This window comes from Macaca mulatta, chromosome 1 (assembly GCF_049350105.2).
Source record: "Macaca mulatta isolate MMU2019108-1 chromosome 1, T2T-MMU8v2.0, whole genome shotgun sequence".
Lineage (NCBI taxonomy): Eukaryota > Metazoa > Chordata > Mammalia > Primates > Cercopithecidae > Macaca > Macaca mulatta.
In genome coordinates, this window is record NC_133406.1 from 203,004,909 (window position 1) to 203,145,487 (window position 140,579).

The window sequence follows — 140,579 nt, forward strand, 5'->3', positions numbered from 1 at the left end:
AACCCTGTCTCTACAAAAAATGCAAAAATTAGCTGGGTGTGGTGGCACACACCTGTAATCCCAGCTACTCAGGAGGCTGACGCAGGAGAATCACTTGAGCCCCGGAAGTTGTAGTGAGCTGAGAGTGTGTTGAGGTGAAAGTTGCAGTGAGCTGAGAGTGTGTCACTGCATATCCTTTGTCATTGCCCCATGTGGTTGTATTTTTTTTTTTTTTTTTGAAATGGAGTCTCGCTGTGTCACCCAGGCTGGCATGCAATGGTGTGATCTTCGCTCACTGAAACCTCTACCTCCCGAGTTCAAGCGATTTTCCTGCCTCAGCCTCCTGAGTAGCCAGGATTACAGGTGCCGCCCACCCCACACCCAGCTAATTTTTGTATTTTTAGTAGAGATGGGGTTTCACCATGTTGATCAGGCTGATCTCGAACTCCTGACCTCAGGTGATCCACCTGTTTTGGCCTCCCAAAGTGTTGGGATTACAGGCATCAACCACCACACCCAGCCTGTGTCTTTTTTTTTTTTTTTCTGAGACGAAGTCTTGCTCTGTCACCCAGGCTGGAGTGCAGTGGCAGGATCTCAGCTCACTGCAACCTCTGCCTCCTGGGTTCAAGCGATTCTTTTTTCTCGGCCTCCCAAGTAGCTGGGATTACAGATGTGCACCATCATGCCCGGCTAATTTTTGTATTTTTAATTAAAGATGGGGTTTTGCCATGTCAGCCAGGCTGGTCTCAAACTCCTGACTTCAGGTGATCCACCTGCCTCATCCTTCCAAAGTGCTGAGATTACAGGCATGAGCCACCGTGCCCGGCCATATCATTTTTTAGGTTAAATCACTAGTGAATATATTATATGTTATAACATTTTTCACTGTTGAACCAAGTATTGACCTGTGATTACACATCCTTTCTTGTACAATTTTTGTTTCTCCTGGAGTTAATAATTCCCTATTTTTCCCATTTGTTTTCTACATTAATTAATTAATTAATAATAATTAATTAATAATAATTAATTAACTAATTTGAGACAGTGACTCACTGTCGCCCAGACTGGAGTGCAGTGTCGTGATCATGGCTCACTGTAGCCTTGACCTCCTGGGCTCAAGCAATCCTCTCCCATCAGCTTCCTGAATAGCTGGGACTACAGACGTACACCACCAAGCCCGCCTAATTTTTGTATTTTTAGTAAAAATGGGGGTCTCACTCTGCTTCCCAGCCTGGTCTCGAACTCCTGGGCTCAAGCAATCCGCCTGCCTTGGCTCCGAAAGTGCTGGGATTACAGGCGTGAGCCACTGTGCCCAGCTCTATATCTTTATTAGTTGTTTTTTTCTAAACTCTCCAACACAACGTTTAAATTCCTCTGAATCTAATTTCTATACAGTCTTCATATTAGGATGCTGATCAATTAATAAACAAAACAGAATGGTCAGATGACAAGTGCTGTAGAGAAAAGCAAAGCAGGAGGTGGGGAGAGGGAAGGCCAGGCTGGGGAAGTTTCACAATGTTTAATAGGTTGGGCAGAGAAGACCTCCCTGAGAGGGTGGCCTGAAGGAGAGAGGAAGAAAACTGTGCCGACATTTGGAAGAAGTGAGTTCCAGGATGAAGAAACAGCAAGTTCATTTTCCTGGAGAAGGGAGCATGCCTCATGTGTTCTTCATGCATCTGCTAGAATTTTCACTTGCATATTTTACTGTCAATTCCACTACCTACCTCCCCAACCAAGGGCACCCCAATCTCTGAGGCACATTTTTTTTTTTTTTTTTTTTTGGGTACCAAATGTCTTTATTTGAAGGAATGGTACAAATCAAAGAACTTAAGTGGATGTTTTGGTACAACTTATAGAAAAGGTAAAGGAAACCCCAACATGCATGCACTGCCTTGGTGACCAGGGAAGTCACCCCATGGCTATAGGGAAATTAGCCTGAGGCTTAGCTTTCATTATCACTGTCTCCCAGGGTGTGCTTGTCAAAGAGATACTCTGCCAAGCCAGATTCGGGTGCTCCCATCTTGCGCAAGTTGGTCACGTGGTCACCCAATTCTTTGATGGCTTTCACCTGCTCATTCAGGTAATGTGTCTCAATGAAGTCACACAAATGGGGGTCATTTTTGTCAGTGGCCAGTTTGTGCAGTTCCAGTAGTGACTGATTCACATTTTTTTCCAAATGTAAAGCACACTCCATTGCATTCAGCCCGCTCTCCCAGTCGTCATAGTCTGGTTTCTTAATATCCTGAAGGAAGATTCGGCCACCTCGTTGGTTCTGCAGCTTCATCAGTTTCTCGGCATGTTCCCTTTCCTCATGAGATTGGTGAAGAAAGTATTTGGCAAAGTTCTTCAAAGCCACATCATCGCGGTCAAAGTAGTAAGACATGGACAGGTAAACGTAGGAAGCGTAGAGCTCCAGATTGATCTGGCGGTTGATGGCGGCCTCTGAGTCCTGGTGGTAGTTCTGGCGCACCTGCGAGGTGGACGCGGTCGTCATGGCGGAGGCTAAGGACAGGCGGCGGCTGCGGTGGCTGCGCGGCGCTGGAGCGGCGGCGGGGCCCTTGGGGCAGTCCGAGGACGCGGTGAAGAGGAGACGGAAGGCTGGCTATGGGCGGCCGGCCGGGATGGGGGACGAGCGCCGGGTTCCGTCCAAGCACTGTTGAAGCAGGAAACCCCGACGACTCTCGGCGAAGAACGTTTGGCACATTTTTTTAATGTTTATTTTTTAGATATTTTTACGTTTTATTTTTATGTTTTAGATATTTTAGATATTTTAAAGTTTTATTTTAGTTATTTTTAAGACCAGCTTGGGCAACATAGTGAGACCCCATCTCTAAAAAATAAAATAAAACAGAATTGAAGCACAGACCTAAAGGCAGAAATAACCACGGCATGTTTGAGAGACTTGCTGTGTTGCCTAGGCTGGAGTGCAGCAGCAGGATCATAGCTCACTGCAGTCTTGAACCCCTGGGCTCAAGCATTCCTTCTGCCTCAGCCTCCCCAGTAGGTGGGACTACAGGTGGCACTACTATGCCTGGCTAATTTAAAATGTTTTAAGGCCAGGCGTGGTGGCTCACACCTGTAATCCCAGCACTGAGGCCGAGGAGGGCGGATCCTGAGGTCAAGAGATGGAGACCATCCTGGCTAACACAGTGAAACCCCGTCTCTATTAAAAATACAAAAAATTAGCTGGTCGTGGTGGCGGGCGCCTGTAGTCCCAGCTACTCGGGAGGCTGAGGCAGAATGGCATGAACCCAGGAGGCGGAGCTTGCAGTGAGCCAAGATTATGCCACTGCACTCCAGCCTGGGCGACAGAGCAAGACTCCATCTCAAAAAAAAAAAAAAAAAAAAAAAAAGAGAACAGAGATATTGTCTTGTATACTTATACTGGCCAAAGTTGTATTCTTTTCCTCCACCACACACAACTATGTGATTTAACCAGTAAATTACACTGTAATGAGTTACTAAGAAGACAAATCAGAAGATTGGAGGAACAAAAGATATCTTTACAGATTTTTCATTTGAGAATGGAGTGAGAGTAGAAAGACCTGTTTCAGGCTTAAGCACCTACATATGTATATGTTCCAGAAAATCTGGCTTAAAAATACTGGTATTAACTTGTTTACATGAAACACTGAAAGGTTTTTGAATAACTACAAATTTAGTTCTATATGTATATACCAAATGAATTTTTATTCTGTGTCTCTGTTTTATGTTATCATGAAGCCATTTGCTCACATACAATAATCTGTCAAAGACTTCATTCATACCTGTTCCAAAGAGTAGTAACCAGATGGAATTCTGGTTTTTACAGCATCATGGCTAGATGGTACCTTTTGTGTATCAAAATAAACATTGTTTTTGAGACCCTGAAAAAAAAAAAAAAAAGAACCTGACATTCAAGTTACATTGGTCTCCTTTCACTGTCTCTCAAATATGCCATGTTTATTTCTGCCTTCATATCTGTGCTTCAGTTCTGTTTTATTTTATTGTTTCAAAGATGGGGTCTCATCATGTTCTCCAGGCTGGTCTTGAACTCTTGGGCTCAAGAGATCCTCCCACCCTCGCCTTCCAAAATATTGTGATTACAGATGTGAGCCACTGCACTCAGCCTGATTCTCCTTTGTAATGACTTTTCTTTTTCCTTCCTATTCAGATTTCGCCCATCCCCCAAGACGTCTCCCAACCATGGTTTCTCTGTGGTTGGCTCCCTATGGGGTGGAGCAGAAACCACCTTAGCCATGTTAGCTGTGTCTTAGGATGCTTGATTGCTCACACACACACCATCCTCACAGCAATCTTTTGTCATGGGTAAGGTCATTCCCCATTTTACAGGTGAAGAAAGGCTGGGGAAGGATCTCAGCCCACATCTGCCTGTGCTCTTAATCGTCACACAATAAATACTCTCTCCTGAACCTGGCGCACAGTAAGTCTTTGTAGATGTCAGCTGAGTTGTTCATGAGCTGTTTCATATATACTGGGGTCTCCTCACCCCCAACTGACCATGTCATGAGGCTTATGGAACAGAATGAGAGCAGGAAAAACCTCCACTTACAAAGGGCCCACCCTGTGCGAGATTCAGCACCACGTTCAGTAAGTGTGGGGAAATGACAGGAGATAAAACCAAAGGTGCAAAAGTGGTTGAAACTCGGGGATGGGAGGAGGAAGCAGAAGATTTCTGTTTCAATTATAAGCCTTGTAATACTGTTTGACTTTTAATACTATGTACAGTGTTACTTGGATTAAAAGTGAAAGTGAAGTTAAACAAATTAAATAGGGAAGTGTGGACTAGTGGACTACGCTTTAGAACTTTGGATACAGAGAGAAGGAAATACAGGGCAATAACCGTCTTATATATTTGTAGTAAGGATTGAACAAACAAGGCATTAACACAATGTTTGGCCTAGAACCAGCAGCAAGAATTATTATAACATGAAGCAGAACACAGGATCAAGGTTCATCGTGGGCTCATTAGACCTGAGAGATGTCGTGATAAGAATAGGCTATGATAATAAGAGATCATTACGGTCTCCACCAAAGCAGAAAAATGCTACGCCCTCCCCTGTCCCTTCTGCGTCCCCCAGATCTTTTTCCCTCTTCCTTCCTTTTGTTTCTTTCTTTTAATAGAGACAGGGTCTGGCTATGTTGCCCAGGCAGGTCTCAAGCTCCCAGGCTCAAGCAATCCTCCCACCTCAGCCTCCTAAAGTGCTGGAATTACAGGTGTGAGCCACCACATCTGGCCGTTTCCTCCACATTTTTCTCTCGACTGAATCCACCCAATAGAATAATTATCCCTACCAAGAACCCAACGCCCCCACATACATACCCCTTCCCTCTATCCCAACCCTTAACCCTGAGAAAAGTTAAACATCCCTGGGGCATTTTAGTTTCTAGGAAAGGGAAATATTGAATCATATTATCAAACTTTCATTCATTCATTTATTCATTCATTCATGCATATTTATTGAGTGCGTGGTATGTACCAGCCATAGTTCTGGGTGTTGAAGACCCAGTGATGAAAAAGACAACAAGCTTTACACCTTCATATTGTTTATATATAATATCACAATGACCAGAGCAGCTACTTGGGCAGCTAAAGCCTCTGGCAAGGATAATTACCTCCATTTGCAATGCCTGGTCTGATGCAGTGGAATGAAATAGAAGATATGACTTATGACACCTGGTCATTCACATCCCCCTTCTTAAGTTACCATCCTTGTACCATATGGCCCTGTCTCCTTGACCACAGCTCTTTGGACCAGTAACAGACATCTGACCCAAGCTGAGCAATTAGATTCTATCCCCAAGAATTTGCCAAAAATTAGATGTGGGGGGTGAGTTGAAAGGTCAGTCAGAGTGAGGCCCACAGCAGAAGCCAGAGTTGACACCATGACAAGCCAACGTCAAGGGCAGACCAGACTTATGAGGGGCAGATGCTCAGAGTAGGTTGAAGCAAGCAGTCCGTCTGCAAAGAGGAAAACGTGGCATCTATGCTGTAAGAAGAAACCAGACATCACTGGATCCCAGGAGGAAAGAGAAAAAGAGAATGAGCAAAAGACTCTTTTTAAAAGGAGAGAGCAGCTGCCTCAGTATCTGAGCGCTTCCAGACCCAGCCCTAGTTCCTACCAGATGGTCCAGTTCATTCTTGGGAGATGTTTTCATCCACAAAATCACTCGTCTCTCCTTCTCCTGAGTTGGTTTGAATAGTTCTTTTTTGTTGTTGTCGCTAGGAGAATGTGTGTGTGTGTGTGTGTATGTGTGTGTGTGTATAGTAATTTTCTGAAAGTTTAAAAATTCATTTTCCAAAGTTTTTTTTTTTTTTTTTTTTTAACGGAGTTTCACCATTGTTGCCCGGGCTGGAGTGCAATGGCGTGATCTCTGCTCACTGCAACCTCCACCTCATGGGTTCACCCGATTCTCCTGCCTCAGCCTCCTGAGTAGCTGGGGTTACAGGCGTGCGCCACCACGCTTGGCTAATTTTTGTACTATTAGTAGAGACCGGGTTTCACCATGTTGGCCAGACTGGTCTTGAACTCTTGACCTCAGGTGATCCATCCACCTCGGCCCCTCAAAGTGCTGGGATTACAGGCTTGAGCCACCGCACCTGGCCTCCAAAGGTTTTTTAAATGAATTTTTTGTTTTTGCTGTTTTGTTGTTGTTTCTTTCTTTTCTCTCTCTCTCTCTTTTTTTTCCCCTTAGAAAATCTGAGACTCGTGAGTTCAGAGAAAGCAAGCCCAAGACTTGCTGGGATAGGGGTTAGGGGCTTAGTCCTTTGCTGCAGAAAGTGGGGTGCTTAGCCAGGGCCTCTCATCTCCTGGCAATCTTGAGTAAGGGAAGAGAAGGAAGGAGAAGGGATTGCTTGAGGCCAAGAGTTTGAGAACAGACTGGCCAACATGGTGAAACCCCATCTCTACTGAAAATACAAAAACTAGCCAGGCGTGGTGGTGCACGCCTGTAGTCCTGGCTACTTGGGAGGCTGAGACAGGAGAATCACTTGAACCTGGGAGGCAGCGGTTGCAGTGAGCTGAGATGGCACAACTGCACTCCAGCCTGGGTGAGAGAGCCAGACTCCATCACAAACAAACAAACAGACAGCTATCCATTTGTAAACTGCTGATTTCTCTGGGGGTATTGTATTAATCTATTCTCACACTGCTATAAAGAAATACCTGAGACTGGGCAATTTATGAAGAAAAGAGGCTTAATTGGCTCATGGTCCTGCAGGCTGTACAGGAAGCATGATGTGGGCATCTGCTTGGCTTCCGGGGAGGCTTCAGGAAACTTACAATCATGGTTGAAGGTGAAGGGGGAGCAGGCCTGTCACATAGTCAAAGCAGAGGCAAGTTGGGGCGAAGGTGCCACACACTTTTTTTTTTTTTTTTTTTTTTTTTTTTTGAGACGGAGTCTCGCTGTGTCTCCCAGGCTGGAGTGCAGTGGCGTGATCTCGGCTCACTGCAAGCTCCGCCTCCCGGGTTCAGGCCATTCTCCCGCCTCAGCCTCCCAAGTAGCTGAGACTACAGGCGCCCGCCACCACGCCCGGCTAGTTTTTTTTTGTATTTTTAGTAGAGACAGGGTTTCACCATGTTAGCCAGGATAGTCTCGATCTCCTGACCTCGTGATCCACCCGCCTCAGCCTCCCAAAGTGCTGGGATTACAGGCTTGAGCCACCGCGCCCGGCCGGTGCCACACACTTTTAAATGACCAGGTCTCACCAGAACTCACTCACTATCACGAGATAGCGCTGAGGGGATGGTACTAAACCATTAATGAGAAATCCACTCCCATGATCCAATTACTTCCCACCAGGCCCCACCTCCAACACTGGGGATTATAACTCAACATGAAATTTGGGTGGAGACACAGATCCAAACCATATCAGGCATTGCCCCTACAAGCTTTTTGTAAAGCATCAGCGATTTCACCATTCTTCCGCCCAAGCTTCACCATAAATGTGGTTTGTTCTTCCTTCAATTTTAACAGAATTCATGTGGCTCTCTGGTAAGGGCTGTTCTGTTTTCAAACTGATGTCTTATCCTTTTAGTGCCTCAAGGTAGATCCTGTTCAGACATCTTGTAACTGGTTAGCACCAGTTTATTTTGGTGCAATCCATGGATAGTTTTTCATAGTATGTGATAATGTTTTTCTTTTTTTTTTTTTTTTTTTTTTTGAGATGGAGTCTCGCTCTGTCGCCCAGGTTGGAGTGCAGGGGCCGGATCTCAGCTCACTGCAAGCTCCGCCTCCTGGGTTCATGCCATTCTCCTGCCTCAGCCTCCCGAGTAGCTGGGACTACAGGCGCCCGCCACCTCGCCGGGCTAGTTTTTTGTATTTTTTAGTAGAGACGGGGTTTCACCGTGTTAGCCAGGATGGTCTCGATCTCCTGACCTCGTGATCCGCCCGTCTCAGCCTCCCAAAGTGCTGGGATTACAGGCTTGAGCCACCGCGCCCGGCCGATAATGTTTTTCTTTCTCTTTCTTTCTTTCTCTTTCTTTCTTTCTCTTTCTTTCTTTCTCTTTCTTTCTTTCTTTCTTTCTCTCTTTCTCTCTTTCTCTCTTTCTCTCTCTCTCCCTTCCTTCTTTTCTTTCTTTCTTTCTTTCTTTCTTTCTTTCTTTCTTTCTTTCTCTTTCTTTCTTTCTTTCTTTCTTTCTTTCTTTCTTTCTTTCTTTCTTTCTTTCTTCTCTCTCTCTCTCCTTCTCTCTTTCTTTTTTCTTTTTTTTTTTCTGAGACAAAGTCTCACTGTGCTGCCTGGGCTGGTCTTGAACTCCAGGGCTCAAATGATCCTCTTGCCCCAGCCTCCCAAAGTGCTGGAATTACAGATGTGAGACACAGCACCTGGCCTGTAATATGCATGTTCCATGAACTTTTTGAAGACCCCTTAGCCAGGCACAGTGGCTCTTGCCTGTAATCCCAGCACACAGAAAAGTAGAAGCAAAAGGATAGTTCACCTGTCTGGGCAACATAGTGAGACCCCATTCTCAATTTAATAAATAAACAAATAATAAGAATGAAGACCCCTTGTATATTTACCAGACCAGAAACACTAATCTTGAGAGTCTTGCTTACCTCTACCTTGTATGTGTGTGTGTGGACGCAGGTAGGAGAGAATCTCCTGGCCAACCAACAAAGAGAGAGAAGAGAGCCTACCTGCCTTTCCCCACTCAACCCCCCATAAAGGACTGACAGAGTGCTTCACGAAGATACAGACTCAGAGGAATGGGGACTGTAGAGGCCTACATCATGGGAAGGGGGCAAAGGGCTCTCCCAGCCCCTACCAGAGGCCATGAGGAAGGATGTTTGATCTAAGTCTCACCAGGGGCCTCATAGTCACTCTTGTTGTATAGAGCTATAGAGAAGGATTTGTAGACAAGGGCACCAGGCACTGGGGACCTGTTGTGGTGCCAGGTGGGCAATTCAGTACTTGACCTGGTCAGAGACACCTCTCCCTGCACCTCCTCAGTCGTGATGAAGTTCTTGTCCCCTGCCAGGACCTTGAAGGAGGTAATGACCTGGCTGTGTCTACGTTAGTGGTCTCCCAAGACCTGAAGTTGATGAAGGCTTGGGAGGCCACAAGGCTGCTATGGTTGCAGTCAACCACACTCATGATACAATTGAACTCCGCATTGCTCTGCTGCTATTCTCCACGTTGTAGCCCAAGTTGATGAAGCAGGCCTTGACCTCCTTCGGCCCCAGCACCCTGCCACGGCTCTTGTCAGTGTGGCTGAAGGACACCTGAAACTCTTGCATCTGCTCTTGGCCAGTGCCCTTGGTGTTGCAGGTGAGGATCTGGTTCTTGACCTCCCTGATGATGCAGCCAATGGTGGTGAGCAGCTGCTCCCAGCCATGCAGATGTGTTCCACGATGCAGCTGATATGCTTGTTGTTGAAGATGAAGACCTCCTGGAGGAGCTGGTGCTCTGCTTCAGCAGGTCCAGGTTCAGCTTGTGGCCCACGATGCTTTGCTCATATTGCTTCAGGTTTAGCTTGTCCTCTGGCGTCTCCTTCATCCTGATGGAGATGTACCCAATTTCCTCCATCTTGGTTTGGATCCAGGTTCCCATGACATTGGCCTGGCTGGAGAACTGGTGGTAGAGGTGCTCGTTGGACTGCTGCTTGCTCTGCTCCTCCAGAAGGACATAATCCTGCTTTGGCACCAGCTGCTGCACCTTTGCCCACCGGGAGCGGATGATCTGGGTGGGGTTGGGGGAGGTGACAGTGGTGTAGGGGTTGCTGCCTGACAGCTTGGTATGTTTGCTCTCTGTGATCCTCTGGGCCTCCTTGTGGGTGGCCAGGATAGCCTCCCTATCAGTATCTGGCAGGTTCAACTTTTGGCTGTGGGCTGAGATCAATCTTCTCGGTAGCGTAGATGATGAACGTGTCCTGGAGCTCCTCCACGGCACTCTCCATCCAGTTGTAGAAGGCGCTGCCCACTTGGCATACTCCAGGTGCAGATAATCAGTGGCCTCCAGCTGCTTCTTCATTTTCTCCAGAGCTTCCCTGTGACTGTGGGTCAGAGAGCACAGGGTTTCCCACTGCTCGTAAATCTTCCAGCACTGGGCATTGACGCTGTGGGAGTCACAGTAATCCAGCTCGTTGAGTTCCTGGGCAATGTTCTTTATGATATTGTGAAATATCTATTTGGTCTTTGATCCTGCTTCCTGGCATACAATGACTAGAAAATCATTAGAATTTCCGAAACCATGTCTTTTTGTATGCTGATGAGTGGATGGATGACTGGCAGCCCCTAGGGAGCTTCAGGATGGAGGCTGGCCACCAGAGAGACCAAGGCATAATTAGAGGGTTGGGAATTTCAGCCCCACTGCCCAACCCCTGAGAAGGGAAGAAGGGCTGAAGATTAAGTTGATCAGCAATAGCCAGCGATTTAACTAATCATGCCTATATAATGAAGCCTCCATAAACACCTCGAAGGACAGCGTTCACAGAGCTTCTGGAGAGCTGACCACATGGAGGTTCCTGAAGATTGGCATCCCCAGAGAGGGCATGGAAGCCCCAAGTCCCCTTTCCCACACCTTGCCCTATGCATCTCTTTATCTGTATCCTTTGTGATATCCTGTGTAATAAACAAGCCAATGTAAGTAAAGTGTTTTTCTGAGTTCTGTGAGCTGCTCTAGCAATTTAATGGAACCCAAGTAGGGGGTAGCAGGATCCCCAGTTTATAGCCAGTTGGTCTGAAGCATAGGCAAAAATAATTGGGCTTGTGATTAGCATCTGAAGTGGAGGCAGTCTTGTAGGACTGAGCCCTTACCCTGTGGGATCTGACACTATCTCCAGGTAGATAACCGTCAGAATTGAATTGAACTGGAGGACAACCAGCTGGTGTCTGCTGCAGATTTGATTGCTTGTTCGGTGGGTGGGGAGGACCCCACACACATTTGGTCACAGAAGCATTCTGGGTTGTGTAAGAGCAGAGGAAAAATCGTTTGAGTTTTTTCCACTCTTAGAGCCTCAATCAGCTCCACAAAGTCCTGGTGTATGGCCAGGTCACTTTCAAAGGCTTTGTGGTTGTGGATTAGGGCTTTGATGTCTGATAGGGTGGCCATCTCCTAGTCCCGCTGCTTAAGCCTGGCTTCCTTCTCATGGGTCCAGGCCTCATGGATGGAGATCTTCTGCTAGAACTTCTCTGCCAGGTGGTCGAGCTGCTCCAGCTTGTGGATATCATTCAGCAGCAACTCCTCAGTGAGCCGAGATCGCGCCACTGCACTCCAGCTTGGGCGACAGAGCGAGACTCTGTCTCAAAAAAAAAAAAAAAAAACTGGCTGGGCGCAGTGGCTCACACCTGTAATCCCGACACTTTGGGAGGCTGAGGTGGGCAGATCACCTGAGGTCGGGAGTTCGAGACCAGCCTGACCAACACAATGAAACCCCATCTCTACTAAAAATACAAAATTAGCCAGGCATAGTGGTGCTTGCCTGTAATCCCAGCTACTCAGGAGGCTGAGGCTGGAGAATCACTTGAATCCAAGAGGCGGAGGTTGCAGTGAACCGAGGTTGCACCATTGCACTCCAGCCTGTGAGACAGAGCAAGACTTTATCTAAAAAAAAAAAAAAAAAAAAAAAAAAAAAAAAAAAAAAAATTACAGTGTTAGTTTAGTGATACTGATTTTCTTTTAGCTACTGTTTGTACTATATACTGTTTGTATGTTTGTTTGTTTGTTTACAACCTTTGCTTTAACATATCTGTATCCTTATGTGGAAATTTCTTTTCTTTCTTTTCTTGAGATGGAGTTTCACTCTTGTTGCCCAGGCTGGAGTGCGATGGCATGGTCTTGGCTCACCACAACCTCCTCCCACTGGGCTCAAGCGATTCTGCTGCCTCAGCCTGCCGAGTAGCTGGGATTACAGGCGCATACAACCATGCTTGGCTAATTTTGTATTTTTAGTAGATATGGGGTTTCTGCATGTTGGTCAGGCTGACCTGACTCCTGATCTCAGGTGATCTGCCCACCTTGGCTTCCCAAAGTGCTGGGATTACAGGCATGAGTCACTGTGCCCGGCTATGTGTAAGTTTTTTAAAGCAGTATAAAGTTGCTGTTTAAAACCCAATCTGGGCCAGGTGTGGTGGCTCATGCCTATAATCCCAGCACTTTGGGAGGCTGAAGCAAGTGGATCACTTGAGCTCAGGAGCTCAAGACCAGTCTGGGCAACATGGTGAAACCTCATCTCTACCAAAAAAAGAAAAATACAAAAATTAGCTGGGCATGATGGCATATGCCTGTAGCCCCAGCTGCTTAGGAGACTGGGGTGTGAGGATCACTCAAGTCCAGGAGGCAGAGGTTGCAGGGAGCTGTGATTGTGCCACTGAACTCCAGCCTGGGTAACAGAATGAGACCTTATCTAAAAGAAAAAAAACACAAAAAACCCAAAACAAAAATCCAGTCTGGGCTGACCATGGTGGCTCTCCCCTATAATCCCAGTGCTTTGGGAGGCTGAGGCAGAAGGATTGCTTGAGGCCAGCAGTTTGAGAGCAGCCTGGACAACATAGCAAGACCCTGACTCTACAAATTTTTTTTTTTTAAGAATTAGCCAGGTGCAGTGGCACATGCCTGTAGTCCTAGCTATTTTGGAGGCTAAGGTGGGAGGATTGCTTGAGCCTAGGAGGTTGAGGCTGCAGTGAACTATGATTGCACAACTGCACTCCAGCCTGGGCAACAGAACAAGATCCTGTCTCTAAGAAATATTTTGAATATTAAAAAATAAAAATAATAAATAAATTAGAAACTCAATCTGACTATCTTTGTTTTTATTTTATTTTATTTGGTTTGGTTTTAGTTTCTGAGACAGGGTCTCACTCTCACCCAGGCTGCAGTGCAATGTCACAATCAAGGCTCACTGCAGCCTCACCTTCCCAGGCTCAAATGATCTTCCTACCTCAGCCTCTCAAGTAGCTGGGGCTACAGGTGTGCATCACCATGCCCAGCTAGTTTTTGTATTCTTTTGCAGAGATGGGGTTTCATCGTATTGTCCAGGCTGGTCTCTACCTCCTGAGCTCAAGTGACCCTCCTGCGTCAGCCTCCCAGAGTGCTGGGATTACAGGCATGAGCTACGGCACCCGGCCCAATCTTTGTTTTAAAATAGGAATATTTAGGGGTTGGGTGTGGTGGCTTACTCCTGTAATCCCAGCACTTTGGGAGGCTGAGATGGGCAGATGATGAGGTCAGGAGTTCAAGGCCAGCCTGGACAACATGGTGAAACTCTGTCTCTACTAAAAATTACAAAAATTAGCTGGGCAATGTGGTGCGTGCCTGTAATCCCAGCTACTCAGGAGGCTGAGGAAACAGTATTGCTTGAATTCGGGAGGCGGAGGTTGCAGTGAGTGGAGATCATGCCATTGTACTCTAGCCTGGGCGACAGAGCAAGACTCCATCTAGAAATAAATAAATAAAAGGAATATTCAGTCCATTTATATTTAAAATAGTTATTTATACATCTGAGTTTCAAGATATCCTAGTATTTGTATTCTATCTCTCCCACATGTTCGATGTTCCTTTTTTCCTCTCTTCTAGATATTTTTTGATTATTTTTATTATTCCAAATGTTTCTACATTAGCTTGTTAGTAACACATTTTTGTTACTATTTTTCCATGATTACCATGGTAATTACAGCATGCATCCTTGACTTGCTAAAGTTTAACATAAATAATTCTTTTACCACTTCATAGACAATGCAAGTACCTTAAAATACTTTAACTCCATTTATCTGCTCCCACACTGTGTGCTATTTTTGTGATGTGTTTTAATTCTACGTGCATTTAGAACTTCACATGACATTATCACTTTATACAGTTATTGTTAATTTATTTTTACCCACATATTTACTTTCTTTTGATCTTATTTTTTTCCTGGATGTTCGTAATTCTTTTTGAGTTTCTTTTTTTTTTTGAGACGGAGTCTCGCTCTGTTGCCCAGGCTGGAGTGCAGTGGCCGGATCTCAGCTCACTGCAAGCTTTGCCTCCTAGGTCTCTTGCCTCAGCCTCCTGAGTAGCTGGGACTACAGGCGCCCACCGCCTCGCCTGGCTAGTTTTTTTTTTTTTTGTATTTTTTTAGTAGAGACGGGGTTTCACCGTGTTAGCCAGGCTGGTCTCGATCTCCTGACCTCGTGATCCGCCTGTCTCGGCCTCCCAAAGTGCTGGGATTACAGGCTTGAGCCACCGCGCCCAGCTTGAGTTTCTTTTTAAAAATCTCCTTTAGTATGCCTTTAGTGTGGATCTGTGAAGAATTTTGACTGTCATAAAACATACTTATTTTACCTTCGTTTTTGAAGAATATTTTCACTGAGTATAGCATTTTAGATTGATACTTTCTTTTAGCACTTTAAAGATGCCATTCCATCATCTTCTGGATTTTATCATTTATATGAAAGAGTCAGTTGTCAGTCTTTTCACTTTATTTTATTTTATTTTCGAGACAGATCTTGTTCTGTCTCCCAGTCTGGAATGCAGTGGCATGATCACAGCTCACTACAGCCTTGACCTCCCAGGCTCAAATGATTCTCCTCCCACCTCAACCTTCTGAGTAGCTAGGATGACAGGGGCATGCCACTATGCCTGGCTAATTTTTCCATTTTTAGTGGAGATGGGATTTCACCATGTTGCCCAGGCTGGTCTCAAACTGCTAGGCTCAAGTGATCCTCCTATCTCAGCCTCCCAAAGTGTTGAGATGACAGGCATGAGCCACTGTGCCTGGCCTCAGCCCTTTTTTTAAAAAATTGAGACAGTCTTGCTCTGTTGCCCAGGCTGGAGTACAGTGTGCGATCCTAGCTCACCGTAGCCTCAACCTGCTGGGTCAAGTGATCCCCCACTACAACTTCCTGAGTAGCTGGGACTACAGGTGCACACCATCATGCCTGGCTAATTTTTGTATTTTTTTGTAGAGATGGGGTCTTGCCTAGGCTGCTCTTGAGCTCCTGGCCTCAACTGATCCTTCTGCCTTGGCCTTCCAAAGTGCTGGGATTATGGGCATGAGCAACCATGCCTGGCCGAAGTTTTGTGTGTGTGTGTGTGTGTGTGTGTGTGTGTGTGTGTGTGTGTGTGTGTGGAGGGGGCTGTTGTTGTTGTTGTTTCATTTGTTTGTTTGTTTGTTTGTTTTTAAGACAGAGTCTTACTCTATCGACCAGGCTGGAGTGCAGTGGTGCACTCTTGGCTCACTGCAACCTCCGCTTTCCGGGTTCAAATGATCCTCCTGCCTCATCCTCTCGAATAACTGGGACTACAGGCACGTGCCACCACGCCTGGCTAATTTTTGTATATTTAGTAGAGACGGGGTTTTGCCATGTTGGCCAGGCTGGTCTTGAACTCCTGACCTCAGGTGATCCACCCACCTCGGCCTCCCAAAGTGCTGGTATTACAGGCGTGAGCCACCGCACTCTGCCATTGTCAGTCTTTTTTTTTTTTTTTTGAGACGGAGTCTCGCTCTGTCGCCCAGGCTGGAGTGCAGTGGCAATCTCGGCTCACTGCAAACTCCGCCTCCCGGGTTCACGCCATTGTCCTACCTCAGCCTCCCGAGTAACTGGGACTATAGGCATGTGCCACCATACCTGGCTAATTTTTTGTATTTTTAGTAGAGACAGGGTTTCACTACGGTCTCAATCTCCTGACCTCGTGATCTGCCCGCCTCCCCCTCCCAAAGGGCTGGGATTACAGGCGTGAGCCAGTGCGCCTGGCCCATTGTCAGTCTTAATGTTGTTCCTTTGAAGGTAATGTGTGTCTCTCTCTCTAATTGCTTTTAATATTTTTTCTTTGTCTTTGGTTTTCAGCAGTTCTCTTATGAAGTGCTTAAATATAGTTTTTGGTCGAGCACGGTGGCTCATGCTTATAATCTCAGCACTTTGGGAGGCCGAGGTGGGCAGATCACTTGAGGTCAGGAGTTTGAGACCAACTTGGCCAGCATGGCAAAACCCTGTCTCTAATAAAAATAGAAAAATTAGCTGGGCGTGGTGACACGTGCCTGTAATCCCAGCCACTCGGGAGGCTGAGGCAGGAGGATTGCTCGAACCCAGGAGGCAGAGGTTGCAGTGAGCTGAGATCACACCACTACACTCTAGCCTGGGTGATACAGCGAGACTCTGTCAAAAAAAAAAAAAAAAAAGAAGTAATTTTTTTTGCATTTATCCTGCTTGGGATTGATAATGCTTCTTGAGTATGTGTCTTGATATCTTTCATCAATTTTGGAAAATTTTCAAATAGTACTTCTTTCCTATTTTTCCTCTTTCTTCTCTTTCTAGGACTCTAATTCCATGTAGTTAGGCCTTTTTGGCATGGCCCATATGTCTCTTTCTCTCTTATCTATATTTTCAATTCTTTTCTCTCTTCCCATACTGGATCTTTTATGCTGAACCTATATTCCACATCATTAATCCTAGAATTAGCTGTGTCTAACCTGCTATCAGTTCCATCTACTATGCTAAATTCAACTATTATATTTTTCAGTTCTAGGATTTCAATTGCATTCCTTTTTAGAGTCTCCAGGTTTGGTGATTTTGCACTCTTCCACAATTCCAATGCAAAATCTTACTGTTCTACACAGATCTACTCCCATCCTATTGTATCAACCAATAAAATCTCATTTTTGTTTAAGCCAGTTTTATTTGGTTTCCTGTTAAACACAACTGAAAAATCTTAACTGCCATTGCTGAGATATCCCCCTTCATGATATTGTAATGGCAGGCGGCAGCTCCTGGTGTCAGATGCAGACATGACATCCAGAGAAGAAGTGGAATGCTGCCTGTCATCCATCTCTGTTTATTAGGAGTGAAAACTTTTCCTATAATTTCTGATTCAGAAGGCCAGGGTTGTAATCACACGCTACATGGAATGGGATGGGAGTGATTAGCAAATAGCAATCTTTACTTATCCCTGAACTTGGGGAGAGGATCATCTTTCGCTAGCAAACAGCTACAGTAGAAGAACATCCAAATAAAACTGAGACTCTGGCAGCAATATAAAATATGAAAGGGGAAAGCTATTGGGCAAATAATCAACACCGTTTACCATACTAATAGATGTATTAATTTTCTGTAAAGTTGTGTGTGTGTGTAGAAAATATCAGGAATTGTACATATCAGTCTTTAACAGGATTTAAATTTGGGAGGGGGACTATCTGGAATGGAAAGGATGGATATTTTTACCTATACAATTTTCATTAGTTTATATTACTTTGGTGATTTAAATTTAAAAGAACTGCAATCTAAAAATGGGCTGCTTCCAGAATTAGAGCTAGAATAAAAATATAGAGTCAGAAGGCTGGATATGGTGGTTCACATGTGTAATCCCAATGCTTTAGGAGGTTGGGGCAGGAGGATCACTTTAGGCTGGACTTTGAGACCAGCCTGGGGAACATAGTGATACCCTGTCTCTACAAAAGAAAAAATAAAAAGAGTTATGAGCATGGTGGTGCGTGCCTGTAGTCCTAGCTACCCAGGAGGTTGGAGGATTGCTTGAGCCCAGGAGGTTGAGGCTGCAGTGAGCTATGATCGCACCACTGCACTCCAGCTTGGGCAACAGAGTGCTTGTCTCTAATACATACATAAATATATGTATGTCTGTGTATGTGTGTGTGTTGTGTGTATATGTGTGTGTGTGTGTGTGTGTGTGTATCTGTGTGTGTGTGTGTATGTATATATGCATTAGGGAGAAAGAGAGAGAGAGAGAGTCAGAGAAGCACATGTTTGTATATTCCAGTCCCAGTCCTGGCCCCTACACAGTTACTCAGGTGCCAATAGCAGGTTTATCCCTTCTAGGGATTTGGAGGAACAAGGCTATCAGAGCCTGATGCCATCAAATATTTAAACCATTCACCACCCTCCCCTCCCACTCTCAAAGCTGTCTTCACATCATAAATTGGCTTCCAGGACATGTTTTCCTACAGGGAAAGAATGTGCTGGACATGCCATTGTGAGCATTCTGTCCCCCTTGGCAGTTCCATTTCTCATCATAAATTAATACATTGCTTCTCTGGCTCAGATAGCAGGATAGGAGATGGGTTAGTAGGATCTACTTTCCATTCCTCAATAGATAGATTCTCTCTTAATGCTGTTAAAGTCAAGTTCATAAGCCTGGACCATGATGAATTCAAAGTAAATGTCACCTCTGATGCCACTTGGCAGCTGGCCAGCCAACCTGCCCTGATGACATTCCTGTCTCTTCAAGCACATTTCTTTCAGACTCCTGTGCTTTCTAGCCACATTCACCTCAACCAGCTGTCTCTTTCTTTCTCTCTCATTCTGTCTTTTCCTCTACGACTCTCTCTCTCTAATTATATATATATATATATCTTTCTGTCTTCCTACCTCACCACTTAACCTTCCTTTATCCCTTCTTTTCCTTTTTTTTTTTCTTTTTTTTTGAGATGGAGTGTCTCTCTTTTTTGCCCAGGCTGGAGTGCAATGGAATGATCTCGGCTCACAGCAACCTCCGCCTCCCAGGTTCAAGCAATTCTTCTGCCTCGGCCTCCCGAGTAGCTAGGACTACAGGCACACACCACTGCATCCAGCTATTTTGCATTTTTAGTAGAGACGGAGTTTCACTATGTTGGTCAGACTGGTCTTGAACTCCTGACCTCAGATGATCCACTCACCTCGGCCTCCCAAAGTGCTGGGGTTACAGGTGTGAACCACCATGCCCAGACTTCTTTTCCTTTTTCCTTCTGTTTTTTTTTTTAAACCTTAATTAACCATGGGAGTTGATTAATAATATATACCAGAGCTATGTGCCAAGCACAGAGCTAGGCCATATGTAAAAATTATATTCTGACCTCACAATAACTCTGAAAGGTGTTTTTGCTCCTATTTTACACAGAAAGAGGTGGAGGCTCATAAAGGGTAAGTAGTTGTGTTTCATAATCTTAAAGGTTTTCTCTGCTTAATTTTCAAAATTAGTAAATTAAATGCTCTATGCTTCCTTTATCCAAGAAAATACAATTGAGGCCAGGCGTGGTGGCTCACGCTTATAATCCCAGCACTTTGGGAGGCTGAGGCAGGTGGATCACTTGAGGTCAGGAGTTTGAGACCAGCCTGGACCACATGGCAAAATCCTGTCTCTACTAAAACCACAAAATTAGCCAGGTATGGTGGTGTGCACCTGTAGTCCCAGCTACTTGGGAGGCTGAGGCAGGAGAATTGCTTGAACCTGGGAGGTGGAGGTTGCAGTGAACCGAGATCGGGCCATTGCACTCCAGCCTGGGCAACAGAGTGAGACACTGTCTCAAAAAAAAAAAAAAAAAAAAAAAGATGACCCTTTGAACAATAAAGCTCCCACTGCTCTTTGCCTCTCCCCATCCTTCTTCCTGAGATTGGGACTTGACCCTGATTCCTCTGACACAATCTTAAACTTCTTTATAGAGGAGATAACCTTCTCTGTCCAGTCAGGCTCACCATACTTTCTGTATCTGTGCAAAAGGAAGAGGCCAAATCTTCAGCCTCTAGATTTGTAACTTTCAGTAACTTGGAGATGGAGGTTGTGGTAACATTAAATCTGCTCCCTGGAAGGTCACTTTTTATTATTTTGGGTGCTTAATTAAGTTGCTCAGCCACATCAAGTGTCCTCCCCCACGATCCTAGAAGATAGTGAGGTAGAAGTAGAGAGGAGTATGTCTTCCAGCCTACTTCAGTAGAAGTCTGAGAGGAGCAAAAGAGAAAACAAGATGTTTCTGGGTGGGTTCCAGGCCCCTCCACTCTTCTGCAAGGGAGTGAAGGCTGTTTATCTCCTGAAGACATGAATTGTCGGATTTTGGTTATAGGCTGGAGGAGTAGAAGCCACCACTGTATATTCTTAGCTAAAGGAAATATAAAGCATTTAATTTACTAATTTTGAAAATTAAGCAGAGAAAATCTTTAAGATTATGAAGCAAAACTACTTACCCTTTATGATCCTGCCAAGGATCAGAACATGGCAGCAGAGAAGTCCCAGGTCCAGCTGCGTGTCCAGACCCTGTTGGATTCAGCACCATGGATAGAAAGCCCAAAGCTGGCTGGAGGGCTGAGGGTTCAACGCCAGGGACAGATACCACCCCCTGCCCCCACCCCCAAATTTCACCAGTCTCCACTGCTATTCCTGGGAGGAACCTAACTCTAGCCATTAGTTAACTGGCCCCCAGCACTTAAATGTCCCGATAAACAATGGGTTGGTTTCTTTCTAAGGCCCTCCGGAATTTTACTGAGCTGTCTGTTCTGCAGCTTCCTGATAGAGTGGGGTCCGCCTTAGAGCAACTCTTATTAAGATCCAGCTGATTTGCATATATCTGCATTCACTGGGGCTTCTCCATTCTGGTTTTATTATAAATGAATTGCTCAGAGGAAGAAAGGGAAGGATTATTTCACGACTTTTCGTCCTCTTCTTTCCACCTATTCCTAGGGTCTCCGTCTGGAAATTCACCCCAGATGCCTGAAGGTGTGTATGGTGGAAGAGGGTAGAAACCAGACTCCAACAGTCAGATGTTTGCCAGAGCATCCTATGTAGATTTCCCCGGGTAATTTCCCCCATCTGCTTGGTTTCTGAAAGGTCCTTCTCAGGTTCAGAGGAAGTCTGTATTTTGTTTTAGCACCTAGGGTCAGAACCTCTGGGTTGAAGTCCCTGGAGCTTCAGTAAGAAACCCTGACTAGTGCCTTAGAGCCTGCTAAGGGGATGGCACCTGGTTCTAAAGAGGAGTGAGGGATGGTGGAGTGAGGACTCATTTTGAAATGAAAGGAGTCCCGGGTCTCTAAGCAGCTTCTAAAAATACCATCTCCCAGAGCTGGAGAGAGGGGGAGGGGAGAAATCGAGCGTGAGGAGAATGAAGATGGAAAGGGGGTGGCAGTGTGAGAACCCTTCCTCAGGTAGGTCTGGTTTTAGAGGTTCCACCTGCATCCAAGGACTGGAGGGATGCCACACCTCCTTCTGCTTCCTCAGCGAGCTTGTCTCCCGTAGTGTCCAAGCCACAGCCTCTCCTGATGACTTTTCTTTCTGCAGGTAAAGAAGACCAATTCCTCCCACCTACTTCTCCTATTGCTACTGTCCAGCAAGTATGTCTGAGTGAGCACGTGTGCATTTACTCACACACATACACACGAACACACGCAGAAATGGCACATGAAAGCAGGTTGTAAATGGCCAGCGATCTACGATGCCAGGAATCCTCCTTACACTCGGTATTCAAAGAGGTATGGACTGTGGCAGAGACAGAGTGGTTCACCAGGCATCTGCAGCACAGAGCATGGCGCCCAGTGAGGGCTGGGTGGAGGGGTGAGGGATACATATATGCAAAAGCACAGACACTCAGACCGCAGGGGCCAAGTAGTCACAGGATTCACATTCACTCTCGAGGCTTCTTAGGCTATGTTCGCTTCCAAATAGAGAGGGGGTGGGTGCCCCAGGAAAAGAGCTCGGAAAAGCCACGAGGTGGGTGGAGCTTTCTCCCCTCAAGTTCAGCCCAGATGGTGGCGCTCAGTAGCCGCCTCCCTCGTCCTGGAGGGCCCCAGCCCTTCCCACCACCAAAGTGTTAAACCCTCAGCTTGCACAAAAATGACCTTCACTAGACAGAGGTCGTGTTCCACGTTTTCTTGCGGCTTCTTCAGTGCCGGCTGAACTCTTCCAGGATTGCTCCGCCTCTCTCGCAGGAATCTCCAATTCCTGGCGGCTGTGCTGTTCACTAGTCCCCTGGGGTGGGCGGAGTGGGATGATCAAAGAGGCGAACCCCCGACTCTGAGCAGACTGAGGACAGGGGTGGTTGTGAGGTGTGCTGCTTGTGTCTTGACAGCAGGAGCAAGAACCTGAGGAACAGATCGTTCATGCAAAACCACCACCGCCCCCATCCCAGCGTCCACATGGTTTTCCAGCCTCGGCAGCGCGCTGGTAGGGCGGGACCCCGTCCCTCACTTTGCTCTCCTTTCCCGAGCAGCTCCCGGGTTCGGGTTCGGCCCCTCCTTCCTGCCGCTGTGTGTGTGTGTGTGTGTGTGTGTGTGTATGTGATGAGGGCGGGAAGAGAAAGGGGAGGGATGAGCCAGGAGACACCAGGAGCCTCAGACACAGGAACAGACCTAGGGCAGGGAGATAGAAGAGCTCCCCAGAGCTTGGGGTCAGGACATAAAGCTTCAAAACCCCCAAGTCCTGGGAACAAGGGAGCTTCCAGACTAGCTCAGAGGCTGCAAGTGTCGCTGCCTCCCCGAGGGTCGTCCCTCTTTAAGCCAAGCCCACGTTGCCTGCCTACTTCTCAGGAATGAGGAGCTAAGGTTTAGCGCTCTGGGCCACCGACGCCAGCTCATCCCCCTCGCTCAGAAGCCCCGCCAGCTCCCACGGCTGCCCCACCCCCCACGGTTTGGGGATCTGCGGGACCCCTTCCTTTCCCCACCAGTTGGGTGTTCCGCCCCTGGCCTATGAAACTCCACCTTCCCACCCTCTGCTGGCGGGGATTGGTGGGCATCCCGCGGCGGTGCCTAGTGATTGGTCCCCATGGATGATGGCGAGCGGCGAGACCCCGCCCCCAGCTGGCGCTGGGGTCTGGGGGCACTGCTCAGCGGTGCTAGGCTGGCGCGGCTTGAGCCGCCGCCGCACTGACAGCTCGGTCTGCGGACCATGGAGACCGGCGCCGGTCCACACCCGCTGCGCCTGTTCCTCTGCCGGATGCCGCTCTGTCTCGTGCTGCTTTTGGGACCCTGGCGGCCTGGGACCGCCGAGGAAGGTGAGAAGACTGGTGGGCTTTGCTCGGAGCCTGGCATGCCAAAAGATAGGGGGTTGGGGACGGGGGTTCTGCGGGAAGGAGTCATTGGAGAGACTAGAGTCTGTACTGGGGCTTGAAGCAAGCAGGCAGCAAAGAACTGGAGAGACAGAGAAAAATGTGGCCAAGCAATAGCGAAGAGAGGGGCGCTGAGGAGCTTGGGGGCTGGAGACCCGGGAGGTTGGGGAAGAAAGAGACCAGGAACCGCGGGAGCCAGAGGCAGAGGTCCAGCGGCCGCCGGTGAGACGGACAAGCTGAGTGATTGGAGGTGGGAGGTGCGGGGGCGGGGAGATGAAGAGTGGAGACAGGGAGATGCGGAGGTGAGCTCGGAATATGGAAAGACCGGACGGAGCCCGGACCACAGGGGCTAGGAGACCACAGTGTGGCCAGCATGAGGTGGAATGCTGGTCGAGGGGGGCTGGGTCCGGGCGCTGCCCGAAGTGCAGATCATGGAACTGTCCGCAGTGCTGAATTCTGAGCGTAGTCTACCGGGCGCGCTCGGCGTTGCCGGGTTTGAGGCTGTCGGCGATACTGGAGCCCGCGTCTTGCCGCTGATTGTGCATTTGGGGGAGCTATACGCTCAGTTGAATCCAGAGGCGTCATATCCAGGTGCAGAATCCGGAGGAGCTGGAATCTGAGGCGTTGACCGCGGGGTTGGTCGGGGCCCTGGATGGCTGATGCCTTCCAGTGTGCAATTCCGATGTGCTGTCAGTTGCGCGGATCTCGGAAAGCTGTCGGCGGTCCTGCCCACAGTCGCTGATGCCTCTGGAGAGGCCCTCACCTTGGTGGCCCACCCCCTGGCTTAAGCTCCAGAGGGTAATCTTCCAAGACTGCGGGATGTCCTGGCCTCCTGTCTCTGGTCTGCGGGCTCTGCTGTCCAAACCAGTTTCTGTGATCCATGCTGAGCGGTTGCAGGCTGCTGATCCAATGCCTCCTGGGGGAATAAAGGGACTCCAAGCTTCTCTGGTAGGAAGGGTCATAGATGTATACATAAAAGGACCCCTGACATTCTTTCAAAAGCAGTGGAAGTGACAGCCCCTGGGAAAAGGGCTGGCTGAGGAGAAGAGAGATTTTATTTCTCCAGTTGTTAGCAGTATCTCTCTACATTGTTTTCTCAGAGGCCCAGGGAGTCAGACTAAAAATGTTCAAGTCTTCATGCCTGGGGACCACCGACCTCAGAAAAACCCCTGAGTGGGAGTGGATTGGGGGGTATATACAGGAATCCCCTGATACATTCACTACTCACTTTCTCTATCTTTCTAATTGACACTTAGTTATAACTTTGGGAATCTAAGAAGGCTGGGGAGAGTCACTGACTCCCACCCCAATCTGAGAGCCAACCTTAGAGTATTTGCCATGGACCCTGTAGAAGGCTGAATAATGACCCCCACCCCCAATATGTCAATATCCTAATCCCTAGAACCTGTGAATGTTACCTTCAGTGACAAAAAGGACTTTGCATATGTGATTAATGATCTTTTGAGATGGAGAGATTGTTTTAGACTATTTGGAGGGGCCCAATAATCACAATCGTCCTTGTATGAGGGGTGCAGGAGGAGTCAGAGTCAGAGGAGAAGGCAGTGTGATGACTGAGGCAGAGATTAAAGTGATATGATTTGAAGATGGAGGAGGAGACCACAAGCCAGGGACTACAGGCGGCCACCAGACACTGAAGATGGTAAGGACATGAATTCTCCCCTCAGAGCCTCCAAAAGAAAACAGTCCTGCTGACACCTTGACTCTAGACCAGTGAAAGTGGCTTTGGGCTTCTGACCTCCAGAACTGTAACAGAAAAACAATATGTTGTTTTAAGCCACTGTGTTTGTGGTAATCTGTTACAGTAGCCCCAGGAATTGAATACAGGCTCCTTCCCTACTGACTGTGGCTACCTCTCTCTGGATTTGAGCTATTCACACCCCCTCCTGGGGATTTATGAAGTAGGAAAAACTTGTCCATATCATTTGTCACATTTTGCATTCTCTCAGCAAATTTACAGGGACTTCACCAAAGGATTCCACTCTCTTGCTAAACTGACCTCGATTTCTGACATTTCTGTCTTCCCCTCTCCTTAGTCATCCTTCTGGATTCCAAAGCCTCCCAGGCCGAGCTGGGCTGGACTGCACTGCCGAGTAATGGGGTAAGTGCACAGGTGTCCCTCCCTGTCCCAGGGATCCTCTGGTGGTCCAGGACACAGTCTCCTCAGCTCCTCATGTTTACGTCAGACAAAAGTGCTCCTCAGAGTGTGTGGTCTCCAGCAGCCCTGGCTTCAAGCCAGAGTTGCCTATTAGAAAACATTGAGTCTTCAGGCAGTTAGACAGTCCAAAAAAAAAAAGTGAATAAGTGAGGACAGAACTGGCTGTCTAGGAACAGAAACCTGGCATCCAGATGGAGCTAATACAGGACAGTGGCTTGCACATAGTAGTAGATCCTCCAAGAAATGTTGTTGATTGATTGACAGAGCAAGCAAGACTGGGAGTCCTAAAAGAGGCTTGTAGACTTGGGGTAGGGGTGGGATGATGTGGGCTGTAACAGCAGCCTGGTGGAGTGCAAAGGGCACTGGTCGGAGAGTCAGGAGACTACAGGCACCATTCCTAGCTCCACCACTAACTTGATGTGCATACCTGGTCAAATCGCTGTCACTCTGGGGCCTTAGTTTCCCCATCTATAAAAATAAGGATTGGGATCATTTGTTTCCAAAGTTTCTCCCAGCGCTGCATCTTACAATTTCCGGGGAATTTCCGGGGTGTGCATGGTGGTGAGAGAGAAGTCAGGAGTCACTGCTAGCGCTCCACCTCCTGGAAGCACGTTGGCTCTGGGCTGCCCACCCCTTTATTCTTGTCCCCAGTGGGAGGAGATCAGTGGTGTGGATGAACACGACCGTCCCATCCGCACATACCAAGTGTGCAATGTGCTGGAGCCCAACCAAGACAACTGGCTGCAGACTGGCTGGATCAGCCGCGGCCGCGGGCAGCGCATCTTCGTGGAGCTGCAGTTCACACTCCGTGACTGCAGCAGCATCCCTGGCGCCGCAGGCACCTGCAAGGAGACCTTCAACGTCTACTACCTGGAAACTGAGGCCGACCTGGGCCGCGGGCGTCCCCGCCTAGGCGGCAGCCGGCCCCGCAAAATCGACACGATCGCAGCGGACGAGAGTTTCACGCAGGGCGACCTGGGTGAGCGCAAGATGAAGCTGAACACAGAGGTGCGCGAGATCGGCCCACTCAGCCGGCGGGGTTTCCACCTGGCCTTTCAGGACGTGGGCGCATGCGTGGCGCTTGTCTCCGTACGCGTCTACTACAAGCAGTGCCGTGCCACTGTGCGGGGCCTGGCCGCGTTCCCAGCCACCGCAGCCGAGAGCGCCTTCTCCACACTGGTGGAAGTGCCCGGAACGTGCGTGGCGCACTCGGAAGGGGAGCCTGGCAGCCCCCCACGCATGCACTGCGGCGCTGACGGCGAGTGGCTGGTGCCTGTGGGCCGCTGCAGCTGCAGCGCGGGATTCCAGGAGCGTGGTGACATCTGCGAAGGTATCCAGCCGGTTGGGGGCCGTGGGGTGGGAGTGTAGAGCGTAGGTGGCAATTGAGAGAGAGTGTGCCCTAGATGAGGAGAGGCGGGGGTGGGGTCGGGATGCAGTGAGAAGCCTTGGACTCTGGAGCGCAAGGAAAGCCCTGAAGTTTGTGGAGTTTCCAGTGGGTCCAGTCAGGGCCAATGAGTGAACGTACTAGGAGGTGAAATTGACTAGCTAAGGAGGCATTAGGGACCTATATCTTAGGCACCTCACACAGGCCTTCTCGTTTATTTTCATGGCAATAAAGGAAGTCTTTTTTTTTTTTTTTTTTTTTTTTTGATACTGAGTCTCTCTTGCTCTGTCACCCAGGCTGGAGTGCACTGGCCTGATCTTGGCTAACTGCAACTTCCACCTCCTGGGTTCAAGCGATTCTCCTGCCTCAGCCTCCTGAGTAGCTGGGATTACAGGCATATATCACCATGCCCAGCTAATTTTTGTATTTTTAGTAGAGACCGGGTTTCACCATGTTGGCCAGGCTGGTCTCAAACTCCTGACCTCAAGTGATCCACCTACCTAGGCCTCCCAGAGTGCAGGGATTACAGGCATGAGCCACCTCGCCCAGCCTAAAAGAAGTCATTCTTTTTTTTTTTTTTTTTTTTTTTTTTTGAGACGGAGTCTTGCTCTGTCGCCCAGGCTGGAGTGCAGTGGCGCGATCTCGGCTCACTGCAAGCTCTGCCTCCCGGGTTCATGCCATTCTCCTGCCTCAGCTTCCGGAGTAGCTGGGACTACAGGCGCCCGCCACCATGCCAGGCTAATTTTTTTTGTATTTTTTAGTAGAGACGGGGTTTCATCGTGTTAGCCAGAATGGTCTCGATCTCCTGACCTCGTGATCTGCCCGTCTCAGCCTCCCAAAGTGCTGGAATTACAGGCGTGAGCCACGGCGCCTGGCCAAGGAAGTCATTCTTATCTCTATTTCACAGATGAAGAAACAGAGCCTCAGAGGGATTAGTACCTCACTTGCAAAGTTAGGAAATGGGGAGTTAGGACTTGAATTCAGGCTTGCCCAACTCTCACATTCTTTGTATGACACCATGCGGTCTCCCCTGTGCATAAGGAAGAACTCTACAACAGCCCAAGCTTCAGACTAGTGGGATTGGTAGCATACAGAGAGGAATATCCCAGTCACGGACCACATACTTGGAGTTAGAGACTGGCAGGGGGATTTTTATGCTGGAGAGAGGGATTGGGAGGTTGCACTAGATGGTTACTAAGATCACATCCCACTCTCTGAACTACAATCAGTGTGCTCCCTGGGGGAGATCCTTCATGTTGAGGGTTTTGCTGGGTTCTTAGGCTGGTGGGGGCATTAGGAACAGACCTCTCATTCTCTCTCCTGCCTGTGGCTTTGGACCCAGAGGGTGAGGATGGGGTTATGAATGTGTATACTTAATATAGAAAGATCAAGGTATGCTTTTTCTAAACCATGTCCTTTTCTGGGTGCCAGGGCAACAGAAATGAGTCAGACATAGTCCCAGCTCTCAAGAAGTTCACAGTCTAGATGGAGAGACGCAAAAATTTAAAAATCACAAGAGGGTAAATATATGCTATAACAGAGGGATACACAGAGTGGTGGGAAGACGGGAGGAAGTGACTAAATTTGCTCTCATCCCTTTGTTCAATCATCCATCCAATATGAATTGAGGATGTGCCAGCTGCATTTATTGAGGGCTTATTATATGTATATAGATGAATGCCACCATCTCCTCTCTGCAGAAATTGTAATTTAGTGAAAGACTGGGAGGCATGAACCTTCCTGAGCTCCCCAGATATAGTTAGGATCCACCTCTGTACTCCCCAGTATTCACTGAAAACTATTTCTGTACTTACCCCATGGTATGCAGTGATCTACTTATGTGTGTTTTCATCACTAGATTAAGACCTTCTTTTATTTTTTTAGAGATGGGGGTCTGTCTATGTTGCCTGGGCTTGAGTGTAGCAGCTATTCATAGGCATGATCATAGTGCATTACAGCCTTGAGTTTTTGGGTTCAAGCATTCCTTCTGCCTCAGCCTCCTGAGTAGGTGGGACTACAAGGACCACACACTAGTTTAGGAACTTCTTGAGCTCAGGCACTGGGCCTTCCTAGTGTCAGCAGCCCCAGCATCCATAACAGGATAAGCCATATGGTAGGTGTTCAGTGAAAATGCATTGGGTGAAAAAGTGGCTACTACAGGGTGTGATACATAAACAGAGAGCTAAGGAAGCATGGAAGGGAGAACCTAATTCTAAGCATGGAGAAGGCCTCCCAGAGAAGACTTCCCAGGGAAGGTGAGAAGGTCCTTTTTCCCAGGCAGCCTAGAGCATTCTAAGCTTAGCAATTGCATGCAGAAGCATGGAGGCAGGAAGGAACACAGCATGCCTGGGCCTATGTAACTAAATGTGGTTAGAGCAGAGGGCATGTGGGGGTATGGGAGTGAAGTGTTGGGGATGAGAGGAGCAGGGGGAAATCGTGAAGGGCCTTGAATGTTGGGATAAAGAGCTTAGACTTTATGCTTTAGGCCAATGGGGAGGATTTGAAGCAGGGATCTGACATGCTCAGATTTGTATTTTCAAAATATCACTCAAGCTGCAATTGCAAAGAAAGGATTGAAGAGGGAATGATTGGGAGCCAGAAGATGAAGAAGGAAGATGGTGCAATAGTGCAGGAGAAAGAGCACAAGGGCTGAACTAAGATAGTAGCAGAGATCATTGAGAGATGAGGATAGATGGGATCATGAGTTAGCAGCTACAGCACTTAGTGACCATGTGTTACAGGAGGAGAAAGGAGTCCACTTTGACTTACATGCTACTGGGGATTGAATGGACAGAGGGATAATTCACTGGGGTACAGAACACAGGACACGGATAGACACATCATATTTATGATGTCCATGGTGCATTCCAGTGGAGGTAGCTAGAAAGTGGGTCTGGAGCTCAGCAAGAGAGAGACAGTACTTGAAGCTGTGGGTGTGGTTGGGACAGACCAGGCAGAATGTGTGGGGTAAGAAGCCAAGAGGGCCAACAATGAAGACTCATAGAATAGCAATATTAAGGACAGGTAGAAAATACAGAGCCCATTAAAAAGGCTAAGAGGGAGTGGTCAGAGTATGGAGGAGAACCAGGACAGTGTGATATTATGATAGCCAAGAGAGATAGAGGTGTCCAGGAAGGAATGGCCTACAGAGTTGGGAAGCAGTCAGGTAAGTTGAGGGTTAGAAAGTGCCCAGTTGGTGGCCTTGGTGAGAGCAATTGCAGCTGAGTGATGGACAGAGAGACCAGGTTGCAGTAGACTGAGGGATGAAGGAAGTTGAAGAGCTTGAGTCAGGGAGTCTAGAAGCCTGGATTTGAATTAGGAGAAGAGGAGGTATCTCAAGGAGAACATTGGGTTGAGAGAGGAGTTTTATTATAGATGGGAGAGACTTGTTTGTATGCTGAAGGACAAAGAGCCACTGGGGTACCAAGTGTGTATATGGGCATATCCCCATCCCAGTCCCAGGAGACAGGAGTATTTTATTACTGATGTGGGCTAGAATTGCTGGTGCATGTTGCTAATAAAAAGCAGGCCAGATTTTAGTCAGTTTTATTATTGTTTTTACACACTCTTTATTTTGTGCCCTTATTGCCTGCACCCAAAAGGGAACACTTTTTACTGCTTCACTACCAAGAGGGGAGACGACTGATGGAATGTAGTCTTCGATGAGGTTAAAGGGAGAGATCCAGGGTGGAGACAGAGGGGCTGGCCTTCAACAGGAGGTGGCTCATTCCCTCCTCTAGGACTGAAAAGGAGGAGGAGATGGGAGATGGTTGCGGATGGGGGCATTTGTGTGTTTTGATGGGCAGATGTTGAGGGAATTACCGACTGATGGCATCCGCTCTCCCTATAAGGTGGGAGGGAGGGCATCTGTACAAACGGACAGTAAGGTCCTTGTCTGTTTTATTCATTGCTGTGTATCTATAGAGCCTACCTAATAGACGCTAAAAACTATTTGCTGAATGAATGGGTCAGGAGTGAGAGGAGGAGGTTTCTCTGGGAAATGAGGGAGAAAGAGAGAGAGAGACAAAGAGACTCAGGAATCCAATCCATGTCTGATGAGACCAGAAAAAGGCCACTTGTAATGGCCTCAGCTCTGCCTTGGGGAGTGGGCAGCTGGGGACAATGCCAAGGAAAGCTTCACAAGGGAGATGTTATTTGAACTGGGGTTTGGAGAAGTATAGAAGTTTGCCAGGAGAAAAGGGATATAAGGAGTTATAGAACAAGACCCAGAGATGTGAAAGGATGAGCTCAGTGTACCATGGGTAGAGTGGTTGGCAGTGGGGAGCTGTTGGAGGATATTAGGAAGGGAAGAGAAATGATTGGATTTGTATTTAGAAAGTTAAGGCCTTCCAAGTGCCTTCTGCAGCTAACACGGGCTCCCCTCTAAAAGTAGATGGATAAGGGGTAAACAGAGCTAAGATGTTCTTTTCCACTTTTTGTTTCTCTTTAGTGACCTTGACTTTTGTTCTCCCTCTGTTAGCCACTAGAGAAATTAGTGAAAGAACTGGGGTTTGCTTTGGGGGAAAAAAATCAGGGCATGTAACCAGTATCTTTAATTCTCTGCTAAGGCCAGGTGCAGTGGCTCACACCTGTAATCCCAGCAATTTGGGAGCCCAAGGCAGGAGGATCGCTTGAGCTAGGAGTTCAAGATCAGCCTGGGAAACACAGGGAGACCCCATCTCTACACACAAAAAAATTAGCCAGGCATGGTGGCACAGCATGCCTGTGGTTCCAGCTACTTGGGAAGCTGTGGTGGGAGGATTGCTTGGCCCCAGGAGGTGGGGGCTGTAGTGAGCTATGATTGTGCCACTGTACTCCAGTCTGGGCAACAGAGCAAGACCCTGCCACAAACAAACAAACAAACAAACAGAAAACAACTTAGTGGGATTGCCTTGGAGCCAAGGGACCTAAGCAGATATGTTCTCTAAGGCTCCATAGGGCACAATGAGCCCCTGTGATGGGGTGGCACAAGGGGCATTACAGACAGGGAAGCTAATGTGGGCTCATCCTAAGAGGCACTTTCTGCCAGCATTGTTCAACAAAGGCGGCCTCAGAAGCGGGTGAGTGCCTCATGATAAAGTATGTGACAAAGACTGTGGCTACTGCTGGGAAGCTGCCGGAGGACCAGGCCAGTGGGAGCTGAGCTACATTATCTCTGAAGTTCTGACCTTGAAGAGAGGGAGGGGCTGGCAGTCAGGAATCCCTGAGTCTGCTCTTCAGCACAAACTCCTTCTAAGCAGAGCCTCACACAGCAGAGATACCACTGTGGTCACTGATGGGCCCACCCACCTCTAGCACAGCAGCCACCCTCATACACTTGTGGGGAGGGAGCCTCCAGCATTCTTCCCCTTTTGCTGTGAAACCCTGTGAACAGATCATTTATCTAGGCTCTCACTTGCTCTCCTATTTCACAACAGAGGTGGGCAGGGCATGGTTATTATTCCTATTTGACCAATGCTTCCTTGAGGCCAGAGAGGCACAAGGAGTGGCCCAGCCAACACTAGAACCCAAGCTTTCCAAGTCCCAGCCTGGGTCTCTGCTACCCACCAGACCACAGGGATAGTTGGCCCTTGCTCTGTTCTGCAGGCAGAGGAGGCTTCTGAAGGCTCCTGGGCTGCCAAGCCCCTCCCCAGAGTTGTGTTGCCCAGAACTCTGAGCGAGATGGACCCTCTCAAACCTATGCCTTCCAGACAGTGGAAATCCTAGTCCCCTCCCCTCTTCTGCCACACAGGCGGAAAGTTCTTCCCAAGGGCTAGCCTGCACCCTTTCTGTTGTACTGCGTCTTCTTGGAGCTGGAGAGCAGCCAGCTAGACTAGAGGACAGGGCCAGGGAACAAGGTGAGGACCACCCAAGCTCTGAGAGGTAGGGCCGGGAGCCACCTGGCCCAGCTGGTGAGAAATTTGTTTAAAGTGGGTGTTTAGCAGTTATCACTTAAGGCCTGTGGGGGAGGAACAGTAATTACTACCATTATTGTGAAAATGTGGTTGGTACTGGGCTAGGTAGTTCACATGTTTTATCTCAATCCTCCAACAACCTTTTTGAGGTAGGTACTCAACACAAGGCTCAGAGGGGTCAACTGATGTGCTCAAGGCCACACAGCAAATAAGTGGTGTGACTCAGCTACAAACCCAGGTTGTTCAGGTAGAAACACTTGTGATCTTAACAACCTGTGTTCTGAGAAGTGAGAGAAGCAAACTGAGTAGGTGTCAAGACTGGAACTAGGTCTGACTCATGGTCGAGGGAACTTTTACTGGCCCTTCTCTCTCTACCCACCCCCCTCCACCTGGTTGGCTTTACTTTCAGTTGGGAATTTATGACGCACTAACTGTGGTGGTGGGAGGGTGTGTGTGTGTGTGTGTGTGTGTGTGTGTGTGTGTGTGTGTATGCGTGCTTGTGTGTTTGTCCCTGGGTAACTGTGGAACAGCTCTTGGGGCACCTCTCCTCCCCTCTCTTCCTCACAGCAGGACTGCAGAATTTTACTCATTTTCTTCCAGTGGTCCTGAGGGTGGTGTGATGTGGGCTTGGGTTGGAATCCCACAGGCTGTGGGACAGTAGCTGTAGGCAACTTCACCTCTCCTAGCGTTAGCTCCCTCATTTTTAAAAGGGGATAAAGGGCCAGGCACAGTGGCTCATACCTGCAATTTCAACATTTTGGGAGGCCAAGGTGGGCAGATCGCTTGAGGCCAGAAATTCGAGATCAGCCTGGTCAGCATGGTGAAACTCCATCTCTGCTAAAAATACAAAAAAAGTAGCCAGGCATGGTGGTGCACGCTTGTAATCCCAGCTACTCAGGAGGCTGAGGCAGAAGAATCGCTTAAACCTGGGAGGTGGAAGTTGCAGTGAGTGGAGATTCGGCCACTGAACTCCAGCCTGGGTGATAGGAGACTCAAAAATAAATAAATAAATAAAATAAAAAGAGGATAAAGTATATAACCTCACAGATGGTTGTGAGGATTCAATGCATTAATAGACGTAATTTAAAAAATAATACATAGAGACAGGGTTTGGCCATGTTGTCCAGGCTGGTCTCCGACTCCTGGGCTCAAGTGATCCTCCGGCTTTGGCCTTCCAAAGTGCTGGGAATACAGGAGTGACCACCGCGACCGGCTGAAAGTAAAATGTTGCAAAGCATTCCGAACACACTGAGCATTTTCTAAGGGTAGGAAATGGGTTGTTCAGGAGTCACTCCACGGGGCAGTGCTGACTGGAGTGGCTGAGTTCCCTGTTTTTCTATCGCAATTTGAGGAGATAAACGCTGCCCTAACCAGGCCAGTCAGGAAAGTGGGGAGAAACTGTGGAGGAGCCCCCTCTTCTCACCAGCCATGCCCTGCAGCCTGTCCCCCAGGGTTTTACAAGGTGTCCCCGCGGCGGCCCCTCTGCTCACCGTGCCCAGAGCACAGCCGGGCCCTGGAAAACGCCTCCACCTTCTGCGTGTGCCAGGACAGCTATGCTCGCTCGCCCACCGACCCGCCCTCTGCTTCCTGCACCCGTGAGTCCCCCTCCAGGCTGCACTGCGGAGGGTGGGTTGGGGGGTGGCCAAGGAGGAAGGCCTGATCCAGGTGGTGGTGAAGGCAGGGGTTCCGCACTGGGGCCTAGGAGGGCGGACATGGGGGCCAGCGCCCGGAAGGCGGGGTATGGGGAGCGGAGCCTGGGCGCGCCCTGGGGGCCAGGGCCTTTGATGAGAAGAACCAGAACAACTGCGAGAGTCCAGACGGAGGATGGGGTTAGGATGCCTGGTGGATCACTGAGGAGAGCGCCCCTCCGCCGCCCTCTCCTCACCCTGCCTACCCTCCAGCCGAAAGGGGGGCTCCCGACCTTCCTTCGCACCATTGGTTCTTGGTCCCCATGCTCCCATCCTCCGCTCCTCACTAACCTCCTCCCAAATCCTCACCAACCGCCCCACCACTCTCACATTCCAACCTCCCAAGGGATCCCACGCCCCCATCCCCGACCCTTCCCTGGGGGAGGGGCGAGCCCCTGCTCCCGCTCGCCCCGGGCTCATCTGCCCTCGACCCCTCACTGACTGACCATGTCTGTTCCAATGTCCTTGACTGAACCCACGCCCCCATTCCTCCCACCCCAGACCCCTCACCCCTGTCCTATCCCCTCTACTCACTGGCTCCCACAGCCCATTGCCGCTCATCCATCCCTGTTCCTTCACTGGTCGTCCCTTCTACCCTCCTCCCTGACAGACCCCACGCCACTGTCCCTCCCGTCTCCCGTCCCCCCTCATCCACCCAGTCCCTTGATGAACGGCCCCGTTCCCTCCTCCCCGACTGACCCTCGCGCCCCTGCTTCTCCTGCCTCACGGGGGGTGGACCAGCCCCCGCCCCCCTCGTGCATTCCGCCCCGTCACGGGCACCCACGCCCCGCCCTGACCGCCCCGCCCCTGTGCCGCCTCAGGGCCGCCGTCGGCGCCGCGGGACCTGCAGTACAGCCTGAGCCGCTCGCCGCTGGCGCTGCGACTGCGCTGGCTGCCGCCGGCCGACTCGGGAGGCCGCTCGGACGTCACCTACTCGCTGCTGTGCCTGCGCTGCGGCCGCGAGGGCCCGGCGGGCGCGTGCGAGCCGTGCGGGCCGCGCGTGGCCTTCGTACCGCGCCAGGCCGGGCTGCGGGAGCGAGCCGCCACGCTGCTGCACCTGCGGCCCGGAGCGCGCTACACTGTGCGCGTGGCCGCACTCAACGGCGTCTCGGGCCCGGCGGCCGCCGCGGGAGCCACCTACGCGCAGGTCACCGTCTCCACCGGGCCCGGGGGTAAGGCCGCCCGCGCCCCCCACCCTGAGGTCCCCGCGCCCTTTCGGGGCCACCCGGTCGGTCTAGCAGGAGCCCCACCCACCCGCCCCAGAGAAGCCACCTCTGTACACGCACCCGCCCCTCTCCAGGACACAAAGTCACCCCCCGGACGCCCCAGCGTCAGTCGCCCTCCCCAGTGTGCGAGAGGGACTGAGGATGCAGGCGTCCCCTTACTACCGGACCAGAGGGGAGACGCGCGTTCTGTGCGTCTGCGGGAAGCCGCTGGGCGCTCGCTTGTCTCCTGGACGCCTTGCACAAAGCCTCTGTCCCTCTCACAGCCCTGCAGTTGGCCTTGCCGCTGATTTCTCAGGGAAAAAGAGGTGGAAAGTCCCTTAATCTCTTAACTTCCCTTTAAAAAATGTCAGTAGGAAGCCGAATTTACTTCCTTCCCTCTGTCTCGGGAAGCAGGATCCCGTCCTGTGTCCCTTACCTCCACCACTTGGCCTCTGCATGGTTTTGCTGCATCGGCCACCTCCTTTCCTGGTCCCGGGAAAGGGCAAGGAAGCTTGTAGAGTTAGGCTGTAGGGGCGATGGAACCCACCAGCTAACACATCTCTGAGTCTGGACATGAGGTGAATAAGTGAAGACCTACAACCTTTTTACACCATGCCTTCATTCCTGACAGTTTCTTTTGATTCGCTTCTCAGCTGGGGTGGACCTTCAAGTATGCTTGTATTCTTTACAAGAAAGATAAGCGAGTGGTATGGTTTCCGATTCTCTTCCTAATCGAGGCTATAGGATCAGCCTGTCACCCTGCATCCCTGCTTTCTGTGATCCCGCTCTGTCTTCTGGTAGTGGTGTTGCCAAGGAGAAGTCTGAGGCCAGGGTTACTTTCATTCTTTTCTACGTAACTTGGACATATGACATATACACGTATGCACACGGATGTTAGAGTAATTCTTTAACCTACTTAACTTACTGTTGAATATAAACTTTTTTTTTTTTTGAGACAGAGTCTTGCTCTGTCGACAGGCTGGAGTGCAGTGGCACAATCTCGATTCACTGCAACCTCTGCCTCCCGGGTTCAAGTGATTCTCTTGCCTCAGTCTCCCGAGTAGCTGGAACTACAGGTGCATACCACCACACCCAGCTAATTTTTGTATTTTTTAGTAAAGACGGGGTTTCACCATGTTGACCAGGATGGTCTCGATCTCTCAACCTCATGATCTGCCCGCCTCAGTCTCCCAAAGTGCTGGGATTACAGACGTGAGCCACTGTGCGCCCAGCCAAACTTTTTTTTTTTTTTTTTTGAAATGGAGTTTCGCTCTTGTAACCCAGGCTGGAGTGTGGTGGTGTGATCACAGCTCACAGCAACCTCTGGCTCCCGGGTTCAAGCGATTCTCCTGCCTCAGCCTCCCGAGTAACTGGGATTACAGGTGTGCACCACCACACCCAGCTAAGTTTTGTATTTTTAGTAGAGATGGGGTTTCACCATGTTGGCCATGCCGGTGTCAAACTCTTGACCTCAAGTCATCTGCCCGCCTCTGCCTCCCAAACTGCTGGGATTACAGGCATAAGCCACCACGTGCCTGGCCGAAAATAATCATTTAACCAATATGGATTTCTTTTCTTTTTCTTTTTCTTTTTTTTTTTTTTTTTTTGAGACTGAGTCTTGCTCTCTCACCCAGGCTGGAGTGCAGTGGCGCCATCTCAGCTCACTACAAGCTCCGCCTCCCGGGTTCACACCATTCTCCTGCCTCAGTCTCCCAAGTAGCTGGGACTACAGGTGCACACCGCCATGCCCGGCTAGTTTTTTGTATTTTTAGGACTAGTTTTTTGTGTTTTTAGTAGAGACGGGGTTTCACCATGTTAGCCAGGATGGTCTCGATATCCTGACTTCGTGATCCGCCTGCGTCGGCCTCCCAAAGTGCTGGGATTACGGGCATGAGCCACCGAGCCCGGCCACCAATATGGATTTCTTTTGATTGAGTAAACCTTTTTATTTGCACAACTTTTTTTTTTTTTCGGGTGAAGTTTTCTTCAGGCCAGGAACAGTGGCTCATTCCGGTAGTCTCAGCACTTTGGGAGCCTGAGGCCAGGAGCAACATAGTGAGACCCTGTCTCTACAAAAAAATGTTAAAAATTAGCCAGGCATGGTGATATGTGCCTGTAGTCCCAGCTGCTCAGGAGGGTGAAGCAGGAGGATCAGTTGAGCCCAGGAGTTTGAGGCTGCAGCAAGTGATAATTGTGCCACTGCACTCCAGCCTGGGTGACAGAGCCAGACCATGTCTCTTAAAAAAAAAAAAAAAAAAAGTTATTCAGCCATTGCTTTGACTAGAACTTCTGATAGCTCAAATATATCTCTTAAAAATATCTCTAAGCCTTAGGTTGTACATTCATTTTCTGATTCTCAAATCTTGTCACTTCACTTCCCTTATCATTTTGAGCTCTTAATCCATTTCCACTGCCTTTTGGAGATTTCCCAGCTTGTCTGGGTTTCTGAAACAGTGCTGTTTTTTACTGTCTCTATTGTGATTTAATGTTTGCTATTGCATTTACATTTTTAAAAATTCTTTTTTTCCATCTTTCTTTCATGTCAGATGAGTATTTTGCCGACGTGAAAAGGTTTGAGGGTGACACATCTCACACGAGTGTGAATCCCCAATCATCACATTTACGAACTACAAAAGGATCATATTTTTAAAAATTCAGTATAGAAAAGAAAAAAACTCCATAATCTTATTACGTAGATATAAACAACTATTAATATCTTAGAGTATATACTTCCAGAAAATTTTTCCTATCTTGATCTCTGTATTCATATTTGTAACTATCTACCTATAAAATCCCTTTTGTTTTAATACACTCATGCACCATATGAAGACATTTTGGTCAACAATGGATGGCATATATGATGGTGGTCCTGTAAGATTATAAAAGAGCTGAAAGACTCCTGTCACTTAGTACTTTCTGTCACAATTGCCTGAAGTATTCAGTACAGTCACATGCTGTCACCCAGGCTGTACAGGTTGTAGCCTAGGTGTGTCATAGGCTATGCTGTCTAGGTTTGTGTACGTACACTTTGATGTTTGTACAACAATGAAATCACCTAACAACACATTTCTCAGAACATCTTCCCATCATTTAGCAATGCATGATGGTATATGTAATACTTTTATCTGGCATTTTATATTAACAATCTTAACTGTTTTGACACAGATAGATTTAGAAGCCTTGTTAAGGAAATACTCTTCTATTTCCATGTGCTCAATAAGAATACTAAGCTTCCACTGAATGAGTGTCGCTGTGTTTGTCACTGTGCAATATGATTTTCTACATTAATTCATTGAAATGGGGTTGGGTGCTGTGGTTCACGCCTGTAATCCCAGCACTTTGGGAGGCTGAGGCAGGCGGATCATTTGAGGTCAGAAGTTCGAGCCAGCCTGGCCAACATGGCAAAACCCTGTTTCTAAAAATAAAAAAAAATTACCCAGGAGTGGTGGTGCACACCTGTAATCCTAGCTACTGGGGAGGCTGAGGCAGGAGAATCGCTTGAACCCCAGAGGTGGAGGTTGCAGAGAGCAGAGATCGTGCCACTGTACTCCAGCCTGGGCGACAGAGCGAGACTCCACCTAAAAAAAAAAAAAAAAAAAAAAAAAAAAGAGAAAAAAGCAATGAAACTCATCTTAGATTGGTCTTGGAACCCAGGTCTGTCTGACCTCAAAGCCCTGTGCCTTTAACCCCTAGGCCATATAATGCTTCAGTGAACTTTTCTAAAATCAGAAATGGATGCTAATTTTATAAAATGCTTCTTAAGCATTTTCAATATGACCAATTTTTTTCCTTTTTGACCTGTCAGTATGATGAATTCTATTAATGGATTTTTCAATGTGAACTCTCTGCACTCCTGGATTATACCCTACTAGATATGAGTATATTATTCTTTGGATGTTTTGCTGAGTTCATTTGCTTATATCATAAGATTTTTTTTCCATCTGCATTTCTAAGAGAGATTAGTGTTTTGTAATGTGTTCTTTGTTAAGTTTTGGCACTATGGTGATGCTGGCTTTGGTAAAGACATTGGGAAAAATTTCTTCTTTTTCTCTGCTCTGGTACAGTTTTAATAACACATTTATATATTCCTTGAAGCATGAAAAACTGCCTGGGAAACTTTCTGGGTTCTATGCCATTTTTGGAGAGAATGTTTGATTTATTTATTTATTATTTTTAATTAATTTATTTATTTTTTTAGATGGAGCCTCACTCTGTCGTCCAGGCTGGAGTACCATCACCATCTCAGTTCACTGCAACCTCCACCTCCCAGGTTCCAGTGATTCTGCTGCCTCAGCCTCCCAAGTAGCTGGGATTACAGGCGCCCACCACCACGCCCAGCTAATTTTTGTGTTTTTAGTAAACATGGGGTTTCACCATGTTGATCAGGCTGGTCTTGAACTCCTGACCTCAGGTGATCTGCCCGCCTCGGCCTCCCAAAGTGCTGGGATTACAGGCGTGAGGCACCGTGCCTGGCAGTTTGATATTTTTAATCTTTACTGTAACTTCTTCTTGATCAGTTTTATAAATCTGTGCTTTCCTAGAAAATGTTTTGGCATTCTTTTTCTAATTTATTATTAGAAATGTATATATATTTCTTCAGTACCTGGAGTTAACATCACTTTCTCTTTTTTTTTTTTTTTTTTTTGAGACGGAGTCTCACTCTGTAGCCCAGGCTGGAGTGCAGTGGCCGGATCTCAGCTCACTGCAAGCTCCGCCTCCCGGGTTCACGCCATTCTCCTGCCTCAGCCTCCCGAGTAGCTGGGACTACAGGCGCCCGCCACCTCGCCCGGCTATTTTTTTGTATTTTTTAGTAGAGACGGGGTTTCACTGTGTTATCCAGGACGGTCTCGATCTCCTGACCTCGTGATCCGCCCGTCTCGGCCTCCCTAAGTGCTGGGATTACAGGCTTGAGCCACCGCTCCCGGCCACACTTTCTCTTTCTTCCTGTTGCATGCTTGTGATTTCTCTGTTTTTTCTTAATTATCCTTGCCAGAAGTTAATTTTATTGGTTATGACACAGAGTCAGCTCTTGAACCTATCAATTCCATTGTTCTTTATTTTCATCACTTATTTTATGATTTTTTTTTTTTTTTTTTGAGATAGAGTCTCACTCTGTTGCCCAGGCTGGAGTCCAATGGCATGATCTCAGCTCATTGCACCCTCCGGCTCCCAGGTTCCAGTGATTCTGCTTCCTCAGCCTCCCAAGTAGCTGGGAGTACAGGTGCAGGTCAGCATGCCTGGCTATATTTTATGATTTTATCTTTATTAATACCTCTATCCTGCTTTCCTGAAGTCTTTTTTTTTTTTTTTTTTTTTTGAGACAGAGTTTCACTCTGCCTGTCACCCATGCTGGAGTGCAGTGGCATGATCTTGGCTCACTGCAATCTCTGCCTCCTGAGTTCAAGTGATTCTCCTGCCTCAGCCTCCCGAATAGCTGATATTACAGGTGTGCATCACTATGCCTGGCTAATGTTGCATTTTTTTGTAGAGATGGGGTCTCACTATGTTGCCCAAACCGGTCTTGAACTCCTGGACTCAAGCAATCCACCTGCCTTGGCCTCCCAAAGTTTTGGGATAACAGGTGTGAGCCACCCCGCCCAACCTCTGAAGTCTTTTTCTAGGCAAGTCCAGTGCTTAGTTATTTTTTGTTTAAGTTTTTTAAAACTATGAGTTTTCCTCTGAGTATAGCTTTGTCACTTCCAATACATTTGATACATGATATTATCACATTGTTAGTATTATAGGGTTTTTTTAGGTATAATTCATATAACATAAAATTCACCATTTTTAAATATACAATTCAGTGATTTTTCATATATTCACATAGTTGTGCAACAAGTACTATCTAATTCTAAAACATTTCATCACCCTGAAAGGAAACCCATTAGTCACTCACCATTCTATCCACCTCCTCTAGCTCTTGGTAACAACTAGCCTTTCTGTTTCTATGGATTTGCCTATTCTTGGCATCTCAATACATGGAATTATACAATATGTGAACTTTCATGTCTGGCTTCTTTCGCTTAGCATAATGGTTTCAATGTTCATTCATGTTGTAGCATGTATCAGTACTTCATTCCTTTTTTTTTTTTTTGAGACAGAGTCTTGCTCTGTCACCCAGGCTGGAGTGCGGTGGTGCGATCTTGGCTCACTGCAAGCTCCACCTCCCAGGTTCATGCCATTCTCCTGCCTCAGCCTCCTGAGTAGCTGGGACTACAGGAGCCCGCCACCACGCCCGGCTAGTTTTTTTGTATTTTTTTTTTTTTTAGTAGAGACGGGGTTTCACTGTGTTAACCAGGATGGTCTCCATCTCCTGACCTTGTGATCCGCCCGCCTTGGCCTCCCAAAGTGCTGGGATTACAGGCGTGAGCCACCGCGTCCGGTCACTTCATTCCTTTTTATGGCTCAATGACATTCCATTGCATGGACAGACCACAGTTTTGCTAATTCATTCATCAGTTGATAGACATTGGGCTGTTTCTACATTTTGGCTATTATGAATAATACTATTATGAATATTAATGTATTCATAATACATTAATGAATGTATGTTTTTGCGTAAATGTATATTTTCAGTTCTCATGGCTAGGTACCTAGGAGTGGAATTGCTAAGTCATATGGTTATGGACTGAATTATGTTACCTCTGATTAATGTGTTAAAACCCTAAACCCTAATGTGACTATATTTGGAGAGAGTCCCTTTAAGGAGGTAATTAAGGTCAAATGAGATATAAGGGTGGACCCTAATCCGTTAGGAGGTATCTCTATAAGAAAAGGGAGAGACAGCACAGCTCATTCATTCTTTGTCCGTATGTGCACAGAGGAAAGGCCACATGAGAATACAGTGGGAAGGTGGCTGGTCAGGAAAATAGCTCTCACCAGATTACAGATCTGCTGACCTCTTGACCTGGGACTTCTGGCCTTCAGAAGTGTGAGAAAATAAATTTTTGCTATGAAAGCCAAAGGTGGCTTTTGTTAGGAAAGCCACCTTTGTTATTTATTTATTTATTTTTTGAGACAGTCTTCCTCTGTCACCCAGGCTGGAGTATAATGGTTCAATCTCAGCTCCCTGCAACCTCCGCTTCCCAGGTTCAAGCAATTCTCATGCCTCAGCTTGCCGAGTAGTTGGGATTACAGGTGCATGCCACCACGCCTGGCTAATTTTTGTAGTTTTTAGTAGAGACAGGGTTTCCCCATGTTGGCCAGGCTGGTTTCAAACTCCTGGCCTCAGGTGATCTGCCTATCTTGGCCTCCCAAAATGCTGGCGTTACAGGTGTAAGCCACCATGCCTGGCCTGAAAGCCACCTTTGTTATTAAAGGTCTGTGGTTTCTTGTTATGGTAACCTGAGCTGACTAATACATATAGTAACTTTTTAAACTTTTGAGGAATTATCAACTTTTTCAAAGCAGCTGTACCATTTTGTATTCCTACCTGCAAAGTACAAGCGTCCAAGTTTCTCCGCCTCCTCACCAATACTTGTTATTGTTTGTCTTTTAAACGGTAGCCATCCTACCAGATGTGAGGTGGTATCTCATTGTGGCTTTGATTTGCATTTCCCTAATAACTAATGATATGGAACATCTTTTCCTATGTAGGTTTTCTTTTTGTCATTAAGTTATAAGATATTATAACTATAGATATGTATTAGAGACACTAGACCCTTGTGTTAGTTTCCCAGGGTTGCTGTAACAAGATGCCAAAAAACTGGCTGGCCTAAAACAAATATATTGCAAAATCTAGGTGTCATCAGGGCCATGCTCTCTCTGATGGTTCTAGGGGAGGACTTTTTCCTGCTCTTTCAGCTTCTCATGTTTCCTGGCAATCCTTGGTGTTCCTTGGCTTGCAGACGCATCACTCTAGTCACTTGACTGTCTTTTCCCTGTGTCTTCACATCATCATCTCTCTAGGTGTTTTTCTCTGTGTTCAAATTCTCCTTTTCATGAAGATGCCAGTCATGTTGGATTAGAGCCTACCCTAATGGTCTCATTTTTTTTTTTTTTTTTTTGAGACAGAGTCTCGCTCTGTCGCCCAGGCTGGAGTGCAGTGGCACGATCTTGGCTCACTGCAAGCTCCGCTTCCCGGGTTTACGCCATTCTCCCGCCTCTGCCTCCTGAGTAGCTGGGACTACAGACGCCCGCCACTGTGCCCGGCTAATTTTTTTGTATTTTTAGTAGAGATAGGGCTTCACCGTGTCAGCCAGGATGATCTCAAACTCCTGACCTCGTGATCCACCCGCCTCAGCCTCCCAAAGTGCTGGGATTACAGGCATGAGCCACTGCGCCTGGTCCCTAATGGCCTCATTTTAACTTGATTACCTCTGTAAAAATAAGATCACATTCTGAGAAGAGGGGGTGGTGGTTGGGACTTCAACATATCTTTTTTAGAGACACAATTTAACCCATACAAACTTTGTCAGATACGTGATTTGTGAATATTTTCTCCCACTCTGTGGTTTGGCTTTCACTTTATTGTGAATAGCCTTTCAATCACAAAATCTTTTAGTTTCTTCTTTTTTTCTCCCCCAAGATGGAGTCTTGCTCTGTTGCCCAGGGTGGAGTGCAGTGGTGTGATCTCAACTCACTGCAACCTCCACCTCCTGGGTTCAAGCGATTCTCCTGCCTCAGTCTCTGGAGTAGCTGGGACTACAGGTGCACACCACCACATCCAGCTTTTTTTTTTTTCAGATGGGCTAGAGTGCAGTGGCACGATCTCGGCTCACTGCAACCTCCACCTCCTGGGTTCAAGCAATTCTCCTGCCTCAGCCTCCCGAGTAGCTGGGATTACAGGCACACACTGCCATGCCCGGCTAATTTTTTTTTGTATTTTTAGTTGAGACAGAGTTTTACTATGTTGGCCAGGCTGATCTCGAACTCCTGACCTCGTGATCCGCCCGCCTCAGCCTCCCAAAGGATTACAGGCGTGAACCACTGTGCCTGGCCAAAAACTTTTAATTTTGATGAAGTCGAATTTATTTATTTTTTCCTTGATTGCTTGTGCTTTTGGTGTCATCGCTAAGAAACCATTGCTTAGTCCAGGGTTAACATTTCTGTGTTTTAGTGTTGTAGTTTTGACTCAAATTATTTTAGAGGATGTGCTTTTATTTCCAGATGACTTGCTTTTATTTTGTTTATCTTTATGTTGCTGATTGTAGTGCTTCATGGAGGTTCGTACATGGTAAAAATTTTTAAACTATTTCATGGCTACTTTAAAACAATGTGCACTATTTTATAGTGTAGTTGTTTTCCTCTCTCTCTTTATATATCTATATCTCTATCTATCTATCTATATGCAGATCTTCCTCAACTTAATGACAGGCTTATGTCCCATTAGGCTTATTATAGGTTGAAAATACTATAAGTTGAAAATGCCTTTAATGCACCTAGCCTGGCAAATATCATGCCTTAGCCTAGCCTTCTTTAAACATGCTCAGAACGCTTACATTAGCCTACAGGTGGGCAAAAGCACCTGTTTTACAATGAGTATTTTACATTGAGTATCTCGCGTAATTTATTGAATACTGTATTGAAAGTGCAAAAACAGGCCGGGTGCGGTGGCTCAAGCCTGTAATCCCAGCACTTTGGGAGGCCGAGACGGGCGGATCACGAGGCCAGGAGATCGAGACCATCCTGGCTAACACAGTGAAACCCCGTCTCTACTAAAAAAATAGAAAAAACTAGCCGGGCGAGGTGGCGGGCGCCTGTAGTCCCAGCTACTCGGGAGGCTGAGGCAGGAGAATGGCGTGAACCCGGGAGGCGGAGCTTGCAGTGAGCTGAGATCCGGCCACTGTACTCCAGCCCGGGCGACAGAGTGAGACTCCGTCTCAAAAAAAAAAAAGAAAGTGCAAAAACAGAACGGTTGTATTGTTTTTACACCATTGTAAAACAATCATCAGTTAAACCATCACGAGTTATTAGTGTTGTAGTTCCTCCTTATTTTTTACTTGATGTTCCGAAGACTGAGAGGGGTTCGTTTTGCATTCTACTTGTGATTTTGTTAAAATTCCTTGTATTTGTAATGAATTTTATTTTAAATAGTTCAATTTTGCTGATGCACTTTTAGTTTCTTCACCCAGGCCTTCTCAGTTTCTCCATTTTCATCTCATCTCGTCTTGTTTCTTTTTCTTCTCCACCTGTTTTCTCCTTATGACCTTCTGTACCTAGTTGGTGGAGACTGTGTTTTCTTTCTTCTTAAAGTGCCAGAGCGTTTTACTTACTCTCTATCATATTAAATCACTTTTCAAGATCTGCTTCTCCTGAGTCTTCAGAATAATGTTGCTATTCCCTTATTCTGAAATATTTTTTCATATATCCAATTTCTGGTGTTTTCTATTTACTTGTTCTTGAGTAAGGAGATAGCTGGTGTTTGTTAACAACAACAAAAAAGATGCGTGAATTGCCCTTTGAATTAGTTATGAGGTTTTCAGCTGCAAGTAACAATAAATCTCAGTCTGATTTTATTTTATTATTATTATATTATTATTATTAGATACAAGGTCTTACTCTGTCACTCAGGCTGGAGTGCAGTGGCATGATCATAGGCTCACTGCAACCTCGAACTCCTGGGGTCAGGTGATCCTCCCACCTGAGTCTCCCAAGTAGCTAGGACTGCAGGCATGTGCCAACATGCCCAGCTAACTCTCTTTTTCTTTTTAAATTTTTCTGTAGAGATGGAGTATTGCTATGTTGCCCAGGCTGGTCTCTAACTCCTGGCCTCAAGCAAGACCCCCACCTATGCCTCTCAAAGCTCTGGGATTATAGGCATGAGCCACAATGCTGGGCCCTAACTGACTTTAACTTAAATGATTTCTTAGCTCACATAAGAGGGCTAGAATTAGAGCTTGGTTCATTCAGCAGCTCAAAAGTGTCCTCAAGGACCCAGGTTTTTTCTGTCTGTCCATTCTGCCATTCTTATCACATAGGCTGGTTCCCTCATGGTAGCAAGGCGGCTGCAGCAGCTCCAGACGTCACATCCTTACCATTCAGGGGCAGAAAAAGAACTGTTTCTTCCTTGCAGGTATCTTTTCAAAAGCAAGAAACTTCTCTGAATCCCATGTCTCCAGCTAACTTCTTTTGTTGGCCAGAACTGGACAGTAAGCCCAACCCTAAACCATTCATTGGCAAAGGGAATGAGTGCACACAAATGTCTTAGAACAACCAGAATTTACCCAAGTCACCTAAGGGGAGACAGACTCTGAACCAAAAATTCAGCTCAACTAGCAGGAAAGGGAACAAGGCTGTTGACTAGGTTTCCAATAGTATCTGCTGCAACTTTGGCCCCACTTGGGTGCTGGCTGATTCCTATCCCAAAGCTACAGCTGGAGAGCAGGTGCTGGGTGTTAGTTTTTAACTCCATTAGCAGGATTTATCAGGCTTTCATCTAACTATCTCTTCGGAGCTGAAATGGAACCATCTTCTACCTCTCTATCCTCTCTATCCTGGCCATCTGATACTTTCCACAAATGTAGCTCAAAAATTGACATGTCTAGCCTCCCTTCCCCATCTCTGCCCCTATCTGAATTCACAAGGAACTTTGCCACCTCCTAGAATGCTTCATCACTCCTCTCACCTTTGTGCTCAGGTCTTTTCTGGGAGCTGCCATCTCAAAGTGAATTTTGGCTGAGAAGCGCCCCTGGGGGATAGGGAAGAGCACTCTTCCTCGAAAGCAGCTCTGCAGTAGAGTGCTGGCTGTGCATTGTCCACTTGACAAAGACCTGGTTTTTTTTTTTTTTTTTTTTTTTTTTTTTTAAAGGGTCAGACACTGAATGGAGGAATAAAGGATTTTTCGAGTTATTTTTAGAATGGGAGGCAATGCTACTCTGTGGGCAGTGTAGACTGGGGATTCATTACAATTGCACTTTTTGATCTAGTCCCACTGGCTTAATCAAAGTAGAAATGTGCCACTCTTCTCTCCAGCGCCCATTCTGGCGATCAGCTGTCAAGACTAGTTTATGGTGAGGGTGTAGGTTTTCAACTCTTACTGTGTCTTTATGTTTTAATTGGAATTTGGGAAAGACATGGAGTGGAGGCTGCTAGCTGTATATAACATTGAAGACTAGAAACCACATCCACGCACTTATCAGAGCCTGAGCCACCTACTCCCTGTCTCCACTCCCTTGCCTTATTACTGTCTGATCAGTACTTTCCTCAATCCCCGGAAGGCACCAGGAACGTCCACTTTATGAAAGCCAGTGGGAAGTTTGAATCATCATCTTACTCTGTCTCCTGTCAGCGTAAGACATTGCCCAGCGCCCGCTCCTCTTGCTGGAATGCTCAGTCCCTCATACACATGACTTCATAAAATTCCCACAGCAAGCCTAGGAGGTGTCATCATTGTTCCCATTTGACAGATGGGGAAACCAAGGATCAGGGAGTAAGATCACTTGCTTGTGGACCAATAGTGGGCTGACCACCGGAAAAGTCAGGAGGGAACCTTCCTAAATGTTCTCTTCCCTGGGCTTCCATCACCATGGTCTTCCTCCTGCCTCTCTGGCTGCTTCTTGTCAAGCTTATTCTCCTTTGCCTGGTTCTTAAATGTTGGCGTTTCTCAGGCTTATTCCCTGAAAGCCTTTCCTCTTCTCTTTCTATGCATTTTCCCTGGATGGTTTCATCCCTTCACCTTCTCATGGCTCCTGCATCTCCATCTTTCTCCCAGACACCTTTTCTGAGCCCCAGAACCATTTCTCCCACTGCCTTCCTGGCATCTTCTCTTGGAAACCCCTTTGCTGAACACTAACCTCAGACCTTATTACCTCCCATACATGTGTGTATGTGTGTGTATGCTGCTGTTCATCTGACGTCATCTAGACCGGCTGTTCTCAAACTTGCCTGCACACTGGAATCACCAAGAAACTTAAAAAATAAAGCAACTAATCCCTGAGCTCCAGCCTACAGAGATGATGATTTGTTTGCTCTGGGTTGTGACCTGGGCATCATTTTTTTTTATTGTAAAAAACACATAAAATGTATCATCTTAACCCATTTTATGTGTATAGTATGGTAATGTTAACTAGATATGTTGTCCAATGGATCTCTGTAACTTTTTCTTTTCCTTTTTTTAATTTTTTTTTTTTTTTTTTTTTTTTTTTTTGAGACTGGGTCTCGCTGTATTGCCTAGGCTGGAGTGCAGTGGCAGCCTTGACCTTCTGGTGTTAGGCAATCCTCCTGTCTCAGCCTCCCACGTAGCTGGGACCACAGGTGTGTGGCATCATGCCCAGCTAATTTTTTAATTTTTTTGTAGAGACAGGGTTTCACTTTGTTGTCCAGGCTGGTATTGAACTCCTGGGCTCAAGCGATCCTCCCACCTTGGTTCTCTCAAAGTGCTGAGATTACAGACATGAGCTCTCATACCTGGGGTGTAGAACTTTTTCATCTTGCAAAGCTGAAATTCTATATCCAGTCAACAACTCCCCTTTACCCCCACCACCCTCCCCTGGCAACTACCATTCTACTTCCTTTTTTTTGGGGGGGGGGTTGCTGGGACAGGGTCTCACTCTATCAACCATGCTAGAGGGCACTGGTGCAATCTTGGCTCACTGCAACCTCTGCTTCCTGGGTTCAAGTGATTCTCCTGCCTCAGCCTCCCAAGTAGCTGAGATTATAGGTGCCCCCCACCACACCTGGTTAATTTCTGTATTTTTAGTAGAGACAGGGTTTCACCACATTGGCCAGGCTGGTCTTGAATTCCTGGCCTCAAGTGATCTACCTGCCTTGGCCTACCAAAGTGTGCTGGGTTTACAGGCATGAGTCACTGAGATTACAAACATGAGTCACTGCACCTGGCCTACTATTCTACTTTCTGTTTCAAAGAGTTTGACTACTTTAGATACCTCACATAAGTGGAATCATGCAGTATTTGTCTTTTTGTGACGGATTATTTCACTTAGCATAATGTCTTCAAGGTTCATTCATACTGTAGCATATGACAGAGTTTTCTTCTTTTTAAGGACTGAATAGTATCCTCTTGTATGTATACACTACATATTCTTTTTTCTTTTTTCTTTTTTTTTACTCTTTTATTATTATACTTTAAGTCCTAGGGTACATGTGCACAACGTGCAGGTTTGTTACATAGGTATATATGTGCCATGTTGTTTGCTGCACCCATCAACTCGTCATTTACATTAGGTATTTCTCCTACTACTGTCCCTCCCCCCACCCCCACCCCCAACAGGCTCCAGTGTGTGATGTTCCCTGCCCTGTGTCCATGTGTTCTCATTGTTCAACTCCCACCAATGAGTGAGAACATGCAGTGTTTGGTTTTCTGTCCTTGTGATAGTTTGCTTAGATTGATGGTTTCCAGTTTCATCCATGTCCCTGCAAAGGACATGAACTCATACTTTTTCATGGCTGCATAGTATTCCATGGAGTATACACCATATTTTCTTTATCCATTTATCCACTTATGAACATTTAGGTTGCTTTCACCTCTTGGCCATTGTGGATAATGCCACAATGAACATGGGTGAGCAGTATCTCTTCAAGACCTGATTTCAGTTCATTTGGATATATGCCTAGAAACAGGATTGCTAGATCATATAGTAATTATAATTTTTTGAGGAACCTCCATATTGTTTTCCATAGCAGCTGCACCAATTTACATTCCTACCAATTTACATTGCTACACAACGGTGTACAAGGGTTCCAATTTTTTCATGTCCTTGCCAACACTTGTTATGTTCTATATTTTTGGTTGTGGTCATCCTAAAGGATGTGAGGTGATATCTCATTGTGATTTTGATTTGCATTTCCCTGATGATTAATGATATTAAGCATCTTTTCCTGTGCTTCTTGGCCTTTTGTATATCTTTTTTTTTTTTTTTTTTTTTGAGGCAGAGTCTCACGCTGTTGCCCAGGCTGGAGTGCAGTGGTGCAATCTCAGCTCACTGCAAACTCCGCTTCCCAAGTTCAAACAATTCTTGTGCCTCAGCCTCCCAAGTAACTGGGATTACAGGTGCACACCACCACGCCCAGCTAACTTTTGTATCTTCAGTACAGACAGGGCTTCACTACGTTGGCTAGGCTGGTCTCAAACTCTTGACTTCAGGTGATCTGCCCCCTTGGCCTCCCCAGGTGCTGGGATTACAGGCAAGAGCCACCACGCCTGCCCGACCTGTATATCCTTTTTGAAGAAATGTCTACTCAAGCTGGTCTGAGTGCAGTGTTGTTTACAACTAAATGATCACAATCAGTCATAGATTTCTTTGTTCCTTCTCCACTCCCGCTGTCTCTATTTTTTAATTGAGTTATTTGGTCTTTGTTGTTGAGTTCTAGATGTTCTTTATACATTCTGGATATTAACCCCTTAGATAAATGGTTAGCAAGCATTTTCTCCCATTTCAAAGATTGCCTCTTCACTCTGATTATTGTTGCCTTTGCCCTGCAAAGGTTTGATGTAGTCTCATTTGTCTATTTTTGTTTTTGCTGCCTGTGCTTTTGGTGTCATATCCAAGAAATCATTGCCAAATCCAGTGTCATCAAGCTTTCTCCTGTGTTTTCTTCTAGGAGTTTTATCATTTCAGATCCTACATTTAGGTCTTTAATCCACTTTGAGTTCATTTTTTTTATATGATGTTAGGTGAGCATCCAACTTCATTCTTTTGCAGGTGGATATTCACTTTTCTCAGTGTCATTTGGTGAAGAGACTATCCTTTCTGTATAGCATAACCTTGGTACTCTTGTGGGAGATCATTTGACCATACATGGAGAGGAGTTATTTCTGGGCTCTGTATTCTGTTTCATTGGTCTATATGTCTGTACCATATTGTTTTGATTACTGTAGCTTTGAAATATGTTTTGAGGTCACAAAATGTGAGGACTCTACCTTTGCGTGTGTGTGTGTAGGTTTTGTTGTTGGTTGGTTTTTGTAAATGATAGAGTCTCACCGTGTTGCCCAGGCTGGTCTCAAACTGCTGGCCTCAAGTGATTCTCTTGCCTTGGCCTCTCAAAGTGCTGGGATTACAGGTGTGAGCCACTGCCTCTGGCCCAGCTTTATTTTTCCTTCCCATGATTGTGTTGACTATTTACAGTCCTTTCAGATTCCATATTAATTTTAGGATGTTTTTTGTATTTCTGCAAAAAAATGCCTAGGATTTTGATAGGATTGCATTGAATCCGTAGATCACTTTTGGTAGTAGAGACATTTTAACAATATTAAGTGTTCTATTCCATGAACACAGGATACCTTTCCAATTATTTGTGTTTTATTTAATTTCTTTCAGCAATATTTTACAGTTTTCTGTATAAAAGTCTTTCATCCCTTTGATTAAGTTTATGTCTAAGTATTTTATTATTTTTGATGCTATTGTAAGTGGGATTGTTTTCCTAATTTCCTTTTTGAATTGTTCCTTGTGTATAGAAACACAACAAATTTTTGTGCATTGGTATTGTATTCTGCAACATTGCTGTATTTTGTTTATTAGTTCTAAATTTTATTTTATTCTTTTGAGATGAAGTCTTGCTCTGTTGCCCAGGTTGGAATGCAGTGGCACGATCTTGGCTCACTGCAACCTCTGCCTCCCAGGTTCAAGTGATTCCCCTGCCTCAGCCTCCCGAATAGCTGGGACTACAGGCATGCACCACAACACCCAGCTCATTTTTGTATCTTTAGTAGAGACGGGGTTTCACCATGTTGGCTGGGATGATCTCCATCGCTCTCTCTTTTTTTTTTTTTTCCCCGAGACAGAGTTTTGCTTTTGTTGCCCAGGCTGGAGTGCAATGGCGCAATCTTGGCTCACTGAAACCTCCACCTCCTGGGTTCAAGCGATTCTCTGGCCTCAGCCTCCCAAGTAGCTGGGATTACAGGTGTGCACCACTATGCCTGCCTAATTTTGTATTTTTTAAGCAGAGATAGGGTTTCGTCATTTGATCAGGCTTGTCTCAAACTCCTGGCCTCAAGTGATCTACCCACCTCGGCCTGACCTCAAGTGATCCACCCGCCTGGCCGGTCTGGATCTCTTGACCTCGTGATCCGCCTGCCTCAGCCTCCCAAAGTGCTGGGATTATAGGTACAAGTCACCACGCCTGGCCTAACAATTTCATGTGTAGAATCTTTAGGGTTTTCTATATATAAGATCATGTCATCTGTAAACAGAGATAAATTTCCTGCTGCTTTTCCAGTTTGGATGCCTTTTATTTCTTTTTCTTGCCTAACTACTCTGGCTAGAACTTCTGGTATTATGATGAATAAAAGTAATGACAGCAGACATCTTACCCTTTTCCTGATGTTGGAAGGAAGGCAGCTTCCAGTGTTTCACCATTGGGTATGATACTCACTGTAGGCTTTTCATATATGTCCTTTATTCTTTTGGGATAATTTCCTTCTATTTCTAGTTTGTTGAGTGTATTACCTCTTTTTTTTTTTTTTTTGAGATGGAGTCTCCCTCTGTCACCCAGGCTGGAGTGCAGTGGCACGATCTCGGCTCACTGCAACCTCCGCCTCCCGGGTTCATGCCATTCTCCTGCCTCAGCCTCCCCAGCAGCTGGGACTACAGGCGCCCGCCATGACACCCGCCTAATTTTTTGTATTTTTAGTAGAGACGGGGTTTCACCGTGTTGGCCAGGATGGTCTCGATCTCCTGACCTCGTGATCCACCCGCCTTGGCCTCCCAAAGTGCTGGGATTACAGGCGTGAGCCACCGCGCCCGGCCGAGTGTATTACCTCTTGGTCAGACCATTGGAATTATTAAGTAGCAGGTCTTTCTGCCTCTAAATGCTCTCTTATGTCTCCAAGCTGCAGCAAGTATAGAAAGAGCCTGGAGCATTAGAGCCAACCACCATGAGAGAAGCTGGGGTGTAAGGGGTGGGCAAGCAGCAGAAGGCCTAATACTTTTCCTCTACGGGACAATAAACAAAAGGGCTGTGCGGGCAGAGAGGCCTCTTTCCTCTGGTCCCACAGACTCCTCCCCTTTGGCCACGCCTCTCAGACTGTTCCCTAGCCCCGCCCACAACCCCTTAGACCACGCCCCAGGCCTCTCTAGTTCCGTCCCACAGCCACGCACGCCTCACCCTCTTCCCCCAACCCCCAGCCCTGCCGTGCAGGTGGGCAAGGTGGAGAATCCCACATTACTTACTTTCAGCGCCCTGGGAGGAGGATGAGATCCGCAGGGAACGAGTGGAACCCCAGAGCGTGTCCCTGTCGTGGCGGGAGCCCATCCCTGCCGGAGCCCCTGGGGCCAATGGCACGGAGTACGAGATCCGATACTACGAGAAGGTGAGTGCGTGTCTGGGAGGGACCTGGAGCCTGCCCCGCACCTGTCCCACCGCGCTTCCGGTTCTTCAGGCAGTCCTCCCAGCAAAAGCCCTTGTTACTCCCTTTGTAAACAGAACCGCCCGTCTCCTAGGGGCCCCAGGCTCGAGTCTCTCCGTCCTCCCCCGGACTCCTGCTCTTCCTCTCTCAGCTCAGGTCTATCTCCATCACCAACCATCTCCATTGTCCCCATGTCACCTAGTGTTTCAGTTGACAAAGAGCTTTTTCTGGGGCCCGGCCCAGATTTTGTGTGGCTGAATCTTATACGTACCATATGTAGAGCCCTTTTAAAGAAAAAGGACACAGAAAGATCATATCGTTTCTAATTTTACAAAAATGCCTGACCATGGAGCACATTGCTAGGTGTGGTGGTGTGCTGGTAGATGTTTAACAGCCAGCTTTCCAGAACAATAAATGTATGAGTTATTATAATTCCAATCATATAAAAAATGTGTAGCACAGCATTTACAGTGATAATAAAATATGTACAGAACTCTTGATTGTGAACTCCATATAGCCAATTGATCCCCATAGGATACTTGTGCTGATTTTTGCTGACCTCTTGTATCCATTGTCAATCTGTGGTTGCAGCTTAGCTGTGATGTAACAAATGGAGTCACATCCCAATCTGCTCTTTTCCCCATAAGTTTATTATCTTTATTTTTATTTATTTATTTATTTGGAGACAGAGTTTCATTCTTGTTGCCAGGCTGGAGTGCAGTGGCGTGATCTCAGATCACTGCAACCTCCATCTCCCAGGTTCAAGCGATTCTCCTGTCTCAGCCTCCCAAGTAGCTGGGATTACAGGCATGTACCACTACACCCGGCTAAGTTTTGTATTTTTAGGAGAGACAGGGTTTCTCCATGTTGATCAGGCTGGTCTCGATCTCCTGACCTCAGGTGATCCACCTGCCTTAGCCTCCCAAAGTGCTGGGATTACAGGCGTGAGCCACTGCACCCGGCCAATTTATTATATTTAAATCTGATATGCAAGCTACCGTTAAACTGTTTCTCACTTCGGTGCAAATTATATTCACTAAAGTGAAACCTCTTTCAGCTTCTACATGTGTCAGAACTTCACTCACTCCTCAATGACATGAGGGACTCCTTTGCTGAAAATAGTTTTTGAATACTAGAAGTCTATTGAGACCTGTGAGTGTTGGGGGTGAGTGAGAAGGAGGAGAGAGTCCTGAGTCACTACTGGGTGTCTAACCTGGGTAACCCAGAGTATGAGGTACCACTGACTGAGATGGAGAAGCACTGAGGTGGAAGCACAGGCTTGGAGCAAGATGATGAACCTGGTTTTGCTCATCTAGCATTCAGGTGGCCTGTGAGAGATCCAGGTGGACTTGCTGAACCTTAAGGGAGAGATCTGGCCTGGAGAGAGAGAGAGAGAGAGAGAGAGAGAGTGTGAGTTGGGGGCTCTCAGCATAGAGACAGTAGCTGCTGCCAGGGGACTGGAGGAGAGAAACGAGAAGGGGAATGTGTCTGAGAAGAGTGGCCAGGACAGAGCCTTGAGGAATGCTGATGTTTAGGGACAGCAGCAAAGGACACTGGGAAGCAGATGCTTAGAAAGGACTCACTGAATGGACTTTGAGGATCAGGGCACAGACGAGAGTCCCAAGGCTGAGGTGGGTGGATGCTCCCAGGCTGCTGAGCATGAAAACCCTCAAAAAGAGGAGCAAGGACCAGGCTCAGTGGCTACCACCTGTGATCCCAGCACTTTGGGAAACTGAGACGGGAGGATGGCTTGAGGCCAGGAGTTCAAGACCAGCCTGGGCAACAAAGTGAGACCCCCACCTCTACAAAAAAGAAATTAGCCAGGTATGGTGGTGTGCGCCTGTGGTCCCAGCAACTTGGGAGGCTGAAGCAGGAAGATCGCTTGAGCCTAGGAAGTCAAGACTGCAGTGAGCAGTGATTGCACTGCTGCACTCCAGCCTGGGCAACAGAGTGAGACCCTGTCTCAAGAAAACCCACCAAAACCCCAAATACAACAAAAAAGAAGGAACAAGGCCGGGCGTGGTGGTTCACGCCTGTAATCCCAGCACTTCGAGAGGCCAAGGCAGGTGGATCACCTGAGGTCAGGAGTTTGAGACCAGCCTGGCTAACATGGCGAAACCCAGTCTTGATTAAAAATACAAAAATTAGCCAGGCATGGTGGTGGGTGCCTGCTACTCCCTGCTAATCCCAGCTATTCAGGAGGCTGAGGCAGGGAGAACTGCTTGAACCCGGGAGGCGGAGGTTGCAGTGAGCCGAGATTGCACCACACTGCATTCCAGCCTGGGTGACGCAGCGAGACTCTGTCTCAAAAAACAAAAAAAAAAAAAAGAAAAAAGAAACAAGTATCAGGTATAAAAGTGCTATATTTGAAAGGCTTCAGGGCACCCTCATGGAGCCTGATGAGCAGAAGCCTTGCTGGACCTGGGCGGGTGTCCGGCAGCTCCTCTCTGGAGCCACAGTGCTTCTCATCTCAACCTTTCTCTCTGCACACCAGTCCAGCCCACGTTGCAGAGGGGCTTGCTTGCAGCACATTGCCAATGCCCAGGTGGGCAGCCTTGTTCCTTCCTCCTCCCTGCCCCTAGCCTGCCCTACCTTGGAGGTCCTGAAGCCACTGCTTCTCCATCTTTCAATGGATTGTTGAGATGCCTGGAAGAGAGATTCTGATTGGCCCAGCTTGGGTCAAAGTTCGTCCCAATTCCTGAATGCTATGGTCAAAAAGCTGGAGCCACAGAATATCAGCGGGGAGAGTAACCTTCCAGGGCTGTGAATATGGCAGGGACTCTAATAAGGTGTGGGCAGGGACGAAACGACAGGAGGAGCATCTCTAGTATGCCATTGTCAGGTGTGTTGGGGTGGAGTGGGGGGCAGCATGATGTTAAGGAAAAAACACAGGCTCTGCAGGGATTCCGAGGGCGCACCGGCCCCTTCCTTGATGTGAACTTCACCTAAAAAGGAGGTGGAAATGCTGACTCCACAGGGCCATTGTGAGGCTCACGGAAGGTAAAGAGTCTCATGTAGAAGCTGGCACTGAGTAGGCGCTCATCAGTGATAGCTCCAGCTGGGGCCTTGGGGGAGTCTTTACCCCTCTAAGCTGGGTTTCCTTATCTGTGAAACAAAGAAATAAGATAATACTTTCTGTCCTCTGAGCCTTGCAGGACAGTTGTGAAAATCAGACATCAAGGAAAGGAAAAGCCTTGTGGGCCATTGGGGGCTTTCGTGGGTTAGGGCTCATTCTCTCATTCTGTCCTCTGAGGCTTCAGGCCTGCCTAGGGCACTGGCCCAGCTCAGCCTGGATGGACAGGCCCTGGTGGCCCTCATCCTATCATCCCCCAGAAGGAGGATCTGGCATCTTCTCTAAAATTTCTCTTACGCAGAGGTGGGGCTATTCTCAGCTACAAGTGCCACAGAGTGTGGGTGGGAGCTTGCAGTGAAGACAGGGGCTGAGGATCCAAGGGAAAGATCCCTGGGAACCCCCAAGATGATTGGGGTTGGGTTTTCCCACTCAGCCCACGTTCACCTAAGGATGCTTCTCCTGCCTCCCTGTTCCTGTTCACCCTTTGTTCTCCTAGAACAGCGGACCTGGCGCTGGTGGGCTTCACTTCTTGATCTCTCTCCAGGGTCAGAGTGAGCAGACTTACTCCATGGTGAAGACAGGGGCGCCCACAGTCACTGTCACCAACCTGAAGCCAGCTACCCGCTACGTCTTTCAGATCCGGGCTGCTTCCCCGGGGCCATCCTGGGAGGCCCAGAGCTTTAACCCCAGCATTGAAGTGCAGACCCCGGGGGAGGGTAAGTAGTGTGTATGAGTGGACAGGGACCTAGATAGACAGAACCCTGCACGGGGCTGAGGCAGGGAGACAAATAGAGGGGGAGAGTTATCTGGAGTTATCTGTGCCATTAAGGGAGCCTGCAGAACAGTTTAATTACAGCCTAATTAATTAATGACTTTGGAATCCACTGACTAATGCCTGTTCACCGACTTGAATTAGATTGGGAAACTGTCCTGGAGGAGCTCACAGGAGAGGGGTTTGTGAACAGCTATAACCCATGTCTCAGCTGGATAGAGACTCAGTTTGGATAGAGACCCAAACATGGGACACTGTCCCTTTCCTCACCAGGCCTTAGAGCGTGATGCTGACTTCACTGAAGGTTGATGGATATGAAGGGGGTGCATTGCAGTGATAAAAACAACAAATAAGGATTGCAACCAGGCACGGTTGCTCACGCTTGTAATCCCAGCACTTTGGGAAGCCGAAGCAGGTGGATCACCTGAGGTCAGGAGTTCGACACCAGCCTGGCCAACATGGTGAAACCCTGTCTCTACTAAAAATACAAAAATTAGCTGGGCATGGTGGCGGGCACCTATAATCCCAGCTACTCGGGAGGCTGAGGCATGAGAATCGCTTAAAACCGCGAGGCAGAGGTTGCAGCAAGCCAAGATTGTGCCACTGCACTCCAGCCTAGGGTCACAGAGTGAGACTCTGTCTCAAAAAAAAAAAAAAAAAGAGGAAGAATTGCGCACCTTAAGTGGGTAAATCACATGTTATGTGAATGATATCTCAATAAAGCTGTTACCAAAACCAAACAAAAACTGGACATTGAATATCCTCATCTGAAAACATCTCTGGCTTCTCCACAATATTGTGCTTTCCTCCCTCCTCCTTTACTTCCCTCCCCTGGTTCCTCTTCTCCCCACCCACTCCCCAATTCCCTGATGTGTGCAGAGCAGTTTAGTTGTCTTGTTGCTTTGCCTGCTGCTAACCTGGCCCTCAGGATCTCACCTCTATCTACCCTGAGCAGCTCATGAAAATATTTTCCTGAACAAAGGCGGTTCCCCCTAAGAGGCATTCTGGCACCAGCTGTCAAGATAATAATTCTTTCCAACCTGCTACATGACTCTAATCCAAGATAGGAAGAGCTCTGAGCCCAAAGCAAGGTGAAGATAAAATGTTGAAGGGGCCTGAGTTCTGGGAAGAAAGACCACACTTCTTGCCTGAATGCAAAAAGTGTTAGACCTCGGCCAGGTGCTGGAAAGAGGAGATTAAAGCTGGGGAATATTTGAATGTGTACAGATGGGCAGGGAGGCATTTTGGGGAGAGGAAGCCATCTGAACAAAGGCGGGCAGGTTTTTCTGGAGTGGGTGTGTGGGGGGCAGGAGCTGGGGGCTGTCAGCGGAGAAGGGGTGATGGTCTGCATTCATTGGGTACCTCTCAGTTGGTAGAGACTGCTGAGATCCCCAGCCCCCCTTCCTGTGGCCATGGCTATGGTTCTCCTAATCTGCAGAGTGTGGTTTCCCATGAGCTGTGTCTCCAAACTGAGATTTTCGTTTGTTTGTTTGTTTGAGATAGGGTCTTACTGTGTCACCTAGGCTGGAGTGCAGTGGCACAGTCACAGCTCACTGCAGCCTCAACTTTCCGGGCTTAAGTGATCCTCCAAGTAGCTGAGACCACAGGCGCTCGCCACCATGCCCAGCTAATATTTTTACTTTGTTGGGGGTCTCACTATGTTGCCCAGGCTGGTCTCGAACTCCTGGGCTGAAAGCAGTTCTCCTGTCTTGACCTCCCAAAGTGTTAGGATTACAGGTGTGAGCCACCATGCCCGGCCCCCAGTCAAGGTCTTGGTGAACATTTATGCGTCACCACTGTGCTAGTTACCTGTTGCTATGTAACAAGTTGCTGCAACATCTAGCAGGTGAAAACAACAAATATTGAATATCTTATTTTTCCATGGATGGGTAATATAGGTGCCTCTCAGCTAGGTGCCAGCGACTTAGGGTCTCTTCCAAGGCTGCCGTCAAGTTGTCCTCAGGGGCTGTGATCATCTCGGAGCTTAGCTGGGGGAGAGTTCACCTCCCTCCTCGGGGTCTTGCTGGTTGCTGCTAAGGCACGCTGTTCCTTGCCCCATGGGCCTCTCCTTAGGGCTGCTCACCACGACCGCTAGGTTCTTCCAGAGACTGTGAGCCAGGGAGAGGGCACCCAAGACAGAAGCCATTCGTCTTGTTTACTCATCTTGGGAATGACACCCCAGTACTCTTGCCATATTCTGTTCATTAGAAGTGAGTCCAGCCTGCACTCACGGGGAATGGATACCAGGAGGTAGGGATGCCATCTCAGAGGCTGCCCACTGCTGGCATCTTCTCCATTTCTGTGTCCACATGGATGCCTCATTTCAAGCAGTTCTTGGCAACTCTGTTCCCCTCTGTCCATGCCCAGACCCTTGACCCTCTTTACCTCTGGAACCCTGGGTTCTGAAATACCCTCTTTGACTCTAGCATTTTTGGTCTCTAACTCTCCTCTTCTGTTCCTCCTCACATGCTCTGTGACATCCGAAAGACAGCTCACTGGATCCTACCTCATCTTCAAGGCTTTTAGCTCCTCCGGGCCCCACACCCATCTCTACCCAGCCCCTGCAGATGAGCTCATCAGAAATACCCCCTAACTCTGCCAGCCCTCATTCCCTGGGCGTCTTGCTGCGTTCACCTGCTAGTCCCCAGACTTGGACCTTTCTCCTCCCCATGTCCCACGCGGAAGCTGCCTGCAGAGGTGTACTTTCCAATCTCAGTTCAGTCTTCAGGGCCACTTAGTACTTTTCCCATTCCTAATAGTTACGCCAAACTTTCACCTCTCTCAAGCACCTCCTCTCCATCCTCACTCTCACCTCAGCAGATGCCCTCATTCCTTTTCTTCTTGGGCAGGAACTCTCTCCACTGCTTCCTGTTGCCCACAGGAGAAAGTTTTTACTCCTTAGCTTAGCATTCAAGGCCCTCCAGGTTCTGGCTCCCCCAGTTCCCTCCGTCTTCCCACCCTCCAGCTTCCTATTTGCCACTCTCCGCCTTCGTGCAGTCTGTTTCCCAGACACATGGGACGACTTGCCATTTTCAGACCCAGCGTGTGCATCAAAGCACCATCAAAAATCCTTCCAATCTGCAGGTCCAGTTCAGATGGCACCTTTCTTTGTGAAGCCTTCCTCATTGACTTTAGGAAGAAATTATTGTGCCTCTGCTCAGCTCTGCTCATTTCTGTTTCTTTTTCCATCCTACAGTTAAGATTTTTGTTTCTATCTCACCCATAGGTTCATGCACCCCTCCAGATTCATCACTGTCTCCTCAGTACTAATGCAAACTGGGCACGTAGGTTGGATGGATGGATGGGTCGGTTGGAGAGATTGATGAATAGGGCTGAGAGCGAGGGTCCTCTGGGCTGCTCTCTTGGGGAAATAGTTCAAAGCAGAAACTTTGGAATCAGGCAGAGACTTTTGGAGTCATGCTCAAATCTTAGGTTCACCACTTTTTAGCCATGTGATCTTGGGCAAATTATGTAATTTCTCAACCTTAGTTTCCTCAGCTGTAAGATGGAGACGGTAATGCCTTCCTGGATTATTGTGATGATGAAACAAGACAGTATAGTGAAGGCAAATGGCCCAGTGTCTTGAATGGAGTAAGGTGCAGTTACCATTAGCCCTTTTTATTATTGTTGGTGGATGGTCTGGATGGGGCGTAGGGAGCTCAGAGCAGAGGTCATTCCTCCTGCAGAGTGACTTTGAATCTCTCACTGCTCATCTGAAAGGCATAGAGAGAGGCCTGGCCCTGCCTGTCTGGACTCCTGCCTGTCTCTCTGAGCAGGAGCTGGGCTGCCGTGGAGGTGTCCTGCCCTGAGAGTAGAGGAAGCTCTTGGGACTCCAGGTGCCACTGTGGTCAGTGGGACTGCCTTGGCACCTCTGTGGCTGGGAGACAGTGCCAAGTGCAGAGGTGCTGTGGGAATCCTGCTACAGGGTGAGGACAGGAGTCTGCCCCGGGGCTTGCCTAGGAGCCTGGTCCTCTGCCCGCCTCAACCTCGTGATTTTCCTCCCAGCTGCCTCAGGGTCCAGGGACCAGAGCCCCGCTGTTGTCGTCACCGTAGTGACCATCTCAGCCCTCCTCGTCCTGGGCTCCGTGATGAGTGTGCTGGCCATTTGGAGGAGGTAGGTGGCTGGCCCCAGCCTAGGTGACCCCTGGTGTGCCATGTCCCGTGCACAGTAATGTATGCTCACAGGTATCTCTGCCCGCTTTCCACACAGGCAGATTTGTACCCGCAAGCACACTGCTGTACAGATATAGGTGTGCATCGTTCTGGCCCCTCCCCCGCTCACTGTTCCTGTGGCAGCCAGCACTGCAGCTAGATCAGCCGCTCTGGGATGAAGGGGATTTAGCGCCTTAACTCATTAAATGTCAGAAGGCATCACTGAGGAAGGAATCAAGCTCTGGCTGCTCCAGTGTGATTAGGATTCTCCGGAGGTGCTCAGAGGCCCCCAGGCCTCTTGAGGCCCTTGAACACAGGAAAAGGGGGAAAAGACAGAAATCTTGTGTATGTATGTGTGTGGGAGGGGCAGGACAGGGAGGGCAATTCATAAAGCAGAAACCTCCCACCCCTAGCAGAAAGAAGCTTGCAGGAGGGTGAGCAGAGAAAGGGAATAGGAGGAAGGGGAAAGACATAGAGCTTGAGTCTGGTTCAGAGAAGATTCTAGTCCTTTTGCAGGCAGCAGAGGCCTCCTGGCATGTATCCTCCCCTTCTCCCCAGGGCTACACTCTGCTGCAGGCAGAGTCACCCAGATGGGTCCCAGGCTGCGCTGAGATCAGCAGACCAGAGAGGTTAGAAATTCTGCATGAGATGGGCTGGAGTGGGAAAGCAGAGGAGAGAGGTGGGTGGGCCAGGGAGCCACATCTCAGCATCCCGAAACTGCCTGGCAGCTGGATGGACAATGGGTGTTCATTTGGTACTGGCTATTTGCTTGGCCTTGAATGAGGCACTGAAAGTGACTGAGTGGGAGAGAACACTGTCTCGCTAGTCTAGAAGCCAGCTCTGCCTGGGCCAGGCAAATCAGGAGGGCAGGACAAGAGTAGGGAGCTCCTTGCTCATGGAGAATGAAGGTCCATGTGCTGGACCTGTTGAAAAAGCAGGGATGGGCCGGGCGCGGTGGCTCAAGCCTGTAATCCCAGCACTTTGGGAGGCCGAGATGGGTGGATCACGAGGTCAGCAGATCGAGACCATCCTGGCTAACCCGGTGAAACCCCATCTCTACTGAAAATATAAAAAACTAGCCAGGCGAGATGGTGGGTGCCTGTAGTCCCAGCTACTTGGGAGGCTGAGGCAGGTGAATGGCGTAAACCTGGGAGGCGGAGCTTGCAGTGAGCTGAGATCCGGCCACTGCACTGCAGCCTGGGCGACAGAGCGAGACTCCATCTCAAAAAAAAAAAAAAAGAAAAAAAAAAGAAAGAAAAAGCAGGGATGGACAGATGCCAAGAGCATCTCATCCTGGCTTTGCACTGAGGGGCTCTGAGAGGCAGAAGGCAGAGGGAGATGAGCAAGCCAAGAGCTCCTTTTCCGGGCAGAGGCTCTGCAGGACAGGAGTGCCCTGGGGACAGGTGCACTACAGAGGGGGAGCAAGCCAGTGCAGGATTCCAAATCCAGCTGCACCGAAATGGGGAGAGTGAGCCTGGTTTAGCGTGGAGGGGTAGAGAGGCGTTCTCTGCCAGCATGCGTGTCCCAGCCTGGCGGGCTGTCTGCAGCACCTCTCACACCGTCCCGTGTGTAGGACCTGCTCTGCGCCGTGGTCCCTCACCTCCAGTTTCCCTCCTCTCCATTCCACCCTGGCTTGCCCACTTCTCACCAGCCCGTGTGGTCCAGTGGAAGCCTCTCTCCTCTCCACACCACGCACCCTCTCTCGCTCCTCCATCCACTCAACCTTCCCCACTTCATTTCCACCCATCTTTCCTGGATGTTGCTCCTCATTCGTGGAAATCCTGTCACCACCCTGGGTGACTTCAGTAGCTGCCAGGCAGCCTGTCCCATCCCTTGCCCCTTGGTTCTTTGACTTCTCATTCCCAAGAATCATCTCTTCTGTTCCTCCTGGCCATCCCCCTGGAATGCTTCACCTCGTTACCTTTTTTTTTTTTTTTTTTTTGAGATGGAACCTTGCTCTTGTCACCCAGGCGGGGTGCAATGGCACGATCTCAGCTCACTGCAGCCTCTGCCTCCCCGGTTTAAGTGATTCTTTTGCCTCAGCCTCCTGAGTAACGGGGACTACAGGCCTGTGCCACCATATCCAGCTAATTTTTTTTGTATTTTTAATAGAGACGGAGTTTCGTCATTTTGGCCAGGCTGGTCTCAAACTCCTAACCTCAGGTGATCCACCCACCTCAGCCTCTGAAAGTGCTGGGATTACAGGCATGAGCCACCATGCCTGGCCTCACCCCAATACTTAATCCAGTACCCCTCTTGGCCTGCAGATTCCCTGTCTTTGCAGCTTGCTGTCTTGGCCACACCTGTCACACCTGTTCTTTAGCCTCCTCACTGGTCCCTGAGCTACTTACCACCAAACCTACAAACCTGCCTGCTTCTGCACCCATCCTCACCCCGTTTCCTCTAGAGGAGGTGATCCTCCCAGCCAGGATCAGTCCTTCCATCTATGACCGAACCCCACCCTTTTGCCATCTTGGGAGCCCACTATTACTCCTAATGTCCCCCTCTCCGCCCATAACAGTGAACATGTGTGGAGGCTTGGTAAGCTGTCTGACATGCTGCTGTCTGGCAGGCCTATCTTTATCTTGATTTTATTAAAGAGAAAACGGAGCCACCCAGTCCCACAGTTACCGAGTGGAGGAGCTGGGAAGCAGGTCCGTGCAGTCAGGTTCTGAGCCCAGGCCGTCAACACCCTTCGGTGGCTGCTTCCCCCCGTGTGACAGCCTTGCTCCTCCTTCCCATCTGTATCTACATGTGATCATCTCTGTCGTGAAAACTTCGGAAACTCCTCCCTTGGTCTCTCCTCCTTGTACCTTTATGTGATTTCTCTCTACCACCCCCTCTACTTTCTCTGTCCTTGGTCTCCGTGATACCCTGCCCGAGTTTCCCTCCACTCTCCTTCTGTTCCTCTGGTGGTTCTTTTGTACTGTCCTTGGTGCTTCCTTCCTCTAGCCTGGATGTTGGGGTTTCTCAGACTTATTCCTAGTCCCTCTTCTCAGACTCCATCCTCTCCCTGGGCCATGCTCATTGCTCCTAATTTGTATCTGCAGAGCAGACCTCTCTTCCAAGTTCCAGATACACACATGTTGAACCCCCTTCTTATCTTCCCTGCTTATCCCCTAGGCCTGCAAACTCAGATGTCTAAATATGAACTTTTTGTCTCCTCATCCCAGTAAATGGCACCACCATGAACTCTGTGGGCAACTTCTCCCTCTTCCTTTCTGCCATCCAGCAACCTCTCAGCCCTGTGGCCCCTGTCACCTTCATGTCACTCGAGTCCTCTGCCTCTCTCCATGCCCATGTTGACCCCATAGCTGGAAGCACTGCCAGCTCCTCTCCTGTGGTGACACCCGCGACAGCTTCCACTCTGCAACTGGAGCTCTTTCTAAAGTAGAAATCAAATCATTGCACTCCTCTGCTTCAACTCCACAGGGGCTCTCCTCTGCTCCCAGAATCAAAGCTCAAGTCTTTATCTGGGCCAGCAAGGCCCTGCCCCTGGGGGCTCCAAGTGCCAACCTGTGGCTTTGTTGACTGTGATGCGGTCCTTTGGCCCGTGGCTGCCTCTGTCTCAGGAAGCCATCCACAATGAGCTCAGGTCAGGTCAGGGCTGTCTGTCCCATGTCCCCACAGTACACCGCCCTTCTTTGCCAGCACTGATGAGTGGGCTTGTGGCTAACTCTCCGTGTTTGTTTTCCTGACCATACCAGAAGCTGCCCCTGAGTGCTGGGTCCGCTTGCCTCATTCACACTTTCATAAAACCGCAGGTTGGGGTCAGCTGGGGGCCTGCAGTCAGGGTATGGATTGGGTGCCTCTGGAGTTGCAATAATTTTCACTGTGTGAAAGTAGCTAGGGATGGTGGTGGTGGTGAGGGTTTGGTCTAGGGCTACGGTTGTATCTGTGCCATGGGGAGGTTGTCAAACCACAGAGAAACTTTTAAACCAGCTGGACAGGAAGGTCCCTCCCCCAGGGCACAGGCCTTGTCTTTTGAAGGGACCAAGGGGCACTGCCCTCAGTGCTCTGCAATGGGAAGGGCTGGGGTGGCCTGGCTGAAAGAATGATCCTGAACTCCCTGCCAGGCCCTGCAGCTATGGTAAAGGAGGAGGGGACGCCCATGATGAAGAGGAGCTGTATTTCCACTGTGAGTTGGCTGGGCCTGGCTGGGGAGGGGCGGGCTCCACCTTGCCTCACTCCTCAGCCCTCTGCCTTGCTCCACTGCATGAGCCCGCTTGTCCACCCCAGTGGCGGAGGCCCCGTTCCTTAGGTTCATCTCTTTCTCTCCCAGTCAAAGTCCCAACACGTCGCACATTCCTGGACCCCCAGAGCTGTGGGGACCCACTGCAGGCTATGCATCTGTTTGCCAAGGAACTGGATGCGAAAAGCGTCACGCTGGAGAGGAGGCTTGGAGCAGGCAAGCTGGGTGCCCAGGAAGACTTGTCCCCATCTGGAAGCCCCACCCACTCTACAGGCCCCGCCCCTACTCTGTCCACACCGCTATCCTGAAGCCCTCCTCCACCCAAGTCCCTGCTCGTGTCTGGAAACCCTGCCTCCACACCAAGCCCACCCTCCACCCAGAAAGTCCCTGGCTTGCCTGATTATAGGGAAGAGGATGGCAGAGGAGTCTGTGACCCTCTCCTGGTCCTCAAGGTCAGACCTCTGCACACTACCACTGGCAGTTTAGTCCCAGGCCTTTATGGGGCCGTGGGGAGGGGCCTTTGCAAGCTTGGGGGCCAGACATAACTGAGTTCTAGTCCTAGCCCTCCCACTGACCCGCTGCACGATCAGGGGCATGGCCTTCTTTTGCTCAGAGCCGCGGTTTCTCATCTGTGAAATGGGCATGATATCTGCCTTCTGGGGGCTAATGTGGGGACCTCCCAGCACTCCTCACAGGGCCTGGCTGTCGGCTCTTGCTCTCTAAGCGCCAGTCTCCTGCTAGCCTTTCTTCCTGACTACAAATCCTCAACCTTCTGTGCTCAGAGACGGCAGCTGCTTTCACTGGGAGCCTGACATTATCCCCTGACACTGTCTCCAGACAGAAGCCAGAAAGGAGTAGGGTTGGAAGAATAGATGTCATTGTCATCCGTCCTGGGTCACATGGGGTTTGATGGCCATTGGCACGCTGGCATGTGCCCCGTCCTTTCTTTAAGACTTGGAAACCTCCCCCCACTGAGGAAGGCAGGGAGGAATCCCCATTTCACAGAGGAGACTGGCCAAGAAAGGGAACAAGATGGAATTCTAGGTCACACTGCTGGTACTTAGTTTACCAGGATTTAAACTGGAAACAGTCCATGATCTGGAGTCTTTTTTTTTTTTTTTTTTTGAGACTGAGTCTTGCTCTGTCAACCAGTCTGAAGTGCAGTGGCACAATCTTAGCTCACTGCAACCTCCGCCTCCTGGGTTCAAGTGATTTTCCTGCCTTCTCAAGTAGCTGGGATCACAGGCATGTGCCACCATGCCTGGTTAATTTTTGTATTTTCAGTAGAGACTGGGTTTCGCTATGTTGGCCAGGCTGGTCAGAGTCACTTTCTCCTTGGCTCAGCCTGTTCAGCTCAGCCAGAGCAGTGGCCTCTGGCAGTATCTGATGTGCTGTTTCCCCACAGGGCGGTTTGGGGAGCTGTGCTGTGGCTGCCTGCAGCTCCCCGGTCGCCAGGAGCTGCCCGTAGCCGTGCACACGCTGAGGGACAGCGCCTCCGACTCACAGAGGCTTGGCTTCCTGGCGGAGGCCCTCACTCTGGGCCAGTTTGACCATAGCCACATCGTGCGGCTGGAGGGTGTTGTCACCCGAGGTAGGGCCCGGTGCTCCCTTGCTGCTGCCCAGCCCACGAGTATGGTGGGTGGAAATGATGGGGTGGGAGTTTGGGGTGCCCCTGCCCCTCCAGGTCCTTCCCTCAGCCATGGGAGGGAGCTTCAGCCAGGGACCTCAGCTTTCACTGACTCAGGGTGGCCCTTCTCCTAGAGTGGCCACTCTAGCTCAGAATGACCTTTCTTTTTTTTTTTTTTTTGAGATGGAGTCTTGCTCTGTTGCCCAGGCTGGAGTGCAGTGGCGTGATCTTGGCTCACTGCAAGCTCTGCCTCCCAGGTTCACACCATTCTCTTGCCTCGGCCTCCCGAGTAGCTGGGACTACAGGCACCCACCACCATGCCCGGCTAATATATATATATATATTTTTTGTATTTTTAGTAGAGGTGGGGTTTCACCGTGTTAGCCAGGATGGTCTCGATCTCCTGACCTTGTGATCCACCTGCCTCGGCCTCCCAAAGTGTTGGGATTACAGCCACCATGCCCAGCCAGAATGACCTTTCTGACCTTTCAGTGATCTTCTGACCCCCTAGAATATCACTCCTAGAAAGACTGATCTTTCTTAGCAAGCTTGTTGCAGCTCATGACCTTGGCCTTTGTCCACCTAAGATGTCTCCTCTTTTGTTCCTCGGCATAGTGGACCCTGGGCTGGGCAGGAGGATGGCGAGATTAGGGAGCTTGGTGCTGGTTCTGGCTCTCGAGGCCCGGTCTGGGGCACCGGGGGGGAAACTTGTGTGTGCGCGGGGTGGAGTAGTCAACTTAGCATGTGTGTTCCCATCCCTGGGCACAGGAAGCACCTTGATGATTGTCACCGAGTACATGAGCCATGGGGCCCTGGACGGCTTCCTCAGGGTGAGTGGCCCTGGGGCTGCCAATGACCACTTTATTCTGTAAAGCGGGCAGGGGTCCCTCACTTTTCTCTTTGGTAGGGCTTGGAATTGGCATCATCCCCACTGGCCGGGCTGACCTGTGGTCACAGGGTGAACTAAAGCCTGGCGAGAGCTGGGTGACTGCCCTGGCGTCACACAACACCAGGGGATCCAAGCCCACAGCCCTGGCCTCAGTCTCCTCCCTCCACAGCGGCACGAGGGGCAGCTGGTGGCTGGGCAACTGATGGGGTTGCTGCCTGGGCTGGCATCAGCCATGAAGTATCTGTCAGAGATGGGCTACGTTCACCGGGGCCTGGCAGCTCGCCGTGTGCTGGTCAGCAGCGACCTTGTCTGCAAGATCTCTGGCTTCGGGCGGGGCCCCCGGGACCGAGCAGAGGCTGTCTACACCACTATGGTGAGGGTGCCCCCAGCCAAGCCTGCCTGTGCCTTCTGATTCCCGCCAAGCTGCGCTGGAACCCCTAGCTCCCCACTTCACTCCCTTCCCTGCCCCTCCACCCAGCTGGTCTTGGCATAAATGCGAGTGGACCTCCCCTTGAGGTCAGCTTTTGTGTCTTTCCCAGATGTGAAGCTGGAGTTGGGGGTTGCTTGGGAGGATGACACTCAGGGCTGGATCTAGGGCTCAGTCGGGTGGGGAAACCTGTGTGTCATCCAGTTCCTCCTTGCCCCTGACCTGCCTGCTCCTACAGAGTGGCCGGAGCCCGGCGCTGTGGGCCGCCCCTGAGACGCTTCAGTTTGGCCACTTCAGCTCCGCCAGTGATGTATGGAGCTTTGGCATCGTCATGTGGGAGGTGATGGCCTTTGGGGAGCGGCCTTACTGGGACATGTCTGGCCAAGACGTGAGTAACTGGTGACTCCAGCTCCATGCCTTCTGACCCTCTTACCTCAGGCCCCAGCTCCCTGACCTCTGCCCGTTGGCCCTCAGCCTTCCAGCCCCAGGCCCCTCTTCTCCGTCTGCTTGCTTCTGGTTCTGCCTGGCCACTGCCTGAGTCTTCCTTGTGTGTGTTGTGTGTGTGTGTGTATGTGTATGCGTGTTTGTGTGTCTGCGCATGTGTGTATGTCTGTGCGTGTGTTTGTGCGCGTGTGTGCACGCGTGTGTGCACGTGCACATGCCTGTGTGTGTGCATGCGTGTTTGTGTGTCTGCACGTGTGTGTGTCTGTGCGTGTGTGTGTGCGTGTGTGTGTGCGCGCACCGTGTCCTGGGGAAACCTGGAGCCTCCTCTCTGCTCCCCATCCCCGTCGCCCAGGTGATCAAGGCTGTGGAGGATGGCTTCCGGCTGCCACCTCCCAGGAACTGTCCTACCCCACTGCACCGACTAATGCTCGACTGCTGGCAGAAGGACCCAGGTGAGCGGCCCAGGTTCTCCCAGATCCACAGCATCCTGAGCAAGATGGTGCAGGACCCAGAGCCCCCCAACTGTGCCCCGACTACCTGTCCCAGGTATGTTCCCACAGGAGACAGCCAGCCTCTCACCTGTCCATGGAGGGTCTTCCTGCATGACTCAAGTGCAAACCCACCACCTCTACCCCCCAACCTGTCCAGGAGCGATCGCTCACCCCATTGCCCCAGAGGGCTGTAGCCCTCCCACCTGCCCAGGCCCACCGCACTGCACATCCTCCTGGTCACTTCCACGTCTCCTGGATTTTGCCTGCATCCCTGGGTACAATGACCTCTGACTGGAGAAATAGATGTGGTAATAGCCCTAACACATTTGTAGTCCCAATTAATCAAATATGTGAAATTAATATTCGTTGTTCCAAATATGAGTCACCAACCAGTCCTAGGCATGTCCTACCCCAGACTGTTCCAGATACTCCAATACCTTTAGCTGGCTCTGCCTCCACCTGCCTGAAGAACCTGAAGCCCTCACCTCTTCGGGAAAGCACGGTGCTCATGTGAGCTGGGTCCAGCCCCAGGGCCTGGTTACCCTCCCCTTCTCCTGTTCATCCTCAGCTGGCCTCTCCCCGGGAGACCACCAGGTTTGGGCCCAGATCCCAGCTGTCGGTTGAGCACAGCTCCTCTGACCCGCAGGCCTCCCACCCCACTAGCGGACCGTGCCTTCTCCACCTTCCCCTCCTTTGGCTCTGTGGGCGCGTGGCTGGAGGCCCTGGACCTGTGCCGCTACAAGGACAGCTTCGCAGCTGCTGGCTATGGGAGCCTGGAGGCCGTGGCCGAGATGACCGCCCAGTGAGTCCGAGGCACCAAGGTCAAGGCCGGGGCTAGGGGATACCAGGGGCCCTGCCCCTGCCTATATTGGGAAGTCCCAACCTGTCCAGAGAAGCGGAGAGAGAGTGGAGGGCCTTCATGGGAGGAGCAGAAGTTGGGGTCAAGCCAGCTGAGTGTGACCAGCCTTTGTTTCAGGGACCTGGTGAGCCTAGGCATCTCTTCAGCTGAACATCGAGAGGCCCTCCTCAGCGGGATCAGCGCCCTGCAGGCACGAGTGCTCCAGCTGCAGGGCCAGGGGGTGCAGGTGTGAGTGGACCCCATTCTTCAAGGCAGGACTCCGGTGGGGGTCCAGACCCCCAGCCCTGCCCAAGGACCGTGGCAAGCTGTGCTCCAGCAGCGTGGGAGGGACTCTCCTCCTCCGCTTGGGCCTAGATCTGGTTTGGGGCCCCAGCTTCCCCGCTTTCACTGCCTGCCCCTCCCATTTTCACCAGTCTGAACACCTTCACTAACTCAGTGCCCCGGAAAAGAGGTTCAAGTCCCTAGAGAGGACCCCTGAGATAACAGCAGGAGGAAATTCGGGGTCTCAGAGAAGAGCTGGGGCAGGGATTGGAGGGAAGACAGTGGGTTGAGATTGCCCTGGCTCATGCCCTACTGCCATTCATACCCACTAGGGGCTGGGGCCTACCCCGTGGGGTGTTCCCTTTTCCCACAGACCCATTGACCAGTCAGACAGCGTGGGTCCCAGGGGGCTCTTGTTCTACCTGGCAGTGACTGCAGCTGCCTGGTGGCTCAGGCCTCGGGGGCTGTACCAGAGACGCATCGTCCTCAGCTCCCTGTGCCTTGGCAGGGGCTGACTGGATACTGGCCAAGGCCCAGGCAGGCAAAGATGGTGCTGAGCTCAGGGGCTGACGCCCAAGAGCCCTAGACTCAGGAGCTGGTTTCTGTGTTCCCCTGCCTTGAGCTGACAGTTCAGGGTGAGGCCAAGAATCCTGACCAAGCTGGGTCATGCAAGGCCCTGGTGTTCCCTGGGGCTCTACGAGGCCCTCGTGTGCATTCCTTTATGAACTCAGTGGCCAGGACATCTGGGAAAAGCATAAAGGGCCATGTCATCTCCCCAGGGACCCAAGAGCTTTTCTCTCCAGCCTTGGGGAGGGTGAAGAGGAGACTCAGAGACGGGTCCTCTCTCTCAAACAGGCTGGTCTAACCCCCAGTGTACAGATGGGGGAACTGAGGCCAAGTGAGGTGTCAGGGTCAGAGCTGGGGTCAGAACCCAATCCGGGGATGAGCTGGCTCTGGAGAGAGAGTCCTTGGTCCTGCCCTATGGCACCCCCACTTCCCTGTACAGCCCGTGGGGACTCTAGAGGTGACCCCCTCCAGCCAGCTCCGTGCCTTGGGCACTAGCCAGCCTTCCATGGAGCCCCTCCCTGCTCTGACTTCGTGGAGCCCTGGCAGGAGTGGTTGTGCTGAGCCCACCATGGAGTTCCTTATCCACAAGGGCCCCCGGGAATGGTGGGGCCCAGGATGCCAGGGCTTTTGTAGGGTAGCAGGAAGGCAGCTGGATCTTGGCAGGGCCACAGGGGCTGAGTTTGTTCAGGCCACCCCTGACACTTGTCTGCTGTGCTTGGCTGTGTGTGGGTGGGGTGGGATGGAGCGGGAAGGAGAAGACAAGGGGTAGAGAAAAGAGATGAAAAAGACACACAGCCTGCCCTTGGGGGGCTCAGACTAGACCAGGAGAAGAGCTCAGGTACCAAGAAGTAATTCCAGGGCACCATCCACCGGTGCCCAGGGCCCCCAGGAGCCCTCTGGATCAGTGGGTGGGTGGGCTGGAGGGGGAGATAGCCGCTCTCGTGAAGTGTGAAGCTGAGATGTAAGTTGAACAAGGCCTTGCAGGTGGGAAAGGGAAGGTTCTTTCCTTGGGGTGCGTGGAGTGTCCGGCAGGCAAGATGGCAGGCCTCAGACAAGAGGAGTCCATGCAGAGAGGCTAGCATGAGAAAGAGCCCAGAGGCGGAAGGTGCAGTGCATCTTTGCAGGGCACCCCAAGGTGGGGGACAGTGACTCACAGCGGTGCCTTTGGCCCCACCCTGCCAGCAGCAGCTCCTCTGCTCTTGGAATATCCCCCAGCCCCCTGCCTCCCCGTCTCCTGAGCACCTGCCCCAGCTCAGTGACTCTGGGGGTACTGGGGAGACCAAGATGTTGCTACCACCTTTGTCAGGGTTGGGGGAGCCCCCGGCCAGGTGCCCTCCAGGATCCGCCTTCCCCACCCCTCCTGGGAAGCCTGGACCAGCATCCCTTCTTGTGTGGATGGAGCCTCATCCCCATCTCCAGCTACATCAGTCATTCTCTGCAGGGAAAAGTCTCCTCCCGCTACTTCAGCTGTTCCTGCAGAAGGGCCCCTGGCTGTGTTGGCAGGACTTCGGTGTCCAGGGTAGATCTCCCCTCCACTGAGGAGTGAGGTCCCAGAATCCTGATGGGTCCCCGGCCTCAGCCCTGCACAGGCGTGATACGGGGCGATGGCTCTCTGGGAACCCTCTACAGATCTATTTTTATATGGAACTTGTTCGCTGGACAGAGGTGGCCTGCAAGCCCCCATTACCCTGGTCTGAGCTCACCCTGGGAGGGAGGGGGCCAGTCGGAGGGGGTTCCTTCTGGACATGTTTTTATATTTCCTGGGTTCTCTATGCAGGATAATAAAAACTTGTCTGTGATAGGGTGCCTCTTTGAGTGACCGTTTCTTGATCATTGTATAGCTGGTGTGGAAGGGTTTCTGCCCCCTTCCTCAGGGACAGGGATGTCCAGAGTGTGCATCTGAGATGTCTTTGCATAGAGGTGAGTCCAACGCTGCTCCTGCCATGAAAGATGTCCCAGGATCCGTGGCAGGACGGTGTGACCCCGGGTACTGAGGGGAACTGGGTGCCCTGGGTGTGTAGAGAAGTCTGTCACCCAGTCTCAGGAGCAGTAGAACAAGGGAGGTGTCCCAGACACAGTGGGGTCCTTTGCTGGGATAGACAGTACCAGGGAGGGCAGAGACCAGGAAAGGATGCCCAGCACTCAGTTTTGGATATGTGTTTGAGATGCCCGTGGGATGTGTGGCAGAGATGTCTAGGAGGCAGGTGGATATCTGGTCTGAACCTTGGAGCACAGATGTAAGTTAGAGACAGTTTTGGGGTCATCAGCGTTCAGATGGGGGTGGAAGCCGCGGTGAGAAGGAGGTCACCCGGCCAGCATGTGCAGGAGAGGGGAGACGTCAGCGTTGGAGGCACCCAGATGAAGGGGAGCAGTGGGAGAGGCCAGGAGGAGCTGTGCCAGTGCTGCTGAAGAGCAAGTTTTGGTGTTAAATACAGAGAAAATGGCCGGGTACGATGGCTCACACCTGTAATCCCAGCACTTTGGGAGGCTGAGGTGGGTAGATCATTTGAGGCCAGGAGTTCGAGACCAGCCTGGCCAACCTGGTGAAACCCCATCTCTACTAACAACACATAAATTAGCCAGGCATGGTGGCGGGTGCCTGTAATCCCAGCTACTCAGGAGGATGACACAGGAGAATCACTTGAACCCAGGAGGTGGAGGTTGCAGTGAGCTGAGATTGTGCCACTGCACTCCAGCCTGGGTGATAGAGCAGAAAAACAGACAAATAACAACAAAACAAAAAACAGAGAAAGCAAGTGACAGAGGAGGGAGCAGTGGCTGTCAGTGTGGGCACTGGTATGTTACCGGTGAGTGTATTCATTTGCTTGGGCTACTGTAACACAGCACCCGTGGCTTTGCCGACAGGGATTTGCCGTCCCACAGCTCTGGAGGCTGGAAGTCCAAGATCGAGATGTGGACAGGGTTGTTTCCTCCGGAGAGCTGTGAGGGAAGCTTCTGCTCTGGGCCTCTCTCCCTGGCTTGCCTGTGGCCATCATCCCACTCTGTCTCTTCACATCATCTTCCCTCTGTAAGTCCAATTTCCTGTTTTTATGGATGCCAGTCATATTGGACTGGTCCATTACCAGCCCACCCTAACAGCCTCATTTTAACTTAATCACCCCTTTAAAGGCCTGTCTCCAAATACAGTCACCTTCTGAGCTACTGGGAGTTAGGACTTCAACATAGAGGCCTGGTGGGGGGCACAGTTCAACCCGTAACGGCGACTTTGTTGTCAGGGCAGAAGCCAGATGAGAGGATTGGGGAGTGGAGTTTGGGAATCTTTGAGGAGTCCAGCGAAAGGAGGAAGAGTGGGCTGAGACAATGACCAGGACAGGCTGTGGGTGTGAGCCAAAGGGTGCATGGGCAAGGCCTGAGAGCCCATGCATGTGCACACATGTGCACATGGGCACACATGCACGCACACACTTGGACCACATGAGTCCTTGCATGTCTCAGTTGGCTTTCTAGTGCTTCTCCTCTCCGTGGCCCAGGCCATTCATGTTCTTTAGGCTGGGGAAGGCGTCTTCCTCATCTGCATAGCTCAGGACATGGAAAGTGCTTAGGGCAAGGGGTAGGGTGGTGGGGGTGGTGATAAATCATACTCCTTCCCCCACTTCCTGTGCTCAGAGCCAGTTAAGTACTAATTCCCTGGGACAGGTGGAGAGTAAAATATCAGCTCTTTGATAAGGCTAACTGGAGAATGTTGCTTACCAAGTTTCTTTGAATCTAAGATGCCATTGAGTGTAACATGTCCTACCAAGAAAGAAACATCACAGTCAACTATGTTGTGCCATCCAACCGGAAGATGCATCCCAGTTTCAGAGATGTTAACATGTACGTCTTCAATGAATGAGATGCTGTGCATCAGGGACAAAGTGTGTTTCCCATCATTCCCCTGAACTAGACCCACCCAGTCCCAGGCTGAGCCGGGTGGGGCAGACACCCACTGCAGGGGCAGAGCTGCCCCCTCAGCTCCTGCCTGCATGATGGGAGCAGAGCGGGGTGCACCTTTCTTGTGGGCAAGCAGATCTGCAGGAGAAGCCAGATGGCACTGAGTCAAGCAGGTTGTTCCTGCTGTCCCTCAATTCCACTTGAGAAGCCACCCTCTGGTGGGGAGGAATGAATGAGGAGTGGGTTAGAGATGTTAGCAGCATTGCTCCGCTGAAGTCATCCCCAGGAGAGGCACGCAGCCAGGGAATGCAGGACCCCAGCATTAACACGGTGCCTGGCACACAGAACACAGGAAGTGCCCACTTGTTATTAGTGTTACTATTATTATTACTATTACCTAGCTGGTGTGAGGCACCAGGTAGACATGTGGTCAGGAATGGAACTTCTCTAGGCAGTGGGCCTGCTGATCTGGCTTGATAAGGTATTTGCCCATTCACTGTGCATGGATCAGGCACCTACTAGATGGCTGGCTCTGGCAGCTTAAGGCCTCACTGCCCAATGGGTGAGTCAGTTAAGTAAAAAATACCCATGTTAAGTAAAAAGCCATGGCAATAAGGATGAATTCTAGGTGTTTGGGGGCTCAGGGAAGGGCTCTGCCTGGCTTTGTTCCCGAGGAGGTATGAGCAGGCTCCCAGGGGAAAGTGGGTAGTGTGTTCGCTGCCTTTGGTAGCCAATGCCTGTGTTCTGGACCTTACAGGAGGGTGTCTCAGTTCCTAGCATTACCTCCACCCCGTTGCTCAGGAAGTGAGTAAAACTCACACTGCACCACCTGCAGCTCTCTTTAAATCTTTTTGTACCCTTTGCCATTGAAATGGAACGGTCTGCCAGCATCTTGAAAAAATCCTGCTATTCGCAGGATATTTCCCACCCCAGTTTACTAGTTGAGCTCCTTGCGGTCTTGGGGCAACAGAAGCCAGAAGTTGGTTGGGCTCATGAATGACCTCATGTTGCCTATCAGCGTCTTGGGATCAGATTATGTGTATCTCAAGCCTAGCTCCAAGAAATGTGTTTGATCAAGACTGCTTGTAGAAGTGTAAGAGGAAAATGAAAAAATCTAAACCAGACTTGTTTCCCCATTGTAACACCTTCCCTCCCCTTTCACTTAGGCTTCCCCTGGGCCCCTTCTCCTTCCTCCACCCAGCCCACAGCACTCCTTTTTTTTTTTTTTTTTTTGAGACACAAGTCTCACTCTGTCGACCAGGCCGGAATGCAGTGGCATGATCTCGGCTCACTGTAACCTCTGCCTCGTGGGCTCAAGCGATTCTCTTGCCTCAGTAAGTGACTGGGATTATAGGCATGTGCCACCACACCTGGCTAATTTTTGTATTTTTAGTAGAGATGGGGTTTTGCTGTTTTGGCCAGACTGGTCCCGAACCCCTGACCTCAGGTGATCCTTCCACCTCGGCCCTCCAAAGTGCTAGGATTACAGACGTGAGCCACTGTGTCCGGCCAGCACTCCTTCTTGACCCTCACCTGGAGACTTATGAAGGGTCAAGAGGAGAAGGTTTGCCAGGGTGACCTTGGCGTTCGATTGGAAGGGTGTATCCTTGAAGATGGTCACCTGTCTCCATCCTGATGGTTCTTAGCATATTGTGACATATGTGTGCTTGTGGGTACTGAAAATTTGCAGATGGAGCTGTGGTCTTCCTGGTATCTTGGTGCCAAGGGTATGTTTGTCCTCCACCATATCCACCACCCAAGGATCAGGAAAGATGAACCATGCAGATCCTAATATCAGCTGAGGGAAGGATGATGGCAAAGTGTAGAAGGCAAGAAGTGCAGGTTACAGCTGGCAGGGAGGGGATGGCAGAGGCTTGTTTGACAGGTGGGGTGATGCAGGCTGGGATGATACAGGGCTGAGCAGATGTTTAATCCCGCAAAGGGAGATGACACCTTAGGCAAAGCAAATTGGATTCCAGACTCCCCTTTAGCAGGGAGCCCAGTGTAGCCCCCAATTCTGATTGAATCCTCTCTCAAGAGTGTCTCTCAGTCCTTCAATTTCTGAAGCCACAGGAATTATATCTACTATGAAAGTTTTGAGTACATGTGGCATGCTGAATTTTAGGTAGGGGTCAACAGCTATGATACTGTGTAAAATTAGAAAACAGACCCACCAGGGTGTGTACACAGGTAGGCACTGAGACATGCTTTGTTTTTCAGAGGTCTGGGGATATATCGTGGAGCTAAGCCCTGCAGTGGTATGTGAACTCATTATCTGGGTGGGGCCGGGGATATTCCTCCTGGTAAAAGGCATGTCTGATGCTTTGGAGAAATGCTTAGGTGATGTCCTGTCACACACACCCGAGCTAACTCTTCATATGAGTAATGTAATCTAACTCTTCACAAGATAATACATTTGTAATCCTCTCAATAGGAAGCCCCAAGTAGGGCTTTTGGAAATAACAGGGGCCCTGTAGGACAAAGAATGAACTTACTGTTGACTGGACCTCTGGGGTTCCTTAAAACTGCCTCAGGGGCCCTAGGGAGGGACTTCAGGCCTCCATTCTCCCTTCAACCTGGGGCAGCCCTACTTTTCTATGCTTTCTCTCCACAGCAGACAGTAAAAACTAAATTGCCTACAGAGATGAGGCAGGTAACATCAAGGGAAGAAGTAATCTCATCAGGATTGCTTTGAACTGGAAGAGGATTCTCTGTGGGCCAAGGAAAGCTGCTACTGAGCTCTAGCCAACTGTTAACCCGTGCTGTCAGATCTTATTTTCAGAGGCTAGCAATCTTTGTGTAATCGCCCCATATTTAAATGGTCAGCAACTAATTTGGGAAAAAAAGAACAAAACAAAACCCAAACCCAACCTGAGTGTGAAAGTATGTCTGGGGGCTGGCAGTGAGATTTAGGTTGTCCAGCCCTGTGACATAGTTCAGCCTGTACTTAAAAATCCTGGGATAGTAGGGACATAAGTTCTGCAAAATATATCAAATCAACAAAAGATACCAAATGATAAAAAAACAAAATTTTTAAAAAAATCCTAGAATGTGGCTGGGCGTGGTGGCTCATAACTGTAATCCCAGCACTTTGGGAGGCGGAGGTGGGTGGATCACCTGTCAGGAGACCAGCCTGGCCAACATGGCGAAACCCTGTCTCCACTAAAAGTACAAAACTTAGCCAGGCGTGGTGGTGTGCGCCTGTAATCCCAGTTACTTGCGAGGCTGAGTCAGGAGAATTGCTTGAACCTGAGAGGTGGAGGTTGCAGTGAGCCGAGATCACACCACTGCACTCCAGCCTGGGCAACAAGAGTGAAACTCTGTCTCAAAAGTTGATCAATCAATCAATCCTGGGATGGGGAACTCTTTACTTTCCAAGCCAGCCCCTTATATGAAATGAAGAACTGTCATGTCTCAGTCCCAGGCATTAATCAGGCACCTGCTGCATAACATGCATTTCCTACGAGGTGATTTAGGCAGCGGTGCAGACTGAATGAAATGGGATGAACCTGGTTCTGGGTAAAGCATGTTGGATCCTAAGTGTTTCCTTGGTATCAGGCTCTTTAGGCCTGATGACGTAGAGTCTGGGTTGCTTATTTGCACTGAGTAACCCTTCTTCCAAATGCTGTCACTACCAGAAGGCTCCTAGTCTATAAATTGTTAATGCCCAATGACCTGGCTAAGTATGCCCCCAGGTTGTCTTCTCTTGCATCATTAGCTCTAGGTTGATCATTTTCAGCCTAGAGAGTTCTGGGAAGGCAGATCTGCCAGGGCCTCAGAAACTTGGGGAAGTAAGACTCATGATCACCCAATTACTCTTGCCCCATTTTGTTCCTGGTCAACAAAAGTCCACTACAAATTATAGAGACCCTAGGCGTTGTCCTCCCAGATACAAATTTCTAGCTCATGGAATGAAGGTGCTGGGGGTGCTCTGATGGGGGTTGAAGGTACTGATGCTCTGGATCTTGTAGTAAGCCCCTTTTTCAGATACCAGAATGATTCTGTCCGAAGCAAAGGTTTTCATATCTTCTGAGAAAAGCAGATGTGCAAAGACCCCCACACCAATTGCTGCCTCCCTAGTCCATGGAGCACAGCTTGGAGAGGACAGGCAGGATAAATAGTGATTAAAAAAGAAAACACAAAACCAGAATTTATTGAAAGTAGGTACCAGCTCTGATTAGAACAATCAGCTCAAAGACACCATTACTCAGAACAATATATACAAAAATCTCAGGGAAAGGAGAATAAAAGAACTTAAAAGAATACAACTTGAATAGGACTGTTTTACTAAAATGGTCTTGTTGCAAAACAACAGATACCACAAAGAGCCCTACATGAGAAAGTCATGTGCCCTCAAGCCTGGGGGTGAGGACTCTAGTTCTCAAATTCTTAGAACACAGCTCATCATTCTCCAGGACAGAGAGGCTGGCTGGAGAATGAGGACCTCACTGCTGGCTGTTTAACAAAGTCCATGCCCCAGGCACAGGCACACATGGAATGAGGCCACCAAGCAAGTCACATCTGCCCCCTGTCCCCATAAGCCCCATAGGAGAGAAGTGCTCTCTGAAGTCTACTGACTTGGCAGCGACCACTGGACCATGGATAGCTTAGAGACAGTTATTCTGTGGCCAATGACATAAAACCCCCAGAATCTAAGCCCTACAATTCCCTTATCCAAATTTCCACTAACTAGGGAGGTAGAAGAGCAAGACATGGAAGTTGCCTCCAAACCAGTATTTGGTTTTCAGTAAACAGGGATAAACATAAAACACTGTTCCGCAAGCAGGCTTCAGAACTACTGGGCACAGCAGGTGAAAGATCCCAAAGTCCCATTTAGCACCTCCCGAAGGAGGAGGAGGAGGAGGGCTGGTAGGGGAGATGTGATGAGTGCCAGAGGGGAGATGGGCATGTTCCCTACTGAGGTCCCTGCTGCCAACTATCCTACTCTGCTGATCTGTACAGTTCCCCTACCTTGGGGACCTACCCTCTCATGGCCCAGAGCTCACTTATCTCAGCCTAAACCTCCCAGTCTCAAGCACAGAGAGCAGAAATACCAGATGCAGAGGTTCTCTGGGTAGGGGTGGTGGACGCAGTCTTCCTGAGAACTGCGCCCCCTCAACTGCAGGCAGGGCAGGGCAGGGCGAAGAGGATGTCGAGTTGCAGGAGGCAGAAGGCAGCAGCTCAGAGGGCAGGGAGGGTTCAGCGGGGAGACTGATGGGAAGCTTCTACGGCATGGCCCCAGCAAGCAGTGACTGGGGTCAGCTGGGATGGGAGGGTGAACAGACAGCTCTACCTAACTGGTGTGGGAACAGCATGTCTGAATTCCTGAAGTCCCCTAGAGGAACACGGCTCCTTGCTCTGGAACTTCACACTCAAACAATAAGCCTGAAGGGAAGAAGTCTCTTCAGGGTCCCAGAAGTGCCCATTAAAAGTCCATCCTGTCAACTTTGGCGTCTCATTTGTGGGTCCGTATGCTGCTGCAGATTTGGGCGAGACGATTCTAGAAAGAAAAGGAGAGAGATCATTGTAGAAGATGGCACTTGGCAGGCTTGCCCCTTGGCCTCCCACAGTCAGCCTGAGCACAGGTCTGACTGAGCCTCAGCTCCTCCATTCTCTATCCATATCACACATGAATTCACCTTTTTGAACCTGTTTCTCATCTGAACAAGGGAGTAAAATAACAACTCAAGTGAGATGGTAAAGGTATCATAGGAGATTATTTGAGAAGAACATTGCAATAGGTCTAGCTAGAGGATGACAGTCACAAGATTTGGGTGGCCAGGTGTGTGTGGGATCTCAGCACTGGGCCTATGTTCAGAAAGACAGGTTTGGGAAACCAGCCCCACCTTGTCTCCTTCCTTGGATGTACCCTTCAGACCCCACAGAAGGGTGAGGGTAAGGTTGCCATGTTTACACTAAGTGCTCCATCCACCACCCAAGATGATGGCTGACTGGACCAAGGAGGTTCATCCCTGGCTGAGCCAATTAAATTATTTCTCTTGATAATTTACTTTACTTTTAGAGCTGAGGTCTTTCTCTGTCATCCAGGCTGGAGTGCAGCAGCACGATCATGGGTCACTGCAGCCTTGAACTCATGGACTCAAACAATTTCTCTCACCTGAGCCTCCTGAACTGCAGGAATTACAGGTGTGCGCCACTGTGCCTGGCCCTCTTGAGAATTTAAACCAAGACAAGAAATTGAACAGTTCAGAAATGGAGCAATAAAGTTAGGGTTGGAGGTGTGGTTACTCAAAGCCACATGCAAAACAATGTTAAGTAAGCACGGAACCTGGAGCCTGTGGAGAAGGTTATCTGCTGAGAGGGAGGAATGAAGATGTGTGAGAGAAATGAGCACACAGGCCTCAGCTGATGGCCCCACCACTCCAGAGGCTTGGCCATTCAGCTCGCTCTTCGATTCTGTAAGATTCCTGATAACAAGCTCCGACCCTCATTCTTGAGCTATTCTAGGTTTCAGTTCCTGGTGGCCAATAGTGACCTAACATAACCCTAGCACTAACTGCCTGAATGAGGCAGAATTTTGATTTTGCAGTGGAACTTCTGTGGCAGGCACCCTGGGATTGAACAAAACTCAACATCAGTTGAGGAACAGAATTGCTGCTATCTAAGTAGGATAAGTGTCAAACTCTCTTGGGGGAAGAAAGACAACACAAATTTAAGTAGAAAGTATTAGCCCAGGCCCAAAAGACAATCCTAAACAAAGGTAGCCCAAGAAAGCTACTGGAGGCATCCTATGTGTGGAGACGAATATGAGACTTACGGAGAGCTTCTTAATGTTTCCCAAGGCCTCTGGATCCAGCTGGGCAATATTGTGCCTCTGCAAGTCACTGGCCAGTAATCGAAGGCTCTGTATAGAGACGGGAGTGGGTTAAACTGGCCATGGCCCTTAGGGCAGGAACTCCCATCCAGCAGTGTGCCCCAAAGGATCCCCCTGATATCCTGCACTTAGTGGTGGGGAATGGCTGGGATGGAGAAGTGGCAAGACAGGCAGGAAGTATATGAGCCCTAAGGAGACAATGACTTCAGCAGCGCTATCACTGGGGAGGAGGCTGGATTACCTGGGCACAAAAGGCATGTACATTATCTAAGAAATGCCCTGCAGAGTATGTCTGAAACAAACCATCCTCCCCTCACAAGGGCTGAGGTCAGCAGCTCGCTCCATGAAGCCAGAGACACTAAGCTTAGCCTGTTTCAGAATCCCTTAAAGTTATACAAAGCTGAAGGCACAGCTCATGCTCCCGGTTCTAGACTAAGCACATACCTCGATGGTGCCCTCCTCTGCACCACCCTTTAACATCTCTATTATTGCACATATCACAGATACCATGATTGCAAACCCATCTTGACCACTGAGCTGCTTCTCAAGGGCAGGCCCCATGTCTACTTCTTGGGCCTGTGACAATCGGGTGGGCAAATGTTAGTTGATGAACAGATGGAGGCCGGCGTGGTGGCTCGTACCTGTAATCCCAGTACTTTAGGAGTCCGTGGTGGGTGGATCACCTGAGGTCAGGAGTTCGAGACCAGCTTGACCAATATGGTGAAACACCATCTCTACTAAAAATACAAAAATTAGCCGGGTGTGGTGGCGTGTGCCTGTAGTCCCAGCTACTCAGGAGGCTGAGGCAGGAGAATCACTTGAACCTGGGAGGCGGAGGTTGCAGTGAGCCGAAATCGTGTCACTGCACTCCAGGCTGGGTGACAGAGGGAGACTCTGTCTCAAAAAAAAAAAGAAAAAAAAAAAAAGGGGCCGGTCGCGGTGGCTCAAGCCTGTAATCCCAGCACTTTGGGAGGCGGAGGCAGGCAGATCACGAGGTCAGGAGATTGATCCTGGCTAATACGGTGAAACCCCGTCTCCACTAAAAAATACAAAAAAACTAGCCGGGCGAGGTGGCAGGCACCTGTAGTCCCAGCTACTCGGGAGGCTGAGGCAGGAGAATGGCGTAAACCCGGGAGGCAGAGCTTGCAGTGAGCCGAGATCCGGCCACTGCACTCCAGCCTGGGTGACAGAGCGAGACTCCATCTCAAAAAAAAAAAAAAAGGCCGGGCGCGGTGGCTCATGCCTGTAATCCCAGCACTTTGGGAGGCCAAGGAGGGCGGATCACGAGGTCAAGCGATCGAGACCATCCTGTCCAACGTGGTGAAACTCCATCTCTACCAAAAATACAAAAATTAGCTGGGCATGGTGGCGTGTGCCTGTAGTAAACAGCTACCTGGGAGGCTGAGGCAGGAGAATCGCTTGAACCCAGGAGGTGGAGGTTGCAGTGAGCCGAGATTGCACCACTGCACTCTGGTCTGGCGACAGAGTGAGACTCCATCTCAAAAAAACAAGAACAAAAACAAAATAAAATAAAACAAAAACAAAAAAACCCCTAGAAAAACAGATAGAACCCAGAGCTGAGCAACGATCTTTGCAGTCTGGGCCTCTAACCTGGGAGAGAAAACTGGGTTCTGAGTCCTGCAGAAATGTGGAGATCAGGACCCACGCCCTGAAAGGACTCTGAGGGTGAAGTGTGGGTGAGGGCCCAGGGAAAAGAAATGCTTAACTAAGTGGCACACTATGGCCTGGCTTCCCTTGGAAATACTTCACCTCTCCGCCGCCCACTGGCACAGTGAGGAAGATCTCTTTGCTGTCAGCAAGAGGGCTGCCATTCCCTGAGATGTTGTAAATCCGCTCTCCTGCTGCTGGAGTACGCAGGCCAGGGGTCTTGAAGACCCTAGAATGGGAAAATCTCTGTGAAGATAGCTTGGCAATTGGATGACACCAGACTCTATAGGTCATTTTAACCTCACTCTGGTCTCAAGCTGCAGTTTTCAAGTCACACATTCCTAAGAAAGCATGTTCTAAATTTAGGAAAAAAAAACTGTTTTAAAGCAGTAATGACTAAACACAGCTGGAGAAAGAAGGTTGTAATTATTGAACATACATCTTGCAAACAGTCAACTCTTATCCACATAAAGTTTAGGTCCAAAGCTCCATATGGGTGCCAGTCATCCATCCATCCACAAAGCCAGAAATAAGTTGGTTAATTGTTTCCAGGCATGGCTGCTTCCATCAAGAGGAATTTTTCAGAGGCAAAGGAGGATGATTTAGAGATTACATCATTATACTAATTTCTCAAGACAGTTAAAATACTGCTACCTAGTTTTCCCTAAATGCCTTTTGTTACATACTCATGTGAAAAAACAAACTGTAAAGAAAAGTGAGAATTGGCTGAGTGCAGTGGCTCACACCTGTAATCCCAGCACTTTGGGAGGCCGAGGCAGGTGGATCACCTGAGGTCAGGAGTTCGAGACCAGCCTGGCCAACATGGCAAAATCCTGTCTCTACTAAAAATACAAAAATTAGCCGGGCGTGGTGGCATGTGTCTGTAATCTCAGCTACTCAGGAGGCTGAGACAGGAGAATCACTTGAACCTGAGAGGTGGAGGTTGCAGTAAGCCGAGATCGCACCACTGCACTCCAGCCTGGGTGACAGAGTGAGACTCCATCTCAAAAAAAAAAAAAAAAGTGGCAATTAAAAGTAGAAAATAAATCTTCCACACTTCCCCCATACTAGAGATAACTACTTCTTGCTCTCCTCCCCAGGGGTAACCACTCTGAGTTCCTTATCTGTCCTTCCAGAAACTTTCTATGTATATAAAACCAAATGGGATCACACAGCACAATGTTCAGCAACCTGCTCGGAGATGCTCTGTGATCATGGCGCTCTTTCCCTATCAGCACACACAGATCCAGTCTTTTTTAATAGCTATACAGCATCTCCTGTTTAATCTACTAGATTCTTTGTAAGGTATTAACTTATGCTGCAACAATATCCTTGCTTATGCCAGCCTCCAAAAAAGCAGTATCAAGTTTTACTTCTACCAAGAGTGCAGAAGAGTGCCTGTTTATCTTTAAAAAACTGATTTGAGGCCTGGTGTGATGGCTCGTGCTTGTAATCCCAGCACATTGGGAGGCCGAGGTGGGCGGATTGCTCGAGCCCAGGAGTTCGAGACCAGCCTGGGCAACCTGGCAAAACCCCATCTCTACAAAAAAAAAACTTAGCCGGGCACAGTGGCATGCTTGGGAGGCTAAGGTGGGAGAATCACCTGAGCCTGGGAAGTCAAGGTTGCAGTGAGCCGTGATTTTGCCACAGCTCTCCAGCCTGGGCATTAGAGAGAGACCCTGCCTCAAAATAAATATATATTTTAAAAATAAAATAAAAACCTTCTGATTTGAATCAGAAAAGGCCAAAAACGTCACTTAGAGGCCTCCTAGTCATCCCAGGCAGAATATTCACCTCCCTCCCATTAAAGAATCATTTTGCCACTGAAGATGGGTGAAACTACACTTAAGGGAGAGGCATACACCAGGAAACCCAGCTGGCCACTGTCCTCTGACAAGGCACCCCAGGCCAAGGACTTGGGACTATTTTCTTTTATTTTCTTAAGACAGAGTCTCACTCTGTTGCCCAAGCTGGAGTGCAGTGGTGTGATCTTAGCTCACTGCAACCTCCACATCCTGGATTCAAGCAATTCTCCTGTTTCAGCTTCCCAGGTAGCTGGGATTACAGGTGTACACCACCATGCCCGACTAATTTTCGTATTTTTAGTAGACGTGGGGTTTCGTCATCTTGGCCAGGCTGGTCTTGAACTCCTGACCTCAAGTGATCTGCCTGCCTTGACCTCTCAAAGTGCTGGGATTACAACATGAGCTATCGTGCCTGGCCTAGGAGTATTTTCTTAGACACTCCTTCTCTGGGTAGTGCTCAATGTTGGAATCCCATCAAATCGAAGTGTTCCCCTCAATACTCACCTTGAGTCAAACCTGGGTGTCAGGCCTGGAGTTGGTTTGACCATGGACATCTCCAATCGGCCCACGGCCGGGGTAACAGTGTTAGCACGGCTTGACCTACAGGTAAGAAACGGCCATCAGGTATGCCAGCTCTCAAGTTCCACGAAGGCAGCAGCACAGGAGTGACATGTGGAGAACTGACTGTGAGATACTGCTCCGGGCGCCTCGCGCACATCGACTTACATGACCCTTCTAACAACATGGGAAGCCAGCACTGCTGCCATCCTCACACACAGATGCAGAAACTCAGGTGCATTGAGTTTTAAAAACTTGCCCAAGATCACATATCCAATTAGGATGGAGCCAAAACTTTGAACCGAAGCAGCCTGCCTCCAGAATCTGACTTTTTTTTTTTTTTTTTTTTTGAGATGGAATCTTGCTCTGTTGCCCATGCTGGAGTGCAATGGTGCAATCTTGGCTCACTGCAACCTCTGCCTCCCGGGTTCAAGCGATTCTCCTGCCTCAGCCTCCCGAGTAGCTGGGACTATAGGCATGCACCACCACACCCAGCTAATTTTTTTTTTTTTTTTTTTTGAGACAGAGTCTCGCTCTGTCGCCCAGGCTGGAGTGTAGTGGCTGGATCTCAGCTCACTGCAAGCTTCGCCTCCCGGGTTTACGCCATTCTCCTGCCTCAGCCTCCCAAGTAGCTGGGACTACAGGCGCCCGCCACCTTGCCCAGCTAGTTTTTTGTATTTTTTAGTACAGATGGGGTTTCACCGTGTTAGCCAGGATGGTCTCGATCTCCTGACCTCGTGATCTGCCCGTCTCGGCCTCCCAAAGTGCTGGGATTACAGGCGTGAGCCACCGCGCCTGGCCTCAGAATCTGACTTTTTAATCAAGGAGACAGCCTCTTCATGTGAAGGCTCCCCCAGCTGGAATTCTGTCCTCGTGCCATGCAGCTGCTGCACTGCTCAAGAGAAATGCATTCGTTCCTCCACAGACACGCATCACAGTGACTACTCTCCTAAGCTGCTTTATCTTCCCCCACATGGCTTATGGTAGAGTCCAGCATAATCAACTCAAGCCCATAGAGGTTCTTCACTTTGCAGGACTGGACAAAACATTTTAAGAAACCAATTATAATTAAGTGACAGTCACTCTATGACAAACTATGGGGTAGCTCTACACATGGGCTATTAAGAACTGAAACATAACAGGCAGTTCTTGCTATACTTAAAAAAAAATGGGGGCCGAGGTGGGCAGATCACCTGAGGTTGGGAGTTTGAGACCAGCCTGACCAACATGGAGAAATCCCGTTTCTACTAAAAATACAAAATTAGGCGGGTGTGGTGGCGCATGCCTATTATCCCAGCTATTCGGGAGGCTGAGGCAGGAGAATCATTTGAACCCTCAAGGCAGAGGTTGCAGTGAGCCAAGATTGCGCCATTGCACTCAAGCCTGGCCAACGAGAGTGAAACTCTGTCTCAAAAAAAAAAAAGTGGGGAAGGATAGAGAATGTACATTAAAGTACTGGAGATAGTTTTGGTTTAGGCCATTTCTAGAGACCCCTCCAGCTCGGCCACTCAAGGATTTAGTGATTTTAAGCTGCATTCAAACACTAGCCACCAGAGCTTTTTTCACTGCCCCTCACTTTCTGCCATGATATATATGGCTCTCCAATAAAACACCACAACTTTAGAAATCCACTACCTTTTCCTTTTGCCTTTTCCTTGTATGGACTGAGTTCTCTTCTTGGATGGAGGACACCTTTTGACCTGCAGTCACAATCAAACGAGACTAAGGTTACAAAACACCCAGCAAAGAGGAAAGGTAAGGAGAGTAAGGAGGTTTTTTTTTTTTTTTTTAAATAAAGGGTTAAGAACAAGCTTTGGATAGTTAATACTAAATATAATAAGGTGTATCTCAGAATTCAATGACTTAAAAAGTTCAGAACATAACTAATTGAATAAGGACTTCTACTGGCTTGGTTGTCAAAATAGAGGATTTTGGCCAAGATTAAAGGTAAATCTCTTTTGAATTGATTGCAGCCTGGCTTGTACCCCACTACTTTACATAAAGGGCTGCTGTGAAGGTCACTCAGGGCATCCCAGGTGCCCAATCAAAGGCAAACCCTGCAGTGCTCCCTTCCTGGGGCCTGGGAGGTCCCTGGTAAGAATCACTCCTTATCTTCCATATATTCTCTCCTCCCTTGTCCTCCGTGATGGATCCGTCTTTCCTGCTTCTCTAGCTTCCTTGGCAGTCTGCCTTAGGAGCCCCTCTCTCTACCATCCCTCTAGTGTCCACTCTCAGACTCCCTCCCTTCCTGCTCTCCCAGCACAACCATCTCCACTCCCACACTGGGACAAACACCTTAAGACCTGGGAGGCAGTGAATCTCTCGATCTCCCTCTTCTCCCTGAGCTCCAGGCTGAAATTTCTGTCTAGCCTAGATGTCCTGGAAAAGTAATGAATAGTCAACATGTCATGCAATTGACATGTGCTCCCCTTACCCCCAGTCCAGCACCTCTGCTGCCTGGATCCCACACTTCACTGGATGGCAGTTGCCTTAGCTAGAAACCGTGCAGTTGTCTCTGATTCCTCCTTTTCTCCACCAACCATGCCACTTCTTTCTAAAACCTATCTCAAAACCTTCCCTTCATTTTATAGTGTCAGCATATCAGTTCAAGAATTCATAGGCTTCCAACTGGTTTCTTCATCTCCAGTTTCCCCCTCCCCCATTTACCTTGAATACTGTTCCTCTTTCCTTTCTTCTCCAGCTAGTAGTAGACTCTCACTCACCTTGAAAGGCCTGCCCATGTCCTAGTGGGGTAGGGGAGACTTGCTAGCTTCCTCTTCTGTGTTCCACACACTTTGCACACCAGCCAATTATCACTTTTGTCATTGCCACGTAAAGTAGGATCATCTCTACTGAACTGTGAGCTCTGGTGTACAACAGTGTATTTTATGCATTTGTATTTCCTTGTGATAACCCCCAGCCTCCAACCTCAGTGTCCACTTACTCTTGAAGTTTGAGGATTCTTATGTTCATTTTCTTCTTCTTCTTCCTCTTCCACTATCATTTCATCTACTTGTATTACCTTTCGTGCTGTAAGAAACAGTTTCAACAGGGTGGTGTTTCTGATGAGAATAAAGTTTTGTGCATTCACATTTCTTATAGGAATAAAACGTATGCAATCTGAAGCTGCAATGAAGAAATGGACTAAAAATAAGGAAGACTTTTTAAGAAAGAGGGTTTAGACAAAGGAAACTAATCAGAGTGTTAAGAAACCCCATATGATGCTTTGTAGGGACAGCCCAGCATTCTGAGTAATTGAGTTTGCCCTGCCCAATGTAGAGGTGCCCTGGTGTGTAGCCCCGAAATCCTGGCCATGGGTCAGGATGTTGTTATAAGAGTTGGATGCATCAAACTATCATAGCTTAATGACAGTGACATTAAATCTATGTCACAATTCATCCTGATCCGATTCCCTGCTCACTAGTCACAACCTGGTTTCCCATACAACTTTTCCTATAAGACAGTGTTTCTCAGAGTGCGGGACATGTATGTAAGATGATTTTATGCAGATAGATCATGAAATTGAGTAACTTTTTCTTTTTTTTCCTTTCCTTTCTTTCTTTCTTTCTTTTTTTTTTTTCAGAGAAATTGCCCAGGCTGGTCTTGAACTCCTGGGCTCAAGTAACCCTCATGGCTTGGCCTCCCAAAGTGCTGGAATTACAGGTGTGAGCCACCACAGCTGGTCTGAATTGAGTAACTTTGAATTAAATGCAGAGAAAGTCATTCCTTTTTCAATTCTCTTTCAACTTTGCTGATTACACCAGGGAGCGTCTCAGTTGGTGTTACCTGTCTTTTAACTGCGCTCTAAATCTTGCCATCTATTTAACCCAGGGGAAAGTAAGCAGGCCACAATGTTTGGTTTCCAGCACAGCTTTTTCCCTTTCACTTTAGCTCACACACGGCTCTTGAGTTTGCTTAGTAGCAGTCCTGCACACAGTTAACTAAATTTCTAGTTTGAGTTGCTGTTCAGGGGGAAAAAATTAACTAAATGCACCATCCAAAAGCAAATGTTTGGATTTACAAGATTAAGAACCAGACTTTAAAGGGAAGAGGCTCTACCAACAAGGCTCTGTCTGAGCCGCCAACCAAGCAACCTGAGCCTCGGTTCTTTCTGTTCAACAAGGAATTTTGACAGGTACTCACTTTTGGCAGATTTCAGGGGTGTCTGAATAGCTTCTGCTGTTAGTTTGTTTATTTCAGTGATATCCAGGTCAGCCTGTGACAAACATAGCCAGAAAGCACCAGGCTTATTCCACCAAAATACGAGGAAAAATATTTCAAGATAAATTTTTTAAAAAACTCTTATTTGATACATAAGACTATTAAATGTTAGTGATACAACATACAATACAGCAGACTCCCATAAACCCACCACACAACCCAAGACCTAAAACATTGCCAATAACTTGCTTCTGGCTCTTTATTCATTCCTTGTTCCATTTTCTTATCTTTCTCCCAAAGGTGATGAGTCTCCTAACCCTGTCATTCCCCAGAGGTAACCATATCATTCCACTTGTTTAATCGAAAGGTATATGTGCATGTGCTCACAGATACATGCAAATGTGTGTATATGTGTGTGCACATAGATGTGCTTTTTCACAAGTGTGTACTTAAGCATTTTGTTTAGTCTTGGCTGTTTTCACCACTCTTTGTGGTTGTAGTTAGTTTTCATTTTGCTATATCATATCCCACTGTGTGATTATACCACAATGGATCTGTCCATCTTCCATCAATAGTTTCCTATTATAAACACTGCTACCTTGAACTGTCTTAAATGTGTCTGAGGTACATGTCCAAGTTTCCCCTTGGCTCTATCCTTTGGAGAGGGCATGACAGGGATTATAGGTTACATAAATATTCAGCCTTCGCATTACGCCAAATTGTTTCCCAAAGTGGTTACCCTTGTCTACAGCCCATTTGCAAACAATCCAAGTTCCTAATGATCTACATCCTCTACAACACTTGGTGGGGTGTCAGGCTTACCATTTTTTTGATAAATCTACAGGGTCTCAGTAAGGTTTTCTAAGATGATCCTGGGTCCTTCAAAAAGGCTTCCAGTCACCATTCAAATTAGGTTTTCTTTCATATGGTAGTAAGTATGGACACTACAAAGAGCAGTCAAGATTCTGTCCTTTCCTTATAGAACACGTGTAAATATCAGAATTATCATTACAGGTTTGGAATGGCACAGCTTTCATTTCTGGTAGGCACTGCTTGACGTACTCAGAGAAGGATTCTGAGGCTGTCTTAGGCTTAGCAAGAAATAGTGCTGTAATAAATTACTGATGTTTGCCAGGCTTGATGGAACAGAAAGTAGGGGCATTCCTGCCAACCTTCTGCCATCTCTAGAAACAACTGGCATGTTTTGGAGTCATCAGTAGTGGCCGGCCACTGGTCATCTACTGGGCAGGAGAGTTAACAGAGCAGGCCTGAGACTGATACACATAGAAAGGCCTATTTGCAAGCTTGGCCTTGGTTGGCATCTGGGAACTTGGATTTCAGAAAGGTTCCCACCTTTCCTTAGCAAGAATGCCTCATTGTGCCTAAACTTCATGCAAACAATATGGCTCATGCTGAACACCTGCTTCCCTCTGAAAGTCTAGGATTTTGACATGTGCTAGGCAGAGGATGCCTATGTGAGCAGCCCCCAGGTAAAACTCTGGGCATTGACTCTCTAATCAGCTTTTCTGGTAGACAGCATTTCATATGTGTTGAATTAAGCATGTTCTGTGTGACTCCATAGGGAGTGGACTCCTAGAAGCCTGGTTTCCTCTGGACTTTGACAAAGGGGAAGCACTTTTCCCCTTTGTTGATTTATGCTTTGTATCCTTTTACTGCAATAAATCATCGCCATGGGTGTACTGTATGCTGAGCCCCGTGAATCCTCATAGCGAATCACCAAACTTGGAGGTGGTCTTGGGAGCCCCAGTACACTTCCCAACTAAGAGCTTTTATAGATTTTCTATCATTCCTTTCTTGAGTTTTAAATCGTATTAGTCAAGGCTAGAATTCTCTCAACTTGGTGTGGTAACAATGGCTGTCTCATCTGACATTAGAAGTTCTCATTTGCAGTTCTGTATGTCTAATTTAAAAAGAGGGAACTGCATTAGCTAGTAAGCATAATTCATCTCAGAGGTAACTAACTTTTAAAACATTAGAGCTCAGTGTGTGTAGGGGGGTGAGTAATCCCTACCTCTCTCCTATAGTATTCATCCCCAAATGCTCCAATTTTTTCCAAATTGATAATTGGCTCCTCATTAACTTTACCTTCTGAATGAAGCTGGTGGAGATCTGCTATTGTACCCTTGGTGGTCAGACTCCTTCAGACCCTGAGATTCCAAATGATTCTGATCAACTCAACAAAATATGTCAATTTTGGGGTTTACTTTGTAAATCTGATCAAGGCTACAATAAACTGACAGAAAGATACACAAAAGCGTGCACACACGCATTGTTTGTATATGATTTTAGAGTGCCTAAGGACTCTGTGAAGCCCATGTATGGACTAGTTCCCAATGCTGTCTCATAAAACTTCCTGCAAGAGTAGCAATGTTCTATTTCTGTGCTTTCTGATGGAGTAGCTACTAGTCACATGTAGCTACCGAACACGTAAAATGTGGCTAGTATGTCTGAGGAAATGAATTCCTTAATTTTATTAATTGTGATTAACTGAAATAGGTACATATGCCTGGTGGCTACTGTACTGGATGGTGCAGCTTTAAATGCTCTATTTTGCATCCCCATCTTACTGCCTTCAATCCTGGCACTGATGCTGGGAGGAAGGAGATGAGAGGGGTTGGGGAGTACTGAGCATCCCAAGCAAGAGCACTGCTTCTACAGTACAACATGATGAAACAGCCTCATCATCTAGCAGGTCAGTGCATAGTGCAATGACTCAGGCGCTTAAAGGAACTTGGGCTTGAGACTTTCTACTTCTGCTGTAGAGTTCAGGACAAAGGACTGCAAGAAATTGGTCAAAAATAGAACTGCTACCCTCTGTAGGACTCAGAACTATCTGGGTCTCATGTACACAGTGTCTGGCCCAACTCTAATTTTTCAGTTGACACAAACAGATAATGTCCCTTTATGAAACCTCTTCCACAGTAAGCACCTATAAGTTGGATCTGGGGACTGGACTAGACTTAAGTAACCACTGACTGGAAAATAGGACAGGTCACTTACTGTTGCCGCCTCTTCCAGGGCCTGTTTGTTTCCTCCAAGGGCTTTAAAAAGAATGTTGTAGTTACTATTAGATTTTAACAATAAATCATCTGCCTAATAGTACCATTTATCTTTCTAAAACTGGTACAGCTCTTAGTCTAACATTCAAGGACCTTCACCATCTAATCTATTCTTTCTCCAAATTATATCCCAAATGTGCCACTGACTCTCAGGACTTGTTGCCATGGTACTTTGTATTTCCTCTGCCTGAAATTCTCCTCCGTACTTGATAAATTTCTAACTCATCCTTCAAAACTGAGCTCAAACATCACCCCCAAAATTCTGCTTATCTTTTTAAAAAATATATTTTAAATTTTATTTATTTTTGAGACAGAGTCTTGCTTTGTCACCCAAGCTGGAGTGGAGTGGTGCCACCTTGGCTGTCTCCTGGGCTCAACTGATCCTCTACCCTCAGACTCCCAAGTAGCTGGGACTACAGGCATGCGCCACCACATTTGGCTAATTTTTGTATTTTTTGTAGAGATAGGGTTTTGCCAAGTTGTCCAGGTTTTTTTTTTTTCAAATAGAGATGTGGTCTCCTGCTATGTTGCCCAGGCTGGTCTTGAACTCCTGGGCTCAAGTGATACTCCTGCCTTGGCCTCCCAAAGTGCTAGGATTACAGGTATGAAGCCCCACCCCATGCCCTGCCCTCTGCTTATTTTTCTTTAAAAAAAAAATGTGTTTTTATTTTAATTATTTTTTTAAAGTTTAAAGATAGGGTCTTGCTATGTTGCCCAGGCTGGTCTCAAATTCCCGGGCTCAAGCAATCTACCTGCCTCGGCCTCCCAAAGTGCTGGGATTACAGGTGTGAGCCACTGTGCCTAGCCTGCTTATTTTTCTATCTCAGTAGGTTGCTGCAAAGTGTGGAGTAAGTTGCTCACCCTCATCATACCCAGTAACCACTCAGAGCTTTTTAAACAGTCCATCCTTGCCTTGGACTGAATTCCAGAGATGATATCCTTTGCTTCTGGCAAAAATTTAGCAGTCAATAGAAGTACAGTAAATGTGTGTTGAATGAAAAGGTCTTTGTGAGATTTACATGTAGAATAAAAAGTTAGGTTAGATCCTCCTGCTAGAAACCCTCACAGTATCTTGTAAAACAGTTAAGATCTCAGGCTATGAAACCAGAATACCTGGGTTCAAACAGACTATTCCACTAACTAGCTTATGAGGCCTTGAGCAAAGTATCCAATTTCTCTGTGCCTTAATCTTGTCATTTAGAAAAATAGGGATATTATTAGTTATGAAGAAAAATTAGTTAATATATGTAAAACACTTGGTACAATGCCCATCCGGCATAGAAATCACAATATGCTCACTGACAACTACTCTATTCTATCTCCTTTGTAGTACCTATACTTTTAATTACATAATTGTATGTGGATTTTTCTAATAGCTCTTTTCTACTAACCTGTATGTTTCTGAAGGCAGAGACAATGTCTGTTTTATTCCCCAGTGCATCTTTAGCACCTAGCACTGTGACTCACACATGCTCAGTATTTGTAGAAATGAGCAAATGAATGGCTTAATATTAATAAATAAAAGGACAAGTCAAAAGGATCATTCAACGTCTAATATGTGAACAGAACATGCATTTCTATCCAGCAAGGAGACTACATGCTGGATAATTAATAATAAGGAAAACTTTTGCAACCCAGCAGAAAAGTACAGCCTCCTGCATTTCTCTGGACATTTAATAAGGGAGTGGGGAAGCAGGCTGGGATTTTTCTCTGGCCAGGAAAACTGATGTGCCTTTTTTTTTTTGAGATGGAGTTTCATTCTTGTTGCCCAGGCTGGAGTGCAATGGCGGGCTCTTGGCTCACCGCAACCTCCACCTCCCAGGTTCAAGCGATTCTCCTGCCTCAGCCTCCTGAATAGCTGGGATTAGAAGCATGCGCCACCACACCCGGCTAACTTTTTTTATTTTTAGTAGAGACAGGGTTTCTTTCTTTCTTTTTTTTTTTTTGTGAGATGGAGTCTCTCTCTGTCGCCCAGGATGGAGTGCAGTGGCCGGATCTCAGCTCACTGCAAGCTCCGCCTCCTGGGTTTACGCCATTCTCCTGCCTCAGCCTCCGGAGTAGCTGGGACTACAGGCACCCGCCACCACGCCCGGCTAGTTTTTTGTATTTTTTTTAGTAGAGACGGGGTTTCACCGTGTTAGCCAGGATGGTCTCGATCTCCTGACCTCCTGATCCGCCCGTCTCGGCCTCCCAAAGTGCTGGGATTACAGGCTTGAGCCACCACGCCCGGCCGAGACAGGGTTTCTCCATGTTGATCAGGCTGGTCTCGAACTCCTGACCTCAGGTGATCTGCCCGCCTCAGCCTCCCAAAGTGCTGGGATTACAGGCATGAACCACTGCGCCCAGCCTGATGTGCCCATTTTTAAGTTAGCAATTTCCATAAGCTGCATAAGGAGCTGCTTTGGGTTATTCTTTCATCTGAGCTCTGGTTAACTAACCATGTCATTTATTCATTCATTTTTAAATGGGTTGGGTAAAATATACATATTTTTTAAAAATACTATTTTCTGGCTGGGCACAGTGGCTGACTCCTGTAATCCCAGCACTTTGGGAGGCTGAGGCATGCAGATCACTTGAGGTCAGTAGTGCGAGACCAGCCTGGCCAACATGGTGAAGCCTCGTCTCTACTGAAAATACAAAAATCAGCAGGGCATAGTGGCAGGAGACCGTAATCCCAGCTACTCCGGAGGCTGAGGCAGGAGAATCACTTGAATACAGAAGGTGGAGGTTGCAGTGAGCCAAGATCGCACCACTGCACTGCACTCCAGCCTGGGTGACAGAGTGAGACTCTGTTCCAAAAAAATAAAATAAAATTCCTGATGTGTGAAAATTATGTGAAATTCACATTTCAGTGTATCCACAACTAAAATTTTATTGGAATACAGCCCATCCATGCCCATTCACTATAGCTGTTTTGGACCTGTAACAGCAGAGCTAAGTTGTCCGACAGAGACCCCTCCCACCGGCTCAAGTAGCCTAAAATATTTGCTACCTAGGCCTTTAGAGAAAAGGATGGAGACACATGACTTACGGAAGTGAGACAGAGAGTGAAAGGGTCTGCAATTTTCCATAAGTGGTCATGTCAGATTTCATTAAAAGGTGACATCTGAGCGAGTCCTTTCTGAAGGGTGTTACCTAACCCCACGGGGCTCCCGGCCTCCGCCCAGGGAAGCTCTCCAGCTCTTACCGAAGTAGTCAAGCCAGTTCATCTGGCGCAGCGCCTTGGGGAGCCGCAGGATCTCGATGTTGTAGAGGTTATCCACCTCCTTGAGGAGGTTCTGCCTGTCTGACTCAATTTGCTTGATTCGTATTTCCACTGCGGGAGGGCAGAGCCGACAGGACACGGGTCACGGGGCGGGTGAATGTGTGCAGCTCGTGTCCCCACCCGCCAGCATCCCGCGACCGCCCCAGGAGGCCGCGACGGCCTGGCCCCTTTACCTTCACGGTCGAAGTCTTTCAGAAAGGAGGCGAGCTTCCGCCTCCGTAAGGAGTTGATCTTGGCCACCCGACTACTGCCCTTCCTAGGAGCCATGGCGCTCGGCGGAGGCTGCGGGGAGCGGCGGAGATGGGGCAGGGAGGCAAGGAACCAGGTAGGGACCAGGAGGGCGGATGGGGACCACCCGAATAAGTCGCCAGGCACGTACCTCCGGTCTCGCGACAAGGACTGAGTAAAACCTCGCTATGCCAGTGAGAGAGAGCGGCTCTACCGTCAACCGCCACCTAATTCAAACTCCACAGCCACAGGCTGACGAATGAGAAACCGCCGTCCCACAGTATCCAATCACAAGCAAGTTCCTACCTGCCCGGGGTCTCCCGCCCAATGCGCTCCCTATAGCCGGAGTGCGTCAGCGCGGGCGCCGCCGTCGCGGGTGCTCCTGGGAGTTGTGGTCCAGGCTTGTTTCCCCGCCCTCCCCACCAACCCACCCGGCTCCGCCCTGGCCGGCTGCAAACTATACAAACTGCGACTCCCGGCAGGCCTTGCGGCGGGTCCTCATTACCCCAATCTCTGGAGGGCTAGGAGCGGGCTAGGTCAGGTCGGCTGTAGGATTCTGCTCCGGGGCCGGCGGCTGCTTCTTCCAGGCCTGGCTGCCACTGAGTAGCCGAGGGGCCGCCGTGACACTCTGACTGATTGACTGGTTGGCTGCCTACGTCGGCGCTCCTCAGGGCCCCAAGCTCCCCAGGCCGAACTTGGGGCAAGTGGAGGGTCGGCGGAGACAGAGCAGCCCCGACAGGGTTTGGAAGGGGTCGAGGCGGAATGACAGGGGAGCGGGGCCGGGGTGCAGGCTTTGGGGTGGGCGCGCCAGCCCGTGGCCAGTTTGGGCAGCGAGTGGGGAGAACCCTCTTGTTCCTCGCTTGCCCGCGGGGCGGCCACTCCCGTCCAGTTCGCGTCTTGGCGCCTCGACTGGGTGTGCAGCGCGGGGCCGCGACTTCAGGTGCGAGTAGTGGCGCTTGGCAGCTGCCCACGCGGTGACTGCAGCGTGAGCCGCGGCCACCACACTCCAGGGAGCCCAGGGCGGGAGGCAGCTCTGGGTGTTCTGGCCGTGGGCCTGGGAATGGGCGTGTAGACCTCGAACCCCGCTGAGCCGCAGTCCTGTCGGAAGTGCTAACTGTGCATCTTTGCATCTGCCCACAGCCACAGGGTTGGATTGCTCAAGGGTTGTGCTGAGACCCAGCAAGGCTAGAGGCTAGTTTCGAAGCTGTAGCTCAGGCTGAGTCTCAAGGCGGGCGACGACTGGACGGCCAGACCGGCGAGCTCTTGACAGGTTTGTGGCCTGATTGTTTGGATTTGGTGCTTTTCACCTGTGGATGCGGAATGAAGCCATGTCAGAGGGGTTGTTTGTGTTTAAGCGTGCATGTTATAGGCTATGGGAGTGATAATCTTGCCTCTCCCCCTCTGAGTTCAGGAACAATCAAAGAAATAAGCAAAGGTGCCAAGCAGGCTCCTGATGGGCACCAGCGAGCTTGGGGACAGAGCAGTCCAAGCATAGAAACCCTGGCAAGCCTGGCCCTTCCTAGAAAGTCCTTTCTCTCTCTCTTCCACCCTGGTTTGTTGCTCCATATACAAAAAATATTTGAATGTCGCTCTTCCGCCCAAGGTCAGCCCTGGGCAGTGGGTGGTGGGGGTGACACCCGAGTCTGCTGGGTGCCTAAGGATCTCCATCAGTTAGATGGCCAAGATGAGAGGGGACGACAACCCGTACCTCATGTAGGCTTTCCCGCAGCAGGTGTTTTTATGATGGGCAAATTGGGCTTCCAGCCTCTCGGTTTCAGGGTTTCCTTCACCCGACTCCCCAATGTGCCCGACCTCCCTGGGCACCTAGGATGTCCACCTGCATCTCAGCCAGAGCTGCCACGTCAGGAGCCCGTGATTCACTAGTTTTTGCCAGTTGGTTGTGATACACAATGTCAAAAGTGTCATTAAGGCACAGCCGAAGGCGCAAGCTGAGAGGAAAAGACTCCACAGTTAAGAGGACATGCCACCACTGCCACCCAATTTAAACTGCCGCAGGCTGACAAATGAGAAGTCGCCGTGTTTGGACGGTCCCAACATCCAGTCCCAAGGAAGCTTCAAGCCGAGTGGCCAATCCACATGTTGGACTACAGTACCCAGAAGTAATTTCGGTACTATGATATATTTTCGCGACTCAATAGCCTTGCAGGCCTGCGGAGGAGCTTTGGGGGCGGTCGCCTGTGAGCATGCGCAGAGAGACTATGGGCGCGTGGTGCTCACGCTTTGGGTGTCTTGACTTTTAAGTTTTTCCGCTGGTTTCAGGAACGCGACCGGCAGCCTCGGGCAGGGGAGACAGGACTGTAGGTCAGAGAAGAGACGGCGATTGGCCGCCGGGAATCCTCTGAAGCAGGAGACTGCCCTATCCAGGTTACCCTTCCCAAGGGGAAGCCAGGATCTCCTTCAGAAAGCTGAGGCAGGGCCGGGGCTGGTGGCTCACGCCTGTAATCCCAGCACTTTGGGATACCGAGACGGGCGGAAAACCTGAGGTCAGGAGTTCAAGACCAGCCTGGCCAACATGGCGAAACCCTGTCTCTACTAAAAATACAAAAATTAGCCGGGCGTGGTGGCGGGCACCTGTATTCCCAGCTACTCGGGAGGCTGAGACAGGAGAATTGCTTGAACCCGGGATGCAGAGGTTGGAGTGAGCCGAGATAGCGCTACTGCACTCCAGCCTGGGCGACAGAGTGAAATTCCGTGTCGAAAAAAACAAAAACAAAAAAAACCACTTCTGGAGGTGAGACAACTCCTGTGTGAACACGAGGACGGAAATGACGCCCACCCTCGACCCAGTGCCTCCCGGACTGACTTGCCACCCCAACGTGGTTATTTTCTATTTTTATCTTTTTCAGCAGAAGATGACTCAAGACCGGCCTCTGCTTGCCGTGCAGGAGGCCCTGAAGAAGTGCTTCCTGGTGGTGGAGGAGCAGCAGGGCCTGTGGCAGAGTGCCCTGCAGGACTGCCAGCCCCTCCTGTCTTCCCTCAGCAACCTGGCGGAGCAGCTGCAGGCCGCACAGAACCTGCGGTTCGAGGATGTGCCGGCGCTTCGGGCCTTCCCAGACTTAAAAGAGCGGCTGAGGCGCAAGCAGCTGGCTGCTGGTGACATCGTCCTGGACAAGCTAGGGGAAAGGCTGTAAGCAGCTCCATAGTGCTCTTTCCTGGTGGAAGGATTTTAAAACGAGGTGTTTTATATGTAGCTAGTATCAGTCCAGAAGGTGTTTTTCTCCTTGAAAGCGTGGCATTTGGAGGTATCTCAACCTTCCTCACTTACCATCTGGGGCAGTGAGACCTCTGTCAGAAAGCCATTTTCTGGCATTTTCCTTGTCAGAGACTAGGCATGGCAGTGGTGGGCTTAGTGGAAGTCACAAAAGAAGAACAGAAAAGGAGCAGAGAAAGCCTATTAGCTCTGCCCTATAGTTTTCTTTGGTAAAAGGCAATGAGGAGCTGTGTAAACTTAGTAGGTGCTAGAGCTAAGGGCTTTATATATATTACATTATAAAGGCTCTTCAACATATCTGTGACTTTACTGCACTTAATTCCATGCAGGTAGGAAACTGAGGCTCAAGCAGATTGCCCCTGGTGACACAGCCAGAAAAGGGTAGAGCTGGGATTCTAACTCAAGTGTGCCTGACCCAAAAGCTAGAGCTCTTAATCACCACTTTGTTCTGCTGTAGGTTGGTGTCTTTGTGCCCAGTAGTAGCACGTCTCCAAGTTCTGATATGCTTGTTGTCAGACCCAGTATCTGTGTTACAGATTTTTTTTTTTTTTTTGAGACAGGGTCTTGCTCTGTCACCCGGGCTGCAGTGCAGTGGCACAATCACAGCTCATTGCAACCTTGACTCCCCTGGTTCAAGTGATCCTCCCATCTCAACCCCCCAAGTACCTGGGACAACAAGCGTGCACTTCCATGCCCAGCTAATTTTAAATTTTTTTGTAGAGATAGGGTCTCACTATGTTGCCCAGGCTGAGAGTTATAGGTTATTGAGGACAGAGGAGAGACAGGGCATGTGTGGCCTTTCCTTGAACCAGAACAAAAGAAAGGTCCAGTATATAGAGTCTGTGCCATAGACTAATAGGAAACTGTCACAGATGAGGACTTTCCTTTTATTTATTTGTACAAAATACATTCATTAGGCACCTTGTGGGATGCCAAGCACAAGGTGCCAGGAATACAACAATGAACCAGACTTAGTTCCTGTTCTTAGTTGAATAGAAGAAATAAACAATCAGTGAATTAAATTGTGGGATGTCCTAAGATATTGATAAGTATGGCTTGTGTGGAGGGGGGAAGCTTCTGGGGAGGAAGTGATATTAAAAACCTAATGGTTGAAAAGGTGTAAACAGAGTCAAGACGTGGGTGTGAGTAGTGTGCATAGAGAATAGTATGACTGGCCCGGCACGGTGGCTCATGGCTGTAATCCCAGCACTTTGGGAAGCAGATCACTTGAGGTCAGGAGTTTGAGACCAGCCTGGCCAACATGGTGAAACCCCGTCTCTACTAAAAATAAAAAAGTTAACTGAGTGTCGTGGTGCACTCCTGTAGTCCCAGCTACTGGGGAGGCTGAGGCAGGAGAATCTCTTGGACCCGGGAGGCAGAGGTTACAGTGAGCCAAGACTGTCCCACTGCACTCCAGCCTGGGTGACAGAGCAAGACTCTGTGTCAAAAAAAGAGAAAAGTATGACAGGAGCAGAGGCCTGATAAGAGATGAGATCAGCTGAGTATGGCAGCTCAGCCTGTAATCCCAGCACTTAGGGAGGCAGAGGCAGGAGGATCACTTGAGCCCGGAAGTTTGAGACCAGCCTGGGCAACATAGTGAGATCCCATTCTCCACAAAAAGGAAAGCAAAACGAAAAAAAGATGAGACCGAGTATGGTGCCTCACACCTGTAATCCCAGCACTTTGAGAAGCTAAAGGCAGGAGGATCATTTGAACCCAGGAGTTTGAGACCAGCCTGGTCTCAAAGCCTAGGCAACAAAGTGAGACCCTGACTCTATAAGAAATAAAAAAATTATCTGGGTGTGGTGATGTGCACCTGTGGTCGCACAGGGCCTACACAGGGGGCTGAGGCAGGAGGATCACTTGAACCCAGGAGGTCGAGGCTACGGTGAGCCATGTTTGTGTCACTGCACTCCAGACTGGGTAACAGAGTGAGACTCTGTCTCTAAAAAAAAAAGAAAAAAGATAAGATCAGAGAGGTAAAGTAGCTCAGGAAATGATGGGTAAGTTATGTAGAGGATCATATGGTTCCCAGATCTATCTGTCACCTCCGACAGAGTCTCACTCTGTCACCCAGACTGGAGTGTAGTGGCACAATCTTGGCTCACGGCAACCTCTGCAAGATCACTGCAACCTCCACCTGCTGGGTTCAAGTGATTCTCCTGCCTCAGCCTCTCAAGTAGCTGGGATTACAGGTGCCTGCCACCACACCTGGCTAATTTTTGTGTTTTTAGTAGAGACAGGGTTTCACCATGTTGGCCAGGCTGGTGTCAAACTCCTGACCTCAAGTAATCCACCCTCCTCAGCCTCTCAAAGTGCTGGGATTACAGGTGTGAGCCACCACACCTGGCCTATAATGACATTTATATACCATTGTATTAACAGAACAGGTTTACTGTAAGTTGTATACTTTTTTTTTTGAGATGGAGTCTTGCTCCATCACCCTGGCTGGAATGCAGTGGTGCGATCTCAGCTCACTGCGAACTCCACCTCCTGGGCTCACACCATTATCCTGCCTCAGCCTCCCGAGTAGCTGGGACTACAGGCACCCGCCACCACGCCCGGCTAATTTTTTGTATTTTTAGTAGAGACAGGGTTTCACCGTGTTAGCCAGGATGGTCTCGATCTCCTGACCTTGTGATCCGCCCACCTCAGCCTCCCAAAGTGCTGGGATTACAGGCGTGAGCCACCGCGTCCAGCCTGTAAGTTGTATACTTTTAAAGGGTGAATTTTATGGTATGTGAATTATATCTCAATTTGAAAAATAGAACACTGCCTGTCAAAGCCTACCACCCAAGAGGCACTTGGTTTTTTCTAGTTCAGTGGCTTTCAGACTTTGGACCTTGACTTAGAGGAAGAAATATTTTATATCATTCATAGACACACATACATGCATATATCACTGGACTGTTTCACGAAACAATATGAGTGCTTTACTTAATATTTTGTCTTTTATTTATTTTTATTTTATTTTTAGAGATAATTTCACTCTGTTGCCCAGGCTGAAGTGCGGTGGTATGATCATAGCTTACTGTAGCCTCTAACTCCTCCTGCCAGTGTCCTGAGTAACTGGGATTCCAGGAGCATGCCACCATACCTGGTTAATTTTTAAAAATTTTTGTAGAGACCGTCTTGCCATATTGCCCAGGCTGGTCTCAAATTCCTGGCTTCAAGCTGTCCTCTGGCCTTGGCCTCCCAAAGTGCTGGGATTACAGGCATGCCATTGTACCTGGCTTTTTTTTTTTTTTAAGTTTTAATTTTAAAAAAATTATATTTACTTTTGAGATGGAGTCTCGCTCTGTCACCCAGGCTGGAGTGCAGTGATGCAATCTTGGCTCACTGCAACCTCTGCCTCTGGGTTCAAATGATTCTCGTGCCTCCCAAGTAGCTGGGTCTGCAGGTATGTACCACCACACCTGGCTAATTTTTGTATTTTTAGTAGAGGCAGGGTTTTGGGACATTGGCTGGTCTCAAACTCCTGACCTCAGGTGATCCACCTGCCTCAGCCTCCCAGAGTGCTGGGATTACAGGCAACAAGCCGCTGCACCCAGCCCCTTTCTTGAGTCTTGAGCCACCCCTACATCCAAGGCACCGTCACTAATCTCCTTAGACCAGTGGTCTCGACTGGAGATGGTTTTTCTATGAGGGGACATTTGGCATCATCTAGAGGCATTATTGGTTATTATGGCTTATGAAGGGTATAGGTGTGGTTTACTCCTGTCGTTTAGTGGGTAGAGGCCAGGCATGCTCCTAAACGTCCTACAATGTACAGGGCAGCCCTTCACAACAGAGAATCATGTCCAAAATATCAGTAGTGCCAAAATTGAGAAACCTTCCATTATACCTGTCTCATGATATTGCCTAACGTCAGACTGTTTCTTGCAGAGCCATCCTCCTCAAGGTGCGAGACGTGGTCAGCAGCCATGTGGAGCGAGTGTTTCAGATCTATGAGCAGCATGCAGACACAGTTGGCATTGATGCTGTCCTGCAGCCTTCAGCAGTGAGCCCCTCTGTGGCTGACATGTTGGAATGGTTGCAGGATATTGAGAGACATTATCGAAAGTCGTATCCTTTGCACACATTTCAGGTCACGGCCAGAGCTGTTCTAAGTCTTTCAAATTTCAGTTTTCACAAGATTGGAAAACTGTATAGTTTGAGTCAGTTCTCTTTGGTTCCTGAACCTGGATTCTTCCTGCATTCCTTTGTATAATCCTTCCTCTAATAATTTACTGAGTCCCTGCTACCTGTCAGGCACTGTTCTTGGTGCAGAGAGACAGGCATTAAAAAAGGAAAGTAGAGTGCCAGATGGCGATAAGTGCTATGGAGAAAAATAAACCTGGGAAAGTGAGGAGTGAGGGTGGGGTTGTGATTTAAAATAGGGTGGTCAGAGCAGGCCTGATGAGAAAGTGATATTCGAGCAAAGATCTGAAGAGGGTAAGGGAAGAGCTATTTGGGGAGAGAAAGCTACTAGGCAGAGGAAACATCAAATGCAAAGGCCTTGAGGTAAGAACATTCCTGGTCTATTCAGGAAATAGTGAGGAGGCTAGACTAGAGTATGAGGAGGAGCCTAATAGCAGGTGAGGGTAGAAAGATGGAGGGGCTCGACTTTCTAGGGCCTTGAAGGTCTTTGAAAGAATTTGGGGTCCGGGCGTGGTGGCTCATGCCTGTAATCCTTGCACTTTGGGAGGCTGAGGTGGGAGGATTGCTTGAGCCCAGGAGTTTGAGACCAGCCTGGGCAACATGGTGAAACCCCATCTCTACAAAAAATACAAAAATTAGCCACGCTTGGTGGTATGTGCCTGTAGTCTGTAGTCCCAGCTACTCGGGAGGGTAAGGCTGGAGGATTGCTTGAACTGGGGGAGGTTGAGGCCGCAGTGAGCTGAGATTGTGCCACTACACTCCAGCCTGGGTGATAAAGTGAAACTCTGTCTCCAAAAAATAATAATAATAATAATTTTGGGCCAGGCATGATGGTGTGCAGCTTAGTCCCAGCTACTCAGGAGGCTGAGTTGGGAGGGTTGTTTGATCCTGGAAGGTCAAGGCTGCAGAGAGCCATGATCGCCAGCCTGAGTGTTATCACCAGCCTAGGTGACAGAGCAAGACCCTGTCTCAAACCGCCCCCACCCCCACCAAAAGAAAAAGCATTTGAGTGACAGAAAAAGCTCTTAGAAACTTTTGATTAAGGAGTAACAGGATAAGACCTATGTTTTTAACAGTATCATTCTGGCTTCGTTCTAGGGTAAGATTTGCGGTAGTAGGGGCAAGGGTAAAAGCAGAAAGACCAGTTAGTTGAAGCTCTAACATTTTTCTCTCAAAAAATTTTTTTTTGCCTAGGAGATGGGGTCTTGCTGTGTTGACCAGGCTGGTCTTGAACTCCTGGCCTCAATGATCCTACTACCTTGGCTTCCCAAAGTGCTAAGAGTACAGGTGTGAGCCACCATGCCTGGTCTCTCAATTCTTGTCTGATACCTGATTTTAGCCTTTGGCTTAGGTTTCTGCCTTCATGTGAATTTTTCTTGTCTCCAGTCTTGACTTTTGGTTTCCTGCAGATGCCTCCAACTGGATTGTTCTTGGAACTGCAAACTCAAGTTTAAAATTGAACTCCTCAATCTAGCCGTCAAATTCAGCCCCCTTTTCCTTGAGTTGTAGAATCCACCCTATTTTCTCTTTTATTTATTTATTTTTTGAGACAGAGTTTTGCTCTTGTTGCCCAGGCTGGAGTGCAGTGGCATGATCTTGGCTCACTGCAACCTCCACCTCCCGGGTTCAAGCAATTCTCCTGCCTCAGCCTCCCAAGTAGCTGAGATTACAGGCACCTGCCACCACACCCGGCTAATTTTTGTAGTTTTAGTAGAGATAGGGTTTCACCATGTTGGCCAGGCTGGTCTCAAACTCCTGATCTCAGGTGGTCCTATCAGCTTGGCCTCCCGAAGTGCTGGGATTACAGGCATGAGCCACTGCGCCCAGCTTATTTTCCCTTTTAAATGTGTTAGTAGCAGCAGTAGTAACAGCAACAGGAACATGGGCAGAAGGAGCAAGAACTGCGGCTGACATTACTAAGCACTTGCTATGTGCTAGAGTGTTTACACAGTCACTCGTCAAGTCCTTTCCCTCTGTTTCCCTGGTGCTTCTTTGATTTTCCTTCTCTGTCCCCTCTGCTGCTTACATGGCTTCTTACCTCTCACTTGGATTCTTAATTGCATGTAGCCTCTTGACGGGTTTCTCTGTCTAGTTTCTTTTCCTCTAAGCTGACTCCAATTAATGACCTCTATTTCTTCAGGAAGTCTGGCTCTGATCCTGCTCCTTAGGATCAGAATTGTACTGTACAGTATAGGAATAGCTCCTGTTGCTAATGGGATAAAGTTCAGAGCCCTGCCTTGGTACTCAGTGTTCTTTCTGTTCTGGCTTAGCCCACCTTTCAGCCTTTCTGACTGCTTTCCATGTGGTGTCCATGCTGAGCAGACTGGAAGATTTGCTTTCCCTGAATTCATTCTATGCATCTGTGCCTTCATTTGTGTTTCCTACCAGCTGGGGTGTCCCTGCTTCCTCTGAATTGGGTGTATTTATCCTCTGAACCTCCACTAGCTTTACCTCTCATGTCACTTTTGTTCTTTCTTTTCAGGATCTGGTTTTCTCCTCACCATGCTGAGATCCCAGATTTCAGAGATGGTTTCATTTCTCTTTCCCTGTAGCACAAAGCCATGTTAGTAAACAGTTGCTCAGGAAATATTTGTAGCATAGGTGAATCAGGCCCACCTGGTAAAATGTAAGGATATCTGCACTTTCATTTTTATAGCTCCCTCTGGTTCTCACCAGGGTGTTTTTTTAACTTCAGCATATTTCATTTTCTTTTGAGCAGTCCTTAACTTCCAGAAAGGTACCTGAATAGAAAGTATCTTCTTTCCTCTATCCGGTGGGGAGACTTGGCAAACATCCAAGCTTTGCCCAAGGCCTGGGACCGAATTTCAAAAGACGAACACCAAGATCTTGTACAAGGTACTGGTTTGTGTTCTTCCTTCGTGTCTCCTCTCCTCCTTTCTCTCCCTGTGGCTTACCTCTTTGGAAGCTTTAGGAAGGTACCCTTGCTGTGCCTCTGTGTTTTATGTTCTCGGGAGAGGTGATGATGCCATTTTTTCTTTCTTCCTATTTCAGATATCCTATTGAGTGTTTCCTTCTTCCTGGAACAGTAAGGAAGCTGTGCGTATCTGGAGACCATGGGCACCACAGTGGAAGACTGACATTCTAAACCCTGATGTTTTTAAAGAAACGTCAGTATTTCAGTCTCACATATTTGAAATATCAGTGCCTTGAACCTGAGGACTGGGTCTTGGGGAGGATTAGTGCCTAGATGTCTGATGTTGGAGCTGCAGCATGCCAGGCCATGGCTGAGAGTATGTGAGCCACACCTTGCCCTTTTCTGAGGCTCAGGGAAGTGGATGGAGATAGAGACACAGCAGGAAAGACGGTGCTGAAGAACATAGTGCCTTGCCTCCACTGTAGACTTGAAGAGGTGGGGAAGCAAGGACAGGAGGCAAAGAGCCACACTGCCCTTGGCATCATCCAGAGCATTGTCTGGTTGACACCAGGTCCTGGTTTTGTGTCTTTTGTCAATATCTGAATCCTTGACAAAAGAAAAAGTGATTTTGATGATTTAAAGAAATAAGGGTGATTTTGACAGAAAATATATTTTAAAAATAGTGACCAATTGCAATAGTTATCCTCAAGCCAATTTCCAGAGCCTGCCACCAGGGGGAGGTGGTGCAGCATGAATCATTCTGAATGCTTTGTCTTTGAAGTGTTCCCCTATTGCTGTTACTGTCTCAGAGGAAGTAACTGGGCATGGTGAGACTCCTGACATGACAGGAGGTTTTTTGGCCAAAGCTGGCATCTGACTTGCCACATTCCTCTGAGTCTGTAGTACCTGCAGGGGTGGGAGAACGCCAGCCCAGAGTCAGTCCATCAGGGTTACATTTCCAAGGCCCGCTGCCTTCATCTATGTAATGGCCGTGTTACTTTCAGACCTTTCAACTTCCCAGGGTGTTGTAGAAATCTTGGTCATTGAATGTAAAGGGACTTAGTAAAGGGTATAGATGTTTTTAAAAAATGAAAATAACTTTTTTTCTTGTAAGTGATAAGCTTTTATAAAGATCATAGGAAAACTAGAAAAAAATGTAAAATGTAGAAAATTGTAAAACAAACTTCATTAGAGATATTTTGATATGTATCTTTTCAGTGTCTATTTACAAATTTTTTCTTTTAACATAGATAGGGTCTCACTATATTGCCCAGGTCAAACTCCTGAGCTCAAGGGATCTTCCCACCTGAGCCTCCCAAAATGTTGGAAACACAGGCGTGAGCCACTGCTCCCGGCTAATTCACAAATTTTTTTAAAGGACAAACATGGTATCATCAATACATACTGTTAGGTTGTCTTTTTTAAAAACCTAATATAATTTGTTCATCTTTTTATAAATATAGCTCAACACAGTTATATTCCTTTTGTGAATGTATTATATCTACAATTTACCTTTTTTCTTACATTTTACATGCATTTTCCCAAATCTTTTTGTTTTCCTATCTGTAAAAGTAATACATTCTGATTATGAAAATTTAAAACGCTACATAGAAATGTACTATTATCTATCTGCCAGATAATTATTATTAATAATATGTATTTATTTTTCTGGGAATTAAAATCTATCATATAAGTATTGCAAATAAAACTTAAAAAGCGTTTGAGCGTCAAGTCTTATGTGGGGCTCTGGGGACAGAAATAAAAGAGAGCCCTAGAAAGGCTCACAATTCCACCAGGGAAAGATGAATGTGCAAATAAATCACTGATATCTTGTGGAAATTTTGGTTTTGATTCTGTAGGTCTGGGATGGGGCCCAGATTCTGCATTTCAAACGAGGTCCCAGCTAACGGTCCAAGGACCAGACTTTGGATGGCAGAGATTTAAGTTGTAATACAATAATAAAAGTGTCAGAGTTAAGGTAAAAACAGGTGCTATGGGAGAATAGAGATGATAACTAATTGCCTGTGGGACTCCTTGATGACAGTGACATTTGCCGTATGCCTTGGAGGGAATTTTACTTGGGGCTAGGAGAGGGGTGCGGGGCATTCCATGCACAGGAGACAGTCTAAACAAAGGCCGTGTTTGAGGCAGAATGGAAGCCAGCACTTGATGAAAGTTTGCTGTGTGCCAGGCATTGTGCTTGTTGCCTTTACCCTCCAGAACTGGCAAATAATAGTTCAGTATCGCAAATAACGAGTTCACAGATGGATGGAAGGATGGCAGGAAATGGGTCAGTAAGGGTGGACTGGAACCAAACTGTGAAGAGGATTGTGAATCCCAGCTCAAGTGTTTGTATTTTGCTCTACAAATGGGAGTTGCTTGCTTATGTGTATGCATGTGTAATAAAGAGGTTTTTAAACCTCCCTCATGGAAGCAAGTAATGGCTAAGTAGAAACAAGCATGTTTATGGTGCTAGTAATAACTATATAGTATTGAAGTATAATTGTTACTGTTTTTATTTTGTTCCCTGTTAGTATTTTGTCTGTTAAAATGCCATATTTTTCATTGTTCTTTTTAAATTTAAAATAAATTTTATATTTTTGAAACAGAGTCTCACTCTCACCCAGGCTGGCGTGCAGAGGCACAATCTCAGCTCACTGCAACCTCTGCCTCCTGGGTTCAAGTGGTTCTCCTGCCTCAGCCTCCTGAGTAGCTGAGATTACAGGTGCTTACCACCATGCCTGGCTAATTTTTGTATTTTTAATAGAGACGAGGTCTCACCATGTTGGCCAAGCTGGTGTCGAACTCCTGACCTCAAGTGATCTGCCTGTCTCGGCCTCCCAAAGTGCTGGGATTATAGGCGTGAGCCACCACACCCAGCCTGGTTTATTTTTTAAGTGATACATCAATATTGTAAAATAGGTATGCAAGAGCATACCTATTAGGCTGGGCACAATGGCTCTTGCCTATACTAGCACTTTGGGAGGCCAAGGTGGGAGGATGGCTTGAGGTCAGGAGTTTAGACTAGTTGGGCAACCCTGTCTCTACAAAAAAATACGAGCCAGGTGTGGGGATGTGTGCCTGTAGTCCTAGCTATTTGGGAGGCTGAGGTGGGAGTTTCCCAATTTCCTTCCCTGAAGGCAACCAATATTGAATGTTTCTAGTGTATCTTTCCAGAAATACTATGCCTGTGTGAGTGTGGTGGGTAGGTATCCTCAAAGACAGCCCCCAGTGCTCCCACCTCTGGTATTCATGCACTTGTGTACTCCCCTCCCCTTCCAGATGGACTTTTTTTTTTTTTTTTTTTTTTTTTTTGAGACAGTCTCGCTCTGTTACCAGGCTGGAGTGCAGTGGCGTGATCTTGGCTCACTGCAACCTCCACCTCCCGGGTTCAAGTGATTCTCCTGACTCAGCCTCCCGAGTAGCTGGGACTACAGATGTGTGCCGCCATGCCCAGCTAATTTTTGCATTTTTAGTAGAGACAGGGTTTCACCATGTTGGCCAAGATGGTCTCGATCTCTTGATCTCATGATCTGCCTGCCTCTGCCTCCCAAAGTGCTGGGATTACAGGCATGAGCCACCACACCTGGCCACAGATATACATCTGATGAATAAAATACTACAAAAGTGGTAGGATGTTACTTCTGAAATAGGTAAAAAAGACTTCAGCTTCCATCTTGGGTGCTCTCTGTCTCTGGGATCACCCACCCTGGGGAAAGGCAGCTGCGATGCTGAGGCAGCCCTGTGGAGAGGCTCATGTGAGAGACCAGTGCCTGCCAACAACCATGTGACTGAACTTGGAAACAGATCCTCCCTCCCACAGTTGAACCTTCTAATGGGTCCACAGCCCCTGCTGACAGCTTGACTACAGCCTCTTGAAGACCCGAGCCAAAGGCAGCCTGCTAAGCGGTGCCCGGATTCCTGATCCATGTAAACTGGGATAATAAATGTTTTAAATCACTAAGTTTGGGGACCATTTGTTCCACAGCAATAGATAATCACTACATCAAAAAAACCTCCATTTTTATATGAAGGCTAACATACCATATACCCACTTTTTCACCTTGTTCTTTCTTACTGTATCTTGGACTTCATCCTATATATATAAGAGTTTCCTAACATTGTTTTAAACAGTTGCATAGATTTCTGTTGTGTGGGTAAACCATAATTTACTTAAAATAGCCCCTTAGGGTGGACATCTGTTTCCAAAGTCTTCATACCTATTGGTTTTTATAGTAGCAACCCCTCTGTACTCCCACTCTTGTTCATTAGGCCTCCCCTCCACCCCCTGGAATTTTCCATTTAGCTAATTCCACTACCTTCCAACAACAACAGAAAATAAATTGTCAGTATCTTTTACTGGAATCATTAAATTGATAAACGAATTCAGGGAGAGTCACCACAATGGGAATACTTCTGGTGCTCCTCCTTTATGTATGCCACTGGCTTATGGATGAAGACACCAATGTGAGTTCTGTTCTGTTTTCCCTCAGCTGGGTCAGAACCCCTTTCTCTGTCAGTGTAAGACAGTCTTGGGATGAAATGAAGAATTTTGGTTTCCCTCTATCCTGTCCCTCCCCATCCACATCTAGAAATTGACCTTCAGATTCTTCTCTCAGAGTAAGGGTTGTCTCAAGGTGCTGGGTTGCCTGGGCCCTAAAGAGAAGGTCTCCTGTCTGCCCAAGGAGAGCCCCGGCTTTATGGGGACTGTATTACACCAGTCTTTAAGTGGGATGAGAATCCAGATGCCTTCCCAACCTGCTCAAACACTGGATCGTTTATAATTCCATTTCCCTATGAGAAGGGAGGAAGAGTGCACATTTCAGGGAGTAGGTTTGGGGATGAGGGGAAGGAGAGAACCTAGACCTGGGTTCAAGTCTCAGCTCAGCCTTTGCTAGCTGTGTGATCTTGGGCAAGTAATTTCCCCTAAGTCTGTTTTCTCATCTGTATAATGGAAGTGATGATATGTCCTTACAGGGTTGTAAGGTTTAACTAAGAGGAGATAGTGAAGGCTTTGGGTACATTTATGAGCATTTAAGGAACTGAAATTCACTTAAGCTTTATTAGCCACTCACTAAGTGTATAGCTCTGTGCTAGGCTCTTTAACATCTTTCTAAACCCTAACAAATATTGAAACAAGTATGCTTACTTCCATTAGGTAGATGAGGAGACCGAGACAGAGACCTGGTAAATTCTCTAAATGCCCACAGCTTGTCACTGATGTTGCCAGCATTTGCTCCAGGGCTTGCCTGGTTCTGGTGAAAGGTGCTTTCCTTTCACACCACTGTTCCTTCTCTGCCACAGAAGGCAAGAGCATGCCTACCATCTACTCAGCTGTAACAAGGGTGAGGTTTTCTGATACCCAGTCCTGCACAGGACATGGATCCTGCAGTGCAGAGCTACCTCTGTAGGGCTTGGCTGTGGCACACAAAGTATCCAAGCCTCTTCCAGGCCAGCCACAACCTTGCCAGTTACCCTCCCTTCTGATCCCATAGCCAAGAGGGTTGGAGCAAATCCTAGCACAGTCTACCAGAGTCTTACACTTTTGCCCTTGATTTCAGGGCCTGATAGGAGAAAGCCAGTGATTCTGAAGGAATGACAGGGGTACCCCTTCCAGGCATTCTCCTCCTCCCCACCCTTCCTGGAAGGCTCCTTCTTGGTTTCCGCATAGACCAAAGGAAAGTCATTTTTCCGAGACTATGGGGCCCCAGCCCAGAGATTCCAATCTAGTATGTGCGGGGAGGGGCTAGATATCTGAATCCTTAATAAGTACCCTTCGTTCTGTTGCAGGGTCATTCCTTCAGAAAGAGCCTTCATCCTGAGAAAAAGCAGCAGTTAGCACAGAGATTGATGGCTGGGTAGAGTAGCCACAAAGACTGCCCTTCTCTGGGGAAGAAACGCCTCCATAACTCCCTCGCTGCACCTCTTTCCCCCCTTTTTATTTATTTATTTATTTATTTTTTTGAGACGGAGTCTTGCTCTGTCGCCCGGGCTGGAGTGCAGTGGCCGGATCTCGGCTCACTGCAAGCTCCGCCTCCCGGGTTCACGCCATTCTCCTGCCTGAGACTCCTGAGTAGCTGGGACTACAGGCGCCCGCCACCTCGCCCGGCTAGTTTTTTGTATTTTTTAGTAGAGACGGGGTTTCACCGTGTTAGCCAGGACGGTCTTGATCTCCTGACCTCGTGATCCGCCCGTCTCGGCCTCCCAAAGTGCTGGGATTACAGGCTTGAGCCACCGCGCCCGGCCTCTTTCCCCCTTTTTGTTGCCAGTTCTGAAGTCCAACGGGTACCTCGGCATTGCTCCCCCGGCCCCTCTATGCTGTTTGGGGTGGGATAGTCATAACTTATGTATAGGGGACTTGAGAGTCTGTCGCATCCATATCCATTCATTCTGAGGCCTCCCTGTGTGCCCAGCACAGAACTCATCATTAGCAATACAGAGGTAAATCAAAGAAGTCCATGATTTAGTAGGCCACGCAAATCTGCAAGCCCTTCGTGAGAAGGGCTGTTGTGAAGGATGTGTGGGGAATGCAGTGGACGGAGAGAGTGACTGATGGTTTTTGTGGGTTTTTGTGGGAGGCGAGATAGTGGAATGTGAGACTAGCTCCTCTGTGAGTTAAGTTTCAGCAAGAGTCTTCCCTCTGGTCTCTAGTAGAGTAAGTGATGGGGGTGGGGGTCAGCGTGTCCTGTTGGTCATCATGTGAGCGGGGAACAACCCTCTCTGCTCTGGCTCATCTCTTCTGATTGAAACGTGTGGAGCGGTTCTTAATTTGCACAGAGAGCCCAGACTAATAAATTCGCTACTCAATTGCAATTCCCACAGTGCATTTATAGGCAACAGCTGACTTTTATCAGCTAGTTTGTTCTTTCATATAAGCAGAGTTTTATGAGGGTCTCCTGAGCTGGCTCGTAACGTGATGAAACGTCTGCAAAACTCAACCATAAATCCCTGGCACCTGCCAAGCAGAGGATGCTGTTTTCCAGGCACATTTTGTCCAGCTGGCGGCTCTGTCCCCTTGCCCAGTTTGCATTTTTGCACTTGTCTCTTTAAACTTGGATTTGTTTTTCAGTTCTCTGCGGCCTCTTTAAAGGCAACTGAAAAATGAGGGGTAGGAAAAAGGAACTAGAAAGTTACGTCTGTGCTAAAAATTACCCCTGGCTTATGTTGCTCTGAAAGCCAATTTTGATCCCACTGTTGAAACAGAGACATCAGGCTTCCCAGCCACATGAACCCCAGGGCAGGGGACAGGAGGCCGGTGCCAGCCGAGCCCGTTATTAATACTTTGATTCTTTTCTGGGCCATCACCCTTTGTACTTACCAAAGGCCCCTACCCTCAGTTGTCAGTTTTGTAAATTAAAGAAACAGCTCCAGAGGCCTTTTCCCCAGATGGTCTCCAAGCATGACATCTTTTCCCAGCATTTAGAGCTCCCCTAACACAGAGAGATGAAATTTAAATGCCCTCTCTCCTCCAAATAGGGCGAGACCTGTACTCTTGGAGAATGCTGGGTGGCTGGGGTGGACTGGGTGGTTGGGAGAGTTACAAAGGCCTCAGTGGTGCATCTAGGAAAGGTTGAGTGTGGTCCTGGCTGTGTCTCAGGATTACCCACCTGTGTTTATGGGTTCTCTTCATTTTGATCAGACCATTAGGTCAGAAGGCTGCTGTGGCTGCCCTTCCTGTGGCCTTATCCCTTGCTTGCTTTCCCCAGCCCACACTTCAGGGCTGGCTTCATGTGCCTGTGACCCACGCTTACAAGGGTTCCCAAGGCTGGTTTCGTGCTCTGCTGTCATTCTCGAAATTCTGAACAGTTTTCAAATAATTTTCCTTTTGCACTGGGCCCTGCAAATTATGTTGCCAGTTCTGCCCAGCTTCTTTCTGTACCTACTGCTTGTAGCTGCCCCAGCACTGTGGACAGACCCTTTCTTCTCCAAGTTTAAGTCTGAGCCTTTGCAGAGCAGGTTAGTTACCTGTCATTGAGGCATCTGGCCTTGTCCCTCTCCCAAAGGCTCCCTGTTATCCACTATTCTGGCTACGGCCAATCCCATTATGTGACAGTATCTCTACAGGCCCTAAAGAGGTGCCTGTCAATCCCAGCTCACTAAGTCATCTGCAGCTGCTCCTGGCCCCTTCTTATCATTTTCCAGAAAAGATTTCCAGTCAATGCACTCTGCTGGGAAGAAGCTGCCTGCTCTTATGGAGGAGCTGGGGTCTTTGCTAGAGAAAACATCCCCTAACTTCCACCTCCACCTCAAAGGCAAGACATTGTTTCCTGCTATGGGAAAGAGACCCACTTTCTTAATTTTCCAAGCCCCACTCAGACACCATCTCCTCTGTGTTATCTCTTCTTACACCCCTAGATGAAAATAACCTTTTCTTTCTCAGCACAGTACTTGTACTTCCCTTTACCACTTAATTTTTAAATTCAAAAAAACTAGAGACAGGGTTTCACCATGTTGTCCAGGCTGGTCTTGAACTCCTAGGCTCAAGAGATCCACCTGAGCTGGGCTGGGTGCGGTGGCTCACACCTGTAATCCCAGCACTTTGGGAGGCCGAGGCGGGCAGATCACTTAAGCCCAGGAGTTTGAGACCAGCCAGGGCAACATAGTGAGGCCCCATTTCTTAAATAAATAAATAAACAAAAGAAATCTGCCTACCTTGGCCTCCCAAAGCACTGGGATTATAGGCATGAGCCACGACACTCGGCCTATTTTTTTTTTTATTTAAATCCAGTTCCTGCAGGAAATTTTATTTTTTTTCTTATCCATTCTTATACCCCTACCAGCTCAGCAAGGGGCTCAGCCCCATCTGGGAATTGAGCCAAGTGGTAGAAACGGTGCAGGGGCCTTTGCAGCTGCCTGGCATGGAGAAGGTGGGCTCTGCTCTACCCGGTGGGATGGTGCAAGGGGTGGCAGTGGTCTCTGGCAGAGCTGGCTGGCTGCTGGTAGCCACGGCCTCCTGTAAAGCCGCGGTATCCTAGAAAGATTGTGAGCTTCGGCAAAATCCTGGCTCCACCCACCTAGGATGTGGGCCTTGAGTTTTACTGCTCTTACCTGTAGGATGAGGATAAGAAGACCCAATTCACTGAGCTATTTTGAAAATGAAATGAACTAATTCATTCAAACCACAGAGGATGAAGCCCAGCACACAGTAGGTTCTTAATTAATTATAGGTTTTATCCTCCCCCTGGAGGAGGACTTGGGGCTGAGGCCCATTTCCTCCTCTGTCAGGTACCAGCTGGGCTGAGGGTGTAGTCACTGGCTACCTGGGAGCTAGGCTGGCTGATGGAAGTGAAACAGGGAGAAGATGACCCCTATTCCAACAGCAAAGACCCACAGGCCACGCTGGGCAGAGCATCCTCCCTTTCCCAGCCAGCCTGGCTTGGGTTCCCTGGCAAGGCTGGCGGACCTAGATCCACCCGGCATTGCCACACTGGCGGAAATGGTGATTACCATCTGAGCCAAACCCTAGGACTGTGGCGACAGCCCTGACGGAGGCCCAGCCACCACATCAAGGACACGGCTCCACCCTCCTCTCAGCATCCCCTCCCTCCCCAGGCTTCCCCGCCTCCCTCCTTCCCAGAGAACCCAGGGTGTAACCTCTCCTCGAGGCCAAGGTAAGCCACAGCCCTCTGTGGCTGCTTCTGTGTGGTGAAGGTCCTGGGCAGGGAGTCGGGACATCGGAGTTCCTGACCCAGCTCTGCCACTCCGGTGGGACCTGAGTGTGTGACTTGACCTCTCTAGACCCCAGGGTCTTCATCAAACAAAGAGGGCGGGTAGGCAAAAGTTTCAACATAGAGCTGCTACAAAAATGAAATGGGCTAATGCATGTAAAAAGAGCTTGAAATCAGGGCTCGGCACAGTGGCTCACATCTGTAATCCTCGCACTTTGGGAGGCTGAGGCAGGAGGATTGCTTAAGCCCAGGAGTTCGAGACCAACCTAGGCAACATATCAAGAACCTGTCTCTACAAAAAAATAAAAAATAAGCTGGATGTGGTGGCATACACCTGTAGTCCCAGCAACTTGGGAGGCTGAGGTGGGAGGATCACTTGAGTCCGGGAGGTCAAGGTTGCAGTGAGCCATGATAGCACTACTGTACTCCAGCTTGGGTGATAGAGCAAGACCCTGTTTTGTTTTGTTTTGTTGTGTTTTTTAAGAGCATGAAACCATGTCATAGAAATAGAAGCAATTTTCCTCTGAGAAGCAAAAGGATTTGGGAGCCAATAAGAATAACACTGTGATTGCCACTCCTGGAAGTTTCTCAACTTCATGCTTACTCCTAGCACTTTCACATCCATTAAAAAACCCTGCGAGGTAAGTGCTATTTCCCCTGTTTAACGGACAAGGATGCTGATTTAGGGGGATGGTGGTCAAATGACTTCTCAAAGGTAACATAGCCTATCTGAGATTTTAACTCTGATCAGACTCCAGGCAAATCACCTACCCTCTCTGTGCCTCAGTTTATTCTCCTGTGCAGTGGACACCATTATTCCCCTCTGAGAACCACTGTGATGAATTGAACCCATGTGTGAAAAGCACCTGGCACAAGTGCTGGGCAAATTTTCTTCTCTTGCTCGGAATCAGGAATTCCCGCTACGCATCTTAGCCTTAAGAGCTGCTTTGGGTTGGATGATCGCTGACTCCAGCCTTTCTGGGGAGTTCTGGTGATCGCTCAGTGCAGGAAGCATTGCCCAGGTGGGAGCACAGGCGTGTCAATTCCCGGCTACACTTCAGCGCCCAGGCCATCCAAGTGAGCCTCCTCCTTGCCTGGGGGAATCTGGGGACCTGCATCATTTCTATCTCTGTCCACTGAAATCATCATTGTTCCCTGCAAGTCTCCAAAGCACCAGAATCCTGCATCACAGCAAGGGGGAAAATGCTCCCAGTGCAGCAAGCCGTGCAGACGTGTTTGAGAGAATAACCAGCGCCGTCTGTGCAAGCGGCCGATCCCATCTCTTTGATCCACAGCCCGGGACCAAGGAGGGTAGTTCTCACCCACAGAGAGCTGAATAGCTTCCTCCGTCCAGTTGCCCTTGGGCCTGGCTGCCTGGTCCAGCAAGACAGAGTTGTCCTTATTTATATCCTGTGTAACTCTGGTCCAGTGAAGAATAAACAGTCTCTCCCTCAGTGAGGATTTAAGAATCTAGACCAGTGGTTCTTATTCTCAGCTGCACATTGAAATAATTTGGGGAACTTTATAAAACACTGATGTCTGGGTAGACTCAGGTTCACCCCCTAAGATTCTGGTTTAATTGGCTGGGATGCAGGAATTTTAAAACCCCCTCCCTCACAAGTGGTTCTAATAGAGAGCAATGGCTGAGAACAACTGCTTTGATACAATTCATTCATTTAAAGATCTTTGACACTGTGTGTCAGGCACTGTGCTGGGCTCCAAGGGGAACAAAGGAATCTGGGTTTTGTCCTCATGGAGCTTGCATTCTAGTGGGGAGGAACAAAATTAATTAGCAATAAAACAATTTCAGATGGTGATAAGGTCTATAAAGACCATGCAAGCCGGGCACACGGCTCACACCAGTAATCCCAGCACTTTGGGAGGCCACGGGGGAAGAATTACTCGAGCCCAGGAGTTTAAGAGCAGCCTGAGCAACATGGGAAGACCCTTGTCTCTATAAAAAGTAAAAAAAAAAAAAAATTAGCCAGACTTGGTGGCACATACATGGTTCCAGCAATGCGGGAGGCTGGGGTGGGAGGATCACTTGAGCCTGGGAGGTCGAGGCTGCAGTGAACTGTGGTGATACCACTGCATTCCAGCCTGGTTGAAAGAGCAAGACCCTGTCTCCAGAGAAAGAGAGAGAGACAAACATGCAAGTAGTAACAGGATAGAATGACTTGAGGGAAGGGTGAGGGGGCGGAGGGGCTTTCTGAGGAGGTGACTTTTGTGCTTAGACCTAAATGAAGTGAACTAGGGGGACGTGTGGATCTGGTGCAGCTGTGCTCAGCGCTGTCTGGGCACTCCAAGACCCTTTCAGGGGTTTTGCAAGTGAAACTTTTTATGATACTAAGATGCTATTTGTTACTCTCATTCTCTCATCAGTCAACAAGGAAGTTTTCAGGTGCCCTGTGATGTATGATGATGTCATCACTCTGACAGCTAATGGGAATTGTTCTTGAATATTCTCATGTTTGGGTTTTTTGTTTGTTTGTTTGTTTTTTGAGACCAAGTCTCACTATGTTGACCAGGCTCGTTTAGAACTCCGGGGGTCAAGCAATCCTACTTCCTCAGCCTCCCAGGTAGCTGGAACTACAGGCGCACCCCACTGAGACTGGCTTGTATTCTGTTTTTAAAAATCCTCCAATTTAATTTCTCTGTTGGTAAATAGTGATGGATATAACCCATATAAACACAAATGGACACTCTTTAGAGTCATCAATTATTTTTTCTAATTTTTTGGAAACAGGGTCTCACCCTGTTGACCAGGCTGAAGTACAGTGGCACAATCACAGCTCACTGCAGCCTCAACTTCCCAGGCTCAGGTGATCCTCCCACCTCAGCCTCCTGAGTAGCTGAGACCACAGGTGCACGCCACCACATCTGGCTGATTTTCTTTTTGGTAGAGATGGGGTCTTGCTATGTTGCCCAGGCTGATCTTGAACTTCTGGCCTCAAGCAACCCTCCCATCCCTGCCCCCCAAAGTGCTGGGACTATAGGCATGAGCCACCACGCCTGGCCTGGAGTCCTCAATTCTTTTTTCTTTTTGACCTCCCGGGCTCAAGCGATCTTCCCACCTCAGCCTCCTGAGTAGCTGGGAATATAGGCGCTCTTGAGTAGCTGAGACTACAGGTGCACACCACCACGTGTGGTTAATTTTTGTAGTTTTTGTAGAGATAGGGTTTTGCCATATTTCCTAGGCTGGTCTCAAACTCCCGAACTCAAGCAATCCACCCACCTCGGCCTCCCAAAGTGCTGAGATTACAGGTGTGAGTCACCATGCCCAGCCCCTCAGTTCTTAAGAGTGTAATAGAGTCATGGGACCAAAAGTTTGAGAACTGCTGATCTGGCAGGAGAGCCTTCCAGAGAGTCCAGGGGTGGGAACCAATTTGGTGTATTCAGGAAAGTGCAGGAAGCAGGGCAACCAGAATGAAGAGAGAAAGGGGATGGAAGCACATGAGGTCAGAGGGGAAGGCAGAGACCAGCTCTGCAGGGACCTAGAGGACGATTTCAGGCAGAGAAGACTGGGAGGCTGTCCAGGTGTGAGATACCAGACCAGGCTACAGTGATGACAGCAGAGATGGAGAGAAGCTGATCCCAGAGATATCTGGAAAGTTGAATCAGCAGGACCTGGTGATACATTTGATGTAGGGAGAGTAAAGGTGGATGGCTCCAGTTTGCTGGCTGTTGAGCAAGGCAGGGACAGGTGGGGAATGGGTGGGTAGGGGAGACAGAATATGAAACATGGGGTTGGGGACATCTGCTGGCTTCTTCAATGGGTTTGGAGATCACTAGAGAAGTCAGGGCTGGAGTGAGGATCAAGCTTCGGGAGAATGTGTGCAGAGAGGAGAGGCATCCGAGGGGCTTTGCTGGGGAAGCCCAACCTGCATGACGTTGCCCAAGGAGATGGCAGAGAGGGTGAGAGGAGAACCAGCAGGTACTGGGGGGCTGGAGCCAAGGAAGGAGACAGAGGAAGGAAGAAACGGAGGTGGGGGAGGAAGGAAGAAAAGAAGGAGGGAAGGAAGGAAGGAAGAAAGGAAGGAAGGAAGGAAGGAAGGAAGGGAGGGAGGAAGGGAGGGAGCGAGGGAGGGAGGGAGGGAGGGAGGGAGGGTTCGAGGTGATAAAGATGCAGAGAGGACACGTAGGATGAGGACAGGCCCATATAGACTGTGGCCTCTGTAAGAAGAGTTTCTTGGAAGTGGGGGCACAGCAGCTAGTTTGCAGTGGGTTGAAGGGTGAAAGAGATGAGGATATGGAAGTGATGCATGTAGAAAGCCCTTTAAGAGGGAAAGGAAGAAGGCAGTAGCTTGAAGCAGATGCAGGGGGCACTTTGGAATGGAGGAGACAGGACCCTGTTCTGTCAGCTGAGGGGCAGAAGACAGCAGCGTGGGAAGGGATGGTTGATGGCACAGAGTTCCTGAGCACAGGTGGAGAGGCTGGCTCAGGACCAGGGCAGGGAAGGACGGAAACCTGACAGTGAGTTTGAGGGGTGAGAGTGTCTTTGGGGTGGCAGGTAAGAGGCAAGGTCATTTGCTGAGGGGTACCAGGGTGGTGTGGAGGCTCCAGGGGAGGGGAAGGTATGGAAAGGCCCCTAAGGATGCTGGATGAGGAAGTTGCTGGGCTTAACAGCAAGCCTGGGTTTGGGACTTTCTGTCCCTCACCCATCATGAACCAGGTGGTCTCAGAAAATCCAAAGAGCTCCTCACACCTTCCCCAAATGTTTCCCAGTTATCTTCTCCATGCTGGGAGGAGATGGATGGAAGAGGGGTGGGAATGAGCTTTCTGACTTGGTGTGGGGAAACAGGTGCCCAGTGGAGAAGAGGAGCTCTCACAATGCTTCGGGAAGCAGCCAGGATGGTAACATGGATGTCCTGGCTCCCTGAATCCTAACCACTGGCAGCCATGCCTGGAGCAGGATCCTTTTACCCCTCCCCATGTGGGCTTCCTCTCACCCATCAGCCTCATGGTTCCTAACTCTTTCTTCTTTTTTTCCTCCTCACCACTCCCCACTACATCCAACCCCAGCATAGAAGTCCCCAAGATGGTGGTACTGTCCAAACCTCTCATGAATCTGCCCTTTCCTCTCCCTTCTCCCTGCCTGGACAATTGCTGGCCTCTGCCTCCAACCTCTCTCCCTCCAGCACACCCTCTGCCAAGAGGATCGCTCTAACATGGAAATTGAGACACGTTGTCCTCTTGCCCCAGAAGACCTTCAGAGGTTCCCGGGGTCTTCAGCCTGGTGTCCAAGGCCCCTTGTGAGCCCCTGAGCCCCTCGTCTTCCCGTGCTCTGCAATATGCCCTCCTCTGCACCACGCCTTTGTCACGGGGGATCTGTCGCTGGGAATGCCTTCTCCCTTCATCCATCTTGGGAGGTTCCGTTTACCTTTCAGTTTAAACATCACCTCCTCTATGAAGTCTTCTTTCACCACCAGGTCAAGTCACCTCCCTCGTCCGAGTCCCCAGAGTACAGTAAATCCTCACTTAACGTTGTTGGTAGGTTCTTGGAAACTGACTTTAAGGGAAACAACATACAGCAGGTCCTCAAATAACAGCGTTTTGTTTCATTCAATGTCCATGAGGAAAATATTGGTTTTGTTATATGTTATTTTGCTTAATGTCAGTTTCCAAGAACCGATTGACGATGTTAAGTAAGGACTGACTGTATCACACGCTCCAGTATCATAACCCATCCCACTTTCGGGTAACTGGCTATTTATACGTCCATCTCCTTTCCCTGGACTCCTCCAGGACAGGGGCCAGGTTTGCTCCTCTTTTCTGTCTCAGCCAGGAACAGTTTGGAGCTTTGTGGGTGCTGGAATAAATGAATGAATGAATGAATGAATCAATCAATCAATCAATCAATCAATCAATCAATGTTCTCATGGATCGTGTGTCTTCAATGTGGGAATCTTTTCTATAGCTGTCTTTAAAAAAATGGTTTTATACAATCCAAAAATGCATAGGGACTCAAAGACCCAAGAAGGGACTTTGCAGTGCACGTGGAAGGGGACTCAGCCCCGCTGGAGTGTGCACAGAGGACCACTGGCAGCTTCCCAGGTTCCCCTGAAGAAGGCCTCCTGAGGCCACTAATCAGGACCCCTGGGGAGTCCTATACTACCAGCTGAGCTTCTGGACAACACAGGCCCGAGAAGCACTGATGGCCGGGAGGCCTAAGGGAGACAGCAGTCACTCATCAACCCAGACTGGCACAAGTTGCCCTTGCCCACAGGCAGGGGGCTGTATGGGAGGAACCCTGCTCCATGAGGCCCTGGCTCCCCGAGCCTGCGTGACAGCCTGGACAGTCACAATGGTTGTGCATAGTCACATCTGCAGGTAATTTCTTCATCCATCTGCATTGGAAGGGATCTCATTCAGTTCATTAGAACAACACCCTCTGTCCCAGTGCCATCTCTCAGGCGGGAGGGGCTGCTGCGTGCCCTGGAGAGCATGCTGCTCGGGTTCCGTGTTGGAACCTTCTGTCTCTTAGTGGGCTCTAATTGCATTAGGAGTAACCATGAGGTCAGCGGGCATGCTTGTTATAGGCGGCCTGGCCTCCAGCCGCCTGGGTGCGTGCACAAGGAGCTCCCAGGCCGTGCTGTCTGACATTTGCGATCGTTTAATGGAAATAAGTTCCATCTTGGAGCTCTGCTCAGCCTTTCATACAGCAGCCAAACTGTCCTCCTTGGACAGTACATAAATCCTGCTGGCAAGTCACTGGGCCAGCTCGCCTCCTGGAGCTGGTTCCCTCCCGGAGCTCGGCAGGGTGCAGCTGTTTGCACCCCAGTTCAGGAAAGGTCCTGGGGTGCTGATGGGGTGCAGTGGGGAGGAGAGCACCGTTTTGGGAGCCAAATTCCAGAGGAGCAGCTTCCAGGCTGGGCAAGTTATTAATGCTTAACTCTCTGAGCTTTGGTTTTTCTCATTTGTAAAAGGGGAAGGTTGATACCTGCTTCTCTTAGTTATTCTAAGAATTAAAGGCCCAACGATGCCTGACACCCTGGAGCTACACAGAATGTGATTTTTTCCATCAACCATGTACTAGCTGTGTGACCTCGGGTGAAGCACATAACTTCTCTGTGCTCCCATTTCCTCACCTGTAAAATGACATCATGGCAGTGCCTATGTCATATGGCATTTGTGAGGATTATGTGGGGCAACATGGGTAAGGCGATGAGAACGGTGCCTGCACGTGGGAAGCGCTCAGTGCACATTGCTGTCACTGTTTTTGCTTCTTTGTAGGACACGGCTTTGGAGCAAGGCCAGGTAAATACATGACTTGGGATGGTTTGGCAGCTGATCCTCTCCTGGCAGGGTTCTAAGCTGAGAAAGGTTGCAGGTTTGGAGGAGAAAGAGGGCCAGTGAGAATACTGAGTTCCAGACTGACCAAATATCTTGTTCCTTTAACAGATGTTTGTGGAGGTCCTACTGTGTGCCAAGCACTGGGTTAAATATGTCAAATTGACAGGGATGTCTACCTGGTTACTGGATATTCATGTGATCTGTTGATTTTATTTTTCTCTTCATTGGGCTATTCACTTATTTATAAATAAATACCTCACTGATGCTGCCGCAGCTGAGCTTCGGGGTATACTTCGATGGCTCCCAGGTCCCAGGATTTTAGAGTCCAGCTCTTGCTCTGTTCACCATCTCCCCCTTTTTCCAGCCTAAGCAGAGACCTCCCCTCTTCTAGGAAGGAAGCGCTCCTGAGGCCATTAACCAGGACCCCTGGGGAGTCCCATACCACCATCCCCTCTAGACCAGGTGAGGTGTCCAGACCTGATTCTTTGTCTATCACAGCGCTGACAATGCACTATCTTGAAGTTTTCTGGTCACTTGTTCCTGACCGGGGATGGACAGGCACTGTGTCTCTTGCTCCCTGCTCTCTAGACATCAGTGAATGCCCAGCACCAAGGACATGCTCGACCAATATTTGTCAAACACAGGGATGAGCACGGACTTTGGGCCTGCAGCTGGGCTTAGGAGTAGGGCCCCTGAGAGGTGACCTGCCTCTGTCTAAAACAGCCCCTCAAGACCACCCACACACCTAGGCCCCATAGAATGTCTCCAGGGCCAACGAATTCACCACCTTCCTCCCACTCCTGTTTCAGTTTCTAAGCCCGTTGGTCAGGAAGTTCTTCCCAGTGTCTACCTAAGTCTCCAGGAATAACTTCGGCCAATTGTCCTAGAGCCAAACAGCATGGAGGCAGAGGGGTGTCCTCCCCAAATGCCTCCCCTTGCTTCCCCAAGGAAAAGAATGCACGAGGAACCAGCACAGCAGGGTGAGGAGGATGGGGGACAGGTTAGAAATTGAACTGACAGATGTCCAGTGCATGTTCCCATGGAAATACAATGTACTTGTAGTGAACAGGGCTTGGCAAAGAGGGCCTGCATCTGATCTGAAATGCAAGAGCTTTCCTAGCGGAGAGGCACTGGCAGCCAAGAAGGGTGAGCTCTCAGGTCATGAGCAGCCAGGCATCCCCCGAGCGTGGCAGGTGCACCGGGAATCTTGGAATACCTACCAGGCACAGCGGAAGAAGCAGACAGGGTGGGCCTTTCCAGACCCTTAGCCTTCCCGGGCTGGGTTGAGAGAAGACACCCAGGCTGGCCTGGACAAACAAAGGACCGTGTAGCCTGGGCCAGGACTACTCACTATTGGACAGGCCAGAAAGAAGGGGCCTCTAGCAGGGCTGCCCTGCAGGAAGGAAGGACCTCATCTGCAGTCTGGGTCAGCCTCAAAGGCAGGAGCTCTCCAGCCCAACTGCATGCAGGTCCCTGCCATCCTCACTGCCCTCACCCGCAATGTTCAATGCCACCTTGTGCTGGGCCCAGAGAGATCAAACAACTTTCCAGGGGCTCTGGGAACACCAACCAAAGCCCTTCTTCCCAGCTCTCCACTCCCTAAAGGACCATTTCTAGCCTCTCTCTGGTTTTCCTGAAGTCTCGCTGGTTACTCTAATCAGAGGGTGGTGGGACCACCTCTGGGCCAGGAGGCCAGCGACTTGCAGTCAAGTTCCAGCTCTGTGTGATCTTCACAAGTCCCATCTCTCTGAGTCCTGAGTTATTTCACCTCCATAGAGTGGCAAAGAGCAAAGATTTTTAAATGCTTTTTATATTTGTTATTTTCTTTGAGAGAGAGTTTCGCTCTTGTTGCCCAGCTGGAGTGCAATGATGTGATCTTGGCTCACTGCAACCTCCACCACAGGTTCAAGCGATGCTCCTGCCTCAGCTTCCCAAGTAGCTGGGATTACAGCTGACCGCCACCACACTCAGCTAATTTTTGTATTTTTAGTAGAGACAGAGTTTTACCATGTTGGCCAGGCTGGTCTTAAACTCCTGACCTCAGGTGATCCACCTGACTCGGCCTCCCAAAGTGTTGGGATTACAGGCGTGAGCCACCGTGCCCAGCCTATTTTTATTTTTTAAAGAAGTAGAAACCTTAGTATTGTGGAGAGAAATGTGAGGAATGTCAACATGTAAAACAAAGCGGGACTGCTCTGGCAGGAGCCCGGGAGCCTGGGGTCCTGCCTGCTCAGCCTCCTCTCTACCTCTGAGCACCTCTCCCACAGCCACAGACTGAGAGCCATGGCACTGCTGGACAGCTAAGGACTTCTTGTCCTTAAGCTTAATAGGGGCTTCCAGGTGGGCTAGGACTGGGAGGTCCGAGGGCAGTGCTATCTGCTGGAGAGACGACAACTGGCTCACTAGTGGGGACGGGCGAGGGCAGACCCATTGTACCTTGCTCATGAAGACATTTCTCAAGGAGAACTAGCTTCCTGGGGATGGTTGCGGCTCCGGCCGAAGGTGCAATATGAACCACCTCCCTCCCGGAGCTGCGCATGGAGGCAGGCAGCCACCCAGACATCCCTCAGCAAGCTGCCAGGGTCACACCGCCTGGGGACAGGAGACCCGTGTGATGACCCCCCATAGGCGCCTGCACCTTGGGCAGGATAGCAGGAAGCAGACGCAGAGCAAAGCGGGGAGCATGGAGCCCCTTACCTAGAAGTGATTGGAGCCCTCGGGTCCGGCCTTACTATCCCCAGGGAGAGCAGTCGTTGGGAGTACCAGACCAGGCCCTGCTGCCAGGCTCTGCTCCGGAAACCCCCTCATTCCACGGTGTCTGCTTAATCCCTGTTAACAGTGGGCTGACCTCCCGCCTCCGTGGCCTCACACTGGGCCTGCCCCAGATCCTCACAGGCCTCCTTCGAAAAATAAATAAATACTTTCTCCATTATCCCATTAGCAGCTTCACAGGTTTTTCTGCTATTAGTTCCCAGCTCCAGTGAAAGTGGAAACACGTGTTCCAAAGAACCTCCGCTTGCCCACCAGCCACCACGGGGCTGGTGCTACACTCGAGGCAGGCGCTGTGCCTGGCCACCTGCAGCTGCCCACTGGGGAGAGTGGGGGTCAGAATCCGTTCAGCTCCCCCCAAAATTCTGCCACCTTCAGCATAAACCAGGGGTCTCCACACAACTGGGCAAGGAGCTGGGAGACACAGCTGTGTGATGCTCTTCGCTGGCTGTGTGTCTTCTGGCAAATCTCATTATCTCTCTGGGCCTCAGTTTCTATTTTATTGTATTTTATTATTTTGAGACAGAGTCTCGCTCTGTTGCCCAGTCTGGAGTGCAGTGCTGCAATTTTGGCTCACTGCAACCTCCATCTCCTGAGTTCAAGTGATTCTCCTGCCTCAGCCTCCCAAGTAGCTGGAATAACAGCCGGGCGCCACCATGCCTGGCTACTTTTTTTTTTTTTTTTTGTATTTTTAGTAGAGACGGAGTTTCACCATGTTGGCCAGGCTGGTCTCCAACTCCTGACCTCAAGTGATCCACCTGCCTCAACCTCCCCAAAGTGCTAGGATTACAGGCGTGAGCCACCATGCCTGGCCTCAGTTTCTATTTTAAAATGGAGATTATAACTCCTCTTTTAAGGACTAGAGGATCAAAATTATCTGAACGGACAAGAAAGGGTCTTCAAGTGCTTTGCCAGTGGGGATGGGGTACTTGGGAAATGTCTTACTCTTCTGGCCTTTGCTGGCCACCTCTGCTTCTTCAGATATAGTAAAGGATGCAGCCAGGCCTTCCCTCACTGCACTGCCCTACTCCCCAAGAGAGAGCCTTTGGGAGCTCAGACCCCTGGGGTTGGCTACCTCCCTTTTGGTGCCTAGTGCATCCCCCTCCCCATGGCCACAGTTCTCTGAGAAGGTTCTAGGATGCTCCATCATTGGCTCCTCAAGGTGAGGCAGGGCGCTGCCCAGCTGGCCTCAGCTAACACCCCCACAATGCCCAGTGCAGGCCCTGGCACAGAGCAGAATCAGGCTGGGAGCTGCAAATGTTTGTCTTCCGGTTCCATCTCTCGGCTCCTTTTCACTTCCTGTGCCTGTGGCCCCAGGCAAGGTGGGCCCAGGTGTGCAGGAGTGTGGCCTGCTCTGGCTGCCCACTGGGCACCTGGGACTTGGGTGGACAGGCAGTTAGTCTGTGCAGAGTCTGTCAGCAGTTGGAATCTGTTGGCAGTTCCTGTGAGGCCACTGCTCTGCCTTCCCATTTCAAAGGAGGTGGGACTAAGTCCTAACTCAGGCCATCTCTGGAACCCTCTGTCCCTTGGCTCCCACTCTTCTGCCTGCCCCTTCCCTGCAACTCCACCCTGCTTCACTTCTCTTGTCTGTGAGCTTCTTGAGACAGAAAGGGTGTCTTGTTGTCCCTTGGACATGCTGTGTTCCATTCAATGCCAAATTGGAACGGTGGTTTTCTTATGGATTGGCTGTAACCTTGAACAAGTGACCTAACTTCTCTGTACCTCTAATTGTCTCATCTTTAAAGTGCAGATGCACATTGCATTGCTGTGAGGGTCTAGTGGGATAATGCATTAGCACAGTCCCTGGCACCTTGTAAGCCCCCCAGAGAATGAGCTGTTGTTCTTACTCCCTATCCTGGCAACGCAGCAGCACAGCTTGCTAGAGGGTAGTGCGCAGCAAATGAGCATGTGAATGCATGCTCAGTCCTAGGCCCTGGCCCTCAGCCCCTCCCTCTGGTTCCTGGCCAGGTGGGAGATGCTGTCAGCTCTGCCAGAGTGTGGTTTCCCAGCATGGGAAAGGCTGTCCGGACACCTGGGAACAGCAGGATGACTGTGCCTGGGCAGCCCCGGGGGCCCACAGTCTCTCTGGGCTGAAAGGAGCCCAGAGTGCATTCCTGGGTGGAGAGCTGGATTGGCCTCCCTGCACCGTGGGACTTGGCCTCAGTGTTCGTCTGATGAGTTGGCCTCATCTTACCAACCCCACGGCTCCTCTCTGTGGGTCCATTTGAGCAGCCTGGCAGCAGCCAGGCCTCCTTTCCCGGCCCCCTGGGAAGCCCCCCTTCTCACCTATCAACCAGCAGCTCTCATCCCCTTGGTTCTCCCAGAGGTTGGACCAGGGCATTTTTCCACTCTGACATGCTAAGCCCCTGCCAGAATGAACCACCCATGTAGGGAGAGGTGAGGCCGGGGCCGGACTGAAGGATGCTGTGACTTGCTTTCTCCATCTTGGCCAATGCTGGCCCTCAAGGAGGCAGAGGCGGGAGGCCTGGTAACCTTCTCCCTCCTGGGATCCTGGGCTGTCTCTGGCTAGAAACCAATTAGGCACTTTGGCATCAGGTGCCTTTGCAAGCCAGGATGGGGGTGGGAAGGCCCAGCCCTCTCTGTACCGATGTTGGTAGGGGGCTGGGCACGGCCTCATGGGGAGCTGGCCTGGACACAGCAGAGGCAGGCGGCTGCACCGCCTGACCTCCTGTGAGTCCAGAGGCTACCATTCTGTGATTGATTCTCCCCTCGGAGCCTCTGGGCTGCTCTCCTGGGAAAGCCGCAGGTCTGGGTCAAGGGGAGGGAGTCTGGTATGGACCATATTCAGGGACGGATTAGCCGGGGGAACTGCTCCCACCAGCAGGGAGGGGAGAGAGAAAGCTTGTGAGCTGGAGAAGGGGGGCCCAGCACCGAGACACTCCCTCCATGACCCCAGGCCCGTGCAGAGCTGGTGTCTGTGGTGGGGGAGGGGGCCGCCCCTTTTCCCAGGGTACTGGCTGGCCGTGGAGCCCAGCACTTTCTCAGGCCCTTTATTAAATTTCTCAGGAGCAAGAGGGGAGGTTATCCCTCCCCTTCTTCCCCGGGCTCCCCTCCTTTTGTCTCCCTCCCCAGGAGGGTCGGGAAGGAGCTTTTCTCATTATTGTGGTTATTAAAAAATAAATGAGGCAGAGACAGAGACACAGAGGGAGAGACAGAGAGGCTGAGAGACAGAGGCAAGCCAAGAGAGACAAAGAAAGACAGACAGATAGAAGACGGAGCTAGGAAGACAGATGCAGAAGGAAGTAGACACAGAGAGACCAAGAGAAATGGGGGAGAGGTCCAGGGCAGCTTGGCATGGTGGGAAAAACAGGTTTGGGGACTTTGAGCTGCGTTTAAAGTCACACCTGGTACCCAGTCGTGTGGGCTTGGGCAAGCTACTTCATCTACTTGAGCCTCAGTTTCTCGTCTGCAAAATGGAATAATAATCCTTACTTTGTAGTATCAGAAGCATAGACAGAGAGACAGAAGGGAGAAGGGACAGAGAGAGCTCAGTGGTGCCTGGGAAGCCCCCACTGCCCATGAGCAGAACAGGACTCTGAGTTGCAGGACCTCTTCCCTGGAGATGACTGTTTCTGGGGTCCAGGCTCCTCTTCCTTATTCATCACCTCACTTCTATGAGCCAATTCATGGCTACTAAGTGGAAAACAAACTGGAGTCCTAGAATGTTCACCTTGACCAGGTGCTCACACCTGGAATCCCAGCACTTTGGGAGGCTGAGGCAGGCAGATCACTTGAGATCAGGAGTTTGAGACCAGCCTGGCCAATATGGTGAAACTCCGTCTCTACTAAAAATACAAAAATTAGTCAGGTGTGGTGGCATGTGCCTGTGGTCCCAGCTACTCGGGGAGCTGAGGCAGGAGAATCACTTGAACCTGGGAGGTAGAAGTTGCAGTGAGTTGAGATTGTGCCACTGCATTCCAGCTTGGGAGACAGAGTGAGACACTGTCTCAAAAAATTAAATTAAATTAAAGTTAGCCGGGCGTGGTGGCGTGCGTCTGTACTTCCAGCTGCTTGAGAGGCTGAGGTGGAGGTGGGAGGAGGGCTTGGGCGCGGGAGGTCGAGACTGCAGTGAGCTGTGATTGCACCACTGCACTCCAGCCTGGACAACAGAGTGAGACGCTGTCTCAAAAAAAAAAAAAAAAAAAAAAGTTCACCTCACGTTGTTGTTTTTCCTTTTGTCTCCCAAACTAAAGAACCTGACCATGAGCTTTGGAGGCAAACAAACCTGGCACTGAATTCCAGAAACCTACTATGAAGTTTTTAAGGGCAAAGGGCTAATATATGTTGATCTCATAGCTTTTTTTTCTTAAATAACTTTCTTCAGGTATAAAATTCACAGGTAAAATGTACCCACTTTAAGTGCACAATTCAATGAAGTTTTCGTTTTTGATTTTGAGACGGAGTCTCACTCTGGCACCCAGGCTGGAGTGCAGTGGTGCAATCTCGGCTCACTGTAACCTCCGCCTCCCGGGTTCAAGCGATTCTCCTGCCTCAGGCTCCCAAGTAGCTGGGATTACAGACATGCACCACCACACTCGGCTAATTTTTCTTTTCTTTTTTTTTTTTTTTTTTTTTTTGTATTTTTAGTAGAGATGGGGTTTCACCATGTTGGCCAGGCTGGTCTCAAACTACTGACCTCAAGTGATTAGCCTGTCTTGGCCTCCCAAAGTGCTGGGATTATAGGTGTGAGCCACCGCGCCCAGCCCTATTTTCTTTCTCTATAGATTTGTCTTTTCTGGACATTTCATTAAAATAAATCATGCAGCATGTGGTATTTTGTGTTTGGCTTCTCTCAGAATGCTTTGAGATTCCACCATGTGTGGCCCACTTCATCCTTTTTCACCGCTGAGTAGTATTCCACAGTGTGGATGGCCGTGTACTATCCCTTCACCCACTGATGGACCTCTGGGTTGTTCATAGGGTATTTTAAGGGTAGAATAAGACACTGTGTGTAATGTAATTGGGTCAGTAAATAGGTCATCTTACATGGGTTGAGGAGAGAGAAGGAGGGGAGAAATTTCTTTGCAGACTAACTACGAGGCAGGCACAGATGGAAGCACACTATAGCCATTTCCTTCTTACACCACAACTTTGGGGTAGCAGTAAGTACTATAATCCTCTCCATTTTGCAAAGGAGGCACGCATGGCTTGGAGAGGGGATTGTGACTGTCTTGTCTGAGGTCACACCCAGTAAGTGAGGAGCTGGGAGCTGAGCCCAGGCGGTTGGCCCCCACCCTGCAGCTTCTCCTTGGCTCTGCCTGCCCCACACCCTAGGGAGCACCAGGGGAAGAGCTGGAATTCCCGCAGGCTTCCTGCACTCAGCACCCAGCTCTTGCCTCCACTCACACGGCCTGCTCCTTTGCCTTTGCTTTTCTTCCTCAGCATTGGCTAGGAAACTCCCCCGTGTCTTTTCCCTCCTCGACGTCCCTGTAGCACCTCCAAGTGTGGAGCACCTGTGATATGCCAGGCACTGCTTCCCAGGTGTGGCCTTAGGGATCTGCTGTCATCCTCAGGTCATCCTTGGAGGTGGTTGTGTTGGCACAAAGGCCCAGAAAGTTTCAGAAACTTGCCCAGGATCAGAGTTCGTGAGCAAGTTGTGGAGCCCGCATTCCAATGTCTACATCTGTTTGATTCCAAAGGCCACTCTCTCTCTCTCCCCTTCTGTGCTCCTCCCTCCCAGAGGCTGGAGCTCCACATCTGGCTCCCAAATGACCCCCCAGGAGGGAAGGCGAAAGGCTGGGGACCCTGTGGTAAGGGAAGACAGAGCAAGGGAGGGCGGGGGATACCAGAAGGGGTGGGCAGAAGGGCCAGCTGGCCTTCTTCCCTGTAGCTTGGAGGCCCTCCCCGGGATGGCAGAGTGCGGGAGCTGCCCTCTCCTCTCCTCCCAGCGTCTTCTGGGAGACAATGTGCTTCTCATTAGGCTGGCGTTGGGTTTTGCAAACCGGACCTCTAAGGGTGAAGGTTTGGGGGTGTGAGGAACTGCACATCTCTGCACCTCACATCTCCTGAAGGGGAGAGCAGTCAGGCCCCTCCTACTTCCTGGGTGGCTCTCAGCCACGGGAGATGGCTGTGCCCTCACCGGCACCGAGTGCTAGCCCGAGGGGAGAGGAGTCCTTGAGAGGAGGGGCTGATCGGCGCGGAGACAAGTGAGATGAGGCCATGCTGACGTTATCTGCTTCACAGGATGGACTGTCCACCTCTGGAATCCTCTAGGACCACCCACTCTTCTTATTAGGCCTCCCCCAAAGCAGAGTCATCTCTCTCCTGACACTGGGGTCCCTGAGGGCTGAGGGCTCTCCCTCAGTCTTCCCCACACCCCACGGGAGGGCTGCGGAGCTGCGGTGGAGGGGCGCATGCTGCATCCCACCCTGTGCCAGCAGCATTGGGCTCACAGTGGGGAAATTGAGTAATGAGCGTGTAACCGAGTTAGGCCCATGGGAGCCTCCGAAGGCTCCGGTTTCCAGTTTCCTCCCCACCCAGTGTGTCTGTCTGGGTGACTGCAAGGGGCCAGGATGCCACCTTCTCAAACCTTCCAAAATGCTCTCCGAGAGTCTGAGCCCTGCAAGGCAGGGCTGCCAGGGGCGGGCAGGGTGTGAATGTCAGGCTGCCGGAGCTCCCGGTCACATGTCACCGCACATAAACACGCCCCGTCACAGTCACGTAGGCACACGGAGACCCATGTGAGACCCTCCCTCCAGTTACTGACATGCACACACTTACACTCACACACACACGTGTGCCCCCCAGGTACTAACACACATGGACACACAGAGACAGCCACCCTAGGGAGGCACTTGAGAGTCTTACAGCCAGGTGCGGTGGCTCACGCCTGTAATCCCAGCACTTTGGGAGGCTGAGGCGGGAGGATCGTTTGAGGTCAGGAGTTTGAGACTAGCCTGGCCAACATGATGCAACCCCGTCTCTATTAAAAATACAAAAATTAGCCGGGTGTGGTGGCGCGCACCTGTAATCCCAGCTACTCCGAAGGCTGAGGCAGGAGAATTGCTTAAACCCAGGAGATGGAGGTTGTAGTGAGCCAAGATCACACCACTGCACTGGGTGACAGAGTGAGACTCTGCCTCAAAAAAATAAAAATAGAGTCTCTTACACACTCAAGCACACTTCTGTGGGCACACTCAGGCATGTATATGTCAACCCACAACTGGCACACACACACACACTGACACCTGTTCACAGTCCACATGGCTGGGGCACACCACTTCAGACACACTCGGGCGTGTCCTCAATCTCAGTGCAAGCTCAAGTGTGAAGAACCCTCAGGTTCCCGGCTGGGAGGAGCCTTGAAAGAGCACCATGCCCAGGCCCTGCCTGGCAGGCCCTCCCTCCAGGCCTTCCCAGCTGTTGTGACATCACCCAGGGAGAGACCTAGCCTAGTCCTGGCTCCAGCCTCTGGAAGTCCTCGTGGCATCTGACTTTTGTCAGATGGGCCTTGTTGATCTGGTCCTTTGGGAACCACCTCTGGTGACTTGAAGTCTCAGGTGCTGGAGCCCAAGGCTGACTCTCAAAGGGAAGGGGCTCTGGGAAGGGGTGAGAGGGCAGGAAGACTCTCAGGGGTGGCGGGCAGGGGCCTTGCCAAAGAGAAGCATTGGCTTGGATTAGGGAGGACACCTTCTCCCATGCAAACTGAGAACCTTTGGTTTATTTGTTTACTTAAGCAGAAGGAGCAAGAAGCCCAGGCGCTCTGACCCCATGGTGTCTTCAGCAGACAAGGAAGGTGCAGGGGTAGAGACCAAGGCCACGGCAGGTTAGGGAATCCGAGCCCCAGGAAGGCTGATCTGAACCCCCTAGGCTGGGCAGGATGGCTTTTGGTTGGTGGCCGGGGAGGGGTCCTGGGTTTTGAGGGAGGGAAGAGAGCAGGAACCAGGGCAATGTGAAGAGGAGAGGCCCCATCATGTTCCTGGCTACAGGGACCAGAATGAGCAACTTGAGGAGGAGCCAGAACAGGATCTACCAGCTGTTGGGGCCTGGGGCCTGAGCTCTAGGCCACTCAGTCTCCATGAGTCTACCTTTCATTCAATCCTACGTTAGAGCTTTCCTCTGGCTCCCAGAGCTGCTGGGCTGCAACTCGTCTCTCTCTATCCTAACAACTACCTGTCTCCCTCACCAGGCGGTGACCTTATTTTATGCCATTCATTCATTCGTTATCAGCTAAATAACCTGAGGCCTAATTACCTTCTCTGAAACATGGATAATAGTATCTTTCTCATAGGATTACTATTTTTTTCTTTTTTTTTGAGAAGGAGTTTCACTCTTGTCTCCAGGCTAGAGTGCAGGGGTGTGATCTCAGCTCACTGCAACCTCCGCTTCCCAGGTTTAAGCAATTTTCCTGCCTCAGTCCCCCAAGTAGCTGGGACTACAGGCACGCGCTACCACGCCCAGCTGATTTTTGTATTTTTAGTAGAGACAGGGTTTCACCATGTTGGCCAGGCTGGTCTCGAACTCTTGACCTCAGGTGATCTGCCCGCCTCGGCATCCCAACATGCTGGGATTACAGGCATGAGCCACCGCACCCGGCCCCTCATAGGATTTTTAGATGGAATGAATTATTATGTAAATCTCATAGAATACCACCTTCACCAGGTGCAGTTGACTCACACCTATAATCCCATCACTTTGAGAGATCAAAGGAGGATTAGTTGAACCAAGGAGTTTGAGACCAGCCTGGGCAACATAGTGAGACCCCATTTCTACAAAAAAATTTAAAAATTAGCTGGCATGGTGGTGTGCACCTGTAGTCACAGCTACTCAGGAGGCTGAGGTGGGAGGGTGGCTTGTGCCTAGGAGTTCAATACTGCAGTGAGCCAAGAGTTATGCCACTGCACTACCTTCCAGCCTGGGTGAAAGAGCGAGACCCTGCTTCTAAAAAAAAAAAAAAAAAGAAGAAGAAAGAAAGAAAAAGATAAATCACCTCCTGGCCCAAAATTAATGCCACACATATATTAGCTTTAAAAACCTAACCAGCCCTATGCCAAACATTTGATAGGCACCGGGTATATGGCAGAGAATAAGGTAGACACAGTGCTGCCCTCAACAAGCTCAAAGTCTTAGGGCCTCGGGGACAGGGTGGGGAGTCATCCTTGACCAAGTGACTGAGATAATGTGTAATGACTATTGTAATGGGAGAAGCCAGGATTTTTACGGGAGCACAAGGCAGGAGGTCCTAGCCCAGGCAATGGGTTGGGAAAAGGCTTCCTGAGGCAGGAACTTTCAAGGTGAGACCTGCAGGGATGAGTAGAAGTAACCAGGTGAGGATGAGGAGGAAGGGGCTCCAGGCAGAAGGCACAGTGTGCACAAAGGCTTTAGGTCATTATCAACTCCAGGGTCTAGCCTATGGCCTGGCCATACCAAACTGCCAGTCAATATTTGTTTTTGTTTTTGTTTGTTTGTTTTGAGACAGGGTCTGGCTCTGTCGCCCAGGCTGGAGTGCAATAGCATGATCTCACCTCACTGCAACCTCTGCCTCCCAGGCTCAAACTATCCTCCCATCTTGGCCTCCCAAGTAGCTGGGACTATGGGTGCACACAACCACACTCGGCTAATTTTTGTATTTTTGGTAGAGACAGGGTTTGGCCACGTGGAACTCCTGGGCTCAAGTGATCCTCCCGCCTCGGCCTCCTACAGTGCTGGGATTATAAGCTCTGCTGCGATACCAGACCAGTCAATATGTGTTGACTGGAGCATTGATTGCTTACCAGCTTCTGCATTTCATCGCATGGGATCTTTGTAGCAAAGATGGGAGTTAATGTACACCAATTTCACAGAGGTGATGCTCAGCAGCTTACAGAGGTGGCCAAGGTCACATAGCTCCGGGATCTGTAGTAAAGTCAGGACTGTCTACCTTCTGTCATCTGGCTTTGGGGGTTCAGGGGAATGTTTTCTTTGCTGCTACTGTAGAGAACCACTGAACAGAAAAGACCCGGGCAAGAACTGGCAGGCTAGGGACAGGCTCCCAAGGCTCTCTCCTTTGAAGCACAGCCCCTGAGGTCTCTGAGATCAAAATTCCTGGAGCCCAAGTTTCTGGAAGACCTTTGTCCATCCTGAGCCCTGTGGTCTGTCCTCCTCCCACACCAGTCTCTTGGGGGCCTGGACTAGAGACCCTGGTTCCCTGGGCTCACTTCTGCCCATCTCTCCCTCTCTGGGGTCCCTGGGTGATGCATCTGGCTCCTGTGAGAATAAAGCCTCTGGGTCACCACTTCCTGGGTAGTTCTTAGGAATGTGCCTCTGCAGCAGTGGCAGATGTGGGCTTGGGATGCAGTTGTGATGAGGGTGGCGGTGAGGCCTGGCAGAACACCCTCTGTCTGACACAGCTGAGCTCCCTTCTCCAGGCCCCTGCCTGCTTCCACCAGCCCCAGTTGTAATAGTCTCACCAAACCCTTCAAACCAACACATCTGGGGGAGGCGGACGAACAGTGCATCTCGCTTTGGAACATTTAAGGCAAGTAAGCTCTAGGGATCTAGGAGGCCCCATGTGTGCATTGAGAGGTGTGGGGGGTGGGGTGGGGCGGGCAGTGCAGACGCCAGGCCCAAGGAAAGGCAGGGGCAGGGGGCAAGAGCCTGGTTTCTGACCCTCAGCCCCATTGTCTGGTTGACTGTCAGCCTGTTTCCAAGTTAAAAATGCTTCTTCCTGGCCTGGCGTGGTGGCTCACACCTGTAATTCCAGCACTTTGGGAGGCCGAGGCGGGTGGATTTCCCGAGGTCAGGAGTTCGAGACCAGCCTGGCCAACATGGTGAAACCCCATCTCTAAAAATACAAAAATAAGCCAGGTGTGGTGGCACGCACCTGTAGCCCCAGCTACTCGGGAGGCTGAGGCAGGAGAATTGCTTGAACTTGGGAGGCGGAGGTTGCAGTGAGCCAAGATTGTGCTATGGCACTTCAGCCTTCTCCCTTCAGAGGGAGATTCCATCTCAAAAACAAAACAAAACAAAACAACAAAAAAAACCAACTTCTTCCTTAGGGGGCCAGGTCCCAGACCAGGCCGGCTACACAGACTGAACACCAAGCCCACTACACAGATAGGAAAACCAAGACCACGTATGCTAGGGGTGCTAAGGGCAGGTCTGTCTTCCCTTCCCCCCAGGGTAGTCTGCCCTCCCCGGGAAAGCGGAGACCAGTCTGTCTGTCCTTCCACTCACCCATCTTCGGGCCACTCTCAACCCCCAACCCCTCTAAACGCCCCCTGGAACCTGTCCCCAGCGACCCCCTTCTAGGGAATGTGATGAAAGGTCTATTTATTATACTTCAGCTCGGACAGTTGTTTCAGATGTTTCCAATTCGTCGGACTGCTCAGACATCTGTTCCTGGTTGAAGGCAGAGAAGAGAAAGAAAAAAGGAAAAAACTCGACGCGTTTCCCACACCCTCACTCAGATGCACACAGACTCGCACATCCCCTTGCTCTCTCTCCCTCCCCAAGACCCTCGCAGCAGGCTCCCTTGTCCTCACCCACACTCACAGCCTCACTCACTTTCACTGCAACCATAGCCTGTGCTCAATGCAGCTCCCAGGTTTGTGCCGAGACGCTGATGTGCCCACTTTCCACCCTCGCCTACCCCACGCAGCCTAGTGTGCACACTCACGCCTACACCTGTCCCCTCTCAGAGCCTCACACCCCCATTCCTAGGTCATGGTGAGGGTTCCTATGGTGGAGGGCCTGGACCGTGTCTCGAATTCCAGTCAAGACCCTATGAAGTGGGCTGTTATCTTCCCTACCTCCAAGGGCTATTGTGCTGGTTAAAATCTTGCATGTTAGGCGCCTGACCTGGCAGCAAGCTGGCACTCGGAGAGTGTCTGTCATGGCTCCTGGTGGCATTTCCCCCTTCCCCTATGTACAGACACACGGCCACACATGTATTTGCTCCTACAGTGGGGATTGAAAGATTCCAGGGTCCCAGGGAAACTTGAGGTTCTGTGATTCTTGCCCCTCACATACAGATGTATAAGCTGCACATGCATGTGTGCTCAGCAACCTGGTCTAACACATGCATGGAGGCAAACAAATGCACACATACACTCCTTAATGCACACACACTCATCTGCACACTTGCACACATGTACACTCTCTTGCACTTGCACTCTCCTCTCAGCTCACACATGCACACTCAGCTCCGCACATGGAACACCCAGCCAAGGGACCAGGGATCGGAGGGGTGGAGGGAGGCCTGAGTTCATGGGGACCAGGCTGGACTTGCTGAGGTGGGTCTGGGGGAGGAAGTCAACCGCTCCCTGGCTCCTAGGCAGACTGGGTGCATTCTTGCAGTGGGGACCTGCCCCACCCGACTCTGGGGGCCAGGGGTGGAGAGGTGCGAATAGGAAACCCCTCTCCTAGTGCACTGCCATGTGCACTTTAGTCACCTCTGGAGGAACTCTGGAGCAGCAGGTAGAAGGGGAGGTTCTAGGGGGGTGGCAATCAGCGGGGGTGAATGGTCAGAGTGATGACTCCCCCATCTAGAGTTCATTGATTGACACCTCCTGTCTATGACCCCAATCCCCAGATCTGGGCCATGAGCCTGGAAACAAGAGCACCTCTCACTGCTCTCCCACCTCCTCCAGTTCCACCAGCCACAGGTGGCTTTGGTCAGACCAGCCCAGGACCTCCTCAGCCTGGGGCCTTCCAGGCAGGCTCAGCTGACCTCTCCACTAGGCCCCCTGGCCCTCCAGCATGGGCATCGTAGCAGACTGCTGTGAGGCTGAGGCACTCAGAACCAGAGAGCAGGAGGAGGGGCCTGTGGGGTCCACCATGCATCCTCCCACTTCTCCCAAGCTGCCCCTCCATCTGTCTGGGAGTCGTAGTCCCTGCTCCCTCAACCCAGACCCCCAAAGCAGGTGGAGGAAGTATTGTCCTTGTGTTAGATTTCAATGACCCCAGAACAGCTGGGAAACCCCCTTCCCCGCCAGAACCAGCTCAGCTTTTGTGTGTTGGGGGCCTGAATCCGAGTCCCACTTGGGGAGGATCCCCTCTTCCCCAGCCCCGTCCCTCCCACTGCTGGTGCCTTGGGGCCTTGGGCCAACTGGGGCCTCCTCCTCCTTCTCTCCTCTGTCTTAGAGTCAATGCTGGCCTTAGAGTCGGACAGAAAAGACTTGGGCTCAGCTCCTCTCAGCTGCTGACCTGCTCTGTGATTTGCTGCCAAACACGTAGCCCCTCCCAGCTTGGATGTGCTCCCCTGCAAAGCGGGTAGTGTAGACGCTTTATGGAGAAGACCCGTTTACATCATGGTCTCCAAAGGGCCTGGCGGTAGGTGCTCAGTGAGGGCTGGTTGACTGGATCCTGGAGCCAGGTAACCTGTCCCCACTCCAGGGCAGACTGCACCTCAGGAATTCCCTTCTCTGGCAAACACTCCCCTTTAGGCCTTCACCTCAGTGGGAGGAAGCCCTGCCTGGACAAGGAGGGGCAGAATCCCAGACACCACCCTCTTGCTTTACCAGCCTCCTTCAGTTTTCCTATCATCAAATCCCCAAGGCCAAGGGCAGCATTGCTACTACTATGCTTTTACCTATTGCTCAACTGCCATGTTTGCAGCTGTCTGCCCACCCTCT

At 49.2% G+C, this 140,579-nt stretch overlaps 4 protein-coding genes, 1 non-coding gene and 1 pseudogene across 33 annotated transcripts; 2 read left to right on the top strand and 4 right to left on the bottom strand.

Annotated features, from left to right (window-relative positions):
- Positions 1-1,915: 1,915 nt before the first annotated feature.
- Positions 1,916-2,676, bottom strand: LOC144334234 (ferritin heavy chain). The gene has a single exon (XM_077963043.1). The coding sequence runs from the start codon at positions 2,471-2,473 to the stop codon at positions 1,922-1,924; it is 552 nt and encodes a 183-aa protein (XP_077819169.1). The 5' UTR covers positions 2,474-2,676; the 3' UTR covers positions 1,916-1,921.
- A 6,386-nt stretch (positions 2,677-9,062) lies between these two features.
- LOC100424086 (alpha-actinin-4 pseudogene) lies at positions 9,063-11,530 on the bottom strand (annotated as a pseudogene).
- Positions 11,531-22,978: 11,448 nt separating this feature from the next.
- Positions 22,979-73,336, top strand: EPHA10 (EPH receptor A10). 2 transcript variants are annotated; one of them, XM_077963053.1, is made up of 18 exons: positions 22,979-23,138; positions 25,247-25,311; positions 26,020-26,698; positions 34,086-34,241; positions 35,156-35,506; positions 53,614-53,747; positions 57,401-57,572; positions 61,634-61,742; positions 65,857-65,918; positions 66,063-66,188; positions 67,378-67,563; positions 68,368-68,429; positions 68,658-68,861; positions 69,154-69,303; positions 69,712-69,905; positions 70,250-70,360; positions 70,497-70,652; positions 70,827-73,336. In XM_077963053.1, exons 1-18 carry the CDS (start codon positions 23,033-23,035, stop codon positions 70,939-70,941), a joined length of 3,138 nt encoding a protein of 1,045 aa, XP_077819179.1. In that variant the 5' UTR covers positions 22,979-23,032; the 3' UTR covers positions 70,942-73,336. The 2 variants fall into 2 exon arrangements, with proteins under 2 accessions (XP_077819179.1, XP_014991216.3); XM_015135730.3 differs by lacking the exon at positions 70,250-70,360.
- LOC114675387 (small nucleolar RNA U13) lies at positions 38,080-38,178 on the bottom strand. Its single transcript, XR_003726425.2, has one exon. It is a non-coding gene; the product is annotated as a small nucleolar RNA U13 (small nucleolar RNA).
- Positions 73,337-79,552: 6,216 nt separating the features above from the next.
- CDCA8 (cell division cycle associated 8) lies at positions 79,553-97,289 on the bottom strand. Of its 2 annotated transcripts, XM_001115347.5 has the most exons (11): positions 97,180-97,289; positions 96,974-97,082; positions 96,723-96,851; positions 93,477-93,517; positions 90,438-90,510; positions 89,239-89,324; positions 87,930-87,994; positions 86,241-86,336; positions 84,034-84,160; positions 82,207-82,293; positions 79,553-80,928 (listed from the first exon to the last, which is right to left on the bottom strand). In XM_001115347.5, exons 2-11 carry the CDS (start codon positions 97,065-97,067, stop codon positions 80,884-80,886), a joined length of 843 nt encoding a protein of 280 aa, XP_001115347.1. In that variant the 5' UTR covers positions 97,068-97,082; positions 97,180-97,289; the 3' UTR covers positions 79,553-80,883. The 2 variants fall into 2 exon arrangements, with proteins under 2 accessions (XP_001115347.1, XP_014991173.1); XM_015135687.3 differs by having other exon boundaries at positions 96,974-97,212.
- A 226-nt stretch (positions 97,290-97,515) lies between these two features.
- On the top strand, positions 97,516-108,993 carry AIRIM (AFG2 interacting ribosome maturation factor). Of its 27 annotated transcripts, none has more exons than XR_013403964.1 (7): positions 97,516-97,728; positions 98,169-98,298; positions 98,793-99,157; positions 99,896-100,176; positions 104,146-104,325; positions 107,134-107,256; positions 107,413-108,993. XR_013403964.1 is itself a non-coding variant. In XM_077963078.1 (7 exons), exons 3-7 carry the CDS (start codon positions 99,053-99,055, stop codon positions 107,448-107,450), a joined length of 723 nt encoding a protein of 240 aa, XP_077819204.1. In that variant the 5' UTR covers positions 97,516-97,768; positions 98,169-98,298; positions 99,045-99,052; the 3' UTR covers positions 107,451-108,993. The 27 variants fall into 27 exon arrangements, 23 of the variants coding, with proteins under 23 accessions (XP_077819204.1, XP_077819197.1, XP_077819218.1 ...); XR_013403966.1 differs by having other exon boundaries at positions 99,899-100,176; XR_013403965.1 differs by having other exon boundaries at positions 98,857-99,157.
- Positions 108,994-140,579: the final 31,586 nt, after the last annotated feature.

Coding starts and splice junctions, on each gene's coding strand:
- LOC144334234 (XM_077963043.1), bottom strand. CDS start 2,473: ATGACGACCGCGTCCACCTCGCAGGTGCGCCAGAACTACCACCAGGAC.
- EPHA10 (XM_077963053.1), top strand. CDS start 23,033: ATGGAGACCGGCGCCGGTCCACACCCGCTGCGCCTGTTCCTCTGCCGG. Junction 26,699..34,085: donor GCGTGGTGACATCTGCGAAG/GTATCCAGCCGG, acceptor CATGCCCTGCAG/CCTGTCCCCCAGGGTTTTAC. Junction 66,189..67,377: donor GGAGAGGAGGCTTGGAGCAG/GCAAGCTGGGTG, acceptor GTTTCCCCACAG/GGCGGTTTGGGGAGCTGTGC.
- CDCA8 (XM_001115347.5), bottom strand. CDS start 97,067: ATGGCTCCTAGGAAGGGCAGTAGTCGGGTGGCCAAGATCAACTCCTTA. Junction 93,518..96,722: donor GAACTGGCTTGACTACTTCG/GTAAGAGCTGGA, acceptor TTCTTTTTAAAG/CCCTTGGAGGAAACAAACAG. Junction 80,929..82,206: donor GAAACATTAAGAAGCTCTCC/GTAAGTCTCATA, acceptor TTTTCTTTCTAG/AATCGTCTCGCCCAAATCTG.
- AIRIM (XM_077963078.1), top strand. CDS start 99,053: ATGAGAAGTCGCCGTGTTTGGACGGTCCCAACATCCAGTCCCAAGGAA. Junction 99,158..99,895: donor AGTACCCAGAAGTAATTTCG/GTACTATGATAT, acceptor TATCTTTTTCAG/CAGAAGATGACTCAAGACCG. Junction 100,177..104,145: donor GACAAGCTAGGGGAAAGGCT/GTAAGCAGCTCC, acceptor TGTTTCTTGCAG/AGCCATCCTCCTCAAGGTGC.